The following is a 144,179-nucleotide window of genomic DNA, read 5'->3' as shown; positions in this document are numbered from 1 at the left end:
TAAATAAAATGCAAATCCTTCAAAACAATGCTCTTAGAGCTGCCCTTGACATTGCCCGCAAAGCACATATCTCAAACGTTAGGAAAGACCACCACTGGCTCAAAATCAGCGACAGAGTCCTGCTCAAGACACTATCACTTACCCATAAAGGGCTCAACAACACTGCTCCCCCCTACATCTCAGCCAGACTAACGAGAAAATCATCTAGGCACCATACCAGGGCTACTAACCACTACCTACTCGAAACCCCTAGATTCAGACGCTCCAAAGCAGGCGGAGTAAGCTTCCCTGTCAAAGCTGCCCAGGCCTGGAACGCATTACCCACTGCACTAAGAGCCAACTTACCCTACTCCAATTTTAGACGCAAGGTAAAAAATTGGCTCTGGACAAACGACAACTAACTCCTGAGACACCCAATGTCCATAACACTGTTGTCCAAAATGACGTCTGTTCTCAGACCTGCACACTCTTTCAAAACTACAATATGCTAATTTTTCTTTTTCTTCTGCCACACGGCAAGTATTGATATGTCTTACTGTACTGTTATGTTGTTTCTCGCCTATACTCTGTATGTAACCCAAGCTTAAGTAACCTTGTACCTGCTGCGCCCGGCTACCCCTGGGTTTTGTGCGCATTATCAAATAAACAATACAATACAATACAATACAATACAGATCTCAAAAATGGGTGCAGTACCAGCTTTGTCCACAAACCGGTGCTAGCGGTCTAAACTCTGACACGAGAACTGCTACTTCAGAAGCTAATCATCCTCCTGAGACAGCTGGAAACTTCAAAGGCCCGCTGGTTAATTAAATCTCTTAACCACCTGCTGTTCCCAGAGACAATCTGATTGCATTAACAGGCCAAGAGGCTGGGAAACCTTCTCACCTCAGAGACCCACACAACAGCCCAGGAAATCACAGGTTTCTGTTAATCAAATGCAGAGTGGCCCCCCTGGTCTGTTTATCTCAGCCTGCTGGACCCGACACAATAGACCCTTGCAATTGAATGGGGTGTGTTGATTTTCAGTGTGGACTGTAAACAGAGCCCTGCCTGGGAGAGGAGAGACATGTGGTACTCCCAAGTTTCTGGGGGTGGACCCAGACACGTTTGTGGAATCATATTGCAGCAAATCTATGTTTAAGTTAAATGCTTCTAAAATATTGTATTAAGCTCACAAAAATGTGAAATTTGGAGAACCTTAATCTAAGAAATGTACCCACAATTCAAGACTTGATTCAACTTTGTACCATGTTCTGAGGCAAAACCCCGGTATTTATTGATATTACAGACACTGGGTTTATGCTAGAGACCTAGTAAATTCCTGGAATGTGTGTAGAGGAGGGTGTACATTTGTGTAATTTTTGATACAGATTTAACATTGGTAAAACAACTAAAAACGAAAATAAGTTGTCATTTTTGAATGCAAGCCCCCAGGAAGATCAGAGTTGAACAAGCATGGACCATAAGTAATCTGTAATATGTACATGTAATGTCAAACAACTGTATATCTGGGAAGTATGTGTAGTTATGAAAAATGATTTTCCAAGCAAAAGTAAAGGGGCGTTCTTCAATAGATCATAAATGGCTGACATCACTCTGACACTCCATTTCCTTCCCCCAATCAAGGAAGAGAGGAGGAACTGGCCAATGATACGTTGAGAGGGTTGGGAATGCAGAATTAGCCGACCCACCACTTTCTAAACACATAAAAAGAGCCACTGGAAGCCAGATAGGACTTTCTTTTTCACTTTCTGCGGAGCATTTTGACAGACAACTCCACATCCTGATTTCAGACTTCACACCCAGAAACTCCAAGAAATCTAGAATCCAACAGCTGAACTCCGATCAGCAGGCCTTCAAAACCTAGCAATCAAACCAAACTATTCAGACAGCCGGGCTCAGCTGTCTCATTCTGGCTAAAACCCTGTGCCAGAAACACCCAGAAAGCAGAGCTGTACCCGGAACCAGAGACCAGACCGCCGTGCAGTGCCAAGAACTTTTGTCAGAACCAGAGATCCAGACCGCTGTGCAGTGCCGCTAGCAGAGCTGACCCAGATCGCTGTGAGCAGAACCAGGCAGAGATCGTCCGTGGCGAGAGAACCGTCAGGAGTCCAGTCCAACCGGTTGACCCGATCCGTGACGAAGTCGCATTCCTGTCCAAAATCTAGTGTGAGTACCCAGCTAGCACTGTGCCAAAACCAATCTCTTAGTTTAAAATAATCTAATCCAAACTATTTTAACCTATTAGAACTGCCTCCTAGAATTGTGTCATTCTGTCATCTTTAAAACTGAAAACTGTCATCTGTCATTCTGAAACTGTGATTTCATTTCTGAAAAACTACCTTCACAAAATCGTCTGTATCTCCGGAACCGTTTGTGCTAGGAGCGAGTTTGAACTGTCATCTTAAAGCTAAGATTCTAAGCTTTCCAACAAACCTAAAACCGACTACCCCTTATAGTGCCTTTGTAATCGCGCCCGACGCACTCGGAAAGTTTACCGCGATTTGACACTTTGCTTCATTTTAGCCACGGGTAAAAATATTTGTCTTTGCTTCCATCCCTGAAATCTGTTTTCAACCTAATAACCATCCCTGAATCATTGATAGGGCTGGCCTGAACTGATTCAAAGTATCTATCACTCACCGTGAACCTCCTATAGGGAATTAAAAGCAATTTGAGTATATTTTTCACTTCATTGCCACCACATTTAAAAGGATTTTGCCTGTGTTTAAAACTCCTACCTGTTTTCCTCTAAGCTTGCTAGGGGGAACTGAATTATATTTGATTGCATTCCTGAGAACTGTGTGCTTTCCATCCATCTCTTCACATTGCATAAAGGGGGGGGGGGATTGCTACCAGGGGGAAAGTGATTACATTGTTTTGTTGAAATCATATCAAGTTTATTTTCTGTACTGCATTTCATTCATCATTGCATTGTCTTTGAAGCCATATGAGCATTCTCAGCTACTTAATCCTCTCTATATCAACTTCTAAGCCATTAAAAAGAGTGTACCACTATAACATTATCCATTGTTGATCAACATCATATTCTCAAGTGTGATATTAAATATTAATTTATTATAAACGTGTGAGATATATATATATATATATATATTGTTTAATTTTCAAATAAACCTTTTAATTTGCAAAACAAACCTACTTCTTGGCTCAGTGGGGTCAGGGGGATTCTAAGAGAGGGGTGTTATATAAGGGTTGTCATCCAGAGTAAACGAACTGGACATAAAAATATATCAATAAGGGTTTCCCTCAGCATCCCAGACTAGGCATTGACTTAGCTGTAGTGTTGAATTGAATCCGCTTGCAGAAGGCAGGCAAAAGATCAAGAAGGTTATGAATGGATGAAGAGTTGGAATCAAGAGTTGAGAGCAACTCTTCACAGGTGTTCAGTAGAGCTGTTTCCGTGCCTCTGGCTGCTCTGAAGCCAGACTGGTGGTCGCAGAGACAACCAACAGATTCTATGTGTTTGATCAGTTGGGGGATGACCAGCTTCTCCAGATGTCTTCCCAGGAAGGGGGTAAGGGAGATAGGGTGGTAGTTAGCATGGCAGGAGATGTCAGCAGAGGGCTTTTTGAGGAGAGGATGCACCAGCTTGAGGGGTAGCGGTAAGAATCCAGTTTCCAAAGGAGTGATTACAGAAACGAACCAAGGCTGGAGCAAGTGAGGCAATGGTGTGCTAGATGGTTCTGGAGGAACAGGGGAGCACCTGTTTCAAGGAGACCTTTATAGAGAGGACCTGTCTAGAGACCTCAACCCATGCTATGGGTTAGAAAGAGGAGAGTAGGATGGAAAGGAAGAGGGGGACCAAGGGAGGCCTGCGAGCAGCAGAGGGAGGGGGGAGACGAGTTGAGGAGAGTGAGGACAGGAAGTCCTGATTTTTTGTTAAGAAGTGCGTGGACAATGAAGTAGAGCCAGGGATGGCAAGGGAGAAGTGGAGATTGCAGTAGGATTGGTGAGTTCCTTGCAGATTCTAAACAGTTCTCCCATGTTGTTAGTGCTCCCAGAGATGCATGCTTGGATATGGGCCCTCTTCTTTGAGCAGATGGAGAGTCTGTATTGCCTTTGGAGCAGGCGGCACGCCAGTCTGTCAGAGGATGTGCCTGATGCCTGCCACTTCCTCTCAGAAACTCTGCACTTGCATTTCCGAGAGGCTAAGCCGGAGTCATGCCAGGTATTGCGCTTGGAGGCAGGCTTCATGGTGATCCTCATGACACACCCAAGGATGTCCAGGGTGTTGGTGATAGAGAGATGAGGATCAGCAAGGGCAGAGTCAATGTGGGAGTCATTGGTAGGATTGGGAGGGGGAATTAAAGTGGCAGCAAAACCAGCAGCTGACACTCACTTCATCGTTCAAATGACAGAGAAGGCAACTGGCAGTGCTGGCAGAGGGTTAGTCGGAGGACCTAAGTGATCCTGGTCAGGGGACAGGAGAACCTGGTCACACCAGGAGAGAGGTGTAGTGAGAGGGTGGGAGATTTGGAGGTCTGCTCTCTGCGTCTCACTAATGATGCGAAAGCTTCCATTGTAATAAAAGCTACCAGCAAGTAGTTTTTGCTTCATTAGTGCCACAAGGGCAGAGATTAACTCAAGCATAAGTGGCTCGTCCATTTCACAACATTGACACCTCCTAGTGCTCGACTTTAAAGGGGTTTAAACATTATTTGTATAACATTTTACAAAGGAACTTTCATTTAAAAGATGTTTATTATATATTTTGTGTTATTGCCTATCTTTTAAGACCATAAAATGTTTGAACGCTCTATTACTTTTAGACCAGAACCAATACGTCTAGCACTACTGTGGTTCAGCCTTTCATCAAAAATAAGTTAAGACATGGGGAGAAAACAAACCTCATCCAGACTACCAATTGGGCATCCATATGCTTCACACACCCAATTGCTTTCTGTACCCTGTACACTGCTACATCACCCGTTGAACCTGCCCAGAGCGCAATTCGAAGCGTCCTGATTCAAAGTGTCCCTGCTGTTTTTTGCCTTTTCATGTTGCACAGCACAAACAGGTGTCTGGATTTAATTTCCACTTCTGCTGCACAGAAAAACACAAACAAGTCCTGCTTGATATTTTCAAGCTTTTTAAAGAGATGAAAGTAGTGAATGGTTTGCAGTTGGGGTCATTATGCAGGAATTCCAAGTACCATGACACTCAAAACTTTACCTTGGGCCCTAGAATCTGGTTAGGATATATTCCCTACCTTGACAATGGCATTTAAAAAGTAACCATTTGTGATTTTCTCCTTTAGTCATTTTGTTGCAATTTTCCCTCCTGATTTAGAATTACCAGATTGCACAGGTTATACTGTATATATTCTGAATTATCTGTTTGTTTACCGTATAGGGTGGGTTTACAGTGTTTTTATTGATGTCTGTCTTTGAGTACAATACATATTTGATAGAGTCTTACTTGGGCATTACTTTTAGTCTGGCATTTACCGTATTATTGGCATTTAGAGGCTTTCGCAGCTGACCCACATGTCTGAGGAGTGTAGCACGCCCTTCTACCAATCTAACAACATTCACTTTTTTGTTAATCTTCATGACTGAAACAGCACTGAGCCCAGTTGTGGTACAAATGTGGACATCTCCTTTAATCTCCATGTACTTCTTCAGTCAGAATTGAATGTTTTCACTGTGTTGACTACCTGTGCGACCTTCTCACTAACACCTATGATCAGAGCATCATTGATGATATTGAAACCCTTGGGTTTACCTTGCTTGTGGACCACCCGACTCATAATGGGAGCCATTTCTTGGCCTCATTGCCCCCCAGATATCTGAACCCTCAAATCATTTGTGCACACTGTAACTTGTTTAATAACTGTTCCCAAAGTGCTCGGTCCCATTCAGAATAGTCTCCATCGATTGCATATCTATTGTCATATTGAGTATACATTGTTTTGATACCAAGCACAGCTAAAATACCTTTCTGGCAAAGTAACAGTCTCTGGAGGCTTTAAGGCCATCGGTAATTAATCTCTGTGGTGAATGGACATCACTAATATCAAAGAACAAAACTGTTCTTTTCAGCAGATTTTTCAGCGCAAGCCTGTAATTCACTTGTACCTCATCAGGCAAGGCCTATTCTCGTTCTCTTGTTTTCAGGTACATACTAAAAAAAAATCCTGTTCAAGCAAGAATTTTCTTTGATGATCTCACCAGACTGATTATTTCTCTTTTTGGAGAATGTGCATTTATTACTGACATATTTTGCTATTGATTAATTAAATTGTATTTTCATTCTTTTTTCATAATTGATTTTGACCTCTTACATGGCTGTTCATGAACCGTACATTTAGAGTGTTTTTCTAAATGTTTAAAGAAACAAATAAACTCAAAATCAGACAACATTCTCTCTCATGGACTGATGCACATTCAAACTTCATGATCCCTGATCCCTATTGATCACTCTTGCCAGCAGCCAAATATTCATCTATTTTGTTTAAGCATTCCAGTTTTCCATACACTACCCAATGTCTGCAATTAAAGACATAGGACCTCATCACAAGTCCGGCTGTAACCCATAAAAGTGGCGGTAATGGAACTAGTGCCAACAATACCACTCTGCTGGATCATGAGCCAGCGCAAATACAGCTGACTGTAAAATCAGCCAGCACTATTGCAGCTGCCGCTTTTACAGCCGGCCATACGAGGCACAACCACAGCCGCATCACAAGTCCATGTGTGGCGCTATTAGTTTGAAAACTGTTGCTAATACCACCAAAAAACACAGCGCAGTTACCTCCAGCTGTAGGTAAAGGAACACAGGTGCCTGAAGTGAAGCCACAGGTGATCCCAATACATCGCAGAGGGCTACATAAGGCACAACCCTACTGAAGAGGAGGAGCCAAATGCCTCTACCGGAAATCCCGTCCCTATTTTGCCTATATGTTGGAAACCGGAAATTGCGACATGCACAACGCCAGTAATGATACCTATAACTCGACCAGCCTTTGAGAAAAGGTATCGATTAAGAAAGCCCTGCATAATGTACCCGTGAAGAGATGACTGTCTCCTGAGGGATATCCCTGAAAAAGTGTGAAGATGAATGAAAAAGAAGATTGGTGACATCACACAAAGTAAAGACGATGCACCAAGAAGAGATGACAAGGAAGAAAGTATATATATCTTAAAGAAGCTGATGCTGAAGTAAAGAATCGAGTAAACTTTCATGTGCAAAATGGAGATTGTACGTACGAAGAGCACTCAAGAAAAAACAAGCTGTTTTATAAATGTACAGACGCTGCAATGCAAGTAGACTAAGTAATCATGAAGGCTGGCTTTACGTAGTGAATAGACTGCAGGCGGTGCTGCCAATATATATAGGTATAGAATCTGGATATTCAATGTCGCAACTTTAGTAAGCTAGGACCCATGGAAGAGAAGGGCTGAAAATGTGGCGCAGCAGAGAAAAACAACTGAAGATGGAGAAAGAATCAAGAAGGCTGTCTGGCCCAGTGTCAAGGGTTGAGGCAGCCAAGAACTGGTTATCTATTCAAGGAGATACAAAGAATGTGAGAAACAAGGCAAGCTCCTGTTAAGGTGTGATGGAAAGACACTGAGTGCCAAGTTTTATTCATTTAATATTATTAAATGCGAAGAAAGGAGCTAAAACACAGTCTCTTGTCACAAGGGGTAGATGGATAGACTTTGGGCAAGCTGCATCAAGACTTGAAGATAAGAACATGCTTGCACTCCCTTCTATTCTCAGGAGCAGTGATACTTTGCAAGACCAATTTCAAAGACTACTCAATTGGCAGAAGTCATGAGTGACGATGGATGATGTGGTAATTGGGTGGGAAGGCATGCTCAAGTCCAGCCACCAGCACCTGGGGTACCAGCTTGCGTGCTGCTTGCAAGTGGAATATTCCATACGGGTACAAGTTGCCAACCAATTATAGAGGGCCATGTATTGAAGAGCCGTATAGTTTGAGAACCATTGGTGTGTTGTGCATCTAACAATTGTCGAAGATGACTTGCACAAGGGGTGGGCATAATTTGTCCACCTGACTTAGAGTTCCAATCCAAATAGAAAGTATACCTAGATTTTCCCCGTAGACCTACCACAATCCTAGATAACTTTACTTAGTTTGCCACATAGTATGACATCCCGTATGATGAGTTTTTACTATAAAAGAGTGCTTTTAATTAAATTTGTTGAGATCGTGCTGTGAGGCGTCCTTTGATGTCTGTTGTACTCCCTGTTTTAGATCAATGAAATTAAAACAGATTACGTTTTGCCAACTTCTTTAGCCGGTCTGATCATTGGTGTAAGAGTCATTCTGCATCCCCATCCAACTGGAGACGTACTACCTCATTTAAAAGGGCCTAACGGTTCACTACCACAAACACTGTTTCCAACACCATGCTGCCACTGTGAGCTGGGACAGGCAGCTGCAAATGCTGAGCTTGGAAGTAGAGAGGCTGGACAACCAGGACAGGGCACAGGGAGTACAGGGGGCGGTGGGCAGGAGGAGGAGGGACCAAGCAATGCATGTCCCAATCCCCAGGGTCAGGCCTTTACCTTGGACACTCACTGACAGCCAGTTGGTCACCCTGTACCGCCTCAAGAGGGAGACCATAACAGAGCCGCACAACACAATCCAGGATGACAGGAGCAGGATCAACATCCGGACAGCTGTGCCCACACTGCTGAAACTAGTGTCCGTCCTACAATTCCTTGTACTGGCACATTCCAGCACTCTGTGGCCATGATGCACGGCATGGCACGGTTCACGTTCTGTGCAGTGCTGGCCCAGGTGTTTGAAGCCCTCCTGCGTCAAGTGCAACGCCACATGTCACTGCCCATCACTCCAGCACAGGTCAATGCCATGAAGGCACTGTTTTATGCCGTTGCTCAAATGCCAAATGTGATAGCTGACCTGGCCTGTACCCATGTTGCGCTGGTGACCCCCCAGACCCACAAAGTAGTGTACTGAAACTGTAAGCACTAGCACTCCCTGAATGTGCAGGTGACCCTCGACCCCAACCTCATCATCACCCACTGCTATGCCCTGCTACCCTGGTTCCACCCACAATGCCATGGTGCTACGGAACAGCACACTGCCAGGATACAAGGAGAGGCACAGAGGACAACGGACCTGGATAGTGGGTGAGTAGGAAAGCTAGCACACATGTGCTGCGGGTCACATGCCCAAAGGTGGGGGGGTGGTATGAATTACCAAAGGATGGCATGACAAGCAAATGTGAAATCTGCCCTTTACCACCTCCTCCACAGCACAGACCAGGGAGCATGCACATGTCGGACTTACCTGCACGGAGAAGCAGTAGAACACATACAGTATCAAGGAAATTCCCCAACATGACAACAGGTACCACAATGCAACATGCACCCAGCAAAGCAATGCAGACAAATGGCAGAAAAAGTCCATCCCCACATCTCACACTGTGACTAATGCCTGTGTCTCCAACCATGCAGGTGACTCCAGATACCCACAGCTGCCCTGGCTAGTGACCCCTGTGTGTGATCCACAAACACATGAAGAGAATGCCTACGACCACACTCACAGCCGGACCTGTGTGCATTGAGCATACCTTTCACCTCATCAAGGCACGTTATCCCTGCCTCTGCCAAATTGGGGAGGCCTGATGTACACTCCAGACAAAGTTGGCAAAATTGTGCGTGTGTGTGCAATGTTGCACAGTATCTGCCTGAAGAGAAATGTTCTGCTACCCCCCTCACATGGACATGCCACTCCCAGAGGATGAGGATGTGGTGCCTGTGGCTGAGGCAAATGCATGCATTGCCAGAGATGACGTGAGGGATGGGAGAGTGGCACACCATGGACTAATAGGCAATTTCTTTTGACACTTTCACATGGCACAAGCCATGCACCACTGTGTGACACCAGCCTAATCAGTAAACACAACAATGACAAAATCATGAATGTCCTCGCATTGAAGAATTTTTACGTTTTTTATGGAATGAAGTGCCCCAACAAAATCCCCCATCCCAAGACAAAGTCCCCAGCCCACCATCCCCCCTCACACGCCAATTCCCCAGCACACAATCTCCCTTACACCCTCCCACCACCAACTCCCCAGCGCACAATCCCCTACCCCCTTCCACAACCAACTCCCCAGCACACCCTCCCCCTGCCCCCTCCCACAACCATCTCCCCAGCACACTATCCTCCCCTCCCACCACCAACACCCCAGCATGGCCATTCATAGCGGCCATTGTTCCGGAGTCATTCACATTCGGGCCTCTCGTCCCCTGCCTGCCCCTGGTGACTTTCTACAAAGAAGGCACTGGGACTGTGGGAGTTTGTGGAGGTGGAGTGCTTAATTTGTGCTGGTGGTGGGCGGTGGGGGCCACCGGAACTCTTTTTTGGGGACCGGAACATGAGGAACATGAGGCTGGCGCACGTGTAATTCCTTTGTTTGTTCACACTTTAAGTTTCATGATCAATAAATCATTCTGCTACTTGCAGAGACATGGCTCCTGGCTGGCTGGGCCTACAGAGTTCAACACAACAACCAACAGCCAATGAAAACCGTGTTACTATGCAGTATCTGATACATTCTGTATAGTAACACAGAATGTACAGTTTTCATTGGCAGTGTTGTTAACTTGTTGACTCCAGGCTCCAGCCAGTGAAATTACATGATGACGTGAGTGTGTGGGGGTGGGTGAGTCACATGGGTGTCTGTTGTTGAGCAGAGGCAGGATTCACTTGTTAAGGCATGGCGTGAGGCCAGGCCCAGGGTGATCAGACTTGTGTTCCCTTCTTATGTGTGCTCCGTGGCCCGGCCTACTTCTTCCTCAGGGGCGGGCACCGGGCTGGCCGCGCTTGCTGAACAACGCGGGCCGGCGCCATAAAGAAAAAAATAAGGTAATTGAAGTGAAACTTTTACTGTTTTTTTTTACACACTATCTGTTGTTTGTTCGTGTTCGGACTTCAGGCCCGCCTGCTGGGTCCACGGCACCCGCCCGCCGCCGTGAAATGTACATGCTCAAGTCAATTGACATCATGACATCCACGGCGGTGGGCGGCGTTGCGTGCCGTGCGCGAAATGCCAACATGCGCGGCCCGACTGCGAGTGCAGTGTGGCAGGGGGCGGGGAGCATTATGGGTAATTGACGAAGTTTGCTGCCTGTACATTTTTCCTCGGCTCTGCTTCTTTTGTTGTGATTATTTGTGTTGCATTTCTTTAGGAGGGCAACTGGCTCACAGGGCGAAAGGGTGGGAGTAGGGAGGGAAGGAGGGGGCGGCGGCTCCAAGAATGCCCATTTATTTTTAGTGCTGGATTTAAATAAACCGTGTTTTGCTTAATCAGCCTTTTCCTTTTCAGCGCACAAGTCCTTCCTAAGTGCTCGAGACCCCGTTAATTGCCATTCCTGTGGATTGCTCCCTGGTGGTGTTTTTGGGAGGTTGGGGGGGTGGTGGTGCTGCGGGTGTGTGTCTCTTTATTCCTGGCTGCTTTTACTCGGTGAGGCTTTTCTGCCTTCACATCTCCTTGCCGTGCAGCGCTTGCGAATGCCGATGATCCAGTGCCTGGGAAATGTCTATTGACGTTTACACGGTGACGGCGCTCTAAAACCAACCAGCCTTTGAAATTTTTACAGACAACAAAGGAGTGCTGAAAACAGTATGCTCGTGGACTTCTCAGGCGTGCGAGAATTGAGCTTGGTGTGCCTCCAAATCACATTAATGATATGTGCTGGTTTCTTCTCTCTGCGCACACAGTGCTTTTCCGTCTGGGTTGCACGCTGCAAGGGTAAGCGTGTTAAGCAGGCCTTCAGCCGGCTATCTGCTCGCCGCTCTATTTCTGGCTGTATTGTATTCAGCGAGGGTGAGCGTTTACTCCCCGACCTCCGCCGCAGTCTTCTTGCTCCTGATCAATTGCAGTCTGTTATTATATACTGCAGAGGTGAGCATTAACCAGTCGCACTCCCTGCCTTGCACCTTGTATCTGTTTTAAGCTGTGATATTTACTGCTTTATGTTAGTGTGTAGCGCGACTTATGCTACGGATGTGGCTTTTTGGCACTTTGGGACGTGTGAGAGGAACAGTAGGGTTGCCGTTAGTAAAATGTTGATTCTTTGATGCAGGTAAGTCGGAAGTACTAAAAATAATGTGATGTGTGGGTGCCATGGTCAGTGCTCAGGGCAGGAACACTTGTTTGTCTTTGTTATTTTAGTCCGTATTATGTTCTCTAATTAGCCTTTAACCAGGTAATCAGTTGCTGTCCTCTTTCCGGGGTCTGACTGGGGCATAACATTAGCTTGAGCATCAATTACAAATTGTACCACAGTGGCCAACCCCCTTACTAACGTGAGCAGGGATTTAGATTCTATTGAGCGATGCAAGAATTATGCATTATGGTATTTGAGTGCGGATCTAGCTCCGAGAAGCAGTGGAGTGCTTTACTGAGGTATACACAAATAGAGATAAATAACGGAGCCCTTTACAGATGTGTACAACGTTACAGATGTACAAGTCCTTTTCATATACAGCGGGGGTAGGATACAGAGGGGGGACAGAGAATGGGGTACAGCTGTACCGGGTAGCGGGGAGGAGTCGGGTAATGGCCTAGGTGTTGAGGAGAGACTCCTTGAAGAGGTGGGTCTTGAGTTCTTTTCTGAATTGTGGGGGCAAATCTGATGCCGATAGGGAGGAGATTCCATACTCTTGGGGCGTAGACAGAGCAGGCTTGTTTTCTGATCCTTTCTGCACCAGCAAATGTATAGTCTGCTCGTGTCCTGGCTTCTTGTGATGTGCTGTATATGCAGAGTTTCTGTGCAAGGTAGCGTGGTGACTTGAAGGCGACTGCCGAATAGATGATGCAGCAAGACTTGAAGGAGATTTGTGGAAGCCAGTGAAGGTTGATGAGGGCCGGGATGATGTAGTGATATCTGCGTAGACCCTTGATGAGGTGTGCAGCCATGTGCAGGACACTCCTCAGGGACCCAAGGGAGGATGGCGGGAGGCCTTCGAGGAGTGCATTGCCCCCATCCAGGTAGTATAGGACCAGTGCTTGAACGCTGGACCTAAAGCTGTCCGGAGGGAGGAAGGGCTTGACTTTTTGCAGGCGGGTGAACTGATGCTGTCTGTTTTCATGGCTATGTGTGTCTTGAAGCAGAGTCGTTTGTTGATGTGGAACCTGAGGATTTGGCGCACAAGGTGAGCTCGGGTGTGAAGCCCTCGGAGTTCATGGTTGATAGCCAGGTCTGTATGTCTGGGTGTTCAGTGGTGTAGGTGGGGAGTAGGAATTCGGTCTTGAAGGGGTTGAGCTTGAAGTAGGCACTGGACATCCCAGACTGGATCAGCGAGAGGCAGGTTTTGAGCCTATGGGTGTCCTTGATGGAGTCTATCTTTAGGTATAGCTGTGTGTCGTCGGCGTATTGGTGGAGGTGGATGTTGTGTGTGACTTGGAGGGCTAGTAGCGGCTCCATGTATAGATCACTGGGGAGAGCATTAATGTCTTCTTTTCTTCAACTAACAGCAAAGATTGAAATGTTTTAAACTATTTTGAAACCAGAAACATTTTAAGACAACCATAAAGAAAACTTTAAATGGCTGTCCCAATCCAAGAGGAGGCTGAGGAACTCCATAGACAACCAGTCGCAGTACTGGAGTATAAAATACACTCCAGTTAGTCCTTCTTTTCTGTAGCTGCAAGAACATTTCCAGACATCCAAAATGGACCCCAAATTAGGATGGCAATCCATCCCATTGAGGAGCTCCAAGAACTCCTCTGGATACCTTCCACCAACTCTGGTTGAGCCGTGAACAATCCCTATTCAAACACAAACTAATAAAGAAAAACCGGAATGCTGGAACCACTAAACCTACCATAACAAGTAAGTGTTTTCCAACTTTAAAGCATTATACTTTCTCAACCCATGTGTGCCCTTCCCCATCCATCCCACTACTAGCCTGTGCCAGCACTCGCTGCAGCACCAAACATGTGACATGGAGCAGCAGCAGTGTGATGGGCTGCTGGTGGGCCGATCTATGTAGGTCTAGCACTGAATTGGCGCTGGGCACGCGTCCGCACTGTGGGGCGGCGCCGGAGGCGCGTCTGCACTGCGGGGCGACACCACGCCCGGCATTATGGGGCCAATATTTTTTGGGCACTGGCACTTATTTTTTTTACAAATTAAGCACTGCGGAGCCTGTCACCAGGTTCTGCTGCTGCAACACCTTGACCCTGCCAGACGGCTTCCGCTAGGGCAAAGACACCCTCCATCATCTCCTGGACACAGTGTGCATATTGTTTGGGGGGGTTCACTCACCTCCTGCATCCTGGCTTCTGGTTCCCACCTCTGCACTGCCGACTGTGAGGGCCCGTGGCTCAACAGTGCCTCCTCCCTATTGCCAGGGACTCACAGCGGTGTTGGAACAGCATTCCCCACACCCTGACCCTCAGGTTGTTACACCTCTTGCGGCAGTCCTCTCCATCACAGGGTGCACTGGCAACTGCCGACACCTTCTGGGTGATGGTGTTCAAGATTGCTGTCTGCCACTGGTCTTCCTTTGCCTGCTTCCATACAGCTCCTCACAGTGGGTCACTACCCCATCTGTGAGGACCACAAGCTTCTCCTCACTAAATTTAGGCTTTCTCAGGCAATTTCCTGTCCCCTTTCCTGGTAGCCTCTCCTGGGGCATGTTTGCAGATTTACAGGACTGGATGGCTGCCGGCTGTGGAGATTTTCAATAGATTGTGTTTTTCAAAATGGCCACTGCGATGCTTTCCATTCTGGTGATGATTCAATTTCCTCTGGTGCTATTAGTGCCGGTACTAATAGCATCGGGTTTGCTGGTGTACCGCTATTAGCGCCGCTATCTTGGCGGTAGCCCTTATTCCAGCACAATAGAGTTATCGTCAGAGTTGGTGGCGCGTGCAGGCCAGGTTGTGATAGAGTGCTAATTGCGCCTCATAACCCGGCGCTAATGCTATTTGCGCCCAGCGATGATTGCGCCAATTTACTGCCAGACTTGAGATGAGGCCGATAGTAACTAATGTCCTTGATAAACTATCAACTTGTTAACAGATGATATCCATCATCCGAAATACAGATGCACAGCATGTGGGTGAATTAGGAAAAAATATTCCTCCTGGAAGATCTCTTCTGCACAGGCTTAACAGATCAAAGAACAAAGTTCATGGGCAAATGGATGATGGCCTTCCCACAAAGAGACGCAGAGGCTGTTCAGCTGCGCCTATCGCAAGGCGAAGACTTTACAATAATCTTTGGCCTCATACAATATCTTCAGGAGGTCTTTGATTGGATTTAGATAACACGTTCACTGGACTGCTAGTGACTGAGAATGATGCCGCTTGACGGGCCATTCGCACAGTCGTGGAAATGTTGTTGGTTTTTATTTGTTGTTCTTTTTGTCCTGACAAAGGTTTGTAATAAAGCACGAGTCTTAATAATAAAAATAAATTGTACATCACTCCGGCTAAACTGTAAACAGAGCATCTCGAAGAGAACTTGCTTGTTTGTTTTCTTGACCTCTGAGAAACCATGTATTGGTAGTAGCATCTAATGTTACTGAAATTGAATTGACAGGTCGTGACATATGTGGCTGTTTAGAATTGCCTTGCCTCAAATGCAGCCTTGCATAGCACCCGTAAGGTGAGCTCTTGGCTATCTTCATACCATTTAATACATTCTGAAATTGGAACCGGTTCATGCTATTTTAAGCCATCTTCTGTCACTAAGGCCTTTTGGACCCATCTCCTGCACAGCTTTATTGGGCCGAGTACTTCCTGTGGGGGCCTTCTCGCCTACCCAGTGCGCATGCGCTTTCTGACTGATGTAACTTGCACACCAGTGTCTTGTGGCTCCGGATCCCTTTGGAATCAAGTAACATTGAGAATCACCATAATGCATTCTTTTAGTCTGGCCATGCATGTGAACTTATAAAACTGCACATAAAAGCCTGATGGCAGGATATGGGAGTTCCTGAAGTACGGCTCGGCTGTAGCTGCACTTAAGAAGATACCGTCAGAACATTCGGGGCATTGCAAATCCAAATGTTTCGTTTCAATGTTAAAGTTGTAACACATTCTTTATGTGACATTTGGTCTCCCTTTTTATTCATAAAAGCTCTTCCCTGTTCTAGATGGAAATATGCAACCCAATCCTGTTTACAGCTTGAAAATAATATCTACGCCTATGTGTATTAACCCAGACTGCTGCAGGGAAAGTCCCCTGTCATGTTATGTCACGATGCCTAAGTGAGGCAGTAATGGAGAACGATTTGGAGAGACAACGGCCATAGGCGGGTACGGTCTGCCCATTATCACTTGCACGCTCAACAGGTTTACCACTCAATCATATAAGACCACTGGAAGATGATCGGTTGTCATGGTTCCAGCGGGGATACTGACTGGGGTGAACTGCCAGGTTCACTTGGCACTCCCCTCTACCCACGCCATTCCCCTGCCTGCTGTAACAACGTACACTCTACCAACTGCCCAGCTCTGTCTTTGCACTGCGACTGCGCGGTATATACAATAGACACTTTGAGCCTGCCTTTTTTTCTGCCTGCTGCACCACCGCAAATTCTGATTTCGTAGCCTCCTATCTGTCTGAACTCTTGCACTATTATTACAGAGCCGTGTCTATCCCAGGATTTTCTTTGTATTTTCAATGATGCTTTCCCCACAGTGCCCCCTATTGGCAGCTGATTGTCTGTGCAGCGTGGTTTGCACATACACAAATAAAGGTGGTAACAGTGCTAGGCCGTGCAAGAGATCTTCTTTGTGCGGCTGTTCCAGTGGGAGCAGGGGAGAAAGTTTCCCCAAAACCATCCACATGGGTACGTACTCTCATACATGGAAGTTTCACATCTGGGCAATCTGGGTCTATTTATAGGAGAGCCAGGGCGTGAAATTGTACCAGTGCAACACACCCCACAGTGCAGCCAATCAGATGCTGGAGCGACTCTGGGCACCCTGCTAAAGAGGAGCTGCCAGGTGGCAATATACTGCTAACACCTTCTGCGGTCATGCCGGATGGTTTCCTGGTACGGTCGCTCGGTGGGTTAACGCACGTGCTGTGCAACCTGACTTTCCTAGGTTGGATGGCGAGGAATATAGGGCCCGAATCATGGAATTAATTAGCGCTGAAAAAGGGGCACTTGCGCACGAAAAAATGGACGCAAGTCCCAGTTTGTCGATTCATGGAACACAATGCGCTGGGCTTTCCCCGAGACTTGCGATGAATCCGCGTGGGTCCAACACGTCACTGCGACACCACGACCGCTTTGCGTGAGACTCCCAGCGAAGGGGCGTATCGTCTTGCGCAGTCACCTAAAAAGGGGATGGAACATGTGGAATGAGGAACAACAAGCGAAAATGGGGGCATAACATGGGAAGTACCACAGTAAAATCCTTGCAATGCCCATATGCACGCTAACAACAGGTATTCATGGAATCGAACAGGGCTCTCCGGTGCGCAGAAAAAAATGCGCAAATCCAGAAACACGCGAAAGCAGGCATAAGCGTCACAGCTCACAAACTTCAATGCATAAAAAGGCAGCGTGAACAACCAACGTGCGTATACAGCTACGATGAATGTACCATTTCTCGCAGCAGTGATCGTGGGACACCGCAGGAGGAGGATGGCCAGGGCCCGCATTTTTCTACTCAGGACCAGCCTTTTTGGGATGCCAGATGGCCAGGTCTATGCCAGGTATAGGTTTCCACCACATATCATATTAGACCTGGTCAGGGAGTAGGAGGATTACCTTACATCACCCACCCTGTATTCCCAAGCACTGAGCCCCTTAGAAAAGGTGCTCAATGTCCTGCATTTTTTGGCCACTGGGTCATTTCAGCAGGCAACTGCCATAGTTGGGGGCATTTCACAGCCCACAGAGCCACGCTGCCTACACCAGGTGTTGGTAATCATGACTGCACACCCCTCAGTCCGCAGGCACATCTACATGCCCAGAAAACCTGCAGAAAGGCAGCTCATGGTCCAGGAATTTTATGGGGTGGTGCACTTCCCTAGAGTGCTTGGTGCCATTGATTGCACCCAGGTGGCTCTACGTCCACCTAGAGCCACAGAGCACATCTATTGCAAGCGCAAGCACTGACATTCCATCAACATGCAGGTTGTATGTGATGCCAAGGGTATCATTACTTCTGTATATGCAAACTATCCAGGGTCCACCCATGATTGTTTCATATTCAGAATGTCACCCCTACACCGGGCCCTGGAAGCTGGGAGGCATGGCAACACATGGCTCATTGATGAGTACAAATGCCTGTGCACATGCATGCATGTCACACACACACAAATACACACAAATGACAAACATCTTCGCTACTGCAGGGGACAGTGCCTACCCTCTCAGCACCTACATGATGATGCCAATAAGGAACCCTGCCACACCACCCCAGGTATTATACAACAACGCCCATATTGCAATTTGGGGCATAATGGAGCGCACATTCGGCGTGCTCAAGTCATGCTTCTGCTCCCTTGACAAATCTGGTGGTGAGCTACTATATGCACCACTAGCAGTGTGCAGGATCATTGTGGCAGCATGTGTCCAGCACAATTTTGCAACACGGCATGGCATACCGGTCGACATGGTGGTGCCCCCACATCCCCAACCACATGCACAGTGGCTGTGCATGGTCGGGGAAAGGGCACATTTGCGAGGCTGCCCGTACCCAGCTTGTGGCTACATTTTTCACCTAAAATCCAACCCCAGCGGAGTGCACACAGCCCTGGCACATTCCAGGTGCCATTCAATGAAGACAAATGGACAGTCATCTGTCCCAATCTTACCACCCTGAGAATGTGTCCACTGAAGTGCTACATGGTGCACATCCCTTAGAAATTAAACTAATTCAATCTGGTGTGTACAAAAGGAACACATGGAAGATGGAGAATGCTGATAACACCACGTCAAAGTACACATATAAATGCTGGTATGTCATGTAAACCCTCCCACACGTCATGTCAAATGGTTTGAACACCATGCCATGGCATGCAATATCAAATGAGATAAATAAATGGCCAAAACATAACACTACTGTCACAATGCGTTCAACGATGAATGGAACAAGTACAGCAATAACACACGCTCACACATCAAAATAATAATACACACAGGAACATCAATTGCCCAGTACAACATACCAGAAACACTGTACCCAATAGTGAATCTGTCTGACAGTGACTCATCATATTTGCACAAGTGCCTCAATGTGTCGTAATTTGCACAGGGCACCCTTGTAGTTTGTGTGGGGCTCTGCTAATTAAAAGGGGCAGGTAAGTGCATACAGCAGGAAGGCAAACAATACTGGAGATAGGCAAGGTAATTCATAAAGAATGGAACAGGAACAAAGGATGGATCTCAATGTCCAACAAAAAAGGGATGGTAACCATGCAGTGGACAAACAATGATGAATCCCACTAGGGGTGTATACACAGGTTGGACTTGAGCCTGGCCACAGATATAATGGAAGCCCAATGCCTCTGTGTAAATTACTGTCATGACTCCTGCCCCTGTCCTTGGCCATCAGACCATCTGGACTGCACAAGGAACCTCTGTCAGGGACTCAAGGGCCTTGTCATGTCCCCCCAGACTCTCTTGGAGTCAGTCCTGCCGCCTTTGGCGCCAGGCTCATGTAGAAAGTCAGTGAATTGGGGCCCATAATGGCATTATTACAACATGGATGCTTCCACATGGCTCAGTTCCATAACTGAGCCATGCGGTCTAGCATTTTAGGTGTGGCCAGGCCCAGAGGCACCTGGGATACCTGCAGGCTATATAAGCCACGCTCAAGTTGCAGAACACACTTCGCATTGCTCTGCTAGTCGCAGCGTGATGTTCACCGTGGTCTGCTGGAATCTTCCTCCACACGCCGGACCTGATTACCTGCAAGAACAAGGATAAGACACTGTTAGCATTCGCTTACCTTCTAGCGAGCCCTGCTCTCGTACTCTGCTCCAGTAACCCGAACATCCTGCGTCTCAGCGTACCTCGCTCAATCAAGGAAACCACAACCTGGGGAAAAAGAGACAGAGAAGCAGCATTAGCAAGCGTTTATTCTTCACGTCTAAAACAGCAAAGGTGCTTGCTTACCTGCATTGAACTCGTTTTGGGTCCACGACTGTTCCAGGCCTTCCACCACCTGCAAGAAGGAAAGAAAGGACTGATTACCACCCAGAGTGCCAGTGGGCGGTATGCTGAACACTACTCACGCTCTCCATCTTTTCGGCACGCACAGTCCGGATCAGCATCGCGGCCTGCAAGAAAGATGATAAACAGGTTATCACAAAAGGCACATAGCGCCGCGCTCCGCGTCCACTTACCATCTTGTGCACAACTCAGGCAGCACGACATCATGAGAACTTCATCCGCACCTACAAACAAAGGAAATACATTGATAGAGATATTTGCAAAATAAAGAACAAACTGTAAAAGCAAGACTTACCTGACAAACAGAGTCGCAGCTGGTCTGGACTCTGAAGGACCCGCACCAGTGAAGCAACTAGGCAGCGACGTGCCCATCCCCAATGAACCCCTGCACTGAGCGACAGGACGGAGAGCGCACCTTTTCAAAAAGCAAGGTGAGAAGTGCACTAAGGGGTCACTGGGCCTATGAGGTAGGTGGGTTCCGGGTTGGAGGAGACAATCAAGCTAAAACTACCTCCTGTGTTTTCAGACCTGTTGTCCAGCCAAACAAGAGTCCAAGAGAAGAGGTCCAAGGGTGGAAGCAGTCCGGACTGGGTGTCACCCCCGTGGATACCAGGTGAGCGTTACAGTTACTTTTACATGCAGCACTCCTTGAAAGCCCATGGAAAGGGGAAGCAGAAGTGGCTTCTGTGTCTGGACCCTGAGGCACAAACAAGAACTGTACTAACACAAGGCAAGCAGGTATGTGTCCAGCCATAACCTACAGTGGATGCGTTTGGATGGAACAGAATGTAACACACTGTCACATAAATACACAATAGACCACAGGTAAGACAAGGGAAGGGAATGAGCGCAGATTGCCTGATGGGAACCCCAGCAGTCTAACTATGAACAAAGGACCAACATATGCACAAGTGAGGACACAAGAATGTCAACTAAAATAGCGAAGGTCCAGAAGGGGAAAAAAAGTTTGAAAAGAACATAAATGCCCATGGTGGACTGGGGGGGTTGGGCAGGGGTGCACCCAGGATGGTGGAGGGGCAGGGTGCACCTCAACAACTACATGTGTGGATGTTAAAAAAAAAAACCTCCATGGGTTCATGGGCCGCATGGCTATCATGGAGTGTGAGGACTATCGCTGCTCTCGCCACCTTCCTGTGTTGCATGTGAAGGTGGTAGTGGTAAGGGAGGTTCACCACGTATAGGCCTGGCCTGTTCCTCAATGGCAGCAGCCATGCCGGACTGAGATTAATGCATCTGCAACATGATGCCTCGGAGGTCCGCATGCGACACCTCATGGGATGCACTGAGTTCCTCCGAGATGGTACTGGTCAACAGTTGCATCTGCTGTTCAAACTGTGCACTGCAGGCTGCCTCTAGCACTTCCAGTGTAGCTCTGAGGGCCAGAAACCCTTGCCTCAGGGCTTCCCTGTGGGCCCAGCCCTCTGCAAGCAGGGATACCTGCAGAGACCTCAGTTCCGCCCGTTGGCTCCTGTTGCTGCCCACCATGTGCAGCCTATGTAAGCGGCATGTGGACCTTAACGCCTGTAGCCGGTGCTCTACCTGTGTTGCTGGTGGGATAATGGAATTGGCCACCTTATCCATGGCTTAAGCCAACATTTCATAGGAAGCACCCTGTTGTTGTGCAACAGTATAAATGGGCTGCTCCTACACTGAATTGCCAGCCGTAACAAAGCCACCGCGTGTGTGGGGCCCAAGCCTGCCTGACCCACGGGAGTATGGCCCTTGATGTGATGCCACTGTCTGTGGCTGCAGGGCTGCATCCCTCCCTTGCTCAGCTGTCCCAGGACCAGGAAATGATACTGTGGCACTTGACCCTGCAGCCGTAACCACCACAGACAGATGTGTCAACACTGACTGGCCCTGTGAGGGGACATGCCCGCCTGCAGATGCTGGAGCTACAACAGCACCAACACTTGATGCACTCACCTGCGACACCATCGAGGAATCCACATCCAGTTCACCACCAGAACTACAGGTTTCATCAGAGGTGGACTCATACTGAATCAGGCCCTGGATGGACAGTAGCACCAGTGGATTATCATGGGCTGCCACACCACGTTCTCCACTGCTGCTCCATGGTGGCTCAATATCAAGTTCCTCCTCAACCTCCTCCTCTGCATCCAGTGCCTAATCACCTGCACATAGGGCCTCGTTACGACCCAGGCGGTAAGTTACCGCCTGGGTCGTACCTTTACCACCATGGCGTAAACTACGTTTACGCCATGGTGGTTGGCGGACTTACCGCCCCATTCCGAGGTGAGTGGGGCGGTAAGTCCCCATTAACCCATTTACCCTTCCCCATTCCCATTTTTGCCCCATAGGGCATAATGGGAGTGGGGAAGGCGTTAATTACGCCACTGTAAATTACGGTGGCGTAATTAACAACAAGGTCCCTTAGCGCCATGGATTTTAACACCTGCTAAATGCAGGTGTTAAAACCTCCATGGCGCTAAGGGACCTCGGAATCAGGCGGTAAGGGTCGGCGCTGTTTACGCCGCCGTAAACCCCTTACCGCCTGGGTCCTAATGAGGCCCACAGACAGAAAAAAACATGAAGAGCCATGTAAATAGCACAGCCCACACAGATAGGTATCACAATGGTGTCCTGCAACACATAAACATGCTATGTCACTAATGGCACAAAGTCCTGTATGTTGCCAGTGTGAATGGAAGGCATGGGTAGCATGAAGCCATGGACGTGTGTGGAAGGGCTTAACACCACATGCAGTGCATGGTGTATAGCACCTGCTTCAGACACAAGCACCTGACTGGCATAGTTGAGTCAACAACATCACTGATGAAAATACTCAGATGCCACGTAGCATTGCCATGCCTGAACTGTCAAATAGCGGTTCTTGATGTCAATAGCGGTTCTTGATGACTACTGTCCCAGAGCCATGTACAATGGATGTGACATGGTATTCACAAATGGCTAACACACAAGTGTCACAAGGTGCGACGATGGAAGGGTGGGGGAATAGAGTGAAGCCAGACACACTGGTCTCATGAGGCTAGGTGACATTGAGATTACGCAAGTGAAGGGGAATGGTGAAGGGAAGACTTGGGGGTGGAAGTGGTAGGGGGAAGTGCAGTACATGGGAACGGCATCAAATAAAAATGTAACAACATAACAGTAAGTAAAATGCAGCGGGCTGGTGGCAGTGGAAGGATAAGTGCAGACATCAGGTGTCAAGTGCTGGCAGTGGGTTGTAGAAATACAGTAAACAGACCCTAAATGCGGGGGATGCCAGGGAGGTAGTGCATGGGTGGAACCGGAGGCTCATAGGCCTGTGTCAGAGATCAGAGTGTTGCCAGGAGACCAGTGTATTCTCACAGTAAGCCAGGACTACAGCAGGAGAGAGGAGGAGAGAAAGCACAACAGAAGAGGAAGTATCAGATGTTCTTCTAGACCCGGCGAAGGTTCACCTCAACTTTTGTTGAGGCAGGGAGGCTGTTCCAGATGAAGGTCCCAGCCGAAGAAAGACATCAACCACCAACTTTTTCTTCAGAGAAGCGGCTGACCCTGAGAGAGTAGGAGAGGGATGATTTAAGATCATGAGAAAGAAGATACTTTGGAAGACACAGTTGAAGGAATTGCGGCCCCAGAACCCATAATGCCTTGTGGACAATATACAGGAACAATGAACTGAACAGTCCTGGGGAGATACAATACCTAGCCCCAAGACAAAAGGACAATTCTCACAGTCCTGTTCTGGATGAGTTGCAGAGGGAAGAGAGTTCAAGCACTCAAATCAGGGAAGAGGCTGTTGCAGTAACCCAGCCTAGGAAGAACCAATTCTCTGGAGACAGTGAACTACTGGGTGAAGTAGAGGAAAGAAAGAATACCTCTGAGGAGGGGCAGCTGGTACTTTGACCTGTTAGAGACGTCAGAGATGAGAGGAGAGAAGGAGAGTGTGGAATCAAGGATTATCCCAAGGTATCCAGAATCACAGGTGGGAGCTGGAATAGGGGCAAGAGAGGCTTGCCAGAGAGTGACAGGAAAGGAGTGAGCAGGTGTGGCGCTGAGGAGAATACCGGTGTGTAGCTGCAAAGACTGGAGGGGGTATCTGTATTCCTGCTCTCTATATGGCAGAGTAGAAGCACAGAGCACCCCAGCTAAGATTCTCTAATGGGTAGCAAAGGTTGAGCAATCAAGGCTTAAGCTCTCAGGAGGTGATGCAGGCTGTTTCTTAAGTACAGTGTAGTCCCCAAGCACCCACAAAGGAATTTCCACACACTATGTTAGTGAAAATACAGTAAGTTATATAAATAGGCTTAAGTTATGTACACAATCACAATAACACATTTGTACTCAAGAATCTAAAATGGTAAATACATACATTTTTCTATGTGGTATCACAATTACTCTTTGAGTCCATTAAAATGCATGAACTGTACTCAGTTCAAATGTCATACAAATCAGTTAATAATATGAACCAGCAATAGACATAGGAGGAAAGCAGGTTGGTCAAAACAATAGGCATAATACTGGCCCCTACCAAGAGACACAGTTATCTGTGATGATCCCCCCACCTGGGAAACCTGTAAATAAAGATATAATACAAGCCCAGTACATATATTGTTTATATGAGTCTTATTTCCCTCTAACAAGATTCTACCAGCCCAATGTACCCGGAATAGCAGAGTTCGATGTCGGGTCATTTACGGATCATTCGTGAGCTGCTCCCTTTAAGTCAGGAGTCATGGATCGTCGAGATCCCACGAAGAAATGATGAACAAAGGCATTGAGGCAGCAGCTTTGGTCCTGGCGGTGCTCATCGATGATCAGACGGGGACGTCCTGCGAAGATGAGGCATGCGGTGCACCACGATGATGATAGTTGTTGCCACAAAGAGTCACTGAAGAGCTTTGGCCCACCAAGGGCGTAGGGTCGTTGGAATCTCTTTGGTCTTCGGGTGGCAAGAAACCCACCAGTGGATGCTCCTCACCGCGTGAGTGGACTTGACTTTCTCCGGCGGGACAAAGCGGTCGGCAGTGCTGGCGAGAGCATCCATGAATTCAAAGTGTCTTAATCAATGGAGCGTTGTGGCTCCGGTTGTCGATGGCTCAGCATCAAACTGTCCCCGCTTCTGGGTAACATGGTTTTGACAGGCCTCCAGCAGTTATCACAAACCTGCGAACCCCATTCTCCTCGGTGGGGCCCATCTCCGATTGACAGTCTTTCGAAGGCTGGCTTCCAGGGCGCTTCGGCGAAGGCTAGCAGTGCACGATGGTCCCTCGTAGCTCGGGAAGAGGTCTCCTAGCCAGGTCCTCTCTTGGATCAGTTTCGACGGCACAGCAGCTTTCGGATTGCGGTGAAGGTAACAGCAGTCAACCTTCTTCTTCGGGCTCGGCTTCGAGATTAAGCATCAGTTTTGTCTTCAGCTTCTGAACGATTTACATCAGTTAGAGGTCCCAGATATACTGTTTGGTCTCTCATTCATTCTGCAGGGTCACACTCAGGCAACCAATCATCCAGAAGGGCATTCAGTAGGCAGGCAGCCAATCAGGCCCACAGTGCATTCAGGCCATTCTACTCCCTCTCAGACACTCACAACAAGGATATTGGGACAAGTACCCAGCCATTCAGCACTCCACACTGCATTCATACACGTTTTGGGCAGAGCTGTCTCAGTCTTTGTGTCACATACCAGAAACCAGACACCCATAACAAGAAGTGCATATTGGTCACACACTCCATTCAACCAGGTCCTAACCCAAGGGTGTACCCACAACATACAGTCACTGGGAAGGCTCCAGCCAGTCTGGCCTGGACTTCCCCACAATACCATATATGGAACTTCCACCCAACAGCCAATCAGAGTGAAGGGACAGAGTCAAGTCTTCCCAGGACTTTGGGAAAAACAAGGTAACAGGCAACAGAAAGCAAGAGGCCAAAGGGGCCATCTTGTCTCCTATCAGGAATCAACTGATTCCAATGGCAGGGCCTGGGTATCCCAAAATGGAGGATACTCAGAGCACCTGTCAAATTCAACATGGAGCTGCCACCAGCCCATACCCTGCTCCGAGGGCCACACACAGGTGCCCAAAAACTTACATTAGGGGTACAGGGTTGTACCCCTACCCATGGGTGCCATAATGGTATCCCAAGGGTCTGTACACCAAACCAAAAAGAGGAAGAGCTACACTGCCAGGAGTCCCATGTGGACTCCTGGGCAGAAAACAATACAGAACACACATGAAAAAGGACTACAGAACAAGGACAGGGAGGCCCTATCCCTCCAATGCATTTCCAGCATCACAGCAGCACATTGGTTGTATGCAGTGTGCAGGACAACAAGCATGGGTCAGTACACCATGACATGGTTCACCCATGGCAGTCATGTAAATATAGGTCGAAGTGCCAGACAATCATAACACCTCATTCAAGCAACGTACACATGTTCTGGATGCACACGCTTCATCACTCACCGGATATTTCCTCGTAATCTGGCAGGCATCCCACGCCTTGGATCTGCTGCACATCAATCAGCTCACTAATTACCTCTTCATGTGGAGTGAGAGCCTCATCCTCTTATGGTGACCCACCTCCAGTCACCAGAGTAGAGGTGAAGTTGGCACCCAGCTTCTGTTTGGTTTCAGAGCCGGAGGTCATTCCAGAGCTTAACAACCTCACAAGCGGTGTGCCTCTCATTGCCCAAGGCATTCATTCTATTCGTGACTCGCTGCCAGTGGGCCATGTGTGCTCCCTGCCTGCACGAACATGTCACAGTAGTTTTTCCAGACGTAGTCCATGAGGATCTGGATTTCTTCCTCATTGAAACTTCTCTTCCTCGACGGGGCTATCTCCTGTGCCATGACTTGGGTTTGCCTTAACAATACACAGCATTAGTTTTGGGACTTAAGTGGAGTTTCCCTCTCATTTTTGTATCCTACTCTCAAAAAACTGCTTTTCTGAATTACGGCGGTACACTCATTTGGTCCCTTTAAGAAGTGTATGGTTCTGAATCATGTGACGGGCTTCCCAGGCGATCACATGACCACCGAGGGAACCTCCCTTCACGTCACGCATTTAATGCTTAAATACACCTGGCCCACTGCGATAGAACTCGGAAAACTTTGTGGTGTCGACCCCAGTGGGTGAATGCCGATTTAACGGCAGACTTGGATCCAAACAGGTTTTTTGGCAGCATGGATGACTGCCTCCAGTAGGCTTCGATTGTAAGTACACTCGCTGATGTAATCCAACACCATGATTAACAGCACAAGCTTTTAGGACCTCACTTATTTGTACGCTCCAAGCGGTAATGCGTGTTTTTGCAATTAACGCACCGTGAATGTTGTTTCTTTTGGGAACGCAAGCCGTTTTTCTGATTTCAATTAGGCGGTAATGCGTGTATTTGCATTCACGCACCGTGAATATTGTTTCTTTGGGAATGCGAGCCCTTTTTCTGATTTCAATTGGGCGACCCTGGCGGTGCTCGCTCTTTATTGTGGGTACACATTGGGTTTACGCGGAGTGGGCGTTTGCATAATATAATGGCACAACGTGAGGCTTGTCCGTTTTAGGAGTCAATAATTATATTTGTCAAATTCAGCCTATTTAAAAGTGAACATAACTACTCAAAAGAGCTATTTAGAATTTCTGAAATTTTTCGAGTGAAACTAAAAAGTGGTTTGATTCCATTATATTGAGTTCACCAACCTCCCGTTCTGGATTCTTGTTTCCCTTTTCTGGACAGACTCGATTGAAACCTTAACTACTCGTGCCGAGTTAACACTATGCCGGCCACAGTTGTCCGAATACTGGAATACTTCCAGCTCATCTTCGAGGTGAGTGGTGGGTCACTTACGCCCGAGTATATTGGGTTCCTTTAATGCTCTTAGATATCACTGAATCCATGACTCTTCAATTCAAGATGTTAACATGTCATTTCAAATTCTTGGAATTTGGTTGATTGTCCCTGAGCCACACCTTGTGGTCTTTGATCTTTTGGAGCATATGACATTGGGAGCCAGGTCAGTCTGGTCCCTAGACTTCTGTATTGGGCCTTTGGTGGTTTGGATTTCTCACATGGTGGTGGTGTAATTCCATCTGAGACACAGTGGTCTGAATTGGTTTAAGGCTACACATACCTTCGTTTCAGACACTTTGGAACAACAGGGACACCTTGGGAGTTGCCACTACATGGTGTTTCTTGTGTATTTTAAATTTTAACTGATGATATAAACAATTGCATGTTGGTAGGTTAAGCCATCCTGTATAGGCAGTAGATTCCTTCATATAATTGGTTTATCTTGGTTTTTTACAGTGGTAATATTGTATCAATTATTTCTCCTGATGAAGACGTTATTTCAATCATTCCACAAAACATCGAAACCGGTAGAGAAGAACATCCGGGGATGGAATTTATCATTTATTGTTGAAACTACCCACTCCGTGGACTAGAGCACATTCTCTGGTTAATGGTTGTGCTGCTACACATTACATGTGGATAAAATGAAATATTAAAGACTCTGTGGGGCTAATTTATGAAATGCTACCACTTATGAATTGTACTAAATGTTTTAGTTCAAATGTTTTTACTGTGAGTGAATGAGGCTGATTGATTTGTGTTGCAAATGATGATGTGACTGTTGATGAATGATGGTGATGTTAGGATTGTATTATCTGGTGTCTTATGCTCTCCTGCAATGGTAATGCAATTTAATATGTGTGCATTAATTACTGATTAATTCATTTTTTATAAATGATGTATCTCAATAAATACATTGTTGATACCTTTAAAACTAAGAAACAACCTCTGGATAAATGTGTTCAGTATACTTTGTTACATTAATACCCTAGTCCACGGTGTGGGGTTTTCCTGCGTTTTTCAGAGTGCTTATGACTTGGGTTTGAGCCTCTTCCGCACGCTTCACTTTCTTGGTAGGTTGTGCTTACCCTGTGTGGCTGGTGCCAATCGGGTCAGTAGGGGCCGGACCACTAGTGGCCTGGGCCATGGCATCACCCAATGATGCTGGGACGATAGGTGCCCCTGCAGGTTCCCGTACCTGTGTGATGGTGACATGACCTTTCACTTGCCCTTTGACGCACTGACAACATTTGCCTCTGTGTCTCTGTGGACCTGGGCCATGTCCAACACAGCCATGGCTGGTGGACCCTGAGCCTGGGTGGTGGGGACTGCAGCTGCCCCTGCAGCTTCCTGACCCTGGCTGGTGGGGACTCCAGCTGCCCCTGCGTTTCCCTGACCCTGTTGGGTGGGGGGCATAGCTCTCCCGTCATGTCCCCAACCCCGGTCACCTCGGCCACCATGGCCACTTTGTCCACCCTTCCCTCTTATGCCCTTCCCACTCATGGCACAGATTGATATGTACAATGGGAGGTGCAGCAAGCAATTGTCCTGGACAATTGGAGTGAGGCAGCAGGGTATGTGATTTAAAACCTACAAGTATGGTCCAGCAAGGCTCAATTTGACCTCAGGTGAATAAAAATGGGATGCATAACGCATAGGCCCCCCGAAAAACAAAAAAAGGGTGTGTGCGACCCCTCTGTAGCTCACGTGAAAAATAATATGCAGTACGTAAGCCACTGTGATATAAACAATGGGGGTTTGTGATACACAGGGGCACCTAGAGTAAGAATAATGGGTATGCGACTCAACGTCAGATCGGATCTACAAGGCGCTCTGGTCACAGCATGGCACAGGACTGGACAGGGTCAGCAAGGCGCTCTGGTCATAGCACGGCACAGGACTGGACAGGGTCAGCAAGGTGCTCTGGTCACAGCAAGGCACAGGACTGGATCGGATCTGCCCTTCTTGGTTCTGAGGATATTTATTTTCAGCAGGCAAGCAGTAACAGCACAGCCCGACTGTATTATCATGCTTCCCCTTAGACTTGTGGGGTTCTGTTCTGGAATTTGAGGCCTAGCTGAGGACGGTTCAGCTATGCAATAGGCCTTTTTCTTTGCCAAGTTTCTGGCATCTGGAGCAAGGAAGATGTAGAGTTCAGCAGCAGGGTTCTCCGCCAGCATCAGGATAGTGAGTGAATCTGTCGGTCCTTATGTGTGGTGAGCTGTCTCTATTTATGCTATGAAATGACATCGTAAAGGGGGGGTGCGGGCCGGTTTAGCCTAAGCTTGCCCCTTTGAACGGTGATTGGGTTAGAGTCTACTCTCTGCCTTGATAGAAGGAGCGAAACAGAGTGTCATCTTTATGGTGCAATTTTATGAGGCTGAGAATCCACCCCTAACCCCTGGAACACAAAATGTACTTTTGGCACAATACATATTTACACATGTGCAAACTCTATAAAAATCACATATACAGATTACATATTTACACAGCAGCTATTCCTCAAAACCACGTAGCTGTGGGATCTCGTCTCTGCTTTTCACATAATTTTGCCCTTTTCACTATGAACGCAGTGTCCAATTTGTAAGCAAATTTCGGCAAGTGTGCGTGTTTAACATGGGAATAAGTGTATTAAATTTCACCATTCTAGCGGAAATACATTTTACGTAACATCACATTTCTTGCATTGCTGTCCAGAACATGTCACCCAGTTCTGGCACCTCTTCACCCATGCAGCCAGAAATTACATTAACAACTCTGTTATTCTTATATTTTTCACAATTTTGACTAGTAAGTTACCAGTCTTTTTTTAAATATGTTCTTTGTCCATGTTAAGCAACACATGGTTGTTTGGCTCCACCCCTTGGTCTCTCCCTGGAAGCCCAGGAGCCATCCCCCATGTTTGTTCCTTGCATAGGCCATTTATGACAGTCTTCACACTTCGAATGTCCTGAGTTGCAGCTTGTCATTGTTGCTTTTGCCTCTGTACAACAGGTTCTTTCCTACCCTGTAATTAACACATCTCTGTGATTTCCTGTTTGGGGGAAAGACCTTTCTTCTGTGAGAAAACCCTGTTATTCAAGTTCTGCAGCTTCAGCCAGATTTAAATTAATTGTTAAATTCGGTGGCCTTTTCCTTGGCACAAAACAAACTTGTTGTATCAAATACAGCTAGAATTCTCATTCAAGATATTAAACCATGGGATCAAAACAATTACAATATGGGTTACTATCAGTAAAAGGCCTCTTAGATTGCAAACTTTTGATTTTCAGTTTATACATGTTAAAGTTTAATCAGGCAGGCCCCTGACAGCTGTCATCCCAGCAGCCCTCTGCTGCACAGAGATTTTTGACAGATCCACAGGCAGGCCACTTTTGCTGTGAAAATCTCTCTATGCTTTCAGCCTTTCAGGACCTTGTAAGTTCAAGATGATTTCATAACTATGTGAATTGTAGCACCCAGAGAGAATTTTGAATATTTGAAGGTGTTCTGTACCGGCATTCTGAAGTTTCAGCAGCAAAGAAAAAGTGATTTAAAGCAGGATTTGGAATTTCATTTAGCAAAGCACTGCTTTTTCCTTCTGCACTCCACTTTCAATTTTTGTGGAGCCCAGTGACACATTTCAGTAGTGAGAGCTCTGTTCCACCACCGACAACATGTGTGGCAGATTGAGCAGCCATCTTTTTGTGCGTTGAAAAGCACGATTTTCAGGGATTTTGGCGCGCACAAGGGTTTTGCAGCCATTTTGCTATTTCTGGCACCACCATAATGGAGTGAGGCAGCATAGCAGAGCAAAAGTGGGTCAATACATCCCACAGAGCCCCCCCTCACGACTTGAGTTTGACCGCCGTCAAGGGGAAGTCGAGAGATTGGGATGTTCTTTTTTTTTCAGGTGGAGAAAGTCGTCTGCTTCTCCCGTCGGTGCTGGATGGACACGCTCTCCTCACCGGTTCTGGTTGGGAGTATGGAACAGCACTCCAGGCTCCTGGGGTCTTTTCTCCCGGTCCCCGAGTGGTCCTCCTTGGTAATTAGAATATCTTAGTTCCAATGCTAAGAGACAGAACATACATTGGTTATGGACATTTCCCCATGTCAAGACCGGTGGGGGGGTCTGTACTTCCGCTCTCTATATGGTAGAGGAGAGGCACAGAGGACCCCAGCCAAGATTCTCGATTGTGGTAGCAATGGACGAGCAATCAAGGCCTAGCTTCTCAGGAGGTGATGCAGGCTGGTTCTTAAGTACAGTGTATCCCCAAGCCCCCACAAAGGAATGTCCACACACTGTATTACTGAAAACACAGTCTTTATATAATTAATATTCAAGGGTTATGTACACTTATCACAACAACGCACTTTGTGCTCAGGAAAACCAATAATGATAAATATCTACAATTCTAAAGTGGTACCACTAATATTAGACCTCATAACAGTGCATTCACAATACTGTAGCAATGGCACGCGGATCAATAAGAAGGAAACCAGCAATAGAGAGAGGAGAGATACCAGAGGGTTGAAACAATAGGCAGAAGACTGGCCCTTGCTACTGGACACAGTTCTGTGTGGAGATCCCCCCACCTGGGCAACCTGTAAAATAAAGAGATATAACACAAGCCCAGTCCATATATTGTTCAACAGTCTTATTCTCTCCTACAATGTTTTTACCCCCCCAATGTACCTGGTGGAGTCGAGTTCTTCGAAGAGGCGTCGACAGATCCTTCTTGAATGACCCCCTTTAAAGCAGGAGTCACGGATCGTCGAGAGGCGTCGAGAAACGTCGAAGACCTCGGGGTTCGGCGACGGGGAATCGACGGCCCTTCTTGAATGCCTTCCCTTTCAAGCGGGAGGCACGGGGCGTCGAACGTCCGTCGACAAACGAGGTAGAACGATGTCGAAGAGGCGGCAGCTTCGTCCGAGCGGTGCTCGTCGGCGTCGGGGCGTCGGCGTCCTGCAAGGCGGAGGTGTGCGGGGCACCTCGATGACAATAGTTCTGGACCGCAAAGATTGTAGAGACGGGAGCCCAGCAAGGGCGTCGAGTCGCTCGAGTCTTTGGGGTCGTGAGGTGGCGGGAAACCCACCGGCGGATTCTCCTCGGCGCGTTGGTCGTCCTCGACTTTCTCCGGCAGGACAAAAGCGGTCGACGGTGCGGACGAGGGAGTCCTTCGAGTCAAATGTTCTTAGGCAAGGAGCGGACGGCTCCGGTCGTCGGCGGCTCGGCGTCAAGTGGTTCCCACGGCTGGGCAACACAACTTCGACGGGCCTCCAGCGGTTGCACAGACCTGCGAACCCTGGTCGACGGCAATGGACTTCGACAGCGTCGATGTCCGGGTGCTTTACTTCGGTCTCCTCGGCAGTCCCCTTCTCCGGTCGGCAGCCTTTCGATGGTCTGGCGTCCAGGGAGCTTCGGCGAAGATTCAGCGGTGCTCGATGGTCCCTCGGAGCACGGGAAGAGGGCGCCTAGCCAGGTCCTCTCTCGGGTCAGTCCTCGACGATTTCGACAACCTTCAGTTCCGTCGAAGCAAATGCCACAGCAAGTCTTCTTCTTCCAGCTGGACGTCGAGGATCAGCAAATCCAGTTACTCTTGAGTGGAGACTCAGCTTCTGAATGCTTCTGAACAATTTCCAGTGGTGAGAGGTCCCCAGATATACTATTCTGTCTCTCATCCACACTGCTGGCACACACACAGCAGCCAATCACACAGAAGGGCATTCATGCAGTCAGTCAGCCAATCAGGCACACAGTGCATTCAGGCCACACTCCTCCCTTTCAGACACTCACAACAAGGAATGTGGATTGGGACAAGTACCCAGCCATTCAACACTACACACTGCATTCAGGCCAGTTTCGGGCAGGGCTGTCTCAGTCTTTGTCTCTCATGCCAGAAACCAGACAACCACAACAAGGAGTGTATATTGGTCACACACTCCATTCACCCAGGTCCCACCCACAGGAGGTACCCATAACATACAGTCACTGGGAAGGCTCCAGTCAGTCTAGCTGGGCCTTCACAACAACACCATATATGGAACTTCCACCCAACAGCCAGCCAGGGGGAAGGGACAGAGCCAGGGCTTCCCAGGACTTTGGGAAAAACAAGACAACAGGCAATAGAAAGCAAGAGGCCACAGGGGCCATCTTGTTTCTATCAGGAATCAACTGATCCCAATGGCAGGGCCGGGGTATCCCAAAATGGAGGACACCCAGAGCACCTGTCAAGTTTAGCATGGAGCTGCCACCAGCCCATACCCTGCTCTGTGGGCCACCCACAGGTGCCCAAAAACATACACTAGGGGCACAGGGTTGTACCCCTACCCATGGGTGCCATAAGGGTATCCCATGGGTCTGTTCACCAAACCAAAAGAGAGCTGCACTGCCAGGAGTCCCTCATGGACTCCTGGGCAGAAAACATGACAGAACACACGGTAAAAACAGAAAAAGGACAAGGATTCAGAGGCCCTGTCCCTCAGATTCATTTCCGGCATCACAGTCGCCCCCCCCAGACTGAGGTGGAGGGTGCCTAATCTCCCACGGGATAGACACCCTCATCCAGACGATCAACATACCTTCTGGAAAGGCCATCTGCATTATCGTGACTCTTCCCTGGTCTGTGCTCTATGGTGAAGTCTAGCCCTTGTAGGCTAATCGACCACCTGAGCAATTTCGGATTCTCACCCTTCATCTGCATAAGCCACTTCAGGGGCTTATGATCTGTTTGGACCTTGAAGGTGGACCCCGTAAGGTAGGGCCTAAAACGCCTAAGGCTCCAAACTATACTAAAACATTCCTTTTCAACAGTAGCCCACCTAAGTTCTCTACCCTTGAGTTGTCTACTGATGAATATGATAGGATGTTCTCTCCCTTTGTCATCTAACTGGGACAAGACAGCTCCAATTCCGGTGTCGCAGGCATCCGTCTGGACGATAAAGGGTCAGCTGTAGTCAGGCGCACTCAACACAGGTGCCCTACACAGACTTTCTTTCAAGCCATCAAAGGCCCTCTGACAGTCTTCAGTCCAATTAACCTTCCTAGGCTGTTTGGGTGAAGTTAGAGCTGTCAGGGGTGCAGCTATGGTTCCATAGTCTGCCATGAAATTGCGATAGTACCCAGTGAGGCCCAAAAAGGCTCTCACCTGGGTTTGAGTAGTGGGAGTCTCCCAGTTCTGTACGTCCTGTACTTTACTGGAGAGAGGTTGGATTTGACCCCCTCCTACCTCATGACCAAGATAGGTAACTTTCCCCTGAGCTATCTGGCACTTGGTGGCCTTGATAGTGAGGTTAGCCCTTTTCAAGGCCTGCAACACCTTATCCAGATGTGTCAAATGCTCTTCCCAGGTGGAACTGTAGACGGCAATGTCGTCTAAGTAAGCCACACAAAAGGCTTCCAGCCCACTGAGCGCATGGTTGACCAATCTCTGGAAGGTGGCAGGGGCATTCTTCAACCCAAAGGGCATGACCCTAAACTGGTAGAGTCCCTCAGGTGTGGAGAATGCCGTCTTTTCCTTGGCATGGTCCGTCAGAGCTATTTGCCAATAGCCTGAGGTAAGGTCAAAGGTGCTCACAAATTTGGCAGCACCTATAGTGTCCACGAGCTCATCAGCCCTGGGCAATGGGTGCGCGTCAGTTTTGGTGACGGCATTGACTCCTCGGTAGTCCACACAGAACCTCCAATCCTTGGTACCCGCCGGGGAACTTGCCTTGGGGACAAGGACCACTGGACTGGACCAGGGACTGGTGGAGGGTTCAATAACACCCAGATCCAACATCTTGGCGACCTCAGCCTGGATGTGGTTTTTGACGGTATCTGACATACGATAGCTCCTGCTTTTGACAGGCACACTGTCACCAGTGTCAATTTCGTGCTTACACCACGGTGTAAGGCCCGGTGTCAGTGAAAACAGAGGGGCATACTGCTGGAGCAAAGCCCGGCAGGCCCTCTGCTGCTCTGTTGTCAAATCTGGAGAGAGTTGTACTCCCTCCACTGAGCCATCCTGAGGGTTGCTATGCAGCAAATCAGGAAGGGGCTCACTCTCATCCTCTTCTTGCCCTGAAGCTAGCAAGAGACATGAGACCTCTGCTCGCCTGTGGAAAGGCTTGAGCCTGTTGACATGGAATACCTGGGGGGCTACCCCAGAGGCTCCCATGTCCACCAGATAATTGACTTCGCCCATCTTGGAGATGATCCTGAAGGGTCCAGTCCACTTGTCTGCCAAAGCGCTAGGCTTGGTAGGCTCCATCACAAGGATTTCCTGTCCCGGAGTCCAATCCACTTGCGAAGCTTTCAGGTCATGCCAGTACTTATTCAATTACTGGCTGGCCTTGAGATTTGCTGTTGCCTGACCCATCATTTGTGTCATCCTCCGCCTGAGGCCTAACACATAGTCCCCCACTTGCTTGGCGGGACCTGGAGGGGTGGCTTCCAAGCCTTCTCGGATCAAGGCGAGGGGCCCCCTCACGGGATGTCCAAAGAGTAACTCAAAGGGGCTGAAACCAACACCCTCTTGAGGTACCTCTCTGTAAGCAAACAGCAGGCATGGCAGGAGGAGATCCCATTTCCTCCTTAGGGGCTCTTCCAAAGCACCTAGCATGCCCTTGAGAGTTTTGTTAAATCTCTCAACCAGACCATTGGTCTGGGGGTGGTAAGAGGTGGAGAACTTGTAGGTTACCCCGCACTCTTTCCACATGGTTTTCATGTAACTAGACATGAAGTTGGATCCTCGGTCAGAGACAACCTCCTTGGGGAATCCAACACGGGTGAAAATGCCCAGGAGAGCCCTGGCAACCACCTTGGCAGTAACAGTCCGAAGGGGTATTGCCTCAGGGTACCTGGTGGCATGATCTACCAAGACCAGGATGAACCGATGTCCACCTGAAGTGGGAGGGTCAAGGGGACCGACGATGTCGATGCCCACCCTCTCAAATGGTGTGCCAACCACTGGTAATGGCTGCAGTGGGGCAATGACCCTGCCTCCAGTCTTGCCAGACAACTGACAAGTTGGGCAGGTCCTGCAGTGGGACTCCACCTCTACTCCCATCCGTGGCCAGTAGAAATGGGCAGAGAGCCTCTGCTTAGTCTTCTTGGTCCCAAGATGACCAGCCAAGGGCACCTCATGCGCCAACTGCAGTAGGAAGGGCCTGTAAACCTGGGGTACCACCAACCTCTTGCGGGCACCAGGTTCGGGCTTAGTGGGCTCACTAACAAGGAGCTCACCCTCCCAATAAATCTTGAATGTCCTAGGCACTTCACCTTGTGCCTGGGACAGGGCCCGTTTCCTCAGGCCCTCGAGAGAGTGGCACTCTCTCTGTCCCTTACAGAAGTCTGCCCGGGAGGGTCCCCCTTCAGCTAACAAGCATTGAAGGTCGGGATGATCCTCCGGGTTGAGAACCTCTCCCACAGGAGAGTCTTCTGTCTCTTCTCCCACAGGAGTTGAGTTTGGGTTTTCCACTGGACCCAGCCCGTCCGGAGCATGGATCCCAATGGGTGCTGTCGGAACAGCAGGAAGAGAAGGTGTTCCCTCCACAGAGGTGGCCTTCTTGGTCTTCCTTCTTCTTGCCTTAGGCCTCGCCTTTGGCTCGGGTACCTGACTCACACCCAGACCCGGTGTCACCTGTGACCTAGTGACTGCAGCAGCAGTCATGGGAAGACCATCCGAGATCAACCCCAACTCTACTAGATCATTTCCTAACAGAATGTTAGCAGGGACATTGTCCTGAACCAGGACAGGAAGCTTTGCTGTCTTGTCTCCAATCATGAGTGTGACTAGGGCTACAGGCGATAATTTGGGAGGCCCACCAGCTAACCTGGTGGTTCTCAGAGGAGCACCTACATAGTCCTCTGGCTTGAGCAGGGTCCTGTCCACCACTGTCATGCTTGCCCCAGTGTCTCTCAAACCAGTAGAAGGCTGGCCATTCAAGAGGACACTTCTCAAAAACCTACGGGTGTTCTGCGGGATAGTTGCCAGTACTTCTGCGTACTGGTCCCAGGCCCCAAGGGACACTAAGGAAATCTCTACCGGAGCACCAAATGTGATTCCTGTAGAGGAGGGGAGGACAGTGGCCTCCACCTCAGCCACGGGGTAAGGGTAGGTCAGGCTGACAGCCTGTACTCCAAGTGCCTTACCTTTACACTTGGGGTCACCCCTTTTGTGATCCAGAGCCCCACAATCCCAACAAGTGCCAGGAGTGCGGGGTACGGTACTGGAACCACTGGGAACCTGCTTTGCAGCAGGTGGACCACTACTCTTATTCCCACCCACAGAGGACTTATCCCCACTAGATTTTTGGGTCTTAGGAGAGGAAGGTTTTGGTTTACCCGACTGTGATTGCTTTTGGGACTCCTCAGCTTTCTGAGAGGTCCCCTTTTCTTTGTCCTTGTCCTTCCCACTGGAGTCCTTAGGGGACACCCGGTGGGAGACCCACTTGTCAGCCAACCTAGCCAGCTTAAAGGGGTCCAAAATGTTCTGGTCAGCCACATACTGACGCAGCTCTGGTGAACAGGCTTCAGAAAAATGCTCAAAAAACAAGAGGTGGGACAACTCAACAAAAGTTTTCACCTTGTAACCGTCAATCCACCCCATCATGTTCATGTGCGCAGTACTCACCCAGTCAACCCAAGACACATTCTCTCTTTTCTTAAAATCCCTGAACCTTTTAAGGTATTGGGTAGGTGTCTTGCCAAACTTGGCAATCAAAGCAGACTTCATACACTCATACTGACCCCTTTCTTCCACACTCAGCTTCAGAATACAGTCATATCCAGTTTGAGGCACTCTGCTTAACAAACACTTAGCCCAATCTCTTTTATCTACATCATGAATTGCACAAGCCATTTCAAACGCTTCAATCCATTGGAGGATATCTGAACCCTCCACAAACACACCAACCAAATCTTTCATAAACTTGGTGGCTGGGGACCTGCCACTCTCAATTGGGCTAGCTGAAGTCTCCACTCTAGCTCTCTCTAGCTGGATTCTCTGACATTCAGTGTCCTTGTCTTTGAGCGCAAGATCCCTATTCTTGAGTTCCACTTGCTGTGCCAGCTCCTCTTTCTTAAGCTCAGCTTCTATTTCCAACTTGCGATATTCAAAGGCCAATTTCATCCTTAATAACTCAAGTTCCATGGAATTGCTGGGGTTTGGAACAGAGGCAGCAGGAATGGTGGCATTCCCAGAAACAGATTCAGCGACAACCCCAGGGGCAGAGTCCTCACTGGTTGCATCCCCCCCTTCATCAAGGGTTTCACCATCAGTCTGGTAGTCCACCAGGGCAGCTATCAGCTCAGCCCTAGACTTATCCACAAAGTCTAACTCCCTGGCTTCACAAGCACTCTGGAGAGCCTCTAAGCTCATCCGAGTCAATTTACCATTTGCAATGGGCTCCATTGCCTGTAATGCAGTTATTTGGTACACACCCAAACCTTAATCTAATAAAGTGCGGATATTTTGTAAGTGGCACGGTTATACACTGAGTCTTAAAACCATAAGCATCCCGCCGCTGCCACCAGCTTGTCAAGACCGGTGGGGGGGTCTGTACTTCCGCTCTCTATATGGTAGAGGAGAGGCACAGAGGACCCCAGCCAAGATTCTCGATTGTGGTAGCAATGGACGAGCAATCAAGGCCTAGCTTCTCAGGAGGTGATGCAGGCTGGTTCTTAAGTACAGTGTATCCCCAAGCCCCCACAAAGGAATGTCCACACACTGTATTACTGAAAACACAGTCTTTATATAATTAATATTCAAGGGTTATGTACACTTATCACAACAACGCACTTTGTGCTCAGGAAAACCAATAATGATAAATATCTACAATTCTAAAGTGGTACCACTAATATTAGACCTCATAACAGTGCATTCACAATACTGTAGCAATGACACGCGGATCAATAAGAAGGAAACCAGCAATAGAGAGAGGAGAGATACCAGAGGGTTGAAACAATAGGCAGAAGACTGGCCCTTGCTACTGGACACAGTTCTGTGTGGAGATCCCCCCACCTGGGCAACCTGTAAAATAAAGAGATATAACACAAGCCCAGTCCATATATTGTTCAACAGTCTTATTCTCTCCTACAATGTTTTTACCCCCCCAATGTACCTGGTGGAGTCGAGTTCTTTGAAGAGGCGTCGACAGATCCTTCTTGAATGACCCCCTTTAAAGCAGGAGTCACGGATCGTCGAGAGGCGTCGAGAAACGTCGAAGACCTCGGGGTTCGGCGACGGGGAATCGACGGCCCTTCTTGAATGCCTTCCCTTTCAAGCGGGAGGCACGGGGCGTCGAACGTCCGTCGACAAACGAGGTAGAACGATGTCGAAGAGGCGGCAGCTTCGTCCGAGCGGTGCTCGTCGGCGTCGGGGCGTCGGCGTCCTGCAAGGCGGAGGTGTGCGGGGCACCTCGATGACAATAGTTCTGGACCGCAAAGATTGTAGAGACGGGAGCCCAGCAAGGGCGTCGAGTCGCTCGAGTCTTTGGGGTCGTGAGGTGGCGGAAACCCACCGGCGGATTCTCCTCGGCGCGTTGGTCGTCCTCGACTTTCTCCGGCAGGACAAAAGAGGTCGACGGTGCGGACGAGGGAGTCCTTCGAGTCAAATGTTCTTAGGCAAGGAGCGGACGGCTCCGGTCGTCGGCGGCTCGGCGTCAAGTGGTTCCCACGGCTGGGCAACACAACTTCGACGGGCCTCCAGCGGTTGCACAGACCTGCGAACCCTGGTCGACGGCAATGGACTTCGACAGCGTCGATGTCCGGGTGCTTTACTTCGGTCTCCTCGGCAGTCCCCTTCTCCGGTCGGCAGCCTTTCGATGGTCTGGCGTCCAGGGAGCTTCGGCGAAGATTCAGCGGTGCTCGATGGTCCCTCGGAGCACGGGAAGAGGGCGCCTAGCCAGGTCCTCTCTCGGGTCAGTCCTCGACGATTTCGACAACCTTCAGTTCCGTCGAAGCAAATGCCACAGCAAGTCTTCTTCTTCCAGCTGGACGTCGAGGATCAGCAAATCCAGTTACTCTTGAGTGGAGACTCAGCTTCTGAATGCTTCTGAACAATTTCCAGTGGTGAGAGGTCCCCAGATATACTATTCTGTCTCTCATCCACACTGCTGGCACACACACAGCAGCCAATCACACAGAAGGGCATTCATGCAGTCAGTCAGCCAATCAGGCACACCGTGCATTCAGGCCACACTCCTCCCTTTCAGACACTCACAACAAGGAATGTGGATTGGGACAAGTACCCAGCCATTCAACACTACACACTGCATTCAGGCCAGTTTCGGGCAGGGCTGTCTCAGTCTTTGTCTCTCATGCCAGAAACCAGACAACCACAACAAGGAGTGTATATTGGTCACACACTCCATTCACCCAGGTCCCACCCACAGGAGGTACCCATAACATACAGTCACTGGGAAGGCTCCAGTCAGTCTAGCTGGGCCTTCACAACAACACCATATATGGAACTTCCACCCAACAGCCAGCCAGGGGGAAGGGACAGAGCCAGGGTTTCCCAGGACTTTGGGAAAAACAAGACAACAGGCAATAGAAAGCAAGAGGCCACAGGGGCCATCTTGTTTCTATCAGGAATCAACTGATCCCAATGGCAGGGCCGGGGTATCCCAAAATGGAGGACACCCAGAGCACCTGTCAAGTTTAGCATGGAGCTGCCACCAGCCCATACCCTGCTCTGTGGGCCACCCACAGGTGCCCAAAAACATACACTAGGGGCACAGGGTTGTACCCCTACCCATGGGTGCCATAAGGGTATCCCATGGGTCTGTTCACCAAACCAAAAGAGAGCTGCACTGCCAGGAGTCCCTCATGGACTCCTGGGCAGAAAACATGACAGAACACACGGTAAAAACAGAAAAAGGACAAGGATTCAGAGGCCCTGTCCCTCAGATGCATTTCCGGCATCACACCCCACTACTACTACCCGAGGGTGTAGTGGAGCAGATGCATACATTGACTACAATTTACAATATTCCCCGCCTGTATTTAATAATGGCTTTAACAAGTGGATTCTTCTAGGGATCCAGAATATCCCCCTCTGGGTTTCCGGTTGGCTCCTCTATTTGCCGCAAAGTATGCCTGGGATGGCAACTCTTCAGCTGGTTTATGTGGACCCACTTATCTTCCCCTTCTGCCAAACTGCCCTTGGGGATGTGGATTTTGTAGGCGACTGGTGAGATTCTGTCCACAATTTCAAAAGGAACCCGCCAACTTGGGAGGAATTTACGCTCTTTGGCTTGGTCCTTTGGAAATTGTACAAGTAGACCTGATCTCCTACTTGATATTCTTTTCTAGTTGTTTTAAGATCATAGTGGGTCTTCATACTGTCTGCAGATCTGTCTAGATTCCTCTGAGCATAGGCAAAATCATGTTGAAGGTGTTTTCTCAGATTCTCAACATACTCATGAGTTGTGGAGGCATTTATCAAGGTCTGCTCTTGTGTTCTATAGAGCAGATGCGGGGGTAGCACCATACTACATCCAGTCATCAGCTCAAATGAAGACATTGTTGTTGCAGAAGAAGGGGTACATCTGATGGCCATCAGGACAAGGGGTAGTTGAATATCCCAACTTGGCCCAGAATCTGCAACAAACTTTTTTTAATATACTCACAATAGTTTTGTTGAATCTCTCAACTCAACCACTAGAGGATGGCCTGTAGGCAATGTGTAGTAGTTTCCTTTTGACCCCAAGTTATGTTATGTTATGTTATTTTGCATTTATATAGCGCCTTATATACCATTGGTATGGTCTGAAGGTGCTGGTAGGTTGAACGCCCTTGGGAACCGAAGTTCAGGTCAGTAGCGAGAGTAGAGAGGGTCAAAGGCACGTGTGCGCACTGGGAATGTGTGCAGCTGGTGCGGTATTCGTGTAGTAGCTGCTTCTTAGCGGTGGGTGTGGTAGTTGAGGGATCAGGAGTATGTGTTCGTTCTGGCAGGATTATCCAGACCGAATGTTGCTGTGTTAGGCCTGATGAGTGGGTATGTAACCAGCAGTGTTTACTTAGAATGATGGGGAGTGAGCGGCAGATGTTGGTATGAGAGCAGTTATACCGAATGGTGTCATAGTATCTCTGTGTTCTATTTGAGTGGTGGGGTAAAGAAGAGAGTAAGCGTGGGGTGGGATATGACGGGTTATATGTTTTTTCAAACATTCCCTGCATTCCAATCCATACTATGTACGTCACGCAATTCTATGCGCTGCAATCCGTTCTATGCACATTTATTCATTCCATGCGTCCGTCTGCCCCACGAACGCACTCCTGTCTGCCCCACGCATGCACTCCTGTCTGCCCCATGCACGCACTCCTGTCTGCCCCACGCATGCACTCCTGTCTGCCCCACGCATTCAGTATCTCTATGCAACATGCCCGCTCTAGCAACAGGACAATTCCGCTCTGGGTATTCGTTCGCTCAAGGCGCTCGTCCTCTTTATGCCCTCATACGTGCTATGCGTTCACCTGTTTTGGTCCCTCAGCCCCTCTACGCACTCAGCCCCTCCACGCACTCAGACCCTCTATGCACTCAGCCCCTCTATGCACTCGTCGGCTCAGTATACAACAACAATTCTAAATGCAATTTTCACAGAGAGGCTATTGGGCATACCTCTAATTGCAACTTTCACAGAGAGGCTATTGGGCATTCTTCTAAATGCATTCTTCTAAATGCAATTTTCACAGAGAGGCTATTGGGGACACTTCTAAATGCAAATTTCACTGAGAGGCTATTGGGGACACTTCTAAATGCAGCTTTCGCAGAGAGGCTATTGGGAACAATTGGGAACAATTCTAAATGCAACTTTCATAGAGAGGCTATTGGGAAAAATCTAAATGCAGCTTTCACAGAGAGGCTATTGGGAACAATTGGGAACAATTCTAAATTCAACTTTCATAGAGAGGCTATTCGGAAAAATCTAAATGCAGCTTTCACAGAGAGGCTATTGGGAACAATTGCGAACAATTCTAAATGTAACTTTCACAGAGAGTCTATTGGGCACACTTCTAAATGCAACTTTCATAGAGAGGCTATTCGGAAAAATCTAAATGCAGCTTTCACAGAGAGGCTATTGGGAACAATTGGGAACAATTCTAAATGTAACTTTCACAGAGAGTCTATTGGGCACACTTCTAAATGCAACTTTCACAAAGAGGCTATTGAGACAATTCAAGAATCAACTCTTACATGTATATATTACGATTTTACAGTGGTGATGCTTTGTTAGATGGGTGGTTGGGTAGTATGGAGTGATTGCCACTGGGCCTGTCCTTCGCGTACCTACTTTATTGTTGGCTTTTTGCTTCTCCTGCGGATACCTGCAGATACGACCTGGAGTTGTCTCTGTAGGCGCCGTCCTTTGCCTCTGGTCCTTAGCCGCAGGGGCTGCACGGGCAGAGGGCTGCCCTGGGAGGGTTGGTAATGGCATGACCCCACGGGCACCCAGCCAATCAGGGCCCGATGGGCGGGTTGGGGGGCGGGAGGGAGTGGTTCAGGAAGTAGGCCTGGTGTTTAGATCCTCAGCACCAATCACAAGTGGTGCAGGGACCGTGGACAGCCTATGGGGAGGGAGGGAGGGCGGGATCAGGAGAAACAAGGAAGTGGGCTGGGTTGAGGGAGGAGGCCTGCACGGGGATCAAGGGGGCCTGTGGGGACCTCAGGCACCACAAAAAGGTGCAAGATGGACGCTTGGTTGCTCAGCAAGGGGGCAAACACTCACCTGGGAGCGGGTTTTCAAATGCTAAGTATGTCTGTTTAGGCCGTCAGCATAAAATTCCTGTGTACTATGGCTCAGTTTGTGGCTTGTAGTATTGCTTGTTTTGTGAAACAATACAAAAAATATGTAATTTCCTAACTGGAAAAGTCAGGGGAATGTAGCAGGGCATTGCTTTCCTCAATATTCACAGAAGCCATTACTTTACAGGTCCAACCATGTCCAGCACATACCTTTTTTTAACTGTTAGTTTTTAAATCTTTCCCCAAACTATGGGCATTTTCCCTACATAGATGTAGCCTGACCTGCACAAATCACCCTTTCCTAAACTTGGAATTTGGTATACTTTTCAGAAATGTATGCCTTGGTCTTCCCTTTCAGCTTTCCTACCCTCCTCTTCCATTCCGTCCACGCATGGACTATTGGGGGAAAAAAAGGGGTAAACTTGCATAGCTCTCAGATGGTAACTTTATAAAAATGTTTTTTTTTTGGTTTCCATTCAACCTGTTCTTGAAAGCCTGGAAAATGGCAAATTCAGCACAGCAAACCATTTCTTCCTAGCTCTTACAGGCTTCTTTGCACATCATTCTATTGGAATTTTCTGAAAAAACACAAAATGTGCTCCCTTTTTGGTTATTTTCTCTCACCCCCATACAGCAAACTAGGATTCCTAGGTGGCGTTATGACCACCTACATGTGGGAAGAAAGGGGGCCAAATGTGGGTGAGATATCACATGTAAAATAAAAAGTTACAAGGAATTGAATGGCGACATACTGAAACCACCAAAAAAGGGCTTGGCATGGGGGGGGGGGCATTGGCAGTTAAGGGGTTAAAAACAAAACGCATTAGCTTAAAGAAATAGACAATTGGGTAATTGAAGTGTTTTTATTATGCCAAGTGCTTACACTGTAAAGCAACAAATAATACAGGTGTACATAATTAAGGGAGTTGGCAGCCATGATGTAGGCACACGCAAGACGCTTCCCCTCTCAAACAACGGACATGGAGGTTTATGAAAGCATCTGCCCCAACCTACACTTGGAAGGTGACCCCCTACGGCAGGAGACCCACAGCATACCCGGACCCAGGCAAAGGTCCAAGCCCATACCATTCAGCAACATCAGAGGCAAACTGCAGTAATAGAAGGGTGACAGCACCAAGTCTCCTGCAGCACCCCCCCGCTAACGGGCAGGGAAGGAACCCAGGGGAGGGGTGGGCTATGCATGCTCCCCACCCCCAGCATTTGACTCTGCAGGAGAGCGCTGCTTTGCTCCACCGCCCATCCTTATGAAAACTAGCCCTGCCATGCAAGATTAACCAAGAAGGAACCTCCAGGGGGGGCAAGAGCGTTCTTAGAGGCTCAGGAGCGGTGGGAGCCCAGGGGCACTCCAGGAAGAAATTCAAGAAGCTTCGGGGTACTAAGCAGGGCTGCCCATGTCACCATTCCTGTACGCAAACGTTCTCAAACCCTTCCTAGCTAGAATTAGACAGGAGATGGAATAAAAGGGATTACGTTCGGTGGGAAGAACATAAGGCAATGGCCTTTGCCAACAACCTCCTGGTCATGCTAACAGACATGGACACTTCCCTCCAGAGGTTAACGGCACTCCTAGGGCAATTTGGCAGAGTGGCAGACCTGAAGACCAACAACAAAAAATATGAACTAATGGTGCTACAAGAAGGCACGCAATCAGAAACAAAAGATACAGGGCAATTTACACGAGCAGAGGGATCCCTTTGATACCTGGGGGTGACAATAACCAGTACCCTAGAGGATATGTACCAAGCAAACCATCAAGACCTGGCTGGGTGAGAGGAAGCTCCTTAACATATCATGTATGGGCCGCATGACAATAAAATGATAATTTTCCGAAGAGCTCTATATTACTTTCAGGCTCTTCCCCCCTGGCGGTCCCCCCAAAAAAATCTTCAAAACCCTGAATAAACTAGTACGCAACAACATCTGGCAAGAGAAAAGACAGAGGGTGGCCTTGAGGGTCATGGTCACTCCCACGGGGGCATGGGAAATGGGAGTTCCGAACTTTCAAATGGACTACCAACGAGCAGCTCAATTGAGGGTCATCCAAAACTGGTTCAATGGGAATCCCGACAGCATCTGGCGAAGGATGGATAGGACAGTGGTGGGAAAGGCCCCTAGTCGAGGTCATGTGGTGCCCAAGAGCAGACAGGCCCCCCCAACATGTACAGAAGCCAAACTACAGCCCTGGTGGGGATACATAGGATGCGATGGTTAATAAAGCAAAGATCATGTCCTACCCATCTCCGTTCACTCTCCTATTCCGCAACCCACAGTTTACCCCAGGTCTAGAGAAAGGAGCATATGCCAGGTGGGAAAAAGCAGGCAGCATTCGAGCAAGGGACTTGATGGAGGGACAGGAGGTTAAGTAATTCCAGCTCTGCAAACAAACCATGTGTTTGCGGGAGAATAGGGATTGCTATGCTCAACTGCCCCACTGGCTCTCCTCGAGATATGTAACAAAGCCACTACCAGAGAATTCCCTCCACTAGAAAGGTACTTGCTAACACATTTTGGTGATAGACAAATGATTAGTAAAATGTACAAATTATTCACAATGCCAGATGCATGGGTCCAGTGGCCCTATATGAAACAATGGGCAGACACGCTGCCCCTCCCGATCTCTGAAGAACAGTGGTGGGAAGTGTGGCAGCGAATCCCCAAATTGATGAGAGGGATGCAGATCAGTGAAAAGTAGTCCAGGATACTGGTGCAGTGGCACCTAATACCGAAGAAACTACATAAAATATACCCCTCAGTATCACAGATGTGTTGGCGTGGCTGCAAAGAAGTAGGCACGTAGCTCCATGTCTGGTGGTCCTGCCCCATCCTTAAACTGTTCTGGGAAGTGGTCAACAAAGAAATGAAAGCCATCTTTGGTCCCCAAATATGGAGAGAACATGGAGAAGCGATGCTGGGCCCGAGTGACGTGCTGAACACACTCCTGACTAAACCACAGAGGAAAGCATATGGTCCTTGCTGGTGGCCCTCTCCCTAATTGTGCAAAAGTGGAAACAAACCACGATCCCCAGTGAACAGGAATGGATAGCAAAAATGTGACATTACACTTCACTGGAATGGGTAACACACACTAGAAAGGGGGATTACGCTAAATTCAAGAACGAGTGGGACACTGTCCTGAACTTCCTGCACAAATACTACCGTGAACAATGGTGTCCTCAGAGAGTAAGACTATTAGATATACTATAGACTACGGCCCGTTATACCCTGTACATTCGCCTCAGAAGATATGCAGTACATGATCTAGATGAAGAGGGGGGAGTGAGGACAGGGGAGGGTGCCGGGAAACGGTTTGTTAATGTTAAAAACTTAAAAATTTGCTAGGACAAGAGGCCAAGGAGGAGGCAGTGCTGCCTGTCCTGACCGCGGAGAGACAGCTCAGCGCCCCGTCTAGCTTTCGCACTTGGGAGTCGGCCGAGACCATCAGGGTTTTGAAAAAAAAACAAAAAAAAAATCCAAGATCTCAGCCCGGGAACCCTGCTGCCACCTGCAGTAGCACGGCTTCCCATGGGGACAGAGGCAGGCCGCAAGTATCTCCCACATCTTTGTCATCACTTCGCTAGTGAAGTGACTACCTCGGTCTGACTCAATCCTTTGGGGTAGTCCAAAATGCGAGAAGATGTGATTGATCATCAGGGCAGCTGCTGTTTCTGCCTTGCAATTTGGGGCCGGGAAACATTCCACCCATTTAGTGAACAAGCATGTCACGGTCAACATGTACTTGTTTCCCCTAGAGGAGCTAATCATGGGCCCGATAAAATCGACTTGCAAATCTGACCAAGGCAGTGTCATCCCCCTCTTTTGGAGGGAGCACCGTGTGTGAGTGATGTTGGCATATTGTGCACACACAAGACACCCCTTCAAATATTGGTTGAGGTCCTGCCCCATGTCTGGCCAGTATGCAACCTCTCGCAAGATTTCTAATGTCATATGAAACCCCCGATGACCAGCTGTGGCCGCATCATGGGCGTGACTTAGCATCAGGCTTCATGGCCAGCTATGGATCTCCTCACTAACAAACAGTCTTGGATTCGGAACATTTTTGGACATTTCATCAACACTCTGAGGTCCTCTTTCCCAATGTAATTGGTATCCATCAGGGGAAAGTTCTCAGTGTCCTCAATGTGTTGATAAAACTTACCAATTATTAGATCCCCTTTTTGAGCTGTAATCAAATTAGCATCTGGGGTCTCCTAACTCCATTGTGCAGTTGAGAGTTCATTGTGAGCATTTTTCTGGCACCTAGTGATAGCAGTGACCTGGATTTCCCCCAACAGGGAATCAATCTCAAGTAGATCCCCTTGGATGGCTCCGGTTTTGGCCAGCTGATCAGCTAGGTCATTTCCAGTTTTGTCTGGTCCCTCTACTTTGGAATGACCCTTGATCTTTTTCCAGTAGATGGTCATCCCATTCGAGGTGACCAGGTCATCAATATTTTGTATTAATTTCCCATGGTTTAAAGGTTTATTATTAGCACATAGCATGCCTCTGGTTTTCGAGTTAACCAGGTGCTCCACGAACCCGTTCCGTACATAATCTGAGTCTGTGATTATGACCAGTTTGTGGAGTTGGTGTTGGACAGCAGTGAGGATGGCTTGATGCACAGCCATCAGCTCTGCCACTTGACTACTTCGGGGACCGATTTTGTACCCAGCGGAGGGTTCTGGGGCATCATTCACCCATGCATTCCCTACGCCGGCCACAAGTTCCTTTTCCCTGTTGTTGTCAACATGGTAGGAGCACCTATCCACATAGACAGTGGGCATTCCCTCACACTGGTCTTCTTCATAGACTTTGGGCCTCATTACAACCCAGGCGTTAAGGGGTTAACGGCGCCGTAAAAGGTGTCGCTCCGTTAAACCCTTAATGCCTGATTACGAGGTCCCTTTGCGGGTTGCACTTTAACGCCTGCTTTCAGCAGGCGTTAACAAAAACCAACCCGCAAAGGGACGTAGGAGCTAATTACGGCACCGTAATTTACGGTGCCGTAATTAGCACCTTCCCCATTCCCATTGAGCCCTATTGGTCAAAAATGGGAATGGGGAAGGGGCCATGGTGAATGGGGAATTACCGCCCTGCCAACCTTGGAATGGGGCGGTAATTCCGCCATTCACCATGGCGGACCCCTGCATGGACCATGGTGCTAATAGCACCATGGTTTAGCGCCGGGGTCGTAATGAGGCCCTTTGTGTGGGGAATTAAGGTAGGCCTCCATGTTGTCCTTGATTTTAAGACTTTCGTCCTCGAGACAGTTTTCTCTGGCACAACCCTGCAAGTCAGCCAGACCTTGCGCGAGGGGACTCTTCTTGTTTTGGCCATCTCTGACCTCCACAGGAAAGCCTTGCATTGACAAAATCCAGGAAGTAATTTGGGAAATATTCACATTTCCGGCCCGGATTCTGTCACTTTGGAGATATTGCAAAGGTTGGTGTGGAGTCTCCACTATGATGTGTTCTCCCTGGATAAACAGGTGGTAGTTCTTCAATGCCCACACCGTTGCCAGGAGTGCCTTCTCACAATTGTTGAATTTTTCCTCCACAGAGGATAAAGTTTTACTCACATAGGAGATTACTTTATTGAGCATGTCATGCTTTTGATATAATACTGCAGTCAAGCATGTATTTGAGAACCCTGTCTCCAAGAAGAACTCCTTGTTTTTGACAGGGTAAGCTAGGCGAGGCGTTTGTGAGAGGCTTCTTTTGAGTTGTCTTATGGCCTCTGCTTGTTCGTGACCCCACTCTCACTTGACCCCCCTTCAAAAGATGGGTCAGGGGTCTTGTGATCTCTGCGTAGTCCTCAAGGAACCCTCTGCTGTAATTAGTTAGTCCAAGGAGGCTCCTTAGTTCCCACAGAGTTGTGTGGTCTATTATTTTCTGGAGGGCTTCTAATTTCTTTTCCTGGGGACAGAGACCCTGAGGGGTTATCTCATGCCCCAAGAAATTGACATGGGTCCTGCACTACTGTGCCTTTTGGAAATAGAGTTTTGCTCCGGCAGCCCTCAACTGTGTCAGGACATAACGGATCTCCGCTTTGTGTTCCTCCACAGTTGAGCTTTTGACTAGAACATCATCTACATAGGCCAGGTTACCCCTTTCACCCAAGTCGGGCATGGCCTTATGTAGAAAGATGTTAAATTCATATCCGGAGTTGATGTATCCGAAGGGAGTCTGGGTCCAAGTGTACTGCTGCCCCCGAAGGTAAAGGCCAGCTTGTATTGGTCCTCCATACTGACAGGTACAGTCCCGTACCCATTGGTCAGGTCAATTGCAGTGAATACCTTTGACCCCTGGATCTGGGCCAGCCCTTGCTTAATGTAGGGAAGAGGCCATCGGGAAGTATGGATCCATTTGTTGAGCTCCCTTAGGTCAGCACAGAGTCTCCACTGGCCGTTTGGTTTCAAAATCCCCAGCACCGGGTTATTGAAGGTGCTGTGGACTGGACGAAGTATCCCTAGGGACTCAAGGTTCTTAATTATTTCAGTAAGGGACTCCATGGATGTGAGAGGCATGCGATATTGCTAAACATGGTGTGCCCTCTGGAGTCACAACTATGACCGGGTGCTTCACCTTGTGTCGCCTAATTTTAATGTCTGAAACCACAGTCCCCTCGACAGGAATTTCCATGCCATCGAAGTTCTGTAGTTGTCCAGGAAGAGGGTTCAGAGGAATTTGGTATTTCTCCCCCCTTCCCGAATTCAGCTGATCAAAGGCCCTTTTTGACAAAAGGGTGGCTTGGGATCCAGTGTCCACCAGTGCCAAAATTGTACATTATCATGCATTTGGACCGGGGCATGAAATCTTCCCTCCTTTTCCTCAAGGGGGCAAAGATAATGCACATTTTTGGCCAATCGGTGGGTTAATTTCTTTGCTTTGGATACTGACAGAGAGGTGATTTGGGCAGGTGCTGTTTGGGATCTTGGGAACCTGTAAGAAAAAGGTGACAGCTAGATATGGGGGAAGTTTTGAACTCCCCTGGTTCTGATTCTAAGCTGCCCCCCCCTTTTTGGAGGCAGTCACCAGAATGGGTTTGAACAAAGGGATTTTCGTGCTGGTCATTCCGGGGTTTGATGATGGCCGGTTTTAACTCGGTCCCCACATCTACCCAGTCTGGATTTGGATCTTTTGGGACCCATTTTTCTTTGGGAGGAGTTCCCCCATCCCTGAAGGAGAAGATCATTTTCCCAGAATCCTCTGAGGACCCCTCTCCTTCAAACTGGAAGATTTGAACCTCCTCCACAAAATGGGCATTTTTAGGCTCTTTATTTCTCCTAACCAATCTCTGTTCCTTGGGTTGCAGACTTTCAGGGGCAGGAGATTTTGGTTCTGGTTCCTGGGTTTCCAGGGGCTTTACACAAGTGGGGAAGGAAGCTTCCTCTAACCCTTTACACCCCCCTTCCCCATGTGCCTCCTCCCTGGGAATCATTGGGTTGTCGGGGTTCTTCCCCTGTCATTGTTCTGGAGCACCAGACCCTGGATTGGAGGAGTTCTGAGCCGCCTTGCTCATCTGAGGGTTCTGTTGAGCCCTCAGCATGTGACCCATATCCTGTGGCATGTTTTGTACCTGGCGCTCTAATTGGGACACCCTCTCTGGCTGATACGGGGTCCTCTGGTCTACCCTGGGTTGATCCCGGGAAGGGTAACTATACCTTCTCGCATAATACCCCTGGTTAGGATAGTTTGGGTACCCCTCCACCCTTGGCCCCATCCTGTCCCGTATTGGGCTGTATGGGCTCAGGAAAGTGGGGAAAGAAGGATGGGTTGATTTGGGGGTTGAAGTTTGGCGGGTACCGGGGAATGAAATTTGGTCTGGCCTTTGGGGGATTACTGCCCTCCTGGGGAAAGTGAGGAGGGAAGTTTCCTGGGTTTCCAGCTGTCTGGTTGGATCCCCCCCTTGGGCTGGGCGAGTCCACACATAGTCCAGGATTGGCCTGTTGCCCTTGTAGCGTGGGCTGATGTAGTCAGGGGAGTTAGGGGTCCCATTTGTGGGGTTACCTCACTGACTTCCTGTTTGGGATTGGCCTAAGGGCCTTCTGGGTCTGGGGTTGGTCAGATTCTGCGCGGGAAGGATTTTGCCCCCCCATTTCCAGATCTAAAATGGGGGCAACCTTCACCTCTGCCACCTTAGCAGCAGCAGGGGTGTTGGTTGGTTTGGGGCTTTTGCTAATATTTTTACTTTCCAGTGGCTTATGCACCTCATAGATGCGTGTTGCTTGTTCAATGACCCAGTCTAGTGATCTTTTCTCATGAAAGTCCCTCACTAGCTGGGTCATAATGTATTTAGGGAGAGCATGAAAGAAGGTGTTCACAAATTCCTTACTGTCAGTTCGCACCCTTCTGGTGGTCTGCGCAAAGGCGTGTTTCAATTCCTGGACAAATTCTTGTGGGGCCTGGTCTTCCCCACATTGTAGGTTGTAGGCTGCCTTGCGGGCCTCTTGGAGGTTTGTATGAATAGAAAAATGTTTCAGGATGGCCACCCTATAGGTGGACCATCTGGAATGGTTCTGATCCTCCAGCCCCGCAAAGAAGCTGGAATACTGAGGGGAAAATGTCCACTTTACATACTGAATAAAGCTTTGGCTGTCCTTCAGGTGGAAAGTATCCATCATCTGCTCAAATAATTCAAGATGCTCCCAAAACGAATATTTGGCATTTTTGTTGTAGGGCGTGATGATGCTCCTAATAGCTTTTATTTGCTTTAGGGGATCCTTGAGTAAAGCTCTCTTAACTTTGTTAGCCTTTTTAGTTCTGGTCACCCTGGTCCACTCATCCTCTGACTCAGAGGCACTGCTACCAGAGGTGGCTGTCTGATCTTCTAGACTTCCTGGATTTTGCAGGCTTGGGAATGGCTAGCAGAATGTGGGGGCCTAGTCTCTTGGGACCTGTGGCGCTCAGAAGAGTCTCCTGACTCTTCTTTGCTCCCAGGATTGGTTGAGTACCCCCCACTGTCCTAGCTGGGAAGACGTTTTTAGTATGCTCTTAGTGGGCCTAGTCTCATGGAATTCCCCACCAAATTTTACTGCCTGAAACCTAGGTATGTGATATTTCTGAGGATCCAGTTCTCTGATTCTCCCCTCACTGGAGTCTCCCTGATCAGAGAAGATGGCCCTAGCACTTGGGAACCTGTACATAGATGCCCGCCCATCCATTTCCGGGAGACGCTGACCTATTAGCCCCATATTTCCTATTGTGTTGAAGTCTACCATCCCCGTGGCTCTTGGTTCATATGAGCCAGTGCACATGGGGCTGGTAGAGTCCATGGAATTGAAGGGATTAAAGTCCCTGATCCCAGGGTTCCTGAGGTTATGCTCAGGGGTTTCCCTCTCCCATCTGACCTCATCTCTTTCAGCCCCTACTCCCTGATGACATGCAAGAATCTGACCCTTTTGTTCTTCTATTAAGGCCTTACTGGTCTCTATGAGTTGTTCCTGCATGGCTATCTGTCTATGGAGCCTGTCATATTTTTTACAGAGAGCCTCATTGTCTCTCTGTGCTTCCTGCCTGCATTGGGAGTATTGGGCTAATGTTTGCTGCAGGAGACTCACCTCCTGAGTTTGGTCCTTACTGGCCTGATTATTCTTTGCCAGAGCATCCTCCACCCTCCTGCTATGCTCTAACAGCTTTTCATAGTCCATTTTGAGTTCACCCAGTCCCTGAAGGGCCAGGTGATTTTCTTCTAACTTGGTTTTTAAATGGCTGACTTCCTGGCCTAGGGCACCCTTCTCTTGACATAGACTGCCCCTCTGCTCAGCCAGGTCGTCCCTTTGTTTCCTAATGGCATATAATTTCTGGCTCTCCTCATCAAAATCTGTTTGAGTGTGGAGATCCTTCACTATTAATTTATTATTTCCTTCTTTTAGTTCATCAATCTGATTTTCTAGGGCAACCATCTACCCTGCGCAGGCTCTATTATAATTTAATTGCTGCTCCAGCTTTTGTTGTCTCTGTTGTAGAGAATCCAACCTTTCTTGACATTCTTTTTGCAGTGTCAGTATTTTGGTATCTTGCTTTGTCTTCACTTGCTGCAGGAGATCCAGACCTTCCTTTACTTTTGTCAAGTACTGTCTGGTTTCTCTCTCTGAATTTTGGCTCTTTTTTAGCCTTTGCTCTGCAGAGTCCAGATCAGTTTGGGTTTTCTCTAGCGATTGTACTTGCCTCTTTGCCTGATCTAGGCTTTCGGCATATTTTTCGTGTATTACTCCAATGTGGAGGTACAGGTAAGCCGCTATTTTGGCAATTTTACATTGTTCTTCTTTTACTTTTGGGGCCATATACAATTCACTAAGTGCCTGGTGTAATGGACCCTTGTCCTGCCATGTATCTAATTCTGTGGCAATGACTTGTTGTTTGATTTCCTGCAGCCAAACTTTCTCATCCTGCTCTATCCATTCACACCTGACAAACAATTTGTGCAGTGGGTCTTCCCTTGCAATATTGATTTCCACTAGAGTCGCCATTCCGGAAATATTAATTTCCTTCTGACTTATCTCATGGTTACTTTACTTTTGCAAAACAGGCCTAACTCCTTTGAGTATTTCTATTGAAGGGTGTTTGTACAGTGTAACACAGTATGGTAGCCCAACAGGGTGTATGTACCCCGTCAGTTAGCACACTGTGTTAGACTGTCACAAGTGGTATGTCTAATTCAGGATCCCGGACGAGCCCCCAAGCTGTAAGTGATTTCAATCCGGCACACACCCAAGTCAACGCCTACCATGTAGTGCACAACTGAAATCCTTATTTATTTTTGTCTAAAAGTTCTTTATTCTGAACGATATACCACTCATATCACGCCCTTCTCCTGGTACCCCCCAGTCACACTGAACCAGGAATCAGGCTGGTTTGCAAAGGTAAATATTTATTTATAGATTTAAAATGTAATCACCATATGTCTTAGGGGTACACAACAATCACCAATGGGGTGAGGTAACACTAGATAATCTCTTTAATACACAAGGTGTAAGTAGTGAACAAACTAATTCAGCACAGAAAATAATACTTTTGTGTTGGTTCAGATCTGATAGCACTGTGGTTAGAGGTTCCCCCTCACACCCCTTAACCCCCAATAGGCAAGATAAAGATATAGGAGAAGGTAGCAGGTATTCAGGAATGGCAGAATTCGAACAGAATAGCAATCCCACGTTCCCCCTTCCAATACACAAGAGAAACGGAATTGACTGTCAAGCGGTCACAATGGGTTTTAAAGTTATCTTTAGGATGGACTGGGCAAAAACACCAAATATGGTCAAAATTGCTGAAATTGTTATAAATTCTTATGGGGGCCGCTTTGGATAGTTGCACACAAACACAAGCAATGAGTTAATCCTAATCCCAAGAAAACATATGAAATCTTAAAATTCAAGTTGGAAGCAATTAAAAGCTGTTTTACACGTGTAAAAATGTCCCAAAATAAAAATTGTGGCAAAATTTGCACTGTACGATATTCGCGACAATGGGAGAATCACATTGATTTGGAATGCGGTCTTAGGTGCAATGGATAGATATGGATGTTAGCTAAATCTTGTTTCTATCACAAAAACAGAGGGAGTTACAGACGTTTTAGTAGAGGACGTTTTTAGAGATAGACGCAAGAAGGGAAAACAGGGATGCGCTTTTAAAATTGACAAAAGGGTTTCTTACACTAGAGGATGACTATGAACAAAACGAATACCACACAGGAACACAGTCACTTGATCAGGGTGACAGCCTGCTAAGGAAACTTGCCTTCTTCAGATGAGAAAGGATCAGCGCAAAGATAGTTTTAACAATATTGGTTATGGAGGAAGATAGAATGGGTTGGAGAGAGGGTTCAGACAATGCAAAGATACTCCTAACAATACAGGTTCTGAATACAAGATAAGGGGGGGTCTAAGATAGGGATAAGACTATGCAAGGTACATATGCTAGTGACACAATTCTTCCTATTTATACTCACTGGATAAGTTTTCAAATGGGACCATCAATTCTGGTCAGGGAATTGGATCTGGGTTAGGAAAGACAGCTTGGCACATTGGACTGGATCAGATCTACAAGGCACTCTGGTCACAGCACGGCACAGGACTGGACAGGGTCAGCAAGGCGCTCTGCTCACAGCACGGCACAGGACTGGATCGGATCTGCCCTTCTTGGTTCTGAGGATATTTATTTTCAGCAGACTGTTAGGCAGAAACCTGTGCAGTTCCCTCTGGGACCACTGCAAAAGATTTAGAACTACAGGTGTTTGGCAGTAAACCCACTTGGTAGCAGTCTGTACCACACAGATTCACTTGGTAGCTGTGGCTGAGCAGTCAGACTTCCCTCAAGAAGAGTTAGGCAGTATACAGAGTATTCACAATAGGTCAAGAGCACACAATAGAACAAGTAAACACTGACCAGGGCTTGGTGTAAAAGAGATATAATTATTTATTTAAAACCACATCTAGAAAACACACAGGCACTAATAATAAGCAATTCAAAAACACGGTCCCTAAAAGATATACACTCCCTTAAAAGAATATTAGACAAGTCTTAAGTAAAGCCCCACTTATTTTCAGACATCGGTGAGCGCTTAACGTAGATGGCACTCTAATAGATTGTTTTAAAAAGGGAGCGAAAAAGCAGAGAACAAATTGAAACAGATCCCCACACTTTTTCAAGAACACAACAAGGGAGGAAGGCAAAGTAAAACCGTGAAGTTAGAGTTCAAGAGGCCGGATGCACTTTCAGAGGATCCAAACGAAATGTGTCCAAGGTCACACGGTTGCAGTGCAAAAAGGTCTTGTAAAGGTTCAAAAGGGAGTTGGACCACAGAAATGGACCAGTTGGAGGGTCAAGGCGGCCAGCCCAGTCCAGAAGGTTAAGGAGTTATTATTACCTTGTAGCAATCTTTAGAAAGGGAGGCCTGGCGGACACGGTACCTTAAAGTGGTGAGAACGCTCCAGCGGGGGCAGTTGTTCCTGGCAGTGGGTGCAAGTCGGTGCTTCGTCTGGGGGAAGAGAGGATCTCGTTGTGGAGGAAGACAGGAGTCCGTTGCACAGCCAGGGAAAAACAGCCGCAGAGTTTCTCAGGTACAAGGAGCGGTCCGGTGATTTGCGGTTCAGTGGTGAGTGGCTATCCGGCTGTCGGGGTGCTTGGCAGGGGCAGTTTGACCACAAACCGGGCTGGGGTGCGAAGAAAGGAAGGAAAACTGGTTGTGCCCACCAGTCAGGGGAAGAAGCCTCTCCAGCCGGGAGATCTTCTCTGTCGGCGGGAAGTGGTGAGTCGGTTCTGCAGGGCTCCACCGGTGGTGTCGTTGTGGTAGGTCGGCTCAGCTTCTCCCTCGTCGGATTCTCAGGTCCTGTGGCGACTTCTGAAGTTCCAGTCCCCAAAGCCCTGCTTTTATGCAGAAAACCCCCATTCACTCGGCCTAGCTGTCACTCAAACATGCTAAGTGGTGAGCCGGCCGGCTCACCACTTGGGCCAATCACACAAGAGTGTGACCTGAGTTACCAAGGTAACTCGGTCCAGGGTGCCTAAACCCCCTCCCACACCCCCTGTGGTACCCAGACAGAGTGGCACCACTTTTGGAGGCTTTTGTGGAGAAGCCCGCCAAAAAAGTGGAACAAAGGGCTCAACTTGGGTTGGAGTCACAGAAGAGAACACAAATGCCACTTTAGAATCGAGTCTTGACAAAAAATACCAACCGGAGAATTAATATTAATTAAATAAACCGGCGGTATGTTCGAGACTGAGAATTAAATAATTAAAGTTGGTAGCCTCGAACAATGGGAAAATCCCATAGGAAAATATTTGCGGTCGAATATAAAAAGTAGTTTCCACTGCCACCAGCCAAAATTCGATCAGGGGGGACGGAGACGCGCCCCCTCGACTAACAGACCCCGGGGCAATCGAATTGCCCCGACCAGTACGTCCACAGTATGATGGTTTGTACTGGTTTCTGTTAGTAATTTGGGACTAGTAAAGCCAATGGTGACTTTACATGCCCTGGTAGACAGTAGTCAGTCCCAGGGTATGGAGTCTATGGTGGGGTGTCACTATGACACCCCTGTGTTACTGCACGGAGGGTGCTGTGTAACACACATAGGAAAAACACATGAGACCCTATGGAGTAAAGGACCCCATAGCCCATAAAACACATTACCAGTCAAAGGAATACCATTAATCATGTCCAGGAGTGGGAGGAAAAGAGTCTCACTCTTGGCAGGAGGAAAAAAACAATCTCCAGAAATCCAGCAAAGCTGCTGGGGGACTCACTAGGTTAGGAAATTCAGCCGAAAGAGAGAATACTCCTTAACACTCGCCCCCCCCCGGACTAAGGGACAGGAGGATTTAATCCACTCCTGGATGAACCTCATACCTCTAGTCGATGACATACATCCTAGAGAGTCCATCAGCATTTTGATGGTGACACCCTGACCTGTGCTCAATCGTGAAATCAAACCCTTGAAGGCAGATTGACCATCTCAATAGTTTTGGATTTTCCCCTTTCATTTGCATTAACCATCTCAAGGGTTGGTGGTCAGTCTGAATGACAAAAGTAGATCCATACAAGTATGGTCTAAACTTCTTCAGTGCCCACACAATAGCAAAGCATTCTCTGTCGATTGTTGCCCACCTTGTCTCAGGATCCTTCAGCTTTCGGCTGATGAAGCAAATGGGGTGCTCCCTACCTTTCCCATCAAGTTGACTGAGGACTGCACCTATTCCTACATTGGAAGCATCTGTTTGCACAATGAAAGTTTGGTGGTAGTCAGGAGCTCTGAATACTGGGGCTTGGCAAAGAGCCTTTTTCAGGGTTTCAAAGGCCTGATTGCATTCCTCATTCCATCTAACTTTTTTAGGGAATTTAGGAGAGGAGATGACATTCAGTGGAGAAGCTATGGGCCCATAGTTCTCAATGAAATTCCTGTAATACCCAGTGAGACCTAAGAAGGCTCTCACCTGGGTCTGAGTAGTAGGTGTTGTCCAATTTTGCACAGCTTCAATCTTACTGGGCAAAGACCTCATTTCTCCACCTCCTACCTTATGTCCAAGGTAGACCACTTTACTCTGTCCAATCTGGCATTTACTTGCCTTTATGGTCAGATTGGCCTTTCCAAGAGCCTGCAAAACATATCTCAGGTGGTCCACATGTTCCTCCCAGGAATTGCTGAACACTGCTATGTCATCCAAGTATGCCATGCAGAAGTCCTCCATCCCATTCAGAACCTGGTTTACCATCCTTTGAAACGTAGCAGGTGCATTTTTCAATCCAAAAGGCATAACCTTAAACTGGTATAAGCCAACTGGGGTAGAAAATGCAGTTTTCTCCTTGGCATGTCTGTCAGGGCTATTTGCCAATAGCCTGACGTCAAATCAAATGTGCTGAGGAAATTGGCTACACCAAGTCTATCCACCAACTCATCTGTCCTTAGCAAAGGGTAGGCATCAGTCTTGGTGAGTGCATTAAGAGCTCTGTAGTCCGCACAGAATCTAAGTTCTTTAGATCCTGCCTTTGGTACTAACACAACTGGGCTAGACCATGGACTAGTAGAGGGCTCTATTACCCCGAGATCAAGCATCTTGTTGACCTCACCTTTGATGTGGGTTCTTACATTTTCTGACATTCGATATCCTCTGCTTTTGACTGGCAGATAGCCACCATTGAGTATGTCATGCTGTCCCCAAGGGGTCAAGCCTGGTGAAAGTGAGAACAGAGAGGCAAACTGATTCAACATAGATTTGCATTCTTCCTGTTGCTCAGGTGTCAGATTTGAAGAGCGATTTACTCCTTCAATCTTTTCGTCCAAAGGTAAGCCTCTGAGGAGATCAGGAAGAGCTTCACTCTCTTCTTCTTCCTCTGATGATGCTAGAAGCAAAGCTCCTACATCAGGTCGGGAGACATACGCTTTTAGTCTGTTGGTGTGGAAGACTGTTGGAGCCTCCTTCGGGTTGCCCAAGTCCACCAGATAGTTGACCCCTCCAAGTTTACCCACAACTTTGAAGGGTCCCATCCATTTGTCTTGCAAGGCCCTCTGCCTTGTTGGAATCATAACGAGAACTAGCTGGTCTTGAGTAAACTCAACCATGTTAGCCTTTTGGTCATGCCAGTGCTTGACCAATGCTTGTCCAGCTTTCAAGTTATCACTTGCTTCTGCCATCATTTGTTACATTCTCCTGCGGAGACCTATCACATAGTCAGTCACTCTGACTGGCTTGGGGAAGGAGCACTCTCCAGCCCCTCCTTGATCAGGGCCAATGGACCTCTGAGCGGATGACCATAGAGAAGTTCAAAGGGGGAATAACCTACTCCCTCCTGAGGGACTTCTCTATAAGCAAAGAGAAGGCATGGCAGTAGAAGGTCCCACTTTCTTTTATGGGGGTCCTCTAAAGCACCTATCATGCTCTTCATGGTTCTGTTGAACCTTTCAAGCAGCCCATTTGTCTGAGGGTGGCATGCGGTCGAGAACTTGTAAGTAACTCTGCAGGTTTTCCACATGGCTTTCATGTAGTGGAACATCAAATTTGACCCCCTGTCAGAGATTACTTCCTTAGGAAACCCAACCCTGGTAAAAATACCAAGGAGGGCCTTAGCCACAGCCGGCGCTGTAACAGTCCTTATAGGAATTGCCTCAGGGTACCTAGTAGCATGGTCTACTACAACCAGTATAAACCTGTTGCCTGAGGAAGTTGGAGGATCGAGGGGACCAACAATGTCAATCCCTACTCTCTCAAATGAGACTCCCACAACTGGGAGAGGCACTAAAGGTGCCACATTCTTGGAGCCAACCTTACCAGAAGTCTGGCAGGTGTGGCAGCTCCTGCAGTATTTATCTACTTTGGCCCCCATCTTTGGTCAATAGAAGTAGAGTGAGAGCCTTTCCTTAGTCTTCTTGAAACTCAAGTGACCAGTCAAAGGAATCTCATGGGCTAACTGCAAGAACTGTGGTCTGTTCTCTTGGGGTACTACAAGTCGTTTGTTGTCCCCAGGTACAGACTCGGTTGGTTCACTGTAGAAGAGGTCATCTTCCCAGTGTAACCTATATTTCCCAGGCTCTTGCCCTTCAGCCTGAGCATCTGCCTGGTGGCGAAGACCTTCCATAGTTGGACATTCTCTCTGTCCCTTACTGAAGTCTGCCCTGTTGGGTCCACCTTCTGCCAGTAAAGACTGCAGCTCAGGATGGTCAACAGGATCCAGATTTCCAATGAGTTCCTGGCCTTCCACTAGCTCTTCTTCAGAGTCTAGTTCAACCACACAGGGTTGTACCTCCCTCTCAGCCTCAGCTGGAGTGGGAGTTACGGGTGTAACTTTGGACAACCTTGGGGAAGTCCTTGTTGGCTGCACTGGAGTGCAGACTGCTGGTTTCTTGTTAGAAGTCTTAGGTTTCCCCTTTGCTTCTGGTTTCTTAGAGACAGCAGCTGACATCTCTAGTGGAGCAGGAGTGATCTCTTTCTTCATCATCTCCTTGGGAGTACCTCTCATGGTTCTCTCCCTTGCAGGTCTGGTGAGCTCCTGTAACCTTTTACTAGGAGGTCTGGGGGTATGTGACACTACTCCAAGAGTTTTCAAGTCATTACCCAGCAGAACCCTTCCTGCCACCTCACTTTGTATGCTGACAGGTAGCTTCACAGTCATGTCATTACACTGGATGAGAACTGGTAATTGGGGAAGCATCTGCACAGGCCCTCCAGCTAACTTGGTGAGGAGTTTGGGTGCCTTAGCAACATCCTCAGCCTGAAAAAACGATTTGTCCACCACAGTTATGCTGGCCCCAGTGTCCCTAATGGCAGGAGTCTCCTGACAATTCACCTGGACACTGTCCTTATAATACTCTTTAGTATTATCTGGGATAGAATTATAGACATCTAAGTTCTGTTGTTCCCACAGACCCAGGGACACTAAAGAAACACTAGCTGAGACTCCAATGGGTTCATCAGCCAGTAATAGAAAGTTTCCACTTGCCATTTGTACTTCCTCCTCTGGAGCGAAGGCTAAGGAGACAAGCTGGACCCCTGAAGGTTTACCCTTACATCTGGGATCTCCTTTCACATGGTCAGTAGAGCCACAAACAAAGCATTTACCAAATGCTTTCTGGAATGGTGGCTTGTTCTGACATCTTTCTGGTTTGGCACCAGGAGGTACACTAGCCTGATTTGGTTTCCCTGGTGGCTTACCCTTTTGGTTCTGTTTGGAATTGGAATTATTGGAATTCTCTTCGGAGTCCTTTTTTGGCTGTTTTCCCTCATCCTTTTTCTGAGTAGCCCCAGAATCCTTGTGAGTGGCCCTGTTGGCAACCCACAAGTCAGCAGCCTTAGCTAACTTCCTGGAATCGAATTCCTTTGAATCAGCCAAGTGCTGTCTGAGCTCAGGAGAGCAGGCATCATAAATTGACTCCAACATTACAAGATTCTTCATTCCTTCATAAGTGTTAACTCTGTAACCCTTAATCCATCCCTCTAAGTTTTCCAAACTTTCCCTCACCCAGGTAGCCCAAGGGGTACCATCATGCTTTTTGAGGGTCCTAAACCTCTTAAGGTACTGGGAAGGGGTCTTCCCAAATCTAGCTATCAAAGCTAGCTTCACACATTCATAATCCTTCTTATCCACCTCCCCCAACTCCATTACCACATCAGTTGCAACAGGGGGAAGCCTAGAGAACAACCAGGGAAGTAACTCATTCCCTGTGATGTCCTGGAGCCCATCATTATACTCAAACATTTTCAACCAATCCAACACATCCAATCTAGGTTCATACATACCCACTAATTCCTTGGGCATCTGGGGTCTTTTGGGACTGGAACTCCTAGAAGAACCAGAGGAGAGAGAAGCATTTTCCACAGACACTTTTTCATTTCTAACTTATGATTACGCTCTATTTCTCTGAGTCTTAACTCAGCTTGCTTCTGCTCAGCCTGGGCATTCATTCTTCTGAACTCTAGCTCTTGGTTTCTTTCAGATTGAGCTAAAAAACGTTTGTACTCTAATTCAAGCTTCATTTTTTCAAGTTCAAAATAAGCAGGGTTACATGTGTGAGCTGGTATGGGCCCAGTAGGTACAGTAGGTAAGGCAGACAGAGGCTCAGAGTGACTAACTTCATTAGGTTCACTTTCCTCTTCTGACTCATTCTAAAGACTTTGATTCAGATCAATACCATCACTGTTTTCTACATTTGCTGGGGGGGGGGGGGGGTAGATTCCTCTGTACCACCCAGACTTTGGTTTTCTGACAATCTTTCTATAAGTTCCATTTTCTTGCCCTTCTCAGAGAGGTTCTTATGTCTACACAATACTTTTAAGCAATCAGCAGTTTTGGCAGACAATGATTCTAGGGTATTACTCTCCATAGCAGACATAGTTAGAAAATCAGCTTTTTAGTGCTAAGCTCTGTGGTTAGTTGTCCTAAAGTGTTCAACAAGCACTCTAAAGTGTATACTCAATACAAATCCCACTGCTGCCACCAGTGTTAGGCACAAGCCTGTGCAGTTCCCTCTGGGACCACTGCAAAAGATTTAGGACTACAGGTGTTTGGCAGTAAACCCACTTGGTAGCAGTCTGTACCACACAGATTCACTTGGTAGCTGTGGCTGAGCAGTCAGACTTCCCTCAAGAAGAGTTAGGCAGTATACAGAGTATTTACAATAAGTCAAGAGCACACAATAGAACAAGTAAACACTGACCAGGGCTTGGCGTAAAAGAGATATAAATATTTATTTAAAACCACATCTAGAAAAACATGCAGGCACTAATGATAAGCAATTTAAAAACACAGTCACTAAAAGATATACACTCCCTTAAAAGAATATTAGACAAGTCTTAAGTAAAGCCCCACTTATTTTCAGACAGCGGTGAGCGCTTAACGTAGATGGCACTCTAATAGTTCGTTTTAAAAAGGGAGCGAAAAAGCAGAGAACAAATTGAAACAGATCCCAACACTTTTTCAAGAACACAACAAGGGAGGAAGGCAAAGTAAAACCGTGAAGTTAGAGTTCAAGAGGCCGGATGCACTTTCAGAGGATCCAAACGAAATGTGTCCAAGGTCACACGGTTGCAGTGCAAAAAGGTCTTGTAAAGGTTCAAAAAGGAGTTGGACCACAGAAATGGACCAGTTAGAGGGTCAAGGCGGCCAGCCCAGTCCAGAAGGTTAAGGAGTTATTATTACCTTGTAGCAATCTTTAGAAAGGGAGGCCTGGCGGTCACAGTACCTTAAGGTGGTGAGAACGCTCCAGCGGGGGCAGTTGTTCCAGGCAGCGGGTGCTTCATCCGGGGGAAGAGAGGATCTCGTTGTGGAGGAAGACAGGAGTCTGTTGCACTGCCAGGGAAGAAACCAGCCGCAGAGTTTCTCAGTTATAAGGAGAGGTCTGGTGATTCGCGGTTCAGTGGTGAGTGGCTATCCAGCTGCCGGGGTGCTTGGCACGGGCAGTTCGACCACAAACCGGGCTGGGGTGCGAAGAAAGGAAGGAAAACTGGTTGTGCCCACCACTCAGGGGAAGAAGCCTCTCCAGCCGGGAGATCTTCTCTGTCGTCGGGAAGTGGTGAGTCGGTTCTGCAGGGCTCCACCGGTGGTGTCGTCATGGTAGGTCGGCTCAGCTTCTCCCTCATCGGATTCTCAGGTCCTGTGGTGACGTCTGAAGTTCCAGTCCCCAAAGCCCTGCTTTTATGCAGAAAACCCCCATTCACTCAGACTAGCTGTCATTCAAACATGCTAAGTGGTGAGCCGGCCGGCTCACCACTTGGGCCAATCACACAAGAGTGCGACCTGAGTTACCAAGGTAACTCGGTCCAGGGTGCCTAAACCCCCTCCCACACCCCCTGTGGTACCCAGACAGAGTGGTACCACTTTTGGAGGCTTCTGTGGAGAAGCCAGCCAAAAAAGTGGAACAAAGGGCTCGACTTGGGTTGGAGTCACAGAAGAGAACACAAACGCCATTTTAGAATCGAGTCTTGGCAAAAAATACCAACCGGAGAATTAATATTAATTAAATAAACCGGCGGTATGTTCGAGGCTATGAGAATTAAATAATTAAAGTTGGTAGCCTCGAACAATGGGAAAATCCCATAGGAAAATATTCGCGGTCGAATATAAAAAGTAGTTTCCACTGCCACCAGCCAAAACTTGATCAGGGGGGACGGAGACGTGCCCCCTCGACTAACAGACCCCAGGGCAATCGAATTGTCCCGACCAGTACGTCCACAATATGATGGTTTGTACTGGTTTCTGTTAATAATTTGGGACTAGTAAAGCCAATGGTGACTTTACATGCCCTGGGAGACAGTAGTCAGTCCCAGGGTATGGAGTCTTTGGTGGGGTGTCACTATGACACCCCTGTGTTACTGCACGGAGGGTGCTGTGTAACACACATAGGAAAAACACATGAGACCGTATGGAGTACAGGACCCCATAGCCCATAAAACACATTACCAGTCAAAGGAATACCATTAATCATGTCCAGGAGTGGGAGGAAAAGAGTCTCACTCTTGGCAGGAGGAAAAAAACAAACTCCAGAAATCCAGCAAAGCTGCTGGGGGACTCACTAGGTTAGGAAATTCAGCCTAAAGAGAGAATTCTCCCTAACACAGGCAAGCAGTAACAGCACAGCCCGGCTGTATTATGATGCTTCCCCTTAGGCTTGTGGGGTTCTTTTCTTGAATTTGAGGCCTAGATGAGCTATGCAATAGGCCTTTTTCTTTGCCAAGTTTCTGGAATCTGGAGCAAGGAAGATGTAGAGTTCACCAGCAGGGTGCTCCGCCAGCATCAGGATAGTGAGTGAATCTGTCGGTCCTTATGTGTGGTGAGCTGTCTCTATTTATGCTATGAAATTACATCGTAAAGGGGGTGTGTGTGCTGGTTTAGCCTAAGCTTGCCCCTTTGAACGGTGATTGGGTTAGAGTCCACTCTCTGCCTTGATAGGAGGAGTGAAACAGAGTGTCATCTTTATGGTGCAATTCTATAAGGCTGAGAATCCACCCCTAGCCCCTGGAACACAAAATCTACTGTTGGCACATTACATATTTACACATGTGCAACCTCTATAAAAATCACATATACAGATTACATATTTTACATAGCAGCTATTCCTCAAAAGCCCGTAGCTGTGGGATCTTGTCTCAGCTTTTCACAGAATTTTGCCCTTTTCACTATGAATGCAATGTCCAATTTTTAAGAAAATTTCTGCAAGTGTGTGTGTTTAACATGGGAATAAGTGTATAAAGTTTCACCATTCTAGCAGAAATGCATTTTGCGTAACATCACATTTCTTGCCATTGTTGTCCAGAACATGTCACCCAGTTCTGGCGCCTTTTCACCCGTGCTGCCAGAAATTACATTAACAGCTCTGTTATTTTTATATTTTTCATACATTTGACTAGTAAGTTATCAGTCTTTTTTTTAAATATGTTCTTTAAGCAACAAATGGTTGTTTGGCTCCACCCCTTGGTCTCTCCCTAGAAGCCCAGGAGCCATCCCCCATGTCTATTCCTTGCAGAGGCCATTTTCGACTGTCTTCACACTTCGAAGTTCCTGAGTTGCAGCTTGTCTTTGTTCCTTTTGCCTCTGTAGACCAGGTTCTTTCCTACCCTGTAATTAACACTTCTCAGTGATTTCTTGCTGGGGGGAAAGACCTTCCTTCTGTGAGAAAAATCTTTTATTCATGTTCTGCAGCTTCTGCCAGGTTTAAATTAATTGTTAAATTCTGTGGCCTTTTCCTTAGCACAAAACAAACTTGTTGTATGAAATACAGCTAGAATTCTCATTAAAGATTTTAAGCCATGGGATCAAAAAAATTACAATATGGGTTACTATCAGTAACAGGCCTCTTAGTTTGGAAACATTTGATTTTCAGTTTATACATGTTAAAGTTTAATCAGGCAGGCCCCTGACAGCTGTCATCCCAGCAGCCCTCTGCTGCACAGAGATTTTTGACAGATCCACAGACAGGCCACTTTTGCTGTGAAAATCTCTCTATGCTTTCAGCCTTTCAGGACCTTGTAAGTTCACAATGATTTCATAACTAAGTGAATTGTAGCACTCAGAGAGAATTTTGAATATTTGAAGGTGTTCTGTACCGGCATTCTGAAGTTTCAGCAGCAAAGAAAAAGTGATTAAAGCAGGATTTGGAGTTTCATTTACCAAAGCACTGCTTTTTCCTTCTGCACTCCACTTTCAATTGTTATGGAGCCCAGTGACACATTTCAGTAGTGAGAGCTCTGTTCCACCACCGACAACATGCGTGGCAGATTGGGCAGCCATCTTTTCATGCGTTGAAAAGCGTGATTTTCAGGGGTTTCGGCATGCACAAGGGTTTTGCGGCCATTTTGCTATTTCTGGCACCAACATAGTGAGACAGCATTGCAGAGCAAAAGTAGGTCAATACATCCCACAGCTTCATGACTCAGGTCATGCCATCGAAAGAGGGCAGGTTTCCAGCGTCAGGCAGGATGCAAATGTGGACCTTTATATATGGATGTCTTCCGTGTTGGAGCACAATGGGCAGCTAATCGGGGCAGAGAGGCAGCAGGCTCGGGAGGAGAGACTCACCATAGCCAGTGCGGAGATAGCATTGCGTGGAGAAGAGAGGAGGGCTGAGGTCCTTGTGGAGACTTTCAGGGAGAAGAAGGGGATGGAGAGGACCATGCTGAAGTCCCTGCAAGCCCTCGAGGTGAGAGCGGAGGCCTGCTTAGGGGAATTGGATGCAGTGTACAATGATGCCCTGGCTGAAACAATGAGGGAGAATGGTGAGGAGAAGGACTAGCCCGCTGCCTTTGTAAATAGTTATTTAGATATAGGTTTTCCATAGTTTTTTTTTATTTGGAGCTTTTGGACTTTACTCCATTTTTTGTACATATTTCTTCATGTGTGGGTTTGCTTTTATTTATTTTATCATTTGGAGCTAACTTTACTCCATGTTTCTTTTTGTACATAGTTTACTTGGTGTTTGTAATTTTGTGTTTACCATGCAGTAATGTGTTTTCCCCTCATTTTGCTGCTATTGTAAATATTGTAAATAACTTTCATGGACATGGATATTTTTGCATTCTTTTGATTTATTCATGTACATATTTTGAACTAGGATGTACAGTGTGTATGAGCAAAATACAACTGTACAATATAATTTATTTTCTTAACTCACAGTCATTGTTTCTCAGATATTTTTTTTTAGTGTGCCACTTTATTAGTCCCTTTAGTGTACCTGTCGCTGACCATCGTTGGTCATGTGTGTGCTTACTTGCATGCATGTGCCATGTTTGCTATCCTTTTTTGCGTGATGAATATACACATGTGGCTGACTAGTGGAGCAGTGTGAAGGGGGAGTTAGGGTGTGCACTGTCAAGTGGCATTTGGTTTTACATGTACAGCATCACTGTGTATTGGCCCTCACTGTGTTTGTAAGGGAGGTGGGCGGGGTGACTGTGGGAGTGTTTCATGTTTACGATATTTGCACATGATTTGCTTGATGCTGTGTAACACATATGTCGTGCTTTCCCCTTCGCCAGCATGTGTTTCTGCAGTTATAATTGTCTCTGGTGTCAGTCTGCATCTTGCACTGGCATGCAATATTGGCATTACTTTGGTTTTACACATCGGCAGACCAATGCAGCAGTCTCGGTGCGTGGCGCACTGTCTGATTGCCATGTACTTGATCAGAACTCAAGTCATTCCTCGTTGCTTGTGCTTTCTGTCCTCCTCTACCCTGATCGACTCCTGCCTGAATCTACACTGGTCACCTGGCTACCCTCTGACCTTGGGTCAAGGTCCCCTCGCCCGCCACTTGCACACCGGCACTGCCTCCCTGGCATCCCCCGCACTTGGACTGTTTTTCTGTATACTAACAGCCCCTACCTGCACTTGACACCTGATGTCTGCACTTAGCCTTGAACTTGCCACCAGCTGGCCGCAGTTTGATGATTTCCTTAGTTGTGGTATTTCTTATTATCTCCTTCCCATGTACTGCACTGCCCCCTCCCTCTTCCCCAGCACTTTTCTCCTTCCCCACATCCCATGCACTGGCGCCATCTCAATGTTACCTGGCCTACCAAGATGGTTGTCTCTGTCTTCACTCTGTTCCCCCTCCTCGGACTTGTTGCACCTTCAGACACTTGTGTATAGGCGCATTATGAATGCCATGTCATTTGATATGATTTAATGTCATGTCCTTCACACATGGGAGGAACAGCGATGTGTTTATTAGGATATCTGTTCTGGTAAAGGCAGCTCATTGAGGCTCAGGCCGTGACACGCCTGGGCAGTGTCTGTTCATGTGGCACACATTGAGACAGCTTTTTATTCTATCATTGTGTGACTATTTCTCCATGAGGATTAGTGACATGACATTTTCACATGGCCAGCAGGGGCGCACATTGCCATTAACTTGTCAGATGTATATGTTGGGAGATGGTTGAAGACATCAATTGTGTTTGAGAAGCTGCCACACTCAAGGATGTGGTCCAGGTGTATGCATTTATTTGTGTTTGCAGGACACATTTTTCTGTGGATGTTCAGTGTCACAACAAGGCAGTCAAGGTGCACCGCACACCATCGATGGAGTGATCATGTGTCACTATGTCAGCATCCAGCATGTAGGTGATGTCCGTTCTACAGGGGGCTGCCTGCAGGGTGGCATCACAGGTGTTGGGGGCTGGTTTGGGGGTGTCCCATGTGGAGAGGGCTGCCTGCAGGGTGTAGGTACTGGTGATGGGGCTGGGGTGTCCCATGTGGTGGGGGCTGCCTGCAGGGTGGCATCACGGGTGATGGGGGCTGGGGTGGGGGTGTTCCATGTGGAGAAGACTGCATGCAGGGTGTAGTCACAGGTGATGGGGGCTGGGGTGCCCCATGTGGTGGGGGCTGCCTGCAGGCTGGGGTGAGGGAGGCTGGGGTGTACCATGTGGTGGGGGCTGCCTGCAGGGTGCCATCACTGGTGATGGGGGCTGGGGTGGCGGTGCCCCATGTAGAGGGGGCTGCCTGCAGGCTGGGGTGAGGCGGTATGGGTGTGTCCCATGTGGGGGGCTGCCTGCAGGGTGGTGTCACGGGTGATGGGGTTGGGGTGTGGGTGTCCCGTCAGGAGGAGTCTGCATTGTGGGGTGTTTTTGTGCGATACTCTGTGGTGCAGTCAGGGAATGAGCAGAGTTTTCACGTGATTTGGTTGGGGCCGGGGTATGCGTGGAGTTTTGACACGATTTTGCTAGGGGGTTGTATGCTGGCCGAGGGATGGCATGGGGGTTTGCACTGTGTTAGGCATTTCACTTCCTTTTTTAGATGCGCATGGGGGCGTGTTGGGGGCATTACTGGTGCAGTGTGATGTTCCTTGCACCATGGCTTCTGGTGGCTCTGGAAATCCATGAATAAGCATGCTGCGCAATCATTTCTCTGTGCAAGAAAACGGGAGGATGCAGGCGGGGGAGTATCCAGCATTGCAAGAGTGTGTGTGGGAGCGTGGGGGTGGGGGGGCGGCACATGAAAAAAAGTCCTGCTTCTTTTCCCCCCAAATGCAGTCCACGCAATTCCAAACGGTCACATGTGCGCCACCAAACTGCCTAGCCCCTGCCCAAAATCTGGTAACATTAGTGACAGGTGGCATTTTAACACATTACAAAAAAATACAACTGCAACATCATTACAGATGCAGGAAACACATGTATTGGAGCTCTGTCCAGGTGCTCTGTGGCAAAATAAATGCAAACCTCCTAATTTGCATATGGATTGCACCAATAGAAATTACTTCACAGAAAGGTACATCGCAAGGAGCATCATCAATCTTTGATACTTGAAGGCACCATGGAAGTGTCTTTATAATAAGGTGCCATAATTAAGCCAAGTGGCAAATAACTGTGGTGCAAAATACCTAAATTGCACTATTTCTATATATGGAGCCACTCTATAGTCATTAGGCTTTTTAAAAATAACTTCATGGTATATAAACGTTGAAATGAATCACTTACAGAGCTGCAGATAAGACACTTGTGCCCTGATTCATGGAATATTTTGCACGGTTTGAAGTGACTTTGCGCTGCTGAAAAGTGACTTATCATTACCGACACAAATCCTGATTCATGGAACTGTGCAAAGTGTATTTTTGCAGTGCAAAGTCCGTGCAAAGTCATTTTGTACTGAAAAAATGACCACTTACTCTGACATTGCCCTGCAAAAATACACTTTGCACAGTTCCATGAGTCAGGGTGTGTGCAGTGCAAAGTCACTTTGAACCTTGCATACATTCCATGAATCGGGCTCAGTGTGATTAAATGATTTGCCCAGGATCACACACTTTGTTTGAATGGTGAAACCGGGATGTGGACAATTTAAGCAACTGAGCACATTTTCCCAGGTTTAGTTGACATTTTTTAACGGTTTGCTTTGCATTTCACGTGCTTGAATAATACTTTATTTATAGCAATGCCTTGGAAGCAAACCACATTGCATAATTAACTAGCCGTTAATGGTAAACTAACTATACACTATACACATTTTCATAGAAATATGTTGAGCAATAAGACTATGGCTTTAGCTTTATTCTCCCCATCCTGTATGCAAAGTCACAATAGCATCATGCAGATTAATGTGAGCTTAACAAACCCCCTTGGGGTTTTTAAAGCCATAGTCCTTATTTCATAAAGCATGCAGCATTATGCACCCTTCTGACTTCTGGTCACTCCCTCCCATTCCCATTTCAAAAGGGACAAAAGTCCCTGTTAATAGTCCCTCCTCTCTCCCATCAGTGCTTTACAGCTCAAATTGAAAAGCTCTTTTGACACAGAGCAGCCAGAGAGCCCTTCTGATGCCCGGTGCTCCTTGGGATATGTCCTGGCAGCCAGACACCTCTCCCGTTCGGAAAGGGGAAGTTGTCCTTCTGCCCGGACAATGACTGCTGAGCTGGAATTGCTCAGCACACATTGGCCCTCATTGCAAGTCCGGCGGTGGACCATGGTGCTATTAGCACCATGGTCCATGCCGGATTCCGCCATGGTGGATGGCGGAATTACCGCCCCATTCCAAGGTGAGTGGGGCGGCAATTCACCATTTGCCTTTCCCCATTCCCATTTTTGCCCCATAGGGCATAATGGGGATGGGGAAGGCGCTAATTACGGCACCGTAAATTACGGTGCCGTAATTAGCACCAAGGTCGCTTAGCGCCTTGGACTTTAACGCCTGCAAAAAGCAGGCGTTAAAGTGTGAATCAGGCGTTAAGGGTTAACAGCGCTGACGGCGCCGTTACACCCTTAACGCCTGACTTGTAATGAGGGCCATTGTCTTGCCAGCGGAACACCTTTCCCGTTGGGCACCCTCATTGAGGTGCTGCGGGAGATGTGTCCCATTGACAAATGTCCCGGTCTGGCTCTCAAAAGAACCTCTGGGGGGCAGCTTGGCCCCGTGCCTCCCCCACTCGGTACGCCACTGGATGCAGACAACCAAGTGAAAGGTGCGTGCAAGTGAACAGGGGGTGGTGCATGAAACTCTGGGGTCCTGGGTGCAAGAAATCTATGGAAATCTGTGTGCAAGTAAGCAGGGGCTGGTTCAGGCAACCTAGGGGAGATGTTCATAGCAAAGAGGGAATGGTGCAAGCAATCAAAGAAAAGGTACGTGCAATAAACAGGCGGTGGTGCAGCAAGGTCTTGCCAATAATAAACAAAGTGGCATAGGTGCCTATGGAGAGCTGTAAGCAAGTAAACAAGGGGTGATGTTGGCAATCAAGGACAGGGGGCAGTGCTGGTAAACTTTGGGGTGCAGGCGAGGACATCTAAACTGAGTGAATAGTTGTAAAACAGGCAGTAACACTATTGCACCTCAGGGGAGAGGCGGGCACAGCTCCCCGGAGGTCTGGGGACACTTATCTGCCGGGATGCCTTACAGAGGTGGGTGAACTTTGCCGTCCAGGCTTGGGCAGTGGTGGCGGCCGAGCACGAGGCCGAGGGCTGGGGGCAGCTCAGTACCCAGAGGTAGCAGCATGGTGGAGGAAGGGTGCGCGCCCAGCAAGGAACTGACAGAGGAACATGCAGGCAGAAGAGAGGGGAGAATGACAGGGAGAGGAGGGAAGGTACCGAGAGTAACAAGAGGCAAGCTCAGCAGGAGGGAAGAGGAGGACCTCGGCTAGGGGAAAGAGGAGGAATGCTTTAGGCTCACCCAGGACATTTTGCGCGCAAGACTCAAGGCATCCAATTGATCCGGCTACTCTGCAACCCGTGTCTAGGAAGTGCAGATGTTTAGCCCCGCCTCCCAAAAAAGTGCTGGGGCTGAACATCAGACAACGACAGCCCGGGCACAAATTAAGCACTTGCAAAAACAAAAAACAAAAAAAGAAAACAAAGATTTTTTTGTTTAAATATAGTGGTCGCAAAGAATACACAATGGGTAGCTAATTGGCCCACAGGAGTTGCAAGTCCCAAATGACGTCCCTGGTTTTCTTATTAATCATCTGTTCTGTGTATCAGGGATGCACTATTTGTTGACTTTGAAAGTATACTGTACCAAACTGTTACCTTCTAATTCACTGCCCTCAACTTTTCTTTTTACTATTCCAGCTCTTGGGATCAACTTTATTTCTAATAAAGCACTCTATAAAACAACAATAAAAAAACAAAATTGTGCAGGACTTGTATAAATCACACTCTCAATGTTTAGGCTGCCCGCTGTGGACTTGAGACATCCAGGTTCATCATTACAGAAGCTTTAACCTATGTGTATTTATATAGGATTTTAGCAGTTGGCAACAAATGCCCTAAATGCAAAAACAACATTGTTTCAATACAATGCTCGCCCTAGTGACAACAGGGCATGATGTTAGCACTAGGATAAACATTGCCCTAAAGCACACATTAAAAGAATGTTTTATGTACTTGGGCAATTTTTTTCCTGGTGCTTAAACTATGCAAAATTGCACTTGTACTGGTGCTAAATTATGGCCCCACAGGTATACAGTGCTCGCTTTTCCCTTCTCCAACCTCACCAATCAAGTGCAACCTTTGGATGAACACATTCCCAGATAATGAGTACTCTATTTTAATGGAATGAATAACATAATATGTTTTAATTTCTTTTTATCTCTTCTAAGGGCCTCATTGAAAGTGCATATGTAATGGTACAACAGTCGGTATTGCCAAATACTGCTTGTTTTAGCACTCACCTGATTATAGGGTTTGTCACCTACCACTACACCCCAATGGAGCCCTGTTTGACTCCACAATAGGGAGTAACCAAAACCCTAAATTAGGTGATAAATTACTGTTAGTCCTTCGAATTGAGAGCTCGACTAGGTTTGCCTGCAACATTCAAGCCCTGCATCGCAGCACCAAGGTCACTGCATCGAACAGACGGACCTCTACTAAAACGGCTGTAAAATTGTCTCACCTGCCAACCCAAACCACCGTTTACTAGTGTCTCGAACTGCCTCGGCTCCTGAGCCAACCCTGGTGAGCCATCTGAACTGCATTCTGCATTCGAACCATATCGAGCACCTGATTCGAACCACCAAGACACCAGCTCACCGCTTGACCCAGCATGACTCATCACACATGAATCTGCTTTGAAACGCACTGGCTCGACACAGGCGAACCTCCTAAGAACAGAGGAAAGGCACTATTGACCTATAACTGCCCCCAGTCCATCTTTGGGCCCTAGAGACTGGTAAGGTCACTTTTGCACCATGTTTTTCATTACCCAGAGCGCTGCATTTTTCTATTGATTCCATATTCTGTGTTCTCTCTTACAGGGATGGGTTTTCATAGTTATTTGTACAATAGTTTGTTTAATTAAAGTATATATTAGTATAGAACCTTGATTGGACATCCATTTTATTTTAGAATGTTTCTACTTTGCTGTTTGGGCGGCTACTGGATTACATTCACAACCCTTCTGAAAGTATAGCTCTCCCTCTGCCCATGTTACCATGAAAGGCAAAGGAGGTATATCTCTTGGATTTGCCTGTTTTACCTTCATAATTGGGGTCAGTGTTGGTGTGTGGAAGTGTGGGGCTGAGCAGGTGGTTTAGCCACTATTCATCGTTATACTCCTGCAGAGCAAATGTCAGATTAGCACGTCTAATACCCCAAAACGCATAATAAGGCCATTTATATATCTATGTGTGCCCTTTTTTGTAAAGTGAGCATGTTGCAGATAGGTCTTCCTAGATGTCCCCTATGTCCAATTATAGCAATATGAAATACTTTTTGCAAATATAAGTGTTTAAAATGGCAAAATTGCCTCTACATATTTTTAAACTTCGTATCGCAAAATGTGTAATTGCCACCTGCCATGTATACATGACAAGCAGTGTTTACAATGAATTGTTATGGAATTCAAATGCTTTTAGCAGATATAAAAACAGGCAGATTCCTTTGAAATCAATTGGTTTTATACCAGCATGAAAGAGTTATATTGTTGTAAAATCATGCAACTTTTGCAGGCGTTGTGAGTAAGCAAGGCGGACAAGGTTAATGTTTTCTGTGCCCCCACTCTGCCTGCAAACATAATTTAAATGCCCCAGAGCATAATTAACTTATATATCAGGCGTTTACACCTTTACATATGATCCCAATACTTAGCAAATGAGCCTCTAGTCTCCTATTGCACTTTGTTGAAATGTGTAGCAGAGATGCAGTAGATGTGCCTCTGAGCCTGATGAGTGAGACCCGCTCCACAAACTATATCAACACAAAACTATCATCAGACAAGCTTGTACTACATAAAGGGGACACACATCTTTCACAATGCCCCATGAGGCTATTGCTGCAGTGCTCAGTTGCCACAAATATCTTTTTAAGGCAACATCAGATTAACTGTTTTGGAATTTTCAGTTTAGAAAATTGTGACAAGTATTTTGCATGGCCACTAAAAGAAATTGCTTTCACTTACAGCCACTGACTAGCATTTCCTTCTGTCTACTGTTAAGAATCTTTAGATGTCATGACTTCTCCCCGAAGGGAGCCACTTTCCATGAGGCCATGGTGGTGAGGCCACTACCCAATAGTCCACCTGGGGTTGGTATTCAGTGGGAGGATCTCATGGGCAGATAATCACCTTCTAGGGACAAAGATGAGCATCTAGGCAGAATGTGGTATAACAACCCTCACCCAAGACCTTACACAACTCTACTATTTAGATTCCAGCTCCTTAACCAATACTTCCATGTACCTCTGCAAACCTGAAGATTCACCATCTACTAAGAGTAGATCCAGGCATTGCTGCAGTGCCTGGAAAGCTGACACAACTAGAACAATTACCACTGAGACACTAACAACAAGGGCTGATGCTACACAAGGGTCGGACAAGCCCTATAATAAAGAAACAGAAGAAGGACTCAGCATCTTCCACTGCAGAAGCGAGGAGTGTGTGTCAGCTAGCCGGGTAGTTCAAACTGGGCAATAGGAGCAGCAAGGCAAGACGTCGCCAAGGCTGAAACAGCAGAGGATCCAGCAGGAGATTGACTCCTTCTGGTACTGCCGAAGGAGTGGCAGGCCTCATCTGTTATGAGGTTGACCACCTAGTCCAAACCAAACAGGTAACTTTCCCAAGTGAGGAGTGAGTGGGTGAGACGTCACTGATGCTGAACAGTGGTGCTGGAGGAGCCGCTGGAGGAAGTAGCTGGTTGCATCAGAAGGGAACCAAAGAGTCTGTCAAGAATAACCATGAGCCCTGGAGAGCCAAGCATAGCCTCACGGATGGAATTCCTCATCCCACTGGGAATGCAAATACCAATGGCCACCAGAGAAGAGTCTGGGACCTGCACGCAAACCTAGAGAGAGAGTTTCCCTCATGCTGGGGGTCAAGGACAGCCACTGACCACTAGGGTCACTTGGTGTAGATAACCAAAACCTAACGCAGGTCATCTTCTTTGTGGCAGTACCTGCAAGGGAAGTGACCCAGGTCTTCCAAATCCACATAATAAGAAGGTACAAGTCTGGGATCCGCACCCACAAGGGAAGACCAATATACACTATCTTCTCTGGGGCAGTACTTGGCAGGGGAGTGAACCAGGTCTACCAGAACAAACCGAAAGAGAGCTGAACTGGGAAACTAAGCATACAAAGAGGCCAGGGGAAGGGATGTATTCCCCCTGGTGTTGTCAACTGTGAAATAAAGCCTGAGAAAAGCATGGGGAAGGGAGATTTTACCCCCAGTGTTGTAAACTATGAAATAAAGCCAGAGCAAGGCTAGTGGAAGGAATACATTCCCCCATGTGTTGTGAACTGTGAAATGAAGCATGAGAAAGGCCAGGGGAATGGATAACGTCCCCCTGGTGTTGGGAACTGTGACTTAAGGCCAGAGGAAGCCCAGGGGAAGGGAGTCGTCATTCCCTCTAGTATTGGGAACTGCGAGAACAAAGCCAAAGAAAGCCATGAGATGGGAGTCATTATCCTGGTCGTTGAGCCTGCTAGGAGGATCAAACCATTGATCCAAGGGAATGGAGCCATTCCCCCTGGGGTGAGAAAATAATGAACTTTCTGATGCAGATTCTCAGAGGATCTACAATCCGTCAGTTTGTTTGTCGAGTACTACAACCAGGGGAATGGAGTCATTCCCCCTGGTATGGAACTTACGATATCAGAACTTTGCCGCCCGGTGCAGGAGCAAGGAGTCATCCTCCTGGAATAATAACTTTGGTGCCACTTATTTGTTTAGTTGTAAGTGTAAGGGACAGAGATAGGGAAATGTTGACACATGACAATGGTCTTTTTAAGTTACTAAGACATCCTGACAGACCCATTAGCACTTTAGTTGAGGCAGGGAAACCCCTCATAGATATGGGGAGAGCTAAGTTATTTCTTTACTTTTACACCAAATAAAAGTCTCTTGCAATCATTATGACACATGTGTGTTAGCGTTCTCTTTCTGCACCCTTACACTAGCAAGAGTGGCATTTCTCTGCATAGAATACCCAGTATTTGGTCTGGCAACTAAAGGATGGTGCAGTCACTTACAAACACTAAAAAAACATATTTTCTTTACAGACAAAAAATGGGATCTATGAGATTTCACTGAAAAGAAATACAGAGAATGATTTTTCAACGAAACAGAAAAATAAAAAAATCACCAAATGCTTTAATTTTTTTATTTGGGGGTGTCACCCAAACCCTCTTTTCCCCTATATTTATAACCCCACCCAACACCCCCCACCTGTTTTATTTATTTTTTTATCGAACTGTTTTCAATTTTTTCATTTCGTCAAAAAATCATTCTCTGTTATTTGTTCATTTAAATCACTGGCTACCCCGAAAAAGTACAATGTCTTCTATGCAACTACCAACTAGTACTTAGTTTGCCCACTTAAAGATTGCACACTCCGTATCTTCCGTCTCGAGCTCTTTGCTCATATGTCTCCAACTCCCTCGCAGTCAGTCGCTTCACCAAGCAACGAGCTGGTGGTAGATCTCTTTGTTTGGCTGGGCCTCCCTCTGGAACAGCCTCCCTGCCTCTCTGAAAATTGAGGAGAACCATCTCTGGTTCTGGAAGCACCTCAAGACCTTCCTCTTTGCTTCTGCTTTCTCTCCTCCTCTACCCGTTGAACCCGGGCTGAAACTGATTCTGCACTGGTCAACTGGCTACCTTCTGTTCTCGTGCCCACGTCCCCTTCCTACCAGTTGTACACCTGCACTGCCCCCCTGTAACAATGCACTCTGGGGCTGTTTTTGTATCCCTACATCCCCCCACCAGCACTTGGCACCTGATGTCTGCCCTTACCTTTGCACCTGCCAAGACTGGCCGCACCTCTTATTTATTATTTATTATTTATTATTCTATTATTACTGTCTACCCTATGTACTGCACTTTCCTCTTCCCCCCTCCCCTGCACTTGTGCCATCTCAATGTCACCTGGCCTAGTAGGATCGTTGTCTCTGTCTTCCCTCTGTTCCCCTCGCTTGCCTCATTGAGCCTTGAAACACTCAATTTTATCAAAGAGTATAGGTCCTTTAGACTGCCACCTTTATTTTGTTTGACCACATAAAGATGGTGCCATCACCGACAGCTACTGAATGTAAAATAATCTCCTGTCTACCAATAAATATAAGACTATTTCTTTGCCAATAGCCACTAGAGCAACACATTCAGTTACAAACACTGAATGCACTATATTCTTTATATAGTTGCATTGTTTTGCTGATATGGTTTTATTCTAAAGTAATTTTACAAAAAATGACAACAAAAAATGTCATCAAACTCTGTAGGGGGTGGGAAGGGGTTACAAGGGGGGGGGGTTGCAGTAGTAGTACTAGCATAGAGAATGGAGGTTTTGGGGACCACCAAAATTAAAAGAAAAAAGTTGAGATTTTTTGTTGTAATTTTTGATGTTAAAATTACTTTGAAAAAAAGTGTGTCGGCAAAGGAACATAGCACCCGCTATATTGCCTCAAAAGAATGCTGAACATTGTTATTCAAAACTTCACAACCACTATATTGGTCTTTCACTAGCAGTCAGTTACAGCCCCTGAATATAAAGTGCTCCTACTTACATGAATTATAAGACCTCTTCTCGGCAACTACTACAGAGTATATGTTCTGATCACTGCAAGATGGTGCAGTGCCTGCAGCCAGTGACTGTAACCTCTTTGTGCATCACAAGAGCCTAACAACTTTTTCTCTTGATCTAGAATTTGGTGGCTTCTAAAAGACAATGCACTTAGTTGCAGATCTGGATGTAATCTTCTTCTGCCTACAATAGATATATATATATACATGTTTCCATAAATGCATTCTTTGGTATGACCAGTAAAAGATGATGCAGTTACAGCCACAGAATGTAATATGCTCCTTCCCAAGAAGTGTACCCTGTTTTCTCTGCAAAAAGTAGTAGGAGTGACCAACCGCTAAAATGCAATGAACGCAGTTGTAAAAAATGAACAATGGTTGTAATCTACTCCTGCCTATCATAAACGGGTGTACTTTGTCTCTGCAACCACTATCCATTATTTGGTATCACCACTTAAGGACAATGCACTTAGTATCAAACAATGAATACATTCTCAAAATAATTCTAAAATTGGTTATTCACAACTTTGCAACTTGTGAAAAGTATGTCAATGTGCCACTAAGATGGCACACTCAGTTTCAACCACTGAATATGGTCTTCTCCTGCCTACCAAGAATTGTAACACTTTTTTCTTTAGTTTGAACTACTAACTAGTCTTGGTATGTCCAATACATGCCAGCAAATATAATCTCCTCCTCCCAACCAAGAATTATAATATTTGTTTCTCTGTAACACTAACTAGTATTTGGTATGGACACTAAAAGACAAGAAACACAGTAGTAGACACTGATTATAATTGGCCCTCATTACAACCCTGGCGTAGGACCATGGTGCTGTTAGCACCATGGTCCATGCCGGATTCCGCCATGGTGGATGGCGGATTTACCGCCCCATTCCAAGGTTGGCGGGGCGGTAAATCCCCATTCACCATTGCCCCTTCCCCATTCCCATTTTTGCCCCATAGGGTTCAATGGGGATGGGGAAGGCGCTAATTACGGCACTTGGTGCTAAATTACGGTGCCGTAATTAGCACCAAGGTCGCTTAGCTCCTTGGACTTTAATGCCTGCAAAAAGCAGGCGTTAAAGTGTGACTCTGCGTTAAGGGTTTAACGGCGCCGCAGCCTTTTACGGCGCTGTTAACCCCTTAACGCCAGGGTTGTAATGAGGCCCATTGTCTACTGCCTACCAAGACATGTTCTATGCCACTAATATTTTGTATGGCCACTAAAAAGTGGCCCACTCAGTTGCATACACTGAATGTGTTATGTTCCCTCAAAAGAATTTAGAGATGTGATATCTGCAACTTCTCATCTTGTGGCACGTATTTGCCCTGGCAACTAAAACATGGTGCAGTCACGTATAATCATTGAATGTAACCTCCAACTGCCTACCTAGAATGATTAAGGCAAAGAGTAGGAGGTGCATGGCAGGGACCAGGAGGAGGTGAGGACGTCAGGGCCCAGGAGAGACACAGAACCAGTCACATCAGGCAAAGAGAGTGGTAAGGAGGAGATAGGAGGAAAACAATATGATATAAATGAAGGAGATAGTGAAGTAGGCCAGTCTGTAGGTAGTAATAATACAAAAGTTCCAGTGGGTCATATCAGATGTAGGGAAGACCAAATATTGGGCGGAGGAATGTGACAGGGATATGGAAATCATGGCCAGAACACAGCGGTGAAGGGGAAGAATGAAATATGCTCAGGGATGGTTCTAAACCTCTAAAACGAAACAGGAGGACATGGGACACTTCTAAGCCTGCAATGCCAGATGAGCAGTGGTAGAGCAACCTCTGAGTGACTGCATAGACTCAGACAACAATCTCCAGGGGAACACTGGCTTTACCAGTGGCCTTGGCAGGAGATACATTTCTTCTGGAGAACACCATCATTTATTTTGTCCTTGATCTTGATTTCCTTTTTGATCCCAGGTGTCCTCTGTGTCACAACCTAGAAACAACATCTTCCATTACAGACACTGACTGTAATCCCCTCCTGCCCACCTCGAAAAAAATGATATTTTTCAGTAGCTATTTTTCAGTAGCTATCTAGTATTTATTCTGAACACTAAAACCATTGAGTGTAATCTCCTCATGGCTGGTAAAAAAATAAAATACATTATTTCTGCGATGAGCAAGTAGTATTTGTCATGGTCACTAAAATACAGCACCCTTAGTTGCAGACACTAAGAAATATAAGAGTTTTTGTTTGCAGCTAGTAATTGGGCTGGCTAATAAAAGATGATACAATAACAGAGGAATGTTATTTGCAACTACTAAATCGAATGGCCACAGAAAGACATGTTACACTTAAATGCACTGAATGTATCCACCTAGCAAGTAGTATAAGAATGTTTTCATTTCACCTTGTAATTTGTCTGGCCATTAAAAGTAACAGACACATATTCCTCATCAGTGTAGATAAAGACACTTCAGGAAAATCAAATCTTTTTCATAGGTTAGTATTGCTTATCATATCCACACAGATTAAGAGCATCCAGGTATACCATTTACGTCAGCAGAAAAGACAACTGGGCCTAATCTGAGGCTCTGCCACTTCAGAGAGAAATGACTGGATCAGCAGCTGGAAAGACAACATTTAAATGTATTTATTTATTTATTATTGTTTATAGCACACTTTTCACAAAGCGTTGTACAAAAGATTTACAATAACTGTAATATAGGTAATACACAAAGCAAACAATAATGAGGTTACATAACAGTTCAGGAAATAGCAAAATGATGATCTTTTAATGACGAACGAAAGGATGAGAGGGGAACCAGAATATACAAACAAAGCAATATAATTCCAGAGTTTGGGAACAAAAATAAGACTGAGCACATGGCGGGCACAGGACAGAGAAGAGAAGCAGAGAAAAAGAATGACGAAGACAAGTAAACGAATAAATGGATACCAGAGAAGAGAGAGATGGAGCTAGATCATGGAGCCATTGAGTGATAGGTTGCATGGAAAATTAAACTGATTGCAGGCAAGGAATGAATGTCAATGACGAACCTTTACAAATATGGAAACATGGAGTAATTAAGCAGTGAAGATGAATTGCAGAATTAAAAGCAGCCTGAAGAGGATCAAGATCATAGAGAGAACGTCCTTCTAGTAGAGCAGGGCAGCAGTGAAGTCATGAACAAAATTAAGAGAGAATGCAGGTTTTGGTATCTGAAAATGGGAGATATTGACACTGTTCATGAATATTCTACTGTTGGAAATTACAGGATTGAGCAACACAATAGATGAGATAGTAACAAAGAAGTGAGGATTGATAAATGACTCTAACATTTCAAGCAGGTGATGAAAAAGAGAGAGACTCAGGAAAGAAATACATTGAAGATTCCCTAGAGGGCCATATCACCGAAAAAGAGAATCTCTATTTGAGTCAGATTACAATGAAGAGAATGAATAAGCACCTAAAGCTCTACAGCTGAAAGACAAAAAGGAATAGAAGAATGAAGATGATAGGAGAAAGGGGAAAATGGAAAGAAAATCTGTGAATCATGGACTTAAAAATGGCAATGAAGCAAAACGGAAGAATAATATCAGAATGAGGCAAACCAGACAGAAAGAAAAATCAGGGGACAAGGACCAAGGCTTGCATGACTCCAAAATGCAAAGACAAATAACAAGAAGAGTTGCCTGCCCATGAGACAGAGCAAGTGTGATTAGAAAGATAACAAGGGAAGCAAGACAGCACATAACTGGCTACACAAAGAGGACGAAGAAAAGAACAGAACGTAATGATCCACCACGTTAAAAGAAGCTGAGCGATCAAGTGGAATATGCAGGGAAGATTCTTTAAAGTGGTAAAAAGAAGTAAGGACATTTGCTATGGCAAAGACAACCGCTTCAGTAGAATGAGCAGGATGACACCTGATAGCAAAGAGGGGAAAAGGGAGCTAACATCAAGATAGTTTGAAAGATGGGGATGCAGAGGATGTTCAAAATCTTTGGGGTGAAAAGGAATCAGAGAAGCAGCAAGATACAGAGAAGAAATCAATTAAGAGAACATTTTTTAAGAATATGGTTGGTAGTAGTATGCTTAAACGAAGAGAAAAGGTATCCAGGGAAAGAGAGGGGTTACAAATATAAGTCAAATATGTGAGAAAATGGAGGAACGTGGGGGTGACCTGTTTAAGCAGAGAGTAAAACTGAATTTTCAGAGAGAGTGGTGAAACAAGAAAGAGAAAAAGACACAGGAAAAATTAGGACATATGATCAATCTTTGTAGTGGGAGCATGTCAGGCAGCATTTAATTGTAATTGTACATGCTGCCTGCCATACAAGCATGGCAGGCAGTTTGTTCAATGGATCCTTATGGGGTCCACCTGCTTTATGCTGGTGCATGAAACAGGCAGACTCCATAGGACACTCTAGCATTTGTGCAGGCATGAAAATCCATGCCAGCGCAAATTCTGGAGCATTGGTATGTGAGAGAGGAAGGAAGGTGGTGGAAAAATGTAAGTTGCATTCTGCCCTTGCTCTCTGTCATACAAATGATTGAATATGTGGTGTGGCGTGAATGAGAGATCTGAAAGCCTTACTCAAAGCTTTTACGCCTTTAATTCACGTTAGGCCCCTGAAGAACATGAGCTCCATTGAGTCCAAAACCTTGTGCAGCTTTAGAACGCTAGGCCAAACTACATGTTGAAACACTTTGTTACTGACCTCCAAGATCCTTACCGTCAAGCTCAGCAAATAAATTGACATTTCAACACTTCAGAAGGTCAAGACATGGTGGGAGAATGATTTCAGTCTTTGGACCGACACTATGAATGCCTTTTGCACTACTCAAACAATTCACCTGACTTTGGAAAAAAACAAATATTCTGTCCTCGCCAAGGCATTCCTCATCTAGCGATGAGAACCTTTCATGCTAGCCTACTGTATGATTACCTTAACATTGCCTGTCAGCTGTTTTCTCTTAACTTTGTGAAATCTTTTGACTGCTCGTTCTCTTTGTCTATCGTGATTTCCTCTTCCAGTCCAATAACCCTCTCTTTCAATGCATTACAAAACACCAAAGTAAAATAACATACATTTTTTTAAAAAAGATAGAAATTGTAATTTTACTTAAACTAAATTATGTGTTTGTTGTGTAACATCACCAGACACTCAAAGATACATTACAGAACAAGAAAAACATGATCAAAGTATGATTGGAAGAGGGATTCAAAGACCCAAAATAAAAATGAGCAAAATGCACGCAGACCCCAATGATAAAAAGAGTGTTTGCACATATAGAAATACAATATTTGGTATATCTGTTTTAAATTGGCTACCCTTTTCCTGGAAGCGCAGGTGATGTAGAAATGGGCAAGGCTGAAAAAAGACATGTGGACATCACAGATGGAACTCACGATAAGGTATAGAGGGCAGGTTGGGCAACCCCAATATACATCCGAATGGAATGGATTTTCTATACGAAAGCTCCAATACAGTTCAACAAGGCAGTCAAAATGGGGGGCAAAGACTTAAAATGAAATGACTGATAGTGGAAAGAATGGACATTATTTAAACTAGCCATTGGGTTTGGCTTTAATATATGCCACGAGCAGCTTCATAATGTAAGCTATAGCTAGTATATGCCCCATGACAGCCCTGCATATCAAGATAATGCCATCATGTTACAGGTGCAGGCACACATTCCTAGACATATGCCAAGGACAAACTTGCATATCAAGATATTGCCATCATGTTACAGGTGCAGGCACACATGCCTAGACATATGCCGAGGACAGCCTTGCATATCCAGATATTGCCATCATGTTACAGGTGCAGGCACACATTCCTAGACATATGCCAAGTACAAACTTGCATATCAAGATATTGCCATCATGTTACAGGTGCAGGCACACATGCCTAGACATATGCCAAGTACAGCCTTGCATATCCAGATATTGCCATCATGTTACAGGTGCAGGCACACATACCTAATACCTAGATATATTCCAAGGACAGCCTTGCATATCCCGATATTGCCATCATGTTACAGGTACAGACACAAACACCTAGGTATATTCTACGGACAGCCTTGCATATCCAGATATTGCCATCATGTTACAGGTGCAGGCACACATACCTAATACCTAGATATATTCCAAGGACAGCCTTGCATATCCCGATATTGCCATCATGTTACAGGTACAGACACAAACACCTAGGTATATTCTACGGACAGCCTTGCATATCCAGATATTGCCATCATGTTACAGGTGCAGGCACACATGCCCAGACATACGCCAAGGACAGCCTTGCATGTCCAGATATTGCCATCATGTTACATGCGCAGGCACACATGGCTAGAACTACGCCAAGGACAGCCTTCCATATCCAGATATTGCCATCATGTTACAGGTGCAGGCACACATGCCCAGACATACGCCAAGGACAGCCTTGCATATCCAGATATTGCCATCATGTTACAGGTGCAGGCACACATGCCTAGACATACGCCAAGGACAGCCTTGCATATCCAGATATTGCCATCATGTTACAGGTGCAGGCACACATGCCTAGACATACGCCAAGGACAGCCTTGCATATCCAGATATTGCCATCATGTTACAGGTGCAGGCACACATGCCTAGTCATACGCCAAGGACAGCCTTGCATATCCAGATATTGCCATCATGTTACAGGTGCAGGCACACATGCCTAGACATACGCCAAGGACAGCCTAGCCTTGCATATCCAGATATTGCCATCATGTTACAGGTGCAGGCACACATGCCTAGACATACGCCAAGGAGAGCCTTGCATATCCATCATGTTACAGGTGCAGGCACACATGCCTAGACATACGCCAAGGACAGCCTTGCATATCCAGATATTGGCATCATGTTACAGGTGCAGGCACACATACCTAGACATACGCCAAGGACAGCCTTCCATATCCAGATATTGCCATCATGTTACAGATGCAGGCACACATACCTAGGTCCCACCAGTGTATGCCCATCTACCGTCAGCTTAAGCCCAGGTCAGAGCATACATTAAGAACGGTGTCTTACTGCGGGTTGATGTCACATTCCCTGCTGCCAACGGGTCTTTAAGTAGCACGACCTGAGAATCCAGTGCTACCTCTGCACATTGATGCCAATTCTCACTGCAGAAATCGGCCCACAGGCCCATTAAAACAGACCCACACTCATATAGGTTGGTAGACCAATCGTAGGGGTAAAAAGCTCATTTTCGATATACAACCTCACATTTCATGCTGGGGATCTGCCTCAGAGTGAAAAAAAATGCATGTGATCGCCTCCTATAACAAGCAGCAGTAAACACCTTATGACACAATATGTGCAATACTCGAGCAATTTCTGTATTTTTTCTTTTTGACTTAAATCCCATCGGCTCAGCCTTGGCTAATCATTTGAAATGACGTTTAGAGCAAATGGGAAATGGGCACCCATTATGGAAGTTCATACGGCTGTTGCAAAGCATATCCAGGGCATAGAACGAAACGACCTCAGGCAATTTTAAGGGCAATTTAACTTTTGACCTGCAACTTTACTTCTATGAGATAAATGATTTATTTAATGGGAATATTCAGTGCACCTCTCATAAAGTGTAATGCTTAAATATTTATCAGCAATGATCATTTTATAAGTTGAAATCATTTTATACTTTTTGAGCTAACAAATATGTATTTAGCTGTGCCTCTCTCAATAGATGGTCGCAAGTTTAAAGCCTCCAATCTTTTTTCAATCGGCAAATTCCATTTAAACTGACCACATGTAGCCACGGGTAGTACTCATTGTAATTCAGTGGGAAGCTAATCTGGGACAGTACTGGAGTGAATTGGTTTGTTCCTTTGGGACAGTTTATAGAGCACTCTGACAACTTCCTAAGCTTATTATTTATCTGTCACTGAAGTAGCCGTTGGCATGTCTTAAGGCTTCTCACTTAATCATCTCTCTCTTTCTCGCTCTGTCTCTCAGTATATATATATATATTAAAAGGCTTGCGGTATCAGCCCTGTAGTTATGGTTAAGTTGCTCTACCATAGGAAGAGAACTTTTTGCGTGGCAAAACTTTGCAAAATAGGTATATGGCACAGTCCGACTGATTCTGCAAAGATTGATGATGTTTTGTCAAGGGGGATCAAAGTTATGGGGGGGTCCTTAAATGTGTGTATTTCCCATCAACGGAATCAAAAAATAAATTTGCTCAAGCCTGCAGCCCAATCAGCTGGATGGATTTTCACCAAAGGAGCAGTGGCTTGGCCCCAAAAGAATGCTTTTGTAAATCTTGTTTAAATCCATCCAGTGTTTTTTTTTAAACGGCCACAATGTAGGTACATAAGAATTTGTGATATCTTGTTTTGGTCCGTGGACTCACTTCCCTGTTCGGTCCACAGACAAGCTTCCGATTGGTCCAGAGGCCGACGTAAGGTCGGCAGACATAGGACGCACCCGCTTATTGTATGGTGAAGAGCGTGATGAGTCTCAGACAACTGCCGGTGTCCATGAACATTGCGGTAAAAACATATTAAAAAATACATTTCACTTGTCAAACTTATCAAACAATCTCTGGGGAGTTGAGGGGTGATGAGGATGGGATGGGATATGGCCTTAAAAAGCCACAAAACAGGTGTTTTTCTTCCCTGATGTCCGCGAACAATCCAGGCCAGTCCAGTGATGCCTGCGAACATCTTAGATGTTCGGGGACATCTATACATATTTGTGAAAAGCAGTTTTTGGATGGCTTATAACTTTGGCGCCACTCAATGAAACTGCATGAAATGTTGGAATTTCATTCCAGATCTGATTCTGAATGGTTCTGCAAGGTTTGGAAGGGGGGGGGGGGTCCCAAATATTGTAAAGGCTTATAACTGTGGTGCCATTTTACAGATCTGTGCAAAAGTCTGCAAACAGATTTTAGATCTAAATATAAATGTTTTTGCAAAGTTTGGTGAGCTTTTGTCAATATGGGGTAGATTAGAGGGGGTCTCAACATTTTTAGATGGCTTATAACTTTGTTGTATTTTGACGAATGTTGACACAAGTGTTCATAAAGATTATAGACGCAACCTTTAATATTTGTGCAAAGTGTGAATGGATTTTGTCCAGTGGTCGCTTAGTTATATGACTATTTTTATGTAAGTACATTTTGACACTTTTGAAAAAATAAAGCATTGGGCGGATTTCCAGCAAACCCATGTAGGGAGCATTGGCAAGAACCTGACAGCATGGTTTTGCAAATGTGTCCATGTTTTATTTTTTGCCAAGTGTCATAATGTAAGTGCAAAAAATAGTGACATACCTTTGGTGACTGAGGTATAGCCTGTGGTCATGGGCAGTGTTCAGATTGTCCGGGTCATGGCATAAGGTCATGACACGGACAATCTGGCTACTGGCCATGACCACGAAAGATGACCAATGGGATTAAAGTGGCCATGTCCCCCAGGGACCAGCTGTGCAGTAACGTTTTTGAAATTGGGATAGGATTTAAAGGAAAAAAAAACATTCTCGTGGGTACAGGTTGAAGTGCTGGATGGGATTACAGCAAATATGCACAAGGAGGGTCAGCAAGAACTGGAAAGCATGGTTTTGCAAATATATACTTTGTTTTTCTTTTTTTAAAGTATACATAGTAAGTACACAACACAATGATATAACTTTGGTGTCGGGGCAATGGACCTGGCCATCAGCAAGGAGAATTGTGTACTGTAATTTGCTTATTGGGGCATGAGGCATGGCTGAAATAGTAGGTTTGAATGGGAAAACATATTCTGCTTGGCTTTACAGCCTGAAGTGGCAGACTAGCTTACAACATACTTGCACAATAAGCATTAGCAAGGATCTGCAGGCATGTTTTTGGAAACTTGTCTTGTGTTTTATTTTTCCAAAGTCCAAGAATGTAAGTAGAAAAATGAGTGATATACATTTGGTGTCTGTGTAGTGGGTCTGCCCCTTAGCAAACACAAACACAAACAATTTGCTTATTGGGGAATGCAGCATGGCCGAAGCGTATGCCCCATGGATTTGGAGACTGCCCATGGCTGCAAGCCATGCACACCGGCCATTGGTTACATTATTATGGTATAGTGGACACTGAACTAGGATGCAGGGTAACTGCAGTGAATAATAGGGGTGGTTTGGTTTGGCTGGTGAAGCCTTATGCCATAGGCAATTGAGACATAAGTATGTGTTACAAAACATATGTTTCTTAAAGGAGCTTTATAGTTATTTCATATATGTGAAAAGAGGAATTATTAATAACTCATATACAGTGATGTAACACCATGAAACATTTTCACTTTTAAAAAACGATTCAATTGACAGAAAAACACTATGTAAAAGGGATTTTATGGTTAGGATGCATCCCACCCTTGGGACTCCTCTGCTCCAGTAGTTACCAAGTGGTGCCCCATCTTGGCATTCCTTGACATTTCCCTCATGAGCACTTGCCCATCCATACTGCCCCTTCTATTTATGCACTTCTCTCACTGCACAATGCATGTGTGTATTTATAGGAGCATTGTGTACAATCTCGTTGGATAAGGGAAATGTAGATGGAAAAGATTTGTAAAAGATTGGTGTGTGGAGGCCTAATATGGTCATAGAGTTCTCTTTTCGACTTCTGCAGGCTGCCATGGAAAGGGAAGAGGGGCTCTGTACATAGCCCCACCTTCCTTTTCCATGGTGTCACTCATGGAAAAGATTTTCCTTCCTACAGCGGGACACTGTGCAAGTCCCAGTGTCGTAAGAAATGGGGGATGGACACCACATTATTCCCATTGGCATAACACGAAATGCTAATGGAAATGTTTTTGAGTATATGTACTTTACTGAGAAATGTATTTTTGTAACTGTGAAAGGCCAATTTCTTCGAAAGATATGGATCAGCAGCCTCTTTTATTGCTTGCAAGGTAGCTGGTGGGATTCTGTGTCCCACAAAAGTAGGCTGTGTGGTTACAGTATTGGCTGAGAAGGATGAGGTGGAGGAAGACAGCCTACTACTTTCTAAGAATGGAACAGCCTTTCTGAGAGCATTGCGGTGGTTGGATTTGATGTGGCAGTGCATGGAGGTGGTCCCATAAGAGTACTGTCCAAGTAGTCCACAACTGAGTACACCGTTGCACTCAGTGCATTTCACCTTGGTAGCTTTAGTCTTTGGTACAGTCCCAACAGTGGTAAAGAACTGCCACACCCATGATTCTCTCTGGGTGCTAGAGGTAGGCACTACCTCTACTTCATCTTCTTGGTCTTCTTCATTGTCTTTGGAAGTACTGTGCTTTTTTTGTTGTGTAGGTCCTCCAGGTGGTGGTGATGGTGGCTCTTGGACACATGGGATGGCAATAGCTGATGCCATTTTTAAGATATATAGAAGTTTTGCTAATATTCTTTCAAGTATGTGCTCTGTACTGGATTGTTAATGGATAATGAGTAAGAATAGGTGCAGGAGCTGTGCAAGGGTACATTTTGAGCTTGAAAGTTTCTAGATCAGTAGAAAATACAGCTCAAACTGTCCACAAAGCACGGACCTGATTGCGAAGTGCAGACACGTTCTCGAACACGTCATCATGCCATGCGCACACAAGGTCACATGAGACTGTTCAGAAAGTCTACAATGACGTCAGATGTTCACAGGCATCGATGAATGAAACAACAGGTGAACAAGTTGCGAAAAGTGAATAGAAGTGTTAAAAATGATGCTAAAAGGTTTGAAATGGCAGAGTTTTAAGGTGAAACTTTGTAAATTGGACAAGAATCTATATTCAGATAAGTATGATATTAGTAAGTTGTAGGAAATTAGCATGCACTGGTAAAAAAATTCAGTGAAAAGGGACGTTTTGGTTACAAGTAAAACCGAAAAACTTCAGAAATTCACCAGTTATGGTAAGCTAAGCAACCATAAATCGTGCCACCACCATCCACTGCTAAGACTAACACCAAGGACATCAAAGTTGACATCACAAATGCCATTCATGACATCACTGATGGCATCACATGTGAAATACATTTTGATGAAAAGTCCCAAGAAGGGAATGTGTTTATAATGTTGGTAACAGGATGTCAGGGATAATCGGGAGACCTATTATGAACTACTTAATCTTTTAACGTATGTACTCATCTAAACAAAACATTGTATTGGAGTGTTGTTGTTAATACAGGAACCCAATCATACATAAACATAGGAAATGGTTGCAGCATGCACCATACACATACAATATTTGACAACAAGGGACTGGCAATGGGGTTAAAGAGGGCATGGCCACCAGGGACCAGTTGTGGTAAAGTCTTTTGAAATGGGTATAGGTTTAAATGGGAAAAGAAATTCTGCTTGTGGCTACAGCCAGAAGTGCTGGACAGGATTGCAGCAAACATTCAAGCGAAGCATCGGCAAGGACCTCAAAGAATGGCTTTGCAAATCTGTCCTGTGTTTTACTTTTTTGAAAGTGTCAAAATGTAAGTACAAAAAATAGTAATATAACTTTACTGCCTTGGCAGTGGACCTGGCCCTCGGCAAGGACAAATATTTACTCAGATTTGCCTATTAGGGAATGCGGCATGGCCGAAGCCCATTCCCCATGGATTGTGGAAACTGGTCATTGGCCACATTATGATGATACAGTGAACACTGAACTAGGATGCAGGGTAGGTGCAGTGGATAACGGGGATGGTTTGCTGGCGCTGGGGTCATGGTCGAGCCTCATACCAGAGGCAATTGAACCATGACTTGCATCTCCAGTGCGTGCTGCGCTGCTAATAATGACACACATCAGTATGCGTTGCAAAAATATGTTTGTTAAAGGAGGTTTACAGTTCTTTTATATATGTTAAAAGAGGAATTATTAAGAACTTCTATACAGTGTTGTAATAACAAGAAACATTATCAGTCATGAAAATCTATGAAATTCACAGATAATAACATCATCAAAGGGATGGTATGGTTAAGTTGCACTAATAAAAACCTTGTCTGTATTAGTGTCTGTTTTATTAATGTTAATTATGTATCGAATAACAAAACCCTTGAAATTCAAGAATAAAACTTTAGTTGAAGGTATATTAAGGTGAGCAAGCTAGTATTGTTTTGAACACCATGGCTAGTGGCTGGTTAGTGTATATAATATACAGTGGGCACGGCTGAAGGCCAAAGCTAGTGGCTGGTTAGTATTATATAATACACAGTCGGCACGTAATACAAGTTATAGCTAGCGAATATCGCGTGCTTTAAATGTTTTTTATTACTTCCTCATGATACGCCGACTGCGATCAGTGACCGATCAATCCCTGTACTCCAATTCTTGAGTGTCCTTATGTTACACCAGCAGTGTCTAATGACGCACATGGTTTTCCGTTTGTGAGAAGATATGAATTCTTTGCACTTTCAAGTGCAATTCTTTCGCTTCAGTACATTTTCAAGTCATAAACGCGGACAGGTTGCTCCTTATTGCTGGTACCGGCAAAGGGCAGATTGGTCCTTGTCGTTCGTCCCACATAACGCTAATCAAATAAGCTCTGTTTATGATCAGCCGCAAATGTTGATTGAAAAATCCATCCGACGGTACCTGGAAACTATGGCATGCGCAAAACGGTTCAATATACCTGTGTAGATAACAGAATAAAAGAATATATTTTAGTACCTGTTCATAATAGAATATAACAAGTTACCATATAATTCAGAACTGGATGAAACCTACTCATAAACACAAACCACACAGAATGAACACAGACATGACAACATGGGGAAGTAGTTGACACCACGACGTGCATGAAAGTTTAGCGCTGTGAAGTAGGTATAGCTCCCAGTTGGATGGAGAACCAGATGCACCCGCTTCACATAGCGGGCCCTACCATAACATAAGCACAGAGATAGTAACGTTTTCAGTTGAACCACAGACTGTTGGCATTTCAATGGAAGTGGTAAGATTAGTTGTCGAAAAAAGAGAACTGAGTGCTCACAGAAAAGGTTCATCACCCGCTCCTCCACCGAAACCCCATTTTATGGTGCACAAGGATGCAATGGTGACAACACACCAGGATATCCCATGTGACAAAGCGGCGTAGATATCTTTAGCCTGCATACAGGTTGTGTTGCGGGTCTTCGCAGAATAATCATCACACTATGGTCCATCTAACAACCCATAACTCTGCACAATATATATTGGTGAGCTCCAGCCTCCACAAGCTTCTGAGTGTGACTTCAGAAAGAAATTATTGTTTTCAGAAATAAAGGTTCCGGTTGCACTGCAGGATGGAGGATCCATTCCCACTGCACCACCAGAATGTTTCTTTGTGATGGAGGCGCTTTGGCTCATCTGTGGATGTCAGGAACGAGAAAGCAGGGGAGTCCCTGCTTCCTAGTTCTTGTCGGAGTTGCAGAGCTCACAGAGCTGGATTCCTGCCTGGAGAGGAGTCCCTAGATACCTGCGGCAGGTAAGAAGTGTATTTGCATGCGAGGGAGCGTGTTTCAAGTGTATGATGGATGTTTTTATGTATGTATGTATGAGTGCATGTAAGGGTGAATTATGCAATGTATGTGATTCAGTGAGCGTATAGTGTTTGGTGGCTGTGTGCATGCGTGTGACCGAAAAAGGGTTTGGCATATGGGTACTTTTGTGAACGCAGTAAATTAGAGACTTTATGTTGTGTGAGGGGAGATCGGGTGGGGGAGGTGGATTGTCAGTGGTGTGGGTGGGACTGCGCAGCGGACCTAGGTGTTGAATAATGGGGGTGCCCTGAATATAGGATGCTGGCTGCTTTGCATTTTGGGAACATGAAAATGACCACCAATTTATCAAAGATGGTTGTGATAGTAATTAAAATGTGCATTCTTTCTGAGCATGCAATGCACACTTGGTATGATGCTCCTTTAATCTGCCAGAATTGGCACCATGACAGTAAAAAGTGGGAAAAGCATGAGACATATATACAGCTTTGGACTATTTCACTATTTCAGTTTGGGCTGCCCTGGTAAGCAAAGGATGCCTTTCAGATGCAGTTTGTGAAGCTAATGCATGCATTAAGACTCCAAATGCACAGTGTTCATGAGATGTATGATAGTCAGGGGCAGAAAGCTTTCTCAACTTGGGGTGGGGTGGTTGGCCCTTGAGTCTGTATAGAATGGCACTCAGGCAAGAACATATTTGCTGAAGCATAGCTCTGTCTTGTTCCGACCCAATTAATTCCCTAATGGGTGAGTGAATTTTTGCTTAGGTGGCTGTTAAGGAGCTGGTTTTGGCGGGTGGAGGGTGAGGGGGGATTTGGTGGCAGGGAGGGGAGAGTTTGGGGGGTTTGTGCATTTTTGGGCATCCATCAATGATAAAGTAAGCTGCAAGCATGATTGGCTAGACTAGCATTTGGATGCTGGCAGTCTATCTATTTCTTTCGGCATGACTTTTTTTACTGGGCATGTATGATAAAGCAAGCATGCTATGTTATTATATCATAAATCTTATTACAGGGGTAGAATGCCATTTTTATGCACCCTCTTTGGGCATGTTTTCTTATTGTGGCATGGCATTTTGAATGGCAAAACCAATAGGGGTATCTCCTTCCACAAGGATACTGCCATATATTGGCAGAGCCAGCATGAACATGAATTCTTATGGTATCATTACTCTGCATAATACTACTGGCTACACACACAGTTGCTTGATACGTTGGGGTGCCAGGTCTCAGGAGCCAGGCACATCCCCCTTGTCTCAACGGTAGGTGAAAGATTTAAGGTTTGAATAAAACACATACTTCCATCTATCGCGTTGTGCAGTGTGTAGCGATTCCCTGCAGCAGCATGATCATCATGCATACTGCACATGCACGGTGGTCCAGGCATGGCCATAATGTGGTGTGGCCTGTGCTTTGGTGCCAAGCTTGGGGTCGGGGGCCCTCAACATGCATTGTAGGGGAACCTCCACATTGTGTGTCATGCCAGAGTCATTGTCGGTAGGTTCTCTTATGCGTTGCTTGATGCCAATGTTGTTAGTAATTCAGGAAGAGTTTCTCTGGTTCTCTTTTGGTTTCCAGGCAGTTTTAGACCTCCAGCGAAGATGGGAAAATCCCCACACCTAGAAGCTGCAACTGTTATTCTATCTCAGCTGGCACTCGTATATCCATCTGGGACTGTGTTTGGTTTCATTTTGAGATGGACACATATTATCATTTCGTCTCAAGGCCACATAACAAGGCAGACCATGCATGATCCTATTAATACATTTGTTGATGAGAAATTCGGGGTTTGGATTGTATTCAAAGCTATTAATTAGTCATTCAGAATGTGCACTTGAAAATAAAATATAAAAGGCGTCGTCAGGCTCTGCCCTCAGACCCTAGCATTAACCTTCAGCTCATTTCTTGTTATTGTATGGAGGTAATTCTCTTCTACTCTTGGTTCTCATCCATCTGTCCTCCCTCAATTCTCCATCCCTTGAGACTCCTTCCTCCTTCGATCACTACAGTATAACTGTTTTTCCTTTACAGTATTCTACAACCCGTTCATGGTGCCTGGACCTACCATTTGAAATTCATCAATGCAGCCCTACTGTGTTTATTTTATTATTTTAATCTCCGGCTCTTTTGAAGAACCTAGTTGCCCCTTCGGAAAACTCCTGCCTCACTCAAACTAATGCCCTTTACACCTTTTCACATCGTGTATGGAGTATGCCAGTGCCAAACAATGTTGTAGTCTCTCTTTAAGTCTTGTAAGTATTTTTACAAATCTGAGAGCACTTTTTTACGCAATGGCGTTCAAAAGTGCTCTCAGCATGAAGGGCAGCCTTCATTTCAAGCTGGGAAATCAACGCTACAGAAATGCGCTTTTGAGTAACAGGTGGTTACCACAGTATTGGATCTCTTGGTCTGATTAGGGTCTAATATCACTACTGACTACCGCTACTGCCCTCTTTGTGACCTTATCTTGAGCTCTTGTTGCACCACCTATCTTGGGTGAGTTATTCTGCCATGTCATTTTATCTTGCTCGGCTTTTTCAGCGAAAATGGCAATGTTACTGCAGGTGAGTTGGCTCATACTATCCATTTACAAAGGACTTCCTTTGCATCCTGTACTCATGGTGGTCCTCAATCATGCTGTTCCCATCTTCATCTTGTATCATGGCTTGCAATATTATGTGTTACTACTGACTTCTGCAATTGTATTTGCTCTCCCCTCTTGCTTCTCCACTCTTTTTTGTCTGCTTAATCTCTGTTCTCTCCTCCTCTCCCTTTCTCCCTTTCTCCCTTTTCCTATCTCCTCCCATACCTTCTTCTATGCACTTACTCTATCAGAATTTTCCCTGGACCTAGTATGATAGCAACCTCGTCTGACGCTCCCCCTCCCCTTATGTGTCCCCCCCTCCAGAACTATCTGAAATGTTGTCAGGTCTAGTACGATAGTTGTTTGTTTTGTTCCTCCCCTCCCTTTGTGCACCCCTCTCCCTCACCTTTTGTTTTTCTCCGGCTCTACTACAAATATCGTCAGGCCTAGTAAGGTAGTCGCCTGTCTGTTCCCATTTCCTTCCTAGTCTCCCCCTCCCTTCCTTATATATGTCTTAGGTCTTGCACTATCTGAAATGTTGTCAGGCCGAATACGGTAGTTAATTTCACATCCTTACTGTTCATGGGCTGTAAGAATGTCATTGTATTTTCCCTTGTTCCCTCCTTTGTTTTGAAGCACTTTAAAACAAAGTGTGTATAGGCACTATATGAATAAAGTATCATATCATATCATATCATTACATCATAAAGCTTAATTCGTGGATCCTATTTAATAGTAATGGCAAGCTGCAGCCAGTCATATATGCAGTGCTTTAAGTGGGGTAAGAAATTGAGGGGGGGCCCTCGTTTGGGGGCGTGGCTTCCATTGTGGGAGTGGCCTAAAAGTGCACAAATCATGGTAAGGTGCGCAAACAAATATATAAATGTATTTGAGGATTTATATATTTGTTTGCGTACTACTATGGTTTGTGACTTTTCAAGCCTTCTTTTATATACATAGCAATGTTACATATTTCTATGTTTATAAAAGGTGGCTTGTAAGTGCACAAAGCATAGTAAATTACGCACACTTGTGTGCTTACCTTACTATGGTCTGTGTACTTTTCAAGCTGCCTTTTATAAACATAGACATTTGTAACATATGTCTATGTTTATAAAAGACGGCTTGAAAAGTAGACATCTTTTATAAAGCGTTAAGGACGGACAAAACCCAAGGTGGCTTTGTCCGTCGACAAAGCTTTATAAAAGATGCCTTGAATTGTGTACGATTCAAGCAGTCTGTTATAAACATAGAAATATTTCTACGTTTATAAAAGATGGCTTAAACGTACGCAGTTGAAGGCATCTTTTATAAAGCCTTGCCGAAGGAGAAAGGCGCCTCGAGCTCAGTGATCTCTGCTCTGAGCAGAGATCACAGACCCTGAGGCGTCTTTCACCCTCTGCGAACCCGCGGGCTCCGTGATCTAATCTGCATATTTGATCATGGAGCCCGCGGGTTCGCTGAGGGTCAGTGACCTGGCGAGGGAAAACTAAAGGACTCTAGCTTCCTCTGATGGCCCCTCAGATGAGGGGTCATCAGAGAAAGTTACAGTGACTGACGGAAGTGCCAGCCAGGCACAGCACGGTGTGCCTGGCTGGCACTTCTGTCAGCTTGCCTGACGTTAAAGTGGTGGGCGCATCTCCCGTCGCGGCTGCGGCCGCGGCGGGATAATGCGTCCTGCCATGGCGTGATGAGGTCGGGGGGCCCCGGCAGGGCCCCAGCTCAGCCCCACTTTTTGGAGACTGCCGGGGCCTGGCCCCGGCAGGCCCCGGCCCACTTAAAGCACTGCATATATGGCACATAAACTTAGTTCCTATAATGTTATAACTATCCAGGATTCCCTCCAGTGTCAAGGGCTCTGGTCTACCTGTGTGATGTCCTTTTTGATCACAGTCTAATGTCAATAACTACAGAAACTGGCGGGAGAAACTGTATAACTTTTACTGCACACGGTTTCATAAATCTTGGAACCGGCCCGCTCCAAACCATCACACAACACTTCTAATTGAATTTTGGATATAGGCAGGTTTAGTTGGGAGGGTTCCAGATTCCTATCTTTTGACCCAGGGCTACCCAAACCACCTTACCTGAATTACCTATTCCGGGGATGCACAACCAGTGAGCCAGAACAGTAGTGCAAGACTCTTCTGCTTGATAGTGACCATGCATGACTGGCAGACTAGAGAAGATACATTGGGCTCCCCTGCCACAGATAATACCACATCAGGGGTGGGGTGCAGGGGGGACAGCATTTATCATACAAGGTCCCCTTCTTGCAGAGTTGTGCCACTATCAATGATGACATGACTAAATCATACCACAAACAGTTATCTATTTTATTAATTTTCTAACTAATTTAGAGAACATTTAGCAAGGTACTTCTAATAATTATATATATGACAAATCACTGAAACACTGTGGGCGTGCATCATGGTGTTTAACATTCCTTGCTACACTCTTCATAAACACTCAGGAGGGATACTTTGAACATGTCATGTTGTTGTCGTTGTTACATACCATGTAGTTATGATAAGGATTTTCTCTTGTAGTGTGATCGATTTTGGTCTGCCAAGTGAATGTGCAGAGGAGCAGGTGGATGCATTTTCCCTGGCTCCCGCCCCCTCTCCACCGTCATACTGGAACAGCAGGAGAAGGGCTATATGTGTTGTGCCTATAGCGCATTGAGTATATTAGAGACTGTCCATTTTCTGGACAAGCCTAATATGCTGTTAGCCATAGCACAGATTTAACTCATGCAGAGATGTTCTCATCATTGAAACTTTCCATTTAACAATGGCATTTGAATATTCCAAATGCCTATCCAAGCCATGTGAGCAGCAGAAGTTGTATCCAGTTACTAGCCCTTTCAATGCATAAACTGATTCCAGTTTTGCAAATCCTAAGCAGGCTTGTGAAGGAAACCCATGTGTGTCTCAAGGCATGTTTCCAAGAATGCATTTTGGTATCCAGAAATCATTTCCTTTTTGCTTAAGAGTATTTGCATTTTCTAAGTCCAAAATGATCATTTTGTTATTGAAAATGTACTGTTCTTTCAATTTGTCTGTTAGTAAGAAGATTCCAAGTTCGGTGTGAAGTGTCAATTCATCTAATTCCCTAGTGCTCTTTGTCATTTATTATCTTGGCTGGCTTCTTGGTAGGAACCTTTCAGCATTGTTCTCTTCCTGGGATGAACTGATCGTTCAGAGCAGAGCAGCAGTTCACATTTCAAAGACATCTGCATTAGACTTCCCATCTCGTAGTAGCTAATCACAACTGCATTCCTACGTTAATCGCTGATAAAAGAAACACCTTAGAAAATGTGTGAACTATTTGAGCCACACTCAACATTTAAAAAAGTGAGACATATAGGGACTTTAAAAATAAAGCGTGTGAACTTTGCATGATAGGAAAATGCATATTGAATGTGCTTGCACTAAACAAGATTAATATTTTAGAAGCCTGTTTTTAAGTGTATGTAGAAACGTGTTACTACATTGTAGTTCATAAGGTGCATAAACATCACTTTCAGTGCAGCTTATCTCTACCACAGCCTTTATCTGACAAAGCTGACAGAGGTGTAGAAAGCAAGGGTTCTGCCCCATAATTCATTGTACACATCAGATGTTCTATAGCCATTGTCTACAGATATATATATATGATATGATAGTGAGTAATTTCAGATTCAGTAGAATACATTTTCACATGATGATTATAATATCTTGTTAGGCTACAGAGATTTTGAAGCATTGTAATATACAAACACTTGGAATTACTTTAATATTTTTAGCTTGAAGTAATATGCCTTTCACTCCCAAATGGTAAACTGAAGCAGGTCCATTTAAGAACGCATAGTGATGCATTTAGTTTAAAGGCCTATAATACCCATCCTACTCATGTGGCAAGTCTCCTTCATAAATATGACTTGCTGCGAGTAGCTCATTCCATTAATAGATGAGATAATAATGTGGCCTCTTATCTGATCTCGGCATACCTGTGATCCTGACCTTTACTATTCATGCATTGTATTTACTTGAGAGAGCTGGCATTCCTCGGTACGGTGCCATGATCTAGCATCAGTTATATTCAGAGTGAAAGCTCCATTGAATGCAGGAAGTAAAAGAAATGTTTAATATTAGAACCCTAAGAACCTCAGTGTATCAACCACAAGCTGACAGGTTAGTAGAATGCTTCAACCAAACGTTGAAAAGAACACATTGGTAGAGTCTGACATTGGAAACAGAGATATGATGATCCCATGGTCCTTATTTGCAGCAAGGAAGACATACCAAGCCTCTCTGGCATATTCCCTATTTGAACTTCTGTATGGGAGGGGGCCCGAGACATATTTGATATGTAAAATTAATGTGGGAAGAGAGAAAAGAGGCCATTCTACCAATTTCTCAAAGCGACCAGAAACAACAATGTTATTTGGCAACTGTAAGAGAAATTGTATGGAAATTGTATGGAAACATCTGGGACAAGCCCAAGAACATCAAAAGGCTAATTATAGCAAGCATGTCATGTCTTGTACCTTCTCAGTCAGACAATCAGTATTGGTTCTCTAACCCACTCCAGAAAATAAGATGGTCTACAAGTCGTTTGGACCTAATGAAATACTAGAAAGGAAAGGACTTCTGAACTAGCTAATATTACAACTAGACAGGAGACAGAAGACACATATATATCTCGTCAACTTACTCAAGGAGTAGAAAGTAGATCAGAGTGAGGACACTACTGTTACTATGTTACGTTATTTTATTAACTCTTATAAAGCGCACATTCACCCCAAGGCATCATGGCACTCACCTAACAGATAATGAATCAGAAGAGCAGCAGAAGTTTAGAACTAAAAAAGAAAGGTTTTCACAGCCAGGCGGAAGGGCAGTTGGTTGGAAGAAGCCTGCAAGGACAGGGGGAGAGAGTTCCAGGCCTTTGCGGCCACCACAGAAAGGGCACGGCCACCCATGCGAGAAAGTCTCACCCAAGGTATTTGAATCATCAAAGTTGATTGGGAGCAAAAAGCTCTAGAAGGCACAAACTGGGGGAACGTGGCTTGGAGTTAATCAGCATCAAGTTTTTAAAAGGCTCTATGAACGATGCACAGTGACTTGAACAGTACTCGCTTCTCAACAGGGAGCCAGTGACGCTGACGAAGAAGAGCACTGAAAGAGGGTGTGAGTACTGCTCGGGCCGCTGCATTTTGCAGTTACTGCAAGCGCTTCAGGAGGTAAGCAGATTGAGCAAGATAAAGAGTGTTGCAGTAATCAATACTGCTTAGCACCAGAGTAGCCACAACAGGAGCATGAAATTTAAGAGGGATAAAGGGTAGCATTCTCTGAAGAATTATAAGCTTAAAATTTCCAACTTGGCAGACTGAAGAGACCTGATTGTGCATCGACAGGGAGGACGATAGTTTGATCCCCAGGTCTCTGACAGAGACAACGGGAGAGGAAAACGGGCAAAGAATTGAGGGCCAGAAGTAGGACAGCAATGACAAGCACCTCAACCTTCTCACCGTTCAGCTTCAGCCAATTCTGAGCCATACACCCACCAACCTCCTCAAGGCACCCTCTAAGCCGCACAGCAGTATCTGGTCTGGCAAGATTCAAACAAATAATAATCTGCATATTGTCGGCATAGGAGTAGCACATGGTATGATGATAGGTTATGGTATGGTAGGTTATTTATAATGCACTTAATAACCAAAGGTTTCTAAGTGCGGACCAGGGGATCGAACCTGTGTGGCTGCGTATTGTCTTACTTCCAAGGTGAGCAAGTTGACACTGAGCTATCCTCCCAAGACATGAAGACATGGGAGTGGATAGGCTGAGAAGAGTCTGAATATAACAGGAGACCATTCATCCAGTACACCCTGAGCATCCCATGAGCTTCCTGCTGGGCCTGTTTCTCTCGCAGATTAGACAGAGCTGGGCAGTTTTGCTGTGCTTGCCAAATGCATGTCTGATGGGACGTTCAGCTAAGGAGAAGCCTCTTAGTTCTGGCAGGCCCTTTATGTCTACAACCACTGTGTCCCTCAATCCATGTTCTAGTTCTATGCCTGTAGAAAACCCTAGGATCGCGTTGTCTGGTGCCTACGCAGTAGGCCCCTAGTGGGCCACTAGGCCCCAGAAATAAGCAGCTCTCTGGATTTGAGATCAGGACTAGGTGGTACCAGCAGTGCCAGCATTCTGCCATCTTCAGCTGGGGGTGCCTCTGGGCCCATCGCCACAAGGGTTGCTACCCATGCTGCTTCCTTGTCTCTAGATTGTGTGGGCACAGCAATGATTTCCACATCAGGCTTGTATTCCATAAAAGACAGACCACCAGAAATTGCATCCTTGACAGTGATGCAGAGCTGAGGGATTCACGGATTCACCCCTCCACTATAGCCAGTGGGCATCAGGTAAGGCCATCAAATTACCTAACTAGCTTGGGAGGGCCAGGGAGAATCTGGTCCTCTCACACCCATGGTCATCAGAAAAGTGCCATTCTCTCTGAAGTATCGCAAAGTGCTAGAGCACTGTTCCCATGTATGAACACATGGTCCAAGAACATCTCCGTATTACCATGGATTGGGGCCTCTATTGGAATTCATCATCTAAGATGCCCACATTTACAAACTCCTCTTCCTCCTCCTTCATGGGGATAACAATAACTGCAGTCGGTTTGGATCTCCCCTTTCAGTCAGGATTTCCCTTCCTATGTCTCTGAGCTCCACACACAAGGCAGTCCTCTAGTGCTGTGAATGTGAGCAACCCAGTGCCAGAAATGCATTCACCCTTCCTTTCTATGGGTGTGTAAGATGTAGGTGTCTGTATAATAGTTGGGGCCCTGTGTTAGCAGGAAGAAGCAAACCCTTGGTCCTTCCCCTCCTTTCATTTACTTGTATCATTCCTCTTGTCATCTGTTTTGGAAGTAGTGGCAACAGTCATGTTCTGAATGTGAGTTCTGAAATACCTGTAGACTCCCTTTCCAAGCTCCCTAGGGCCTGTGACAGTCCTGTCCACTAAATCCTGGTGAAACTCCACCTCACAATATTTAAGAATACACTCACAGGCAATCCATTTAAACATGGTCTCAAATGTGTCATCTTCATTACCTGTAGCCCATCCAGTCAGATATTTCAGAGAGTGATGCACAAATGCCTCAAAGGTTTGATTCCCCTTTTTTTGTGAGCTCTCAAAGCTCTTCAGATATTGTTATGGGGTCTTGCAGAACTCCCTGAGAACAGCTGGCTTCATCTTGGAATAGACTGACCTCTCTTCAGGAGCAAACTGAATAATGATATCAGTTCCAACCATCATTAGAGGGCTCATAAAGGCTGCAATCCATAACTCCCCCTCAAACTCCTAGAGCCGTAAAGCGTGAACCAGTAGAAAATATATCTTGCCTCCTCATAAAAATGGAATAAGTCCTTGGGGAGATGGTACATAGGCTTTCCTTAGGAGTCACCACTGAAAAAATGTCCCTCCCCACTGGATGTTTTGCTGGCCTCGTTCTGAGCCTCAAGCTCCAGCTGGCACATCATCAAATAAATTACTGTGCTTCAGCTCTGCTAGAGGTTCTGTAGCCTTCTGCTTCTGCGCTGCTAAAACAGCAGCTTCCCGTTGCTTTCTCTCATCCAAGGCTACCATCCTTTCTTCCAGGATGTACTTCCTATCAGTAATGTCATTCCCAGCGAGGCTCAACCAGGACCTAATGGAAGCTTGGGAACTGGATGTGGCATGGGAACTAACAGGTGCTTGCGACTTGCAGCATACTTGGGACCTTTGGGAAAACCACAGTACCTGCCTTCTTGGAGCAATGCTGGAAAGTGCTATTGTTGTTACTCTCCTTAGCTACTTCTACTTCTCCCAGACACATGGGCAGGTAGGCAAGGGTCTCCAGCTCATTGCTGTTCCGTTGGCAACCCTGCACGCCCCTTGCTTTCTCAAAAGCTTGGACGTTTTCTAACAGTTCAGCCTTCTTAACCTTAATGGCATAAGGGACTCCCCTCTCTCGACAAAGTCACGCAAGACACTTGCTTTCAAGGTCTGCACAACAGCCATGTTGGGTTCCATTGCAACAAAAATGCATTGACAGTGAATCTAAAGTTAACTGTACATTTTTATTTTGGATTACTAAATTGTAGGTAGTCTGTCTCAAATCTGAGCCGCTGCCACAGAATGACTTCCACTCTCCAAGAGTGCAAGGTTGAGTGGTATTAAAACCAATGAATCAACCCTCACACTTCTACAAACCAACAGTGATCCAAATAATAAAGCTAAAACAGACACAGTTAAGATGTATACCTGCTTTGACTTTTCTGGTAACATGGGCTGAGGGAATGCTATATTTTCAAGAGAGGTGTAAAAGTGAATTTTTGAACTGTCATATATGAGCCCAAACCGAAAAATGGGAGTTTGGAAGGGTTCTCCCCATGAGAACATTTGGGTTACAATGATGCATTTTGAAGCAATTTCTGTGAAAAATTGGGTATAAAGTCACAGAGTTTGCATCAATTCTGTATGGTAGCACATGAAAAAACCCAATTGATGCAAGTTACCAACAGTGTATAGGGCCATTTCCCCATGCATTTTCATTATGCATTTGCCCACAACATACCCCATCATATAAAATATTTTTGAAATGGGTCTCCAAGTGTGTCTTGAAAAGGGGTAATTGCTCCCTGTGACCATCCCTTATTAGCATAAATTACCCAATTACAGGTCCACAGGTGCTGAGCAATGAAGTCATGGGTGAGAAATTACACCTTCAGTATAGATCTAGCATTTATTAGACATATAGCTTAATATAACATAACAGTAAATATAGCAGCAATTTAGCAATGATGGAAATGTTAGTTAGAGTAATCACAAAACTTAGAGAAACACAGTCTTATGCCCCTTGAGATAGTATCATTAATCAGCGCTAGGAGACCCTGGTCATCTTAAGCTAACTGCTACCAGCCCCACTCCTTCAGATAACAGCACTGCAAGGTGCCGCACGAGGCATCATTTTCCAGACACACTTGGTCTGCGGATGAATCTCCTGCCTAGTTTCCTAGTGCTTGCACCTTTTGTGCTCTCGTGCCGTCAATCAGCATGACGCACAGTTCCAGAACCTTTGTCGTGCAAAATATGTTTGCCCATGGAAAAACCCAACTCTCTCTGAGATGATCCGTGCTCCTACCCCTCTCTTGGATCCCTGTCCGCGAAAGCACTGGAATGACTTATCAGCATGGGGAGGGCAGTACCAGGCCTTCTCAGAGAAAGAAGGTATGTTCACAGAGCCTGGCAGAGCCACAGTTGCAAAGACAGAATATTCTAGGAGAAGCTGAAATCAATTAACCCCTAGCAAGCAAGCTTTACCAGGCCTGCACTATGCTAGCTAGTGTCTATAGTGCTTCAAAGATTGGCTATCTAAGTGCTATAATGCTCCAAACACTCAAATACAAGTCTCTATTAGCTACTAAACTGGGGCCTCTCCATGCACAATGCATAATGTAAGCTTCCACCCCTCCTAGGCCTGCGTATTCCTTGTAGCTCACTAATGCGCAATGTAGATGCTACCAACACATTACTTTCATCATTTAGCACATACTTTGAATAAGCTATTAGTCTTAGCTGTTAATGCAGCCATCTAAGGCCCTAATAGCAAATATGGCACTTTGTATCACATGACAAAGTGGAAGTGTGCTTACCTGCCGGTCTTTCCTTGCTGTTTGCTCTGTATCCTGACTCCTCCCACTGGGCCACGAAATGGGTCTCCAAGTGGCAGTCTGCAGTCCGCAGTATGCTGGCTTTGGCTGTGGTGGGAAGGACTGCCTCAAATGCCTCGTCTACAAATTAATTACCTAGCACTACACTGGTGAGTGTTGTTATTTGCTGTTTTCAGCCTTGACGGGTACCAAACTACCTATAGACTGCAGGGTGTTTACCCTTTAATCTAGGCTTGTGTTGTGGCTGTGGTGGGAAGGACCACCTGGACTGCCTCGTCTGCCATTTAACTACCTAGCACTACACCGGTGAGTGTTGTTGTTCGCTGTTTTCAGCCCTGATGGATACCAGTTGACCTAGAGACTGTGGGGTATTTACCCTTTGATCTAGGCTTCTGTTGTAACTTCACCAGCTATCTCCTTGTGACTAGCAGGGCACTGCATATTTTGTTTTTAATCCCTCTGTGCGCTAATAGGCAACATGAGGACGGGGTTAAGGAGCCAGCCTGTGCAGGGTGAGCTACAGGAACTTAAAGCTCCAGATTCCACTGCAAACCTTAGCACCACAGCACTCTTTAAACCTGCACTGGCTACTAGATCAAGTATATTCTCAGCAACATTACAAGAAGAATGTACTCCCTGCCTGGCTATTCCTGAGCAAAGAGGCACTCAGAGTTTTGCCTTGGACCCTACCGTACTGCAGATCTCAGCAATCGCCAACGCCAGTTTGGCTGAAATCAGCAAGAGTAGGGCTCCAAGCTCAAGGGCCCTACGAAGCATACAAAAAAAACTTGATTTCCAAACCTCTTGAGTACATTCTCCTTTTGTTCCTATCATGGGTCAGCGATTTATGGACCATTGTTGCGTGTGATCCCTGGGGACCAGTACAGAAGTGAAATCGATGGCCCCGGTAAAAGCAATTGCAATGCTGGACCATTCAGTGATGAAGGGTCAATATGCTGTGCCTGGGTTGAAGGACCTTAATGACCTCAGTATTATTGAATGTGCTGAGCTTGCTTTTGAAAATAATCACTATTAGATATCATGCATAAGTGCTTCAAATCATGGTTTATCCTTCTGGGGAGGGGTTCTGTTCAGTTGCGAATGCTGATACAAAAGCAGATGGCATTAATATTGATTGACCAGCACTCACACCAACCCTTTGGAGGAAAACAGTCCCATGGCCAGCCTTTGTGTGACCCACCCCTATTATAAGGCCTTTGTCTCTCTGTATTAAATTGTGAAACTCAATGGGGAGTCAATATTTGTTCACCAACTCTGCAGCTGTGGGTGCCCTAAAAGAAGCTAAATGTATTCTTTTACAATAGACTTGGCTGACTGTTGCCCCTATGCGTGGTGGTTTTCAGTTTTTTTCTCAAGCAGCCAGGGCAAGTAAGGGAGGCAGGGCTTCTGGGGGGTCTCATAACAACTCTGGATTCTTCTCTGAGTTTGAATGCCGCTTCTGTGGATGGCTTTTCATTTGGGGTCATGGCGGTGTCTTGGTCTTCTACTGACTTGTCTGTTAAGATCATCCTGATTAACATTCATTGGCACAGGGGGGTAGCGGAATGTGACCACTTTCTACAAGTGATTAATCCCAAACCCTGATGGTAGGGTAATTCTCGCGGGGGATTTGAATGCAAATTGTGTTCTTCAGCACTATGATAATGAGTTGGTTGAAATGTCTTCTGATGTGCTCCACTCGAACTTTAAATCTCAAATGGGTAAAACCTGCTGCATGGCCCTTGAGAGATTGGGTCTTTTCCCTTTAAATGGGCTTGATTATGGAATTAAATTTAATATGCAGACTTGTTTAGAGTTGACCGTGCTTCCACTCTGGATTATGTATTTGTGGACGATCATTTTTCAAATTTTTGTTCCCCCTTTTCTGTGGCCCGGAATGACTGGAGTGACCATGGTATTCTAAAAGCAGAGTTCAACTAGCTTCTGAACACCAGGGATCTCTCCAGGCTGCCTAATTTAAAAAGAAATGCCTCAGGCAGTGCAATCTGTTAGTCGAACTCAAACATTGAGATCTTGAATTGAAATGTGGAATGCACATTGTTAGCAACTACATTGGAGTGGAAAATGGAGGTGTTCAATTTGAAGAACTTTGATGGATTTTTATGTGAAATGGTTCAATCTGTGAAAAGGAACCGCAGGTTCAGATCAGTGAAACCCTTTAGTCACCCCCATATCTTTAACGAAGAGATAGCCAAAGAAAAGGCTACTATGAGGAGGGAGATTAGATTGCTGAAGTCTGCATCGCTGGATATGGCCACAAAACTGAAATCCATTAAAAAAAAACAGAGACACTAAAACTTCTGCAAGGCAAAACAGGCCCTTATGATGCAATGTGATTCTGAGTCTATGTTACATAGTCTTGTTTCTTCCAATGTAAGGTCCTTCTGATTTCTGATTAACAATCAAGACCCACTTATTAATATGGACTTAATGAATGCGGTCCCGCACCAACAGTGATATGATATGATATGATATGGCATTTGTAACGCGCCTATACACAAGTGTTTCAAGGCGCGACGAGGCAGGGAGGGGGGAACATGGGGAGACAGACAAACGATCCTACTAGGCCAGGTGTCATTCAGATCGCGCAAGTGCATGGGTAGGGGGGACGGGAAAAGTGCAGGGGGAAAGGGAGAGGGGAAAGTGCAGTACAAAGTGATTAGTAAAATACAAGATAAATAATAAGGGCCAGCTGGTGGCAAGTGCAGGATAAGTGCAGACAAGTGCTGGGAAGGGGGGCTGTAGGGATACAGAGACAGTCCCGTAGTGCAGTGGACAAACTATTTCAAAGATATGTGCGATATTCCTACTGGTAATATCGGTAATGTACCAACTCTCACTGTTACAGTATTTGATTATAGCTGCCCTGTAGATTTGGAGATGGAAGAAATTATCAACCTACTAACTAAATGTAAGAGGTCTAGAACCCCAGGGCCAAATGGCCTTACTAATACATTTAGGGCCGACCCGTGTAATTGGACAAATATTCTATTTCTGCGTTTTGGGAGTATCCTCAACACCGGAATATTGCCGAGCTCTTGGAGCATGGCTCACGTAAATCCAATCTTCAAAAGGAGATGTAGGGCTGAGCCTAAAAAGTACCACCACATATCATTAATTGATGCGGACGGCAAGATATTTAGCTCCCTCTTGATGACTTATCTAGAGAAATGGGCAATTAGCATGCACTGCCTGAACAAATTCCAGACCGGTTTTCAGAAGGGCCACTCAACAAATATAAATGGCCTCATATTGAAAACCCTCCAAGACTTGGCCTGGTCGGAGACTGGTGGATGTATCTATGTGGCTTCTAAAGATTTGTCCGCAGCCTTCGACAAAGTAGATTGGAATAGACTCATGTCTAAATAGGCTAACTGGGGGTTGCCTAATGGCCTTCTTCGATTGATAATGGGCATGTACCAGAATTCTGGGATCCATATTAGACTCAATAATGAGGGAGATCTGTCAGAGAGAATTGGTAACTTTGTTGGCCTGAAACAGGGCTGTGCAATAGTACCATGGCTGTTCAATCAGTATATGTCAGATGCATCTGAAGAGCTTGAGGAAACAGGCCTAATAACACCAAAAGTGGGTCAGTGTAAAATATCCTGGATGGCCTATGCTGCCAATTTTCTTCTTTTTGATAAATCTAAGGTTGGCCTCCAGAGATTATTGAACGCTTTCTCAAACTATGCTAAAGAGAATGGGCTATTAATAAACCCTAGTAAAATGAAGATGCTGGCATTTGCAAAAGGATGGAAAAAATGTGTAGCCATGCATGGTCAATTGGTAAAGAGGTGATAAAGACATGCTGAAGTCTTACTTATTTGTGCTTCTAATTTCAACACATAACTTGGCCTAAAAACATTCAGGAGGTTCTATGCCAAAAAGCCACATTCCTTCAGAAACAAGCCACTAAGCCTGACCATAAATATGGGCATTTCTCATTAAAACCTGTACTTGTATTTTACAAGGAAAAAGTTGTTCCCAAGCTTATCTACGGCATTGAGCTTTATGGGAAGACCCTTTTGAAAGCTTTGGACCTCATAGAAGCAACATTTTGGCACAAAATACTAATGGTTCCCAAACGATCCCATTGGCAGCTATTAGATTCGACCTGGGTTTAAGTTCTCTGAAAGCCAGAGTCGAATGGTGTACGTTAACATTAATTGCGACACTGTCTGCTCCATCCCCTTGTACGGCATATGAAGTTATGGATGGTTTTACTAAACACTGTGAAACACTCTTAGATGCATTACCTGTGGATGTGGGAACTCTCTTGGCTAATCCACTAAAAGTTAAGAGAACTCTGATGGACTTTGACTGGATCTCTACGACCAAATTATTTCATTCATATCCATCAATGAACCACCTGGTTCATTGATGGATATGAATGAGCACAAAACAGGGGGGCGCTCTCCACTACGTTTACTTTGTTTCCATCTCAAGTCTACAGGGACATAATGATGAGATTCTGGTGGAATTTGCTCCTAACCAGGGAGAATCAACTTAGGAGGAAGCTTATTTCTGCTAATAATAGTGGATGTAGATTTGGAATGCCCCGGAGGAAAGTATGAAGCACCTGCTCATTCATTGTAAAGCCCTATCCAAGCGAAGAATGACAACTATGGCAACATTTCAGGTATCTGAATTTATGTTAAAGACTTCAACTCTTTGGTGGAGATGTTTAAATTTCAAGAATAAGAGGGAAGGTATTGCTATATCGGCCTTCATGAAGAGTTTGAACCTGAATTAGTTCTATATTTATGTGAAAATTACAGATGTAACTATTCTCTATTGTTTTAATGTTTTATTTCACCGTTCTTTTAAGGAAACATTATTTTTGTACTCATTTTTTCTTTGTGTAACACTATAAGTATTGTGTTTACTATATTTTATTTGTAAAGGTTTTTGTTAAACCACATACAATAAAAAAAAACATGTTCATGCTGGCTGTGTGCATGCAAGTCATTGCATGCTGCACCAATATATGTTAGTATCACCATATAAGGACTCCCAACCAGTAAAGAATGCCATGCCACAGAAAGAAAGTATGTCCGGCCTGATTATACCAAGATAGGCCAGTGTCTCAAGTAATCACACTTATGATTGCTTTTGCCCTTGATTAAAAATACAAAACTGCCATGAAACACAAATAATACACAATACATGGCTAGGCTGTAGCTGCCAATTTAACCCAGTTAGTCACTCATCATGCTTGCTTTACCCTTGATGTCAATTAAAAAGTAACACAATCCGTGCCACTGTTAGAAAGTAAATGCACACTGATACCATAGGCCAAGTTAGCCACATAATAATATGCATGATGTTTGCTTTACCCTTAACGGCATGTACAACATATCATGCCACATCAAGAAAGTAAATGCAGACTGGCACTACTAATGTAGGTCAGTCTAGCCATGTAACAACACTTATGTTTGCTTTTCGCTTGATGCCATGTAAAACATGCCATGCTAAATTAAGAAAGTATATGCAGACTGACACATGTAGTACCAGTCTGCATATTCATGTTTAATGTGGCATGGCATTATTTACTTGGCATTAAGGGTAATGCAACCATTATAAGTGGTATTACCTGGCTAGACTGTCCTACGTTCAATATAGGGATGCTTATCATGTTTGTTTAACCTTGATGCACAATAGCTATACACCAAGGGTAAAGCAAATATGATAAGTGCTAATACCTGACTATACTGGCCTACACTAAATGTAGGCCAGTGACAACATTTAGCATGTTTGTTTAACCCTTTGCCCTTGATGCACGGAACCATGAGAAAGGTAGAGATTATATTTGGCATTGTGTGAATATTTACTCTATAAAGGTACCACAGTTGGCTTAAAGACTGCAAGTGCATCAAAAATAGTTTATTTAAAAATGGTTTCAGGCTCTCACTTTCAGTGATGTGGAATGTTAATTTCATAATAGTGCATACAGAAAAGGGGTATATGGTCACGCCTATTCCTGCACTGGATACTAAAAGGATTTATTATGATCAAAAATGTGTTGGGAAATGCTGCATGGATACAAAATTAGTGGTTATGCCCTAACCACCCCAATAATGCTAATCTAGAGAACTATACACGTGTATGCAAATAATCATATATTAATGTTAATTGCATAGATACAATAATTGGTTCAGAAAGGTGTCTGCGTTTATTGGATCTTGTGTAGCCGACACGTGTTTCAACCTACAAAAAGGTCTATCTCAAGGCTACACCAATCATCTAATGGTACCTCAATCATCTAATGGTACCAAAAATCCAAAACGAAATTCTCCCTCCAGACTAGATTTTAGTCTGCGTTTGGTTCATGGTGATCATGGTTTATTTTATTTGCTTTTTGCCTAATAGGTTGTGCACGTATAATGTTTTGCATTTCAGGTTTCTAGTAATTCGCTCTTCTGCTTATGGCGCTTCTTAGAATGATCTAAATAGGAACCTCATATATCCTCTGCAATCATGTAGATACTTAGTCAAATATAAGCTCGAAGTTATTGTTCTAGTCAATATCCAGGATTACAATTTAGTAGAGTGCCATGTTCGGCATTGGGAACAGCCATTTTGGTAATGATGTAAACTGTACAAAATGCTGCACCTGTACTTGAGAACACCATTCATACATGTCCGTGGAATAGCCCGCCTCATCGACGCATTTTACCACTAAATTGGCCCCATAGTATCTCAGGTACCTGCAAGGCAGAGAATTCTGACATGCTATTAGTCACTTCATAACTAGGTGGTTCCTGCATGCAATCGAACTGGCCAGAAACACACTGGAAGAGAGTTTGACCTAGACTCCCTTTCCAGCACACAGGCAAGCAGCTGCCGAACACAGCACTGTACTAAATTGTAATCCGGTAATATTTAACAAATTATCTACATCATTTCCGAGGATAAATGAAAAACCTATTTAGATCCTTCCAAGAAGCGCCATAAGCACATGAGCAAATTACTAGAAATCTGATGTACAAAACATTACACTTGCACAAGCAATTAGGCAAAAAGCTAAGAAAATAATCCATGATCACCATGAACCAAACTCAGACTAAACTCTAGTCTTGTGACGGAATTACATTTTGGATTTTTGTTACGATTAGATGATTGAGGGCCCATTAGATGAGTGACATAGCCTTGAGAAAGACCTTTTTACAGGTCGAAACACGTAAAACCTTTATGAAGAAATGATTGTATCTATACATTCAATCTTAATATATGATTTAAAGAGAGAACAAAAACATGAGGGAGTAAGTGCATGTGCATACAGGTGTACACTGATCTGATTTCATAATGAAACATCCAGACCAAGAATCCCTATTCTCAAAGCGAAGGAAACATTTACTAAATGTAAAGTTTTCCCCCAAGTGCCACAAGGTAGAGTATATCAGTAGAAACACACATAATTCCATGGACGTGGAAGCCACATCGTTTTGCTATTTCCCAACCTCCCTACTCGCCTTCTGTTAATCCATTTTCAGAAAATGCACACTTCCACACTCTCTACCACACACAACTACCCAAATACGCTGTCCTTACACACAAATGATGCCCACTCATACTGCCCCACATACAAACACTTTCCCATGCATATACTTTCTACGTGCACACACAGTCTTCCAACAAAACTGTCTCTACACACACTGCTCCATACACTGCACTTAGTGAACATACTTTCCATATAACTTCTTCGCAGTATACAAACACACACACACACATGCTCACACCCTGAACACATGCCTACCACCCTGAACATATGCCTACACACTGCAGACATTATTCACATGCCCAAACACTGTATATATGTGCACACACTGCACATGCACTGTACACGTGCCCATATGTCACACACACCTACACACTGCAGATATGTTAACACAGGAAATACGCCCACACAATGCACACATGCCAACGCACCATGCATATACCAATGTGTTTTGCATACATCACCACAATGATCATACGACAACACCCTGTCCATATTCCCACATCCTTCACATACAGACAAACAAAATGTACTTAGTTGCCATAGCAATAATGTTTATTTAATTTCATTACTCTAGGTGCTAGTGCCTTGAAGCACTGTGTGTCCATTTTTAAGGAAGGTCATATTGTTTAGCTTTTCTTCATCACTGTGGGATGGGAGAAGATTAATGCACGCTGGCAGCCAGTCGTAGGGCCAGACCTTACCATTTGATGACACTCCTCTGCAATAGAGTGGGTATAGTACCTGGAAAATTGATGTTAATGTCTAGCCATGCAGTGGCTACTTTGATATTTGATCTCAATATCTGTTGCTGATTTGAGCACCAGAGCATTTGATGACAATACATAACAATGGTGTGAGTGTATTGCATCTGATGGCATTTCATGCCAATGGTGTGAGTATCTGGGCAGGTAATTGCAGTACCTAGCAATAGTGTGAGTACCCGGAATGTTGATACATATTAATGACTGCAAGAATGTGTGAGCACCTGTACATATGATGGTAATACCTGGCATCTGCCAATATAGTAGAAAAGAGACATGTATTGCTACCTGCCAGCCCTCAGTGCACTCCAAAGAGAATTAGATCCCGAATGTATAAGTGTGGCAAGTTAGTAGGGTTCCAAATGCGCCCTGCTACTTGCGGTTATAGATCTGTATGTCGTACAGTTTCTTATTTTAGGGAGTTAGAGTACTGAAGTCTAGGGGGGGTCAATGGCCACTCCCAGACTTGAAGATAGTTTTACCAAATGTTAATGTGTATAATCCTTATGCACTTTTTAGTTTAGTAATTTCGAATTTCTCAAATCAACACTTTTTTTTCAAACGCTGTCAATGAAACCAATTTTGGGACACAAACTTTTATGAAAGGAAAACATACCCTCTATGGGTTATTTCAAACAATTAGATGACTAGATTGTTTGTGAAAGTTTTTCAAACAAGAAGGAAAAAGTAAAGTAAGTTAACATCACTGACTTTACCTTGCAGAACTTCAACTATAAAGCTGAAAGCACAATTTTTACTCAAAACATAACATCTAGGACATAAAAGTCGCCTTTCTTCGGCTCAGGAACAAAATAGTGTCCCGTATCAACAGGAGGTACGTTATAGGCACAAACATAAAGAGTTCTCTTTCCACACTTGGCATATATTTACACTGTCCACTTTTGGTCATAGAAATAAGGAAATAAAGTTCTTTGGTTGAAAATCACCAATCCCAAATAGCACCAATTCTTTTACTGTGTTGGCAACGCGTTTCGGACAATACAACGGTCCATCTTCAGGGCAAATGATAGTACTGGTTCCAAAATGTAGGTATCTATATGTCCACACCTTCAATTCCTAAAGCAGAATGTAGAAAATAGCTAGCTATTAGTGCTGTTTTTCAAACTTAACGTTAAAAATTCAAATTTAGATAATTCCACATGACCCACCTCATATTTGTACAGTTGGGATCTCTACTTCTAGTCTTTGGGCACACCCTTGTATTCGGATGTAACTGCGCACGTACACACTGCTGTGTGACAATCTCCACCTCAAGGAGACCCACTCAGAAACCAATTTCTAGAGAAAAGGCAGAAAGAAGTGAAGATTCAGTTGCTACTTTTAGGAGAATTTAGGCACTCAACATAGCACCGGGTGACTTGTATCTTGTATTAACACTTGTGTCTATGGATATCCGAAGTTATCCATCTCACCGTACTTAGTAAATAAATCACACGTGTTCAGCATGTCAAACAGTGAACCTAATCTTATATGATCTCATAAGAAAGAGTATTAGGTGGATAAGCTTAAGAAGTTAAAGTGAACCGGTAAATAAAACACATGACTGTGAAGCAGTTATGTGTGAACTTTTTCTGCTGTTGCAGCTGAAAATCCTCTGCAATTGTAGGAGCTATGAGATACAGATTTCGTGAGGCCCGTGTAAAAAGATAATACGATTCAGATAATGGGACGTCTCTTACCTCTACACGAGAGACAAGCACGACTGGCAAAACTTCTGGTGTCCGGCATGAGAGTAATCCACTCCAGCCCATGTGTTGTGATTTAATGTTGCTTTCATCCATTCGTGCATGCGCAAGGCGAGCAGCACGGACCCTGGGATCAGGCCGGTACTCACCCGTGCATGCGTGAGGTGAGTAGTGCAGACCCTGGGCTCGGGCCGCTGCTCCCCCACGCATGTGCATATGCATTGACTGAAGTTCCAGCTTAGGAAGGAGGTGTATCGTTGATGCGCATACGTATATCTTTCTGTTGGCCTCTTTGACTGTAAATGCAGATCAGTACAATGCTGATGATCTATCCATGGGTGGATATGAGGAAAGATGTGTATTTATACAGGAACATGCAGATGAGTATAATACTGCATTTGATATGGGTATAGTTTATTCATGGATAAAAACGACTGTGCATGTAAGAACATATTGCTGGTCCCCTTTATATAGGTAACAACCCTTTATGTGCCATGATATGCAAACATTAATAAACTCAAACTGAATTTATTAGTGCCTCCCCTCCTCCTCTCATATCTGCCAATACAGTACCTGCACAAAAACTAAAACTTTATGTAGCCAAATGCTTTGTCCAGGTAGCCTTTACAAGTCTAATATATACAATAGAGGAACTCCCACACGTTCAGGAACTAAATGGAGCAAAAGACTATCTAAAAACACAAGGGTGTTCCTTATCGAACTAAGTTGAAAACATCATTTATATAGCTGTCAGTAATTATTCAAGGAGTACATAATATAACAGAAAACATACATAAACAACACAGTGTATACAAACAAAGAAAGAACACTGGTTGACCAATTCCGTCAATGAAAATAAAATTTATACAAAAATTAGCGAAAGTAGGGGTACAACCCCATAATAAACTATACATATGCAAATAGCATATGCATGCTGCCGAAAGAATGGTTTAATGTTGGCAGAAAAAAATATATGCCAAGATAGTTAATAGAGATGGAACTAACCCTGGCTGACCCTTACTTGTTTTAGGGGTAAAGTGAATCAAAATAAATGACACAAATCATGCACTAGGCAATGAATGCTGTGTGTAGGGCCTAATTTCGGCTGAAAAGAACATCAACATAAACATTAACACACAAAGTGTTGTGTATTGGGCCTAATTTAAATCAATGGCATAGGTCATGCACCAAACAATGAATGCTATGTATAGAGCAATATCATACTTTTTGGTTAGAAATCACAACAGTATTAACAGTGTCGCACAAATATACATTTGTGAAATTGAAATGTACACTTACTTTTAGGTTTGACAAAAAGTTATATAGTGGTTTACATAAGCTGGCATGAATCATGACACAGGCTGAAAGGGGTGTACAACGCCTACCGCTATACCGCGTGCATGGCCTCAGTGATAAAAAGCAGGGGAAAACAGGGCCTGCAGTTATCACTTGTGACTATTTGGCGTTTCGTGGTATATGAATAGATGGAGACAACCTTCATCAGGTACACGGATCTTGACAATCAGCCTTTATTCGCACAGTCGAAAAAGAGGTGTCCCTGAAATAATAATTAGAGGGGATATTTAGAGCTCAAAGGTTATGCTGAAGAGTGGGAGATAAACCAGAGATCATGACAATATATGGTGAACGCATCAGGCCTCAATCACCCTACCACTGGGATGCAGTAGCCCCATAAGTGAATAAAAAGATGGAGAGGTGAATATAAAGAGTAGCCCTGGTAGTGTGGAGTAGGAAACACCCACGTGGAAAAATTCAGAATGAATGCTATTATGAAGAAGGAAGTATATAGAGAGGCAAAAGGATGCCTAAACCGAAGGGATAGCACAAAAGACAAGTAATGCCAAATCGTATCTTGGATGGCACATACTACGCTTGCCAGGAAAAAATTGTCATGCAGTCAGAGCATTGTGATGACATAGTAGGGAACGTTGAATCTCAATATCAGGCTAAGCTGGTGAAAGAAGAAACGTTGTAGCTATAAGTGTGAGAAAGCAACGTAGTTAGCATACCGTGTGTTAATCACACTAAAAGTAGAGGGACTCACTGTGTTTATAAAGGGAAAGCACGTTGCACACTAAAGGTGCACAGGATCATGGAGAGTCAGAACGTGTGGCTGTTTGCATCAAGCCATCGTGTAAAAAAGATACAAGGGACCGGAACGTGACTGAAACAACAGACACAAGCTGTTTAGAAAAGGTATTATTTTGGAAAAACAGACATGCTAGTAAAGCATATACAGGAACGTATGCAGCACTAAACTTACTGGTAAAACCTCATCCGGGTGCAAACATCCAAGCAGATACAGTGCTAAGCTAGCTGCTATGGGCTCCTACCGATGTCAGCTGTTTGCCGGCAGTGTAGGAGTGAAGCGCCAGTAAACACACATAGCGCTCTTCCGGGGGCATGAACTGCATTGGGAAGAGAAAGTGTGAACAAAAAAAGAGGACTGAAACTCGGAGTATTAAGATGGAGACCTTGGTCCATATAGAAGGATTTAAGGGCAGAGAAAGAGGACTAACGCTAGCACTGCTATACAAAGAAATGTGCATTGTTGAGCAAATCTTGTTTTATTGGCAGGGGCTAATGTCATGCAGAGAGAAATAACATAGAATGTGTACAATAACTAAATAGGAAAAATACTAGACAATTAGTGAGGGGATGAATAAAATTGAAATTGAAAGTGCTATATGGCCAATAAACAGAATAAATAGATAGGAGAAAATTAAAATAAAGGAATAAAAAAAATGATAAAAATATAAATATAAGGTGCTTTATTGCCACAATGGAGATGCCTCATTTAAGCCATTGGTGATTGTGTCCAATTGGAAAATCCATTGGGCCTCTTTGTTAGAGAGGGCTTGAGAGGGATTGGTAGAATTTTTTACAATATCAATCACCCACCAGCGAAAATCCTCTGTGGTATGGCCATATTCCATAAAATGGCTCACTAATGGTGAGTTGATTGATTTGCAATGAATCCTGGAACGGTGTTCCGTGATTCTAGTATGGACTGGCCGTGTAGTTTTACCTATGTATTTGAGCCCACATGGGCACTCAATGCAGTATATCGCCCAGGCAGTCTTGCAATTTGAATGATGTCGTAACTCCCAGGGTTTGCCGCGTACAGAGAATGTTTTGCTTCTAACTGCAAATTTACAAATGGAGCAGGACCCACAGGGGAAATGACCCGTAAGTGGGCGAAGATTCCAACTTGTTGTGGTGGATCTTGAACTTTTATGTGAGGAGGATGCATGGACAAGTTGGTCCTTGAGGTTCATTTGTCTCTTCATTTCAAAAATCGGGGGTGGTTCTGCTGGTAAGGCTAGTTGGGCCACTGACCAGTGTTTCTTAATGGCTTTTTTATTGAGAAAAGTGTGGGGGCTATATGTGAGGGCACATACTAGTTTGTCGTGTGGCTCGCTATCTTTAGGTAATAGTAAAGTGTCCCTAGGAGTGAATCTTGCTCATTTATAAGAATTGGTGATCAATTTTTTGGGGTAGCCTCGCTGCCGAAACTTAGTGGTCAAATTAGTGGCATGGTAGTCATAGTCGGCTATAGATGTGCAGTTTCGTCTTATGCGCGAAAATTGGGAGTAGGGTACATTTTCTTTGAGAGTGCGTGGGTGATAACTGTCAAAGTGCAATAAAGTATTGCGATCTGTGGGTTTAGTGAAGAGAGAGCAGACAAGTTGATTAGCCTGATGTTGAATAAGTAAATCAAGAAAGGGGATTTCGATGTTGCTCATAGCATGAGTAAATTTGATCGTCTGGTGGCAGGAGTTCAACCAAAGTAAAAAGAAGTCAAGTTCAAGGGAGGAGCTATGCCAGATGAATATAATGTCATCTATATAGCGTCTCCAACTCTCAATATATTGGCGATATGGATTGATGTCTGAAGAAATAAATTTAGACTCAAAATCAGCCATAAAAATGGTAGCGAGACTGGGAGCAAAGGCCGCTCCCATTGCGGTGCCTTGGGTTTGCTCATAGAATTGGTTTTGGTAAGTGAAATAGTTCTTGGTAAGAGCCAAGGACAATAATTCCATGATAAATTCAGTATGGGCTTTAAATCTCTGTGTAGAATGGATCAAATTATTTCTAACACAGTCCATGGCCTCGTCATGTGGAATATTGGTGTACAGTGACGTAATGTCAAGTGTTACCAGTAAACTAGTAGACGGGTCAAAGGCCTTGCCTTCAAACAGAGAGATCACTGCGGTACTGTCTCTAAGGTATGTCTCTGTTTGTTGGCTAATGGGCTGAAGGTACTTGTCGATAAATTGACAGACTGGTTCCAAAACGGTACCACAGCCTGCCAATATGGGTCTTCCCAGTGGTTTTTCCAAATCTTTGTGAATTTTTGGGATTGCATAAAATTTGGGAGTGGAACAATCAGGTTTGTTTAGGAATTGCGCTTCTTTAGAGGTGATCCAGGAGTGTTGTAAGGCGTAGTCTGTGATTTCCGAAATAGTCTTCTGAATGTCTTTTATAGGGTCTTTACGGAGAGGACGGTAACTACCTGGTACATTGAGAAGGTCTAGAACCATAGTATGGTACTGGGACTGGTTCAGAATTACTATACCTCCACCCTTATCTGCCGGTTTGATGACTATTTGAGGGTTATTACTGAGAGATTTTAAAGCTTGTTTCTCTGTGTGTGACAGATTGTACCGGGTAGGCCTATGCTGTTTTTGTAGGTCGCTAAGGTCTCTTAGGATACATTTCTCAAATGTAAGAAGTTCAGCCGCACGGTGTTATCCTCCGGAGTGAATGTGGATGGTGGATGCAAACCCGTTTCACTTTCATCCAGTGCATCATGTTTATCTGAGAAGAAGATCTTGAGTCTAACTGACCTGAAGAATCTTCGAATCTCAGAGTGCACAGTGAACCAATCAGTGGGATGTGTAGGAATAAATGAAAGCCCTTTAGAAAGGATTTGTAATTCCGTCTCTGTAAGTGGAATTTGGGATAAGTTGAATACAGGTAAGGTTACTGACTCTGTGCTGGTCGAGTGTTCCTCCTGCGGTATCGTGGCTGTCTCTGAGTTCGACCCCATGGTTGAAATTGCGGAGGGAACCAGCCTGGACCGGGTCCTCGCGACGGGCCTGCCCCTAATAAAGGTTGGGGGGATCTTGGAAGGGGTTGTAGAACTGGCGATAATAGAAATCGCTATCTGACCCAGATGAACTGCTACTGCCTGAGAATGTTACTTGGCGTCTTCGTTGTGCAGCGCCCGTTTGATTTCTTTGGCTTGCAGTAATAGACGTAAAGTTAGGGTCAAGATATGGGTATATCACTTCAGTCTTGAATTCTGCAATGTCTTTGGCTAATTTCTTTGTTTTTTTTGCCAAAGTAGTCTCTTTGAACTCCTGAAAAGTTTTATTGATTTCTGTTAGTTTATCTTTAGAGTTTGTAATTGAAGCATCATTAGCAAACAGTTGTTCCGCTGTATCTAATTCTTGTTGGACAATGGCTCCCAGTCTTTGGGCTGTGGAAATAGTTAGCACCATTAAATCGCGGCTGCACTTTGTTGCAATATAGCTGAAGTTGGTCTTATATTCCTGATCGTCTAAAAAGACACATGGTTCGTTACGGACAATTAGTCCGGCAGGAATGATGTTCTTTTTAAGGTACTCCTTGAGGAAATGACCATGAAGAGTGGTACGGAAATTTTTCTTTTTTAGTTTAAGTAAGTCCTGAGCAGTGTTAGGATTAGTGTTTCAAGTCTGCCAGAGAAATTGACATCCATTTTGGGAAGGATGTAAACTGTTCAAAATGCTTTCTACTGTACTTGAGAGCACCAGTTTTACATGTCAGTGGATCACCGCCTCAACGACGCATTTTGCCACTAAATTGGCCCCAGATGATCTCAGATACATGCAGGACAAAGCATTCTTCATAGATTGGGGACCATGGTGAATGCCTCATCAACTGGGTGAATAGCTCATGAAATGGGTGACCCCCTCAATGAACTGGGCACCATGTTTCGATCTGTCCATCAATGTTTTTTGTTGCTTACAGTGGTCACTTTTTAGCATATTGTAAAGTATTGTGTAGTCATGTGTTTCTTTATTACTTATTGTTTTAATGTATCCACTGCTTTTTTTTTTTATTTGCTTTTGGTGCAGGAAATGAACAGGAGACACCAGTGAATGTGTTCAGTATTTATATTTATTCTTACTTATTTATTATGTATTGTATTTATGTATTCCCTGATTCTTTACACATACAGTACAGTAGGGACAGGACTCCGGTAAAGGCGTACCTTGAACAGTACATGTTTCACTGGAACTGTCGAGGCATGTGGGGTTGATGTCCTTTCAAGCACATAGGCGTTGAGGGGTCTGTGTATCAGGGTAACATCAGTGGACATGGGGGTTGAGTGCCTGCCTGGTCTACAGACAATAGAATTCCACTCAGGCTTTGAGCCTGGTGAATGCCTCATTGCCTGGGGAAAAGCCTCATCAACTGGGTAAACCACTCCATCATCTGGGCACTAGGTTTCAATCCTCCCTGCCAATGTTAATGCGCTGTATTTTCTCCCAACCAGTAAACTCATTTAGAAATTCTGATGCTCTCATTTTCCTTGTTAAATATATGTAAATAATTGTATGCTCATATTATAATAATGTATTGCACGGCCATTCCCTTTCCTCCAAAACAGCTCTAAATCGTGAATGCGTAATTTCAGCACCTATTTTTACCTACTCATAATTCATTTCTTTTATCTATTGCTTGCTTCATTTGGGCAGTATGCCAGTCTTTACACCTGTAGTGCAATACACACAGGACTCAAGTGAACGTGTTCAGTGCACAGTACTTGAACACATGAGTTATTTACTTACTTAGTAGAGTTTTAATGCTTTACTTTATGCTTTCCAGCACGGCAAACCCTTTTTTGTGAAGTTGTTTGCAGACAGATTTTAAAACAGTGCAAGACATCAGACGCTGAAAGCATGCTTGCTGGGTGTTTGAAACCTTTCCCTATACTGTTTGGGTAGTGCCAGCAAGGATCGTGCCCCACACACAATTGTTCCCCATATGTATTTAGTTCTTGACTGGTTCTCGTCATATTTGGGACATACATTGGAAACCAATGGTGATTTTTGGTGGGCACAAGTAAGCACAGTCGCAAAGATGACTTTACTCAACCTATAATGCTGGCAAATTCATGCTCCTCCAGGCAGACGCATTGCACCTTGTTGACTACAGCAACGCGATATGTTATGCTATAATACTGGGATTTCTATCGGGCACGGCCACCATTTTCATGATCCTGTGTGCTCACATGAATCTGAAACTGAGTGGTAGGTGAGGTGGTTAGGGGGAGTCGAGGGAAAAGACATGACATTTAGCGCAACTGTTGGTACCTGTAGAACCAGGAGCAACAGTGGTCGGTAGGTGGATTGTTAAGTTCGCCCGTGTTGGGGATTTGGAAGGGCACGTCTGTTTGGCTGGGGGATGGGTTGCGGAGTTGATTGGAAAAGCGTATGCTTGTGACTATGTTGTGGTGAGCCGAGTGATTTGTTATAGCCTTTTTGTGTCAGCTAGTTGGTGGGCATGTTTCTAGTCAGGTCGGAGAAACAGGTTGTTAGATGGTTATTGTGTTCATAGTGCTGTAGCTTTGTTGAGTCTCAATCATGCTATGGTGGCAGAGGGGTGTGCTAAATTGCTGCAGAGTGTTTCCTTCCTTATTTTGTGAAAGTTCTCTATCCTGGTGTATTGAAGAGCCAGGTCACTAACAGTTCACTAAAAGTCAGGTAGTCTCCTGGTTTTCGAATTTCTTTTGGGATAGATTGCCAAAAATGTTGCTATGAGGATGGAGAAAGCTGTACCGTCAGATGTGTTCTATGAGAAAGTTGCTGCTAAAACTTAGTGTCCTTCGTGGTTGGTAGAGGGTGATTTTTGATTGAAGAAATTCCACTCCCTTTCAATGCTGAGAGTGATTCAGAGGGCTCATAGCCCCTGCTTAAAGTGCTCTAAAGCAATTTAACCACATGTTTTGGCAAAGCAGGCCTTCAACTGGCTGCCATGACTCACCACGTAGTGTTAAAGGAACTTTTTCTTATACAACCTAGTATTGCCTGCTACAATGATAAAACCTACCAGGGTCCCAACCTCGCAACCTGATATGATAGGTTATTTATAACGCGCTTAATACCCAGAGGTTTGTAAGCGAGGACACAGGGATCGCACCTGTGTTGCTCCGTGTTGTCTTGCTTCCAAGGTGAGCACATTGGCCTTGAGCTATCTTCCCGAGATTATAAAGTATTTCTCAAATGCCATCTAAAGTCCATCTCCCTTAACCTGCTGATCATTTCTGATCACTAATACAACTTTTGGGTGGTAGAACCCTGCTTTATTAACCTTTTTCCCTGCAGAACTCCTACCAGCTTCAAATACATCTCAAGCCGAGCTGCCAGAAGTTCAGATGAGTCCGTAATGCGCACCTGTTCTTGTCAGTTCGTCCAGATGTGTCATGCATTACAGTCATTGTTTTCCCTTTGATGCATTAGCCCATCCACGTCCTCTTCCACAGTGTGTAGAATTCACGATCAGACAGGGTCTAATGCCGAAAATAGCATACTGCAAAAAAACAAACCAAGGCAAATAATAAGGATCATTGAAATGTTCTGCGCATCTATATTTCTTGGTCATTCTGACTCGTGCTTGCACTGTGTATAACTTTGCATGCCTTTGTTTCTGCATGCTTTTCACTTTTCACATGCAGGGAAATGTCTTCTCTGTGAAAGGGACAGTGAACTAAAGACTTGACAGTCTCTCCCAGGGGTTATTCACCCAAGAACAGGTCATTGGGCTGTGTTTGTGCTGGTAGAGAGATTCCCCGACCCCACCCCCCCTTGTTTTGCATAAATTAACTTTGGGCCTGACCCTAAGTTATCAGGGCGATCCAGACGTGGACCCCTTGCTCACTGCTCTTAGAGAGGCACAGCTTCACCTCACTGATGATGCCCAACTAGGCTAAAACGGTGTCCAGTCATTTGGTCGACTACAAACTGGTCGACTGCAATTTGGTGGACATCATTTGGTCGAAAACCAAATGGTCGAATTATTTTTTTTTTATTTATATATGTGTTTTGTGGGTTTTCGTGTAGAAAAAAAAAGAAAGAAAAAAAAGGGTAAAAAAAAAAAAAAAAAAAATTCGACCATTTGGTTTTCGACCAAATTGATTCGACCAGTTGTCCAGTCGACCAATTGTTTTCGACCAAATGACTGGCAACCGTGTGTATGGGGTTGCTATGATACTCTTGTTCAGAGGAGAAATGCCTAGTATTTCGGTGGTGGACTGCCCCTGGGCAGGACAAAGACTGATATGCAGGGACATTCACTCTATTGAGACTCTATTGAGACTCTACCAGGGGCCATCCACCCAAGAACAAGTCAATGGGCTGTGTTCATGCTGGCAGAGAGTTTCCCAGACCCCCCTTGTTTTGCATTTTTTGTTATGAATGTTGTTCCGTGCTTATACTTTATGTGTCTTTCGTGTCTAAATATGAAACACGCTTAGACTAACGCAGACACCCTTTCACAAAATGCTTCAATCCTTTTGTACGTTTTCTACCTTTTTTTTTTAATATTTAGAGGCAATCGCTCCATAATTCTATGATTGTAACATATATTTGCATCTACAGTCTCCACGAGTACTTTTCTCATACTATAACCCCAGCCCAAAAGTATTAACAGTCTATTCAAATTTGAAAGAATGACATTGAACAGATTTCAGAGTTATTTTAAAGCAGAAGGCGAATGGGGTCTGGATCAGCTGAAGGGATAGACAACTGGCATGGATGAGTTTGCAAAGAAGCATGCATGTTAAACAACAAAGCATGCACACACACGGATATAAAATAGAATCAACAGATTAACGAGTCCGGATGTTTCCTCACGGTTCATTACAGCGAGAGAAAGTCTTAGTGACAATTTTCACTGCGCAACTTGCACAAAAATGCTTAGTTTATCAAAATCATAAGCAGTTGCATTTCAACAACTGAAAATCCAGGCACGTGTTTACTTGTGGAATCAGATGCGATTTCAAGGACTCCATTTTGAAGCAAGAGGCCGCGTTTTTCAAGAGAGCGAAAAGTAATGGGAAGAATAAGGTCAAGCCAGAGTAATGAGATGGCGGGTAGGGTGAGAATGAGGCCACGCGAAATTCCGGCTTGATGCAGATCTGCGGGTCTCGCCCTACAAGGACAAGCGTGACCCCTGAAAAAAAAGCTCACTTGTCAAATGGGAAAACAGTGGGGTTCGCGAGCTGATTTGGTATCGTTCACGAAAAATGCGCTGCATATGGTGTTCCATTAATGAGAATCACACCCTATAATGGGAATATTTAAAAACAATTGTGTGCCCTGGAAGAGAGCCAGAAGGACCCTCAGTAAATGACAATGCACAGTTAATGAGTTATTTTGGAGAGTCGGCGCTACGTGTTAATAGAGCAAATTTGTGCCAAAAATGTTAAATCATTTAGCACGTTTTAGCAGGTGATAAATGGATCAAGAACTTTCTATGGTTGTCACAGACAAAAACAGATCGGCACATTCGGTGCAAGGCAGCGACAATGGCAGCATCTGTGCACCTCTTTCCCAGCTCGGTGCACCTTGCCTGCCACTAAACGGAAGAAGCAAAGACGTCTTGTCCATTACAGGTTCTGTGACGTGTATGGTGGGGCTTTGTCTCAGAAACAATTAAGCAATCGAGCTTTCAAGCGGAGAAAAAGCGGGTCATGTCCATTTTAATTTAATGAACAGCCTCTCATAAGCAAGCAGCTAATGTGTCACCCAAATGTAAAGATACATTTGATTTACATGTTTGTAAAGTGTATACTCTAATTTCTGATCTCTGCAATGCTTTGCTTACAGGCAGCTCATGCTCTCTGAACGCCTGGTTTCCTAACGAGCACCATCTTGCTGTTGTTAATTGTCTGTCAATGTAGTTAAGGTGAGTCGGAGAACCACTCAAAATTCTGTTGTTAAAACCTCTGCTTCGAGTAACGGATTTGGCCGAAATTTTGAAAGTGACTAAAAGTCGGCGGGACAGCCCCACACAGACTGCAAAGTTTCGTAAAGATTTGTTAAAAAATAAAAAACATTAAGCGTCAAAAACACATTTTTTCTCCAAAAGTGCAGCCTACTTCCCATTCATTTTCACATAGACACAAAAGGTGCATTTTTGCCAAAGCGCACAGCTCAAACCCCTGGACAGATTTGGACTAGGTCCGAAACAACTTGGGCATGAAGCTAGAGACTCAGACACCATGCATGGTTTTTGGGTTATTCCTGCTGTGGTTATTTTAAAATTTGACAGAGAAGCGGTTGCGCCCATCCCCAAAAATTATAGTTATATCTCACGTGGTGCATTGCAGGATCATGGTTTTCAGAAATGAAGCAACTGCCATCTTGTTTTTCTCTCGATGCAAGAGATATTCGAGGCTATAGCCAAGGTTATGGGAAAATGAAACGCAGTAAAAAGCTATTTGAAGGTCAAAAAAGATATGAATGCAAGCAGGGTAGTGGGGGGTGGGGGGGTGGCTAGAAAGCAGTGAGTGAAATTTTGGAGTTAGAGGGGGTCCAGGTAACGAGTTTGCAACACAAAGATTTCTGTAGCCCTGGCTATACCTGCAAGTAGCCAACATCTGAAAGCAAACTGAATCACAGAAGCAGGTTGTGTTCTGGGGTGAAAGGGAGAGGGCAGGGGAGGGGAGGAGGTCATTTGTGGAGTGGGAGAAACTGGCACAGATGAGGCGGCCACTTGGTGAGGTGGTGGGGGCAGGAAAGATTTTTTTTCGTCCGTTTTGCCAATATTCACGGCTATATCCAGGGCTACTACGAACTACAGATAGACGAGGGTATGTGTAGTCCGGTATCCACGGATATATAATTTGGGGTGTCAGTGTTTTATAGTTTTTTAAAGTACTTTGTCTAGGTACAGTGACGTCAGGGCTGAAAAATCACTGGCTATGGCCAAAGGCCATGGTCAGTGTACTGGTATCCATTAGACAGTGCTTTTTATTTTGGATGTGTGTTTTCAGACTTTTTAGCATGTGAGACTTTGGAGAAAGATAGAACAAAATAGTTTAACAAAATCAATATAAAAAAGAGCAATTGTAGTCTAGTTTTAGATGTGCCACGCAATGTATTTTAGGTTGTGTATTCTCACTTATGGTATTATGTTTTGTGGATGTTCAACATTTGCCTATCTAGTTTACTGTTATGTATTCATTTTCATGATTCTTATTTTCCAGATACTTAACATTAGTACACGAGTAGTGTTGTTCTGTATTCATCACTTAAGTTGGATTGTAGAATAACACTTGAAGTCAGTCTACCTTTTAACTGACTTTGTGTAGCCGCGGCTAAGGTAAAAGTCAATTAGCTAAGCCGCGGCCATAATAAAAAAGGATGTTTTTGTTAGCCTTTATTGTATTTGTGTATTTATGAATGATAAGCAGTCCTTAAAAGAACTGTTTTGGGTTACACTGAGTATAGAACTTTAACACATCAGTGGTACTGTTTTAATTTTATGAAGGAACACTGCATAAGATGTTTCAATTCCCTTTCTTATGTCTTGTTTCATCATTAAGGGACACCCCTCGTACATTCCCCAAATCATTGGCTCCAGAATAAATTAGTATGTGGGTGTGGGATGTATTGACCCATGCATCCTAGCCCTACCTCAAAACTGTGCAGTACTGACATGAAAACATCATGATGGCCAGAGCTTCCCAGAAAATGCACAGGGAAATGCAGGAAGAATAGGCTGCCACTCATTTTTGCCGATGTTATGGGCACAGAAGGACGCTGCCTAAAACCACCATTGGACTACCCGCACAGTAGTCTGAAACCATTGGGAATGGCAATGCTGATTGCCAAATGCAACCTAGAATTGTGGGGAATTCATTTTCTTAAATCCCAAAAATGGGTGCAGTACCAGTGCTCACCACTATCCAAAAGCCGGCAGTTTAAAACCACCCTGTGTTTCTCTGAAGGCAAGCCAAAGTGCCTATTTCAAACATTGCAATATGTGCAAAATATTTACTGAACACCAGCAGACATTTGGCAGAATGGAGTGTTGTGTGCCTACAAAATCTGGGAAATGAAGAGCCCAAAACAATGCTTATAACAAAACTGCTATGGAGTCAGCAGTTTAAGTTGCACTGGATTTAAAGACACTAAAATCGAAAATGTTTAAATTGACTGAGTGACCTACTTTTGAGTGTCACATAGGTTGCAATTGTTTAAATGTCATAGTTTTAAACTTAGAATCAGCCTTCTAGCTGCATATGTGAAAATGTTTAGTTTTATTTGAATGCAGAAACTGGGGAACAAAAAGTGACATTTTATCTGAAACCTGGCTTAAGGAACTGAATTCTGCCTGGCAACTACCCCCATCAGAAGGGAAACTTGAGTCACAGCTGTGTTCCCAGGCAACCTTCCTTTTGCTGCCCACACTAAGGATATGCCATCTATCTGATAATTGAATTATCTGTGCTCTGCAAGAGAGTGAACAAAGCCCTCTTCACTCAGGCAAAGGTTTTTATTACCGCAGTCGTAAATTGTAGCTTCCTCTTGGCAGGAGCTGGGAGGAGCACTGCCTGTGAGAGCAAGCTGGCTTGGCAGAACTGGATTAACCAGAAATTCAACCTTGTGCTGAGGGTAAACCACACCCCTTTGGAGCCAGAACATAACTTTAAAAAGATGAATAACTCATAGAGCGGACATGTGAAAATTTTATAAAGGACACCATAATTCTTGTGATTTTTCTGCCCACATTTTAAGAGGTTTTTCGACCCGGTGGCATGTTCAGGGGGGTTTTAGCGGAAAAGTGGATATTACTCTAAATGTATGCATGTTAAAAATCTGAAACTTCTTCAGTTAATGTCCATACTCCCTGCACACATGTATGTAAAGTTGGGTCCATGTCAGAAATTGCAAAATCAGTTAAAAAGTGAAATATGTGCCAGTTCCGAATGCAAGCTCCCAGGAAGAGCAGAGTTTGAACAGGGGATACCTCCTGTAATGCATGATGGGTGCATTTGATTTTAAAACAATATGTACCTCTGCAAATATGTATTTGTTTCAAATCTAGATTTGTGTGTAAGTTGACAGGAGGAGTGGACTTTCTGCAGGCTGTAAAATGACATCACTCTGACTCACAGTTCATTCCCCAATCAAATGATAAATGGAAGTTTGACCAATTAGAAGCTGAGAGAGAGGTAGGGTCAGTGATGCTAGAACACACCCACATTCTAAACACATAAAAGCAGACAGACAGGACAGATAGGGACTTTCCAAATCCATCTGCAGCGGGACGCTCTGCCGGAAAAATCCATACTTACCTCCACCAACCTCCAGAAAGCCAAACTAGAGACTTCAATCTATCCAGAACTAAGAGAACCAGAGAGAAAGCAGTGCTGTACCCAGAGAGACCCAGACCAGCAGAGAGAGCTGACCCAGATCACTGTGAAGTGCAGAGGCCAGACCAGACCAGACCAGAGTCCAGTCTAAAACCCTGACCAGATCCGTGGCGAGGCCCATTTCACTCAAGAATATAGTGTGAGTACCTAGAAAACTGTGCAGAGCCAATCTCTTAGTTAAAATAATATAATTCAATCCTATTTTAATCTAAGTAGAACTGTCTCCTAACTGTCACCTGTCACTTGTAAAGCTGTCACCTGTGATTTGCTAGTTGCAAGCTGCACTTGTCATTTTGAGCTTTTGAAATTTGCAAACCCAAAAACGACCTTTATTAAATCGCTCATATCTCCGCGACCGTTTGGGCTAGAGACTTGCAGTAACTTTCCTCTGATAGCTTAGAATCGTAGCTTTGAATCGCACCAAGAACCGCATTCCTACCCCTTATAGTTTTACCGCAATCGCGGAACACGCATCCGCGAATTTTACCGCGATTTGCAATTTCTTCACATGTAAAAACTGCTGCTGTTTGCCTTCCATTTGCCAGAAATTCGTTTAACCTGCTAACTATCCCTGCATCATTGCTAGTGTGAGCCTGGACTAATATTAACTAGATACCACTCACCCTGAACCTCTGAAAGGGAATTAAAAAGCATTTCCAGCATATTTCTCATCCATTGCTAGCACATATCAAAGCATTTGGGCCTGTGATTTCAAAACTCCTATCTGTTTTCTGTTGTCTAAGCTTGGGGGGGATTGAACTGATTACATTGATTGCATTTCTGAGAACTGTGTGCTTCCTTCCATTTCCTTGCATTGCATCAAGGGGGGGAGGGGATTGCCAGAGAAAAGTGATTACCTTGTTTGTTGAAATCATATTGAGTATTTTCTGTATTGCATTTTCATTCAACATTACATCCATTTGAAGTCTATAAAGCATTTTCTACCACATTATACTTCTGTACCTATTTACCAGTGTGCTACCTTATCCATTTCATCTCAACTCATTAGTGATTATAAGAAGTGTGCTAGTGCCAGATTCTCTATTGTTAATCTTTATCATATCAGATTAAGTGTGCTATTCAATTATTAATTTATTATAAAGCGTGATATATATATCTATTTTAAATTATCAAATAAACCTTTTAAACTTGCAAAACAGAACTACTTCTTGGCTCAGTGGGGTCAGGGGGATTCCAAGAGAGGGGTGTTATATAGGGGTAGTCATCCAGAACGCATGAACTGGACCTAAGGATATATCAATAAGGGTTTTCATTCAGTCTTATAGACTAGGCGTTGACTTAGCTGTAGTGTTGAATTGAATCCTCTTACAAAGTGGGGGCTCGAGCCGAGACGTTGGGTTAGATTTACCATTTGTGCAGCTTAATACAGTGTGCTAACTGACGGGATACATACATCCAGTCGGATCACCACGCTGCATTACGCTGTGAAGCATTCCTCAAAAGGGACACTCCAAGAAAAGTTCTGTTCTGCAAAACTAAAATACTAACTTCCGTAAGTCAGGACAGAGACCAATCTCTAGAATGACGACCTTGGTAGATATGAAAATAGCCAGAGAGCACTTCTTACACAAACTGTTTGTGAGAGGTGAATGGACTCACCAGGACCAAACAGTCTGGTTGCAGGCCATCACGCAACAGGTCACTGAAACAGGGTCAGATATATATAGAGATCAGGGTCCATTACACGTGGCCCTGAGTGAACTATATATGGCTCCTAAGGCCAAAGATGAGCACGACAAGATTGTTAGGATAGCGGCATATTTATATTTATACATGGGAGCCATACAGAATAAATGTGCTGAAGGCCATGATCTGGCAAAAAGGCAACAGATGGCGTTAGAGAAGGCCCAATCTGATCTGGACTCTTCTGAGCAAAGGCTGCACAGAAGCCAGGAGTCAGAAAATGAGACCAGACAGTACATCACTAAAATAAAGGAGGATATGGATGTGCTGCAAAAGGAAAAGTCAGAACAGGATACCAGATTTCTGGCCTTGCAGAAGGAACACCAAGAAGGTTTGGACTCCCTACTGCAAAGCCAGAAAAAGCTGGAGCAACAGCTAGACTTCAATAGGGCATGTGCTGAGCAGGTAGTCACCCTGCAAGGCCACCTAGATAGAGTGAAGGAGGAGAGCAATAAACTGATTCTGAAAGACCTGGATACCCAGGCAGAGTTTGATCAGGAGCGCCAGAAAGCTGGTGCCTTCCAAAGGCAAAGGGACGACCTGGCGGCACAAATGCAGGCTCTTAGTCAGGAAAGAGACGCCTTAGGCCAGGAAGTCTGCCATTTAAAAAGAAAAATGGAAGAAAATCACCTGGCCCACCAGGGGCTGGGTGATCTCCAAAAAGAAAACCAGAACTTGGTAGAGCACACCAGAAGGGTGGAAGATGCTCTAGCAAGAAAGGAGCAGGCCAATAGGGACATTGCCCAGGAGGTAAACCTCCTGCAGCAAAGACTGGCCCAGTTCTCCAGGACCAACCAGGAAGCACAGAGGGAGAATGAGGCCCTCTGTCAACACAATGATAGGCTCCAGCAACAGGTAGCGATGCAGGAGAAACTGATAGAGTCGAGTAAGGCCTTAACAGAGGAACTGAAAGCACAAATGCAGGCTCTTGCATTGCAACAGGGAGCAGGGGCGGAAAGAGATGAGGTCCGCTGGGAAAGAGAGATTCCTGACCATAACCGCAGGAGCCCTAACACCAGGGGCCTTCATTTTCCCCAGTCCCTGGACTCTACCACCCCCATGTCCCCTGGCGCACATGAGCACAGGGCCACAGGGATGGCAGATTACTATCCAGCCAGAAGCATGGGGCTCATAGGCCAGTACCATCCAGGAATGGAGGGGCGGGCATCCGGGTATGGGCACCCAAGTACAATACAGTTCAGTGGGGAACCCCAGGAGAGTAGGCCCATTAAGGGCATCCTGAAAACCTCTGCCCAGTTAGGTCAGTGGAGGGGGTACCCATCAAATCCTGGCAGCAAGGAGGAATCTGAAGACTCCTCTGAAATGCGCAGGACACAGGAGACCAGGTCCCCACATTCTGCCAGCCATTCCCAGGCTCGCAGAATCCGGGAAAACCTGGAAGAACAGACGGGAACCTCTGGGAGCAGTGCCTCTGAGTCCGAGGAAGAATGGACAAGGGTTACCCGAACCAAAAAGGCCAATAAGGCAAAAAGGGCCTTGCTTAAGGACCCCTTAAAGCAGATTAAGGCGATCAGGAGCGTCATCACGCCTTACCATAAGAACGCTAAGTATTCTGTTTGGGAGCACTTAGAGTTGTTTGAACAAATGATGGAGACTTTCCATTTGAAGGACAGCCAAAGCTGCATTCAATATGTAAAGTGGACCTTCTCCCCGGAATACTCCAGTTTCTTTGCAGGGCTGGAGGACCAAAATCATTTAAGATGGTCCACATATAAGGCGGCCATCCTGAAACATTTTTCTGTTCACAGAAATCCTCAAGAGGCTCGCAAGGCGGCCTACAATTTGCAATGTGGGGAGGATCAGGCCCCACGAGAATTTGTGCAGGAGTTAAAGCGTGCTTTTGCGCAAACCACCAGAAGGGTGCGCACAGATAGTAGAGAGTTTGTCAATACATTTTTCCATGCCTTGCCCAAATATATAATGACCCAGCTCGTGAGAGATTTTCATGAGAAAAGATCTTTAGACTGGGTCATTGAACAGGCTACCCGGATCTACGAGGTGCAGAAGCCCATAGAAAATAAAAGCAATGCCCAGAAAAACCCCAAAGCCAACAGCACCCCTGCTGCTGTCAAGGTGGCAGAGGTAAAGGTCACCCCCGTTTTGGATCTGGAGATGGGGGGGCCTAAAAACCTACCTGCACCTAATAATGCTAGGCCCAGAAGGTCCTCGGGCCAGTCACAGACAGGGAGCCAGGGAGGCAGCCCCACAAATGGGGTCCCTCGCTCTCCTGACTATGTAAGTCCTCGCTACAAAGGTAACAGACCCATCCTGGGTTATGTGTGGACTCCTCCAGCCCAAGGGGGGGGATCCAGCCAAGCACTTAACCCAGGGAACTTCCCTCCAATCTTCCCACCGGAGGGCAGAAATTTACCAAACCCTGGGCAGAACTTTTTCCCCAGATATCCTCCCGACTTTCAGCCCCAATACCATCCATCCTTCTTTCCCCAATTCCCTGAGCCCAGACCACTGAATCCGGGAGAGGGGAGGCCAAGGGTGGAGGGGTACCCAAATCTTCCCAACCCGGGGTATCACCAGAGGAGGGACAGCTACCCTTCCCGGGATCAGCCCAGGGGAGAAAACAGGGCCCCGTATCAGCCTGAGCGGGTTTCCCAGTTAGAGCGCCAGGTTCAAAACATGGCGCGGGACCTGGGTCACATACTGAGGGCTCAGCAGAACCCTCAGATGGGCGTGCCGGCGCAGAACGCACCCAACTCTGGACCTGGTGCTCCAGAACAATGACGGGGGCAGCACCCCGATAACTCACCGGTTCCCAGGGAGGAGGCACAAAGGGAAGGGGGGTGTAAAGCCTTGGAGGAAGCTTCCTTCCTCACTTGTAAACAGCCCCTGGAAACCCAGGAACCGGAAACAAAATCTCTTGCCCCTGAATCTCTGCCTCCTAAGGAGCAGAGGGGGGGTAGGGGAAACAAAAGACCCAAACAGACTCAGTTTGAGGAGGAGGTACAGATCTTCCAATTTGAGGGAGAGGGATCCTCAGAGGATCCTGGGAAAAGGATCTTCTCCTTCAGAGAGGGGGGAACTCCTCCCAAAGAAAAATGGGTCCCTAGGGATGCAAACCCAGACTGGGGAGATGTGGAGACTGAGCTACCGCCGCCCACCATCTCATCCCAGAACCAACAGCAAGAAAATCCCCGGGTTCAAACCCATACTGGGGACTGCCTCCAAAAAGGGGGGGGCGGCCCAGAACCGGAACCAGGGGAACCCACAATGGCTCTGATCTCCAGTTGCCAACTTTTTCTTTCAGATTCCCAAGGCTCTCCACAGAATTCTGCCCAAAATTCTTCTCTCGCGATGTCCAAAACCAGAAAGTTAGCCCACCAGTTGTCCAAAAATGTACATTATCTGTGCCCCCTTGAGGAGAAGGAGGGAAGATATTATGCCCCGGTACAAGTACAGGGGCAGGGTACAATCTCGGCACTGGTGGACACTGGATCTCAAGCTACCCTTCTGTCCAGAAGGGCCTTTGATGAACTGAATGCAGGAAGGGGAGAGAATTACCAAATTCCTCTCACCTCACTTCCTGGACAACTCCAGAACTTTGACGGGAAGGAAATTCCCGTTGAGGGGACTGCAGATTTGGGCATTAAAATTGGGCGACATAAGTTGAAACACCCGGTCATAGTTGTGACCCCAGAGGGCACCCCTTGTTTACTAGGGAATGACCTCCTGAGAAGGTTGTCACCCCTGATAGATTGTGTAAACAAGGTCCTCTGGACCCAGACTAGCCGACCAATAAAATTAAAACAGAGTGTCAACCATGTTAGTTTAAACGGCACATGCCACATGGTTGAACAAAAATCTGACCAAGTAGAATTTCACTTCCAGAATAGCCAAATTCCAGACGTGACAGTAATAGCAGTAGGACAACAGACTGGTGATGGGGGGTCCTCTCTATTTCTGAAAATCAACCTTCCTTCCAGTTTAAGGTGGTATTCCACGCTGGAAGGAAACACTCTGAAATTCTATACCAATCCACAATCTGAAACTCCCACTCCTATAGTCCAGAAAGATGTGAAATCAGCTCAAAGCCTGGCTGATATTCAGCAAATTGGAGAGCAGTTGTTCATCCCTGTTCAGTTAAATGATGGGAAGGACTCTGTTCTCGCTCGAGTGTGTGTGAACAACGGTAAGAGCTTCATCAGCGAAGCCATGTTTCGCCAACTCCCAAAAGATCCAGCCATTCCCACCTTCAAACTGATAGACAAATGGGAAATGGACCTGGAAGCACCTAATTCCAAACATCTCCTGCCAAGCAGGTGTATGCTCAAAATCTCCATTGGCAACAAGAGCATAGTCCACAATTGTTGGGTCGTGCGAGACGTCCCTGCCGCCTTCAAAGCTTGGTCCCGATTAGCGGATAATCCCATGGGCTTTGATGATCCAGAAAAAGCATTTAGGTCAGCTCAATTGCTACCTTATGCAGTTGAAATTCAGATCAAAGAGGAAGTCACCATCCCAGAAAGGACCCGACAATTCTCCCTGGAAGTGAAAGTTAAAAGGGGACAAGAGTTGAAAAACCCTGATGCTTACATACATCTAAATGCTTCTCTCCAACAGCAAGGGTTGGGGGTAAACCCAACTCCATTAGTCAACATAGAACATGACACCATTCCAATAGAGGTGGATAACAGCGACTTAAAGAGTATTACTCTAGCCGCAGGCACCATTATTGGAATGGCGGTTGATGACTGACATTTTTCCATCGACTTAGTAAATGAACTGTTAGGACCAATCCCCAAGGACTGTTTTGACAGTGACAGTGATGACAATACAACACCAGACAGGATTTTTACCCGGCATGGGGGGAACTTCCTGGTGTACACTTCCTGCCCCTATGGTAAGGAAGATGTGACTTGTGGTTTCAGGAGGGATGAGGTGATTTTCCAGGTCCATGAGGACTGCCTTTCCCACCTGAAGCCTCCAGTCCAAATCAGCACTCTGACCAGGGACTTCTCCACCCAACTGGAGGAGGCCGCTGAAATAGCCAAACCAGAAGTCTTTCCAGGCTTCAGGCAGATGGTGGAAGAGAGAGTCAACCTAGCTGATGCCTGTGTGACTCTGGAACAAAAGCAAAAGTTGAAACAAGTTTTCTTGGATTTCCAAGATCTCTTTGCGGTAGACTCATATGACTGTGGTCGCACTGACATCCATACAACAACAATCCCCACGGACCCTGGCATGACTCCTGTGTTTGTGAAGCAATATCGATTGCCTCTCGCATCAATGGAGTCCCTTACTGAAATAATTAAGAACCTTGAGTCCCGGGGAATAATCCGTCCAGTCCACAGCACCTTCAATAATCCGGTGCTGGGAATATTGAAGCCAAACGGCCAGTGGAGACTCTGTGCCGACCTCAGGGAGCTCAACAAACGGGTCCATACTTCCCGATGGCCTCTGCCCTACATTGACCAAGGGCTGGCCCAGATCCAGGGGTCACAGGTATTCACTGCAATAGACCTGACCAATGGATACTGGACTGTGCCTGTCAGTAGGGAGGACCAATACAAGCTGGCTTTTACCTTTGGGGGCCAGCAGTACACCTGGACCCGGACTCCCTTCGGATACCTCAACTCCGGCAATGAATTCAACATTTTTCTACACAAGGCCATGCCTGACTTGGGTGCAAGGGGTAAACTGGCTTATGTAGATGATGTCCTCATCAAAAGTTCATCTGTGGAGGAACACATAGCGGAGATCCGTTATGTTCTGACACAGTTGAGGGCCGCCGGAGCAAAACTTTCCTTTCAGAAAGCACAGTGTTGTAGAACCCGTGTTAATTTCTTGGGGCATGAGATTACTCCTCAGGGCCTCTGTCCCCAGGAAAAGAAAGTGGAAGCACTTCAGAAACTGAAAGACCCCACAACTCTGCGGGAACTAAGGAGCCTCCTTGGACTGACTAATTACAGCAGAAAGTTCATTGAGGGCTACGCAGAGATCACCAGACCCCTGATTCATCTCCTGAAGGGGGGGGTCAAGTGGGAATGGGGTCCAGAACAAGCCGAGGCGGTAAAACAACTCAAAAGAAGCCTCTCACAAGCGCCTTGCCTAGCTTACCCTGTCAGAAACAAGGAGTTCTTCCTGGAGACGGGGTTCTCTGATACGTGCTTGACGGCAGTATTATACCAAAAGCATGACAAGGTCAATAAAGTAATCTCCTATGCGAGCAAAACTTTATCCTCTGTGGAGGAAAAATTCAACGATTGTGAGAAGGCACTCCTGGCAACGGTGTGGGCATTGAAGAATTACCGCCCGTTTATCCAGGGGGAACACATCATAGTGGAGACTCCACACCAGCCTCTGCAATATCTCCAAAGTGACAGAATCCGGGCCGGAAATGTGAGTAATTCCCGAATTACTTCCTGGATTCTGTCAATGCAAGGCTTTCCTGTGGAGGTCAGATATGGCCAAAACAAGAAGAGTCCCCTCGCGCAAGGTCTGGCTGACTTGCATGATTGTGCCAGAGAAAACTGTCTCGAGGACGAAAGTCTAAAAATAAAGGACAACATGGAGGCATACCTTAATTCCCCCCACAAAGTCTTTGAAGAAGACAAGTGTGAGGGAATGCCCACTGTGTATGTGGATGGATGCTCTTACCATGTTGACACCAACGGGGAGAAAGAACTGGTGGCTGGCGTAGGGAATGCATGGGTGAATGAGTCCCCAGAACCCTCCGCTGGATACAAAATTGGTCCCCGAAGTAGTCAGGTGGCAGAATTGATGGCTGTGCATCAGGCCATCCTCACTGCTGTCCAGCATCAACTCCGCGAACTGGTCATAATCACAGATTCGGATTATGTACGGAACGGGTTCGTGGAGCACCTGGTTAATTGGAAAACCAGAGGCATGTTATGTGCTAACAACAAACCCTTGAAACATGGGAAGTTGATCCAAAACATTGATGATCTGGTCACATCGAATGGGATGACCATCTATTGGAAAAAGATCAAGGGTCATTCCAAAGTGGAGGGACCAGACAAAACTGGAAATGACTTAGCTGATCAGCTGGCCAAAACCGGAGCCATCCAAGGGGATCTAATTGAGATTGAGTCCCTGTTGGGGGAAATCCAGGTCACTGCCATCACTAGGTCCCAGACAAATGCTCACAACGACCTTTCAATTGCACAATGGAGTAAGGAGACCCCTGATGCTGATTTGATTACCGCTCAGAAGGGGGATCCAATTATTGGTAAATTTTACCAGCACCTGGAGGACCCTGAGAACTTTCCCCTGACGGATACCGATTACATTGGGAAAGAGGACCTAAGAGTGTTGATGAAATGTCCAAAAATGTTCCGGATCCAAGACGGTTTGCTGGTAAGGAAATCCAAAGCTGGCCACGATCAGTGGGTGGTTCCTACCTCATTCCGAAGCCTGATGTTAAGTCACGCCCATGATGCGGCCACCGCCGGTCATAGGGGGTTTCACACAACACTGGAAATCTTAAGAGAGGTTGCATACTGGCCACACATGGGCCAGGACCTCAACCAATATTTGAAGGGTTGTCTTGTGTGTGCACAATTTCAGCCGACATCCCTCACACACCGGGCACCTTTACAAAAGCGGGGGATGACACTGCCATGGTCAGATTTACAAATCGACTTTGTAGGCCCTGTGATTCGCTCGGCTAGGGGGAATAAGTACATGTTGACTGTGACATGCTTGTTTACCAAGTGGGTGGAATGTCTCCCAGCCCCAAATTGCAAGGCAGAAACTGCAGCTGCCTTGATGATTAACCACATCTTTTCCCGTTTTGGTCTACCTCAAAGGATTGAGTCAGACAGAGGTAGCCACTTCACCAGTGAGGTAATGACAAAGATGTGGGAGATACTGGGGGTCAAGAGAAAGCTGCATATTGCTTACCGGCCAGCTTCTTCTGGGGCAGTAGAGAGATATAACCGGACAATTGTGAGCATATTAAAGAAGTTTGTGGCAGATTCTGGGCCAAGTTGGGATATCCGATTACCTCTGGTCCTAATGGCTATCAGATCTACCCCTTCATCTGCAACCAAAATGTCACCATTTGAGTTGATGACTGGGCGCACGATGGTGCTTCCTCAGCATTTGCTCTACAGGACCCAAGAGCAGACACTGATAAATGCCTCCACTACTCATGAGTATGTAGAGAATGTAAGGAAACACCTCCAACATGCTTTTGCTTATGCTCAGCGGAATCTAGAAAGATCGGCTGATAGCATGAAGACCCATTATGACCTGAAAACTTCCAGGAAGGAATATCAGGTGGGAGACCGGGTCTATCTATACAACTTCCAAAGGAACCAGGCCAAGCAGCGCAAATTTTTGCCTACATGGAAGGGACCCTTTGAAATCATAGACAAGATCTCCCCTGTGGCCTACAAGATCCGCATGCCGAAAGGCGGTTCGGCAGAGGGGGAAGACAAGTGGGTCCACATAAACCAGTTGAAGTGTTGCCATCCCAGGCACACTCTGCAACAACTGGAGGAATCCTCTGGAATCCTAGCGGGTACTGTCTTAGACTAATTCAGTTCCAATCATAAAACATACCACATCTAGTCTCTAAAATATTGTGATTTGCATGAAACTGTCTCTTAGTTATACTGTTTTTTTTTTTCAAAATAAGAATGTAATGTTTCGTGATGATGAAATGCATATGCTGCCCCACTATCTCAACGGTGGTGGAAAAACGTCTATGAATAGGTATTGCCGCTCTTCCTTTGTCGTCCTAGGAGAAAGAAAACCTTGAGACGGGCCAAGGAGGACGATCCGGAGACCGGGAGCTGAGACGCAACGGGCTCGGGGTACCGCCCAATATTCCCATCAGGACCGGCGAGGAGAACTGATCGATCAGTACCAGATGGAGGAAAAGATGCTGAACTGTGCCATCTATTGGAAGAAGATGAGGAAACATCCCAGATCTTGCGAGTCCCATCAGTGAAACCGAATGGCCATCGCAAGAGGGGGGCTTGTGGGATGTATTGACCCATGCATCCTAGCCCTACCTCAAAACTGTGCAGTACTGACATGAAAACATCATGATGGCCAGAGCTTCCCAGAAAATGCACAGGGAAATGCAGGAAGAATAGGCTGCCACTCATTTTTGCCGATGTTATGGGCACAGAAGGACGCTGCCTAAAACCACCATTGGACTACCCGCACAGTAGTCTGAAACCATTGGGAATGGCAATGCTGATTGCCAAATGCAACCTAGAATTGTGGGGAATTCATTTTCTTAAATCCCAAAAATGGGTGCAGTACCAGTGCTCACCACTATCCAAAAGCCGGCAGTTTAAAACCACCCTGTGTTTCTCTGAAGGCAAGCCAAAGTGCCTATTTCAAACATTGCAATATGTGCAAAATATTTACTGAACACCAGCAGACATTTGGCAGAATGGAGTGTTGTGTGCCTACAAAATCTGGGAAATGAAGAGCCCAAAACAATGCTTATAACAAAACTGCTATGGAGTCAGCAGTTTAAGTTGCACTGGATTTAAAGACACTAAAATCGAAAATGTTTAAATTGACTGAGTGACCTACTTTTGAGTGTCACATAGGTTGCAATTGTTTAAATGTCATAGTTTTAAACTTAGAATCAGCCTTCTAGCTGCATATGTGAAAATGTTTAGTTTTATTTGAATGCAGAAACTGGGGAACAAAAAGTGACATTTTATCTGAAACCTGGCTTAAGGAACTGAATTCTGCCTGGCAACTACCCCCATCAGAAGGGAAACTTGAGTCACAGCTGTGTTCCCAGGCAACCTTCCTTTTGCTGCCCACACTAAGGATATGCCATCTATCTGATAATTGAATTATCTGTGCTCTGCAAGAGAGTGGACAAAGCCCTCTTCACTCAGGCAAAGGTTTTTATTACCGCAGTCGTAAATTGTAGCTTCCTCTTGGCAGGAGCTGGGAGGAGCACTGCCTGTGAGAGCAAGCTGGCTTGGCAGAACTGGATTAACCAGAAATTCAACCTTGTGCTGAGGGTAAACCACACCCCTTTGGAGCCAGAACATAACTTTAAAAAGATGAATAACTCATAGAGCGGACATGTGAAAATTTTATAAAGGACACCATAATTCTTGTGATTTTTCTGCCCACATTTTAAGAGGTTTTTCGACCCGGTGGCATGTTCAGGGGGGTTTTAGCGGAAAAGTGGATATTACTCTAAATGTATGCATGTTAAAAATCTGAAACTTCTTCAGTTAATGTCCATACTCCCTGCACACATGTATGTAAAGTTGGGTCCATGTCAGAAATTGCAAAATCAGTTAAAAAGTGAAATATGTGCCAGTTCCGAATGCAAGCTCCCAGGAAGAGCAGAGTTTGAACAGGGGATACCTCCTGTAATGCATGATGGGTGCATATGATTTTAAAACAATATGTACCTCTGCAAATATGTATTTGTTTCAAATCTAGATTTGTGTGTAAGTTGACAGGAGGAGTGGACTTTCTGCAGGCTGTAAAATGACATCACTCTGACTCACAGTTCATTCCCCAATCAAATGATAAATGGAAGTTTGACCAATTAGAAGCTGAGAGAGAGGTAGGGTCAGTGATGCTAGAACACACCCACATTCTAAACACATAAAAGCAGACAGACAGGACAGATAGGGACTTTCCAAATCCATCTGCAGCGGGACGCTCTGCCGGAAAAATCCATACTTACCTCCACCAACCTCCAGAAAGCCAAACTAGAGACTTCAATCTATCCAGAACTAAGAGAACCAGAGAGAAAGCAGTGCTGTACCCAGAGAGACCCAGACCAGCAGAGAGAGCTGACCCAGATCACTGTGAAGTGCAGAGGCCAGACCAGACCAGACCAGAGTCCAGTCTAAAACCCTGACCAGATCCGTGGCGAGGCCCATTTCACTCAAGAATATAGTGTGAGTACCTAGAAAACTGTGCAGAACCAATCTCTTAGTTAAAATAATATAATTCAATCCTATTTTAATCTAAGTAGAACTGTCTCCTAACTGTCACCTGTCACTTGTAAAGCTGTCACCTGTGATTTGCTAGTTGCAAGCTGCACTTGTCATTTTGAGCTTTTGAAATTTGCAAACCCAAAAACGACCTTTATTAAATCGCTCATATCTCCGCGACCGTTTGGGCTAGAGACTTGCAGTAACTTTCCTCTGATAGCTTAGAATCGTA

The sequence above is a fragment of the Ambystoma mexicanum genome, chromosome 1q (assembly GCF_040938575.1).
Source record: "Ambystoma mexicanum isolate Mex_15411 chromosome 1q, UKY_AmexF1_1, whole genome shotgun sequence".
Lineage (NCBI taxonomy): Eukaryota > Metazoa > Chordata > Amphibia > Caudata > Ambystomatidae > Ambystoma > Ambystoma mexicanum.
The sequence above is the reverse complement of the archived record's forward strand: the minus strand, read 5'-3'. Positions refer to the sequence as shown.